A 144179-nucleotide genomic window follows, 5' to 3' on the forward strand; every position below is an offset into this window, starting at 1 on the left:
TGTACAAAGGGAACCAGGGGGGGGGGGGTGTAGGGGGTTAGTTCACCATTATTTTTTTTTTTTTTTAAAGGTTAATTTACATTTTAAGCATACCTCCTAGAATAAATAAGCATTAAAACCTTTCTATACAGGATTGGGAGCTACCAAAAGGGCTTTTTATAACTTACTTGAGTTCAGCTTTAAAGTATATATAAACCTTAACAATGACCTTCTCTTGTTCGCTTCCATTTGGTCTATTAAATTTATGATTAAAAGAATTTTGCTATTTACCGGCTGCATGGGCACTGACAGCTCATTACCCACGGAGGTAATTTTAGAAGGGACTTGGAGGGTGTCGGTTCACCTTTCATTTTTTCTGAAAAGGTTAAATAACCCTTTAATTACCTTTTTGCTCACTCCTGCAGGCTTCCCCCCAATGGAAGACTGCTCCCACAAAAAGCTCCTCTTTGTCAGTCACACAACCACTTAAATACATACAGCAGCAGTCCTACATTGTAGAGGGGAGGCGCCAACTTCCTGGGGAGTGATGAATAATGTAAGTACACTATATTGTCAAAAGTATTGGGACGCCTGCCTTTACACACACATAAACTTTAATGACATCCCAGTCTTAGTCCGTAGAGTTCAATATTGAGTTGGCCCACCCTTTGCAGCTATAACAGCTTCAACTCTTCTGGGAAGGCTGTCCACAAGGTTTAGGAGTGTGTCTATGGGAATGTTTGACCATTCTTCCAGAAGCATATTTGTGAGGTCAGGCACTGATATTAGGCGAGAAGGCCTAGCTCACAGTCTCTGCTCTAATAAATTCATGTCTTTATAGACCTTGCTATGTGCACTGGTGTGCAGTTATGTTGGAACAGGAAGGGGCCATCCCCAAACTGTTCCCACAACGTCGGGAGCATGAAATTGTCCAAAATGTCTTGGTATGTTGACGCCTTAAGAGTTCCCATCACTGGAACTAAGGGGCCAAGCCCAACCCCTGAAAAACAACCCCACACCATAACCTCCCCTCCACCATATTTCTTGGACCAGTGCACAAAGCAAGATCCATAAAGACATGAATGAGTGAGTTTTGGGTGGAGGAGCTTGACTGGCCTGCCTTAGTCCTTACCTCAACCAGATAGAACACCTTAGGGATAAATTAGAGCAGAGACTTTCGAGTCAGACCTTCTCGTCAATCATCAGTGTCTGACCTCACAAATGCGCTTCTGAAAGAAAGGCCAAACATTCCAATAGACACACTATCTAACCTTGTAGACAGTGTTCCCAGAAGTGTTTAAGCTGTTACAGCTGCAAAGGGTGGGCCAACTCAATATTGAACCCTATGGACTAAGACTGGGATGCCATTAAAGTTCATGTGCGTGTAAAGGCAGGCATCACAAGACTTTTGGTGATAAAGTGTATGTGACTAGCAGATGGCGCCAGAAATGGCTAAGAGAAATGAACAGAAAAGGAGAAAAGAAAAGGAGGGGAAAAAAAAAAGGAAGAGTGGATAGGATGGAGTGGAAAGATGATGAGGGGGGGAGAGGGAAGAAAGGAAAAAGAAGAGATAGTTTGACAGTATACTGTATCTCCTGAAACTAAATGAGCATTAGAGCCTTACTATATGGGAGAGGAGCTACCAAAAGGGTAGTCTAATTAGTGGACTGGAGTTAGGCTTTAAGTGCTATGCAAAATCAGGTCCAGTATAGCAAAACAATAACATTTGTGTAAAATATGTGTTTAAATAGTTGTACTGTATGGTACATTTTCTAAGTTACCTGTGGAAAGTTTTTAAAAATGTTCTCTACTATGTCTTGTCAGCATATTAAATACACTTATCAAAACAAAATAAGGCTGCCCAAAGACATGCGCCTGTGTCACCAAGAATGATTGGAGGTGAGACATCTGCTTGTCTTTATAAATGTGACAGTTCTCTCTTTAGTTTTCTAATGAGTACATTTGGTACAAGCATCATTTTTTCAATAGAAAAGAGAACAAATGTTATACGATGCACAGACGTTTTTAAAACTCCATGGGGTTGATATACAAAAACTGGAGAGTGCAAAATCTGGTGGAGCTCTGCAGAGAAACCAATCAGCTTCCAGTTTTTATTGTAAAAACTTAATTGAATAAGCTGAAGTTAGAAGCTGGTTGGCTACCATGCACAGATGCACCAGATTTTGCACTCTCTAGTTTAAGTAAATCAACCCCTGTGTGTGTTAAGAAGTGTGCCCAGTTTTTGAAAGTGCTTGTTCTTCTTGACTAGGGAACCCCTACATGGCCTAGTCTTCACTGCTGATGCTTGATGCTTGATCAGGTCACACATGAACTCCTCACATGTTGTAATATTGTTGTCTTGTGTAATAGTAGATTCCAATTGATCCTAAAGCCCCATACACACGATAAGAAATTCGGAAGGGAAAATTCGTCCGACGACCGATCTGCCGATTTTCGGATTGTTACTATGGTGCTTTCGACAGCCGACTCAGACTTTTTGGCTGACAAAATCCTGATGTGCAGGCTATAAAATTTTTGTCCTCCGTCAACACACGTCCGATTTTCGTCTCATTAGTACAGATTTTGACAGGGAAAAATCTTATTAGCAAGACTAGGCATGCTCAGAGGTGAAAGAACACATAGAAAGCAATCCAACACATGACATCACTTCCAAAGTAGAATTCTGTTGCACGGGAAAATTCATGTGCAGTCTAGAGCACATTCCAACCAACGGACAAGCACTCTGGACAAAAGACGGACGACCGGTCGGCGGAAATTCGTAGCGTGTGTACGAGGCTTTATTCTCCAAAGTATAAAATGGAAAAACTATAATATAAACACCAGCATAGTATATTGCAACTAGAACACTTTTGTACATGAAATAAAATCTAAACTGTAAATAGAGGCAATCATGACCTAACTGTACAATAGCCAGATGGGGATGTACATACAGACGAGGCAACATCAAACGTCCATTGAGCCTTTGACTAAGTAATTCATGGAATCACACAGCTCAAGCATGAAATCTTGAATTGACTCTCACCAGCTTTTACATTTTTCACAGAAGCTGGCATTCACAGTTAAAGTAGGAAAACACAAAGGAGATCCAGATTAAGGCACTGGCTGAACTGTCCCGCTAAAATTTGCAGACAGCAGACATTTCAAGTTAACTTAGTCTTTCAGTACACATTAGTGGTAGTAGGTGGTATAGAACTACAACAGTACTGGCAATCAGACCAAATGTTCAAAGCATGAATGAATAGAAAAAAAATAATAAAGGCGATTTTCTCAGACATACTGTTTCTTAGAGGCTGAACTGCTGGCTCTGCTTGTTTGCTTCTCGACAACAGCATGGGAGTTTGAAGAAACAGGTTTAAAACGGCTGGTGCTGTAATGCTCTAGTGTCTGATTGCCTCCAGTGAGGCATAGCTGTTTCTCAGTATTAAAGTTTGTCCAGTTGTCCTCATTTTGTACTTTGTATGCTGGGCAGGAAATGTTCTCACTCATGGGGAGGTACAGGTAAGGCTTGTCCTGAAAAGGAGCACTGGCTGTCTCAGAGCATTTCCCTGGGTATATATCCTCTTCCTTTGTGTATTTTGTGCTAGGCGCATAGGGGGAGTATTTCTTTATGGCATGAATCATGCTCTTACACACTAGATGAATCAGTTCTAAGAGGTTCAGTAGTAGAGAGATCAGTGACACTATTAGCATGAAAAGGATGAAGATGGTTTTCTCCATGGGTCTGGAAACAAAACAGTCTACTTTATGAGGACATGGGATTCTCTCACACACATATATTGCAGGCATCACAAAGCCATACAAGTACCACTGGCCAAGCAGAAAGCCAGCTTCGAAAATACTCTTAAAAATAACACTGATTGTATATGTCAACATCAGTGCTCCTCGGATTTTTATCCTACCATCCTCTTGAATGCAGATTTTTAGACGTTTTCTCTCAATGACAGCTATGGCATTGTCTACTTGCTGGTCCTTCTCATTTATAGCCCTTAGCTCTTCCTCTTTTTGCTTCAGCTTTTCTTCTTTTCTGGACAGATAAATGACATGTGCCAAGTAAAATAAGGTGGGTGTGCTAACAAAGAGAAACTGAAGTACCCAAAAGCGCACGTGGGAGATGGGAAAGGCTTTGTCATAACAGACATTTGGACATCCAGGCTGGTCTGTATTGCAGGTAAAATCTGACTGTTCATCGCCCCAAACTGATTCTCCTGCTAGTCCAAGAATTAGGATACGAAATATGAAAAGCACAATTAGCCAGACCTTCCCAATGCTTGTGGAGTGTTCCTGTACCTGATCCAACAACTTCTCTAGAAACTCCCAGTCTCCCATAGTGAAAGGCTCTTCCCTGAAAAATACAACACAAATTTTATGTATGGCGTTAGATGGCAGTTATTTTTAGTTCTTAGAATAGTATATATTTTGTATAAGATACAAATTCAAAGGATTTTCACTCATAGTAGAACTCAGAAAACTGGAAATATCCAGTGGTGATGGCCCCTACCAATCGATGATTGACACTTGCAGTCTATGGACATTTCTAATTAAATAACTCATCACTTCCACACCTGGAAACCTTTCAGCCAAAGAACACACTTTACAATGTTATATTTGATGAAGCTTTGGGGAAACCTGTCACCCCAACATTACTTTACGCTTCCAATGACAGTGGAAAACCTCTAAACTTATAATGTTTTGTTAGGAGCTGATTTATTTGATTCAGTCCCTTTTTCCATGCCTTTTGCCTAATATGTAGTATTAAATATTTACATTTTTGACAATATTAAAGTTTACCAATTACAAATAGACAACAGTACACTTAGGAGTTGATTTACTAAAACTGGAGAGTGCAAAATCTGGTGCAGCTGTGTATAAAAACCAAGCAGCTTCTAACTTCAGTTTGTTCAATTAAGCTTTGAAAAAAAACCTGGAAGCTGCACTAAATTTTACACTTTCTAGTTTTAGTAAATCAACCCCTTAATGACAAGCAGATGGAAAGCCTGGGTCCCACACTATCTTTAGCCTAGAAATATGATGGATATATTTAGCTAGTGTCGCAATACATGAATGCTGTTTTATACATTCTGTGAACTGGTTGAATCCAGGGAACTGGGAACAACTTAGTAAACTCAGTATAAGAACCCTTTCACACTGAGGTGCATAAAACGCTGAGCTGGTGCTTTTGTGGCACTTTTGAGGCTTCAAGAACCATTTTGAGGCCCTTTTGAAGCGCTTTTCAGGCACTTTTAGGGTGTTTCCTACTCATTTTAATGGAGAGGGGCGTTTTTAAGGCGCTTTTTTTAGAGCTCCAAACATGCTCAAAAGATGCTGCTTGCAGGATTTTTTTCACCGCCCCGCCAGCGCACCACCCCCAATGTGAAAGCATTCATTGATTTTAATGGGAATAGATTTTCGTGAGCTTTTCAGGCACTGTTTTTAGCGCCAAAATGCTATATACCTATACAGTGAAAGTAAATAGTGACTTAATTGACAGAAACTTACATTTTTAATTGCTAGTTACCCAAATATAATTTCAAAACAACCTGGAATCTTTGTCAAATTAACAAGAGGGATTAATGCCAGAAAAGTGGTAAAGCAGCAGTATTGAATTCCCCCAATGTATGTAAAGTTAATTTTCTCTGCTTTCTGACTACACATGTATATGGGGCAGTCATATTTGTTCATTACATACTCAAGCTTTGGCTCCTAGTTTGCATTTTTACACAGGGGTTGTGCTTTATTGCTCCCTTCCGACATGCAGTTTAGCGAGGCAACTGACTCAATAAAAGCAATGCCCCACCTGTGTGGATTATGCATTATCATAACAATTAGTAGCATCCCTTACATGTACTTCTTGATGAAGCCAACAAGGCGAAACATGTAAAAGATTATTTGTAAAGGGATCCTATTATTGTTTGTTATACATGTACCACACTGCCACATCAATGTACCATTATTTTTAACGATTTTTGTAAATCAGTTAACAGTTTTGCACCTAGAAAATCCCATCTATAAATTTTTTCTACCAGTACTTTGGCTAACAAGGGATGATGATGCTAGTCAGGTGTCTTTCTGTTCCTATCCACAATGTCTAATTATATTATCATAACAATTGTATAGCAGGGAAGTTATGTGAAGCTAAGTAAAATACAGAGCTCCCTCCTTTGGTTAATATAAATCTCCCTATATGCAATAAATAAAAAAATATGGAAGCATAAGGATTTAAATATATAAGAGCTACAATGTAATGAATGATTTAATAAGAACACAGCAAAAATAGCTTAAATGTGTGAGTGCTGAATATATACTGTACTTTATCTTTGATGTTTATTAGAAAATGTTGACTTTTATGACTTACTGCCATATTCACTTTGACTTTGAGATGCCTGCAATCCAATTTAATTGCATATGTGCCTCTCAAAATATTAATAATATAAGAATATTAATATATATATCTTGACATTTGCAAAAACCAAGTCACTTGAGTCACAGCAAACATACCTGAACTGCACTAGTCCGATATCTGGACATCTTACTGTAGTTCAGTAGTCAACTTCATTGAAATGCCACTAGTACATCTATGCTATTACTGAGCTCTTTCTAAAGATGCTATTTGCCTGGCAGCCTCTGGGTTCAGTCATTTGAGACACTGATTTGAATCAATCATACAACAACCACAGTCATATTGAGTCGGATCTCCTGATCAGCATATTTGTTCCTGGTCATGATCAGCATGGCAGCCTGACGACTAGCATCTTCAGAAGGAAAAGTTAGTAAAGGCAGCCTCTATAAGAATGCAGTCCAAAAGGAAAACTGTATGTATTCTGAACTGGCTTAATTTAGTGACACAAAAGACCCCAAAATATCTATGTCTAGCTTCCTTTTTAATAACTAATAAAATTATTATCACTCCACCCGAGCTATTGATTATTTTGATATATCTGTTACACTGTAAAATGAGGTGGCTACTTTAGGCAACATGTTAGTATGAAAACATAGTATTAAGCAAAACATAATGGCCTTGTAGAAGTAGGTTAGCATTATAGATTATGAAACCACAAGATTCATAAGACGTCAGACAACCAAAATTCTTTGCATCTTTAAGTTTTGCATGTTTTTTTTTGATGATAGAAAATTTGTGCAGTTTTACAATTTTAATTTATTACAATTGTTTTTTGTTTCATAGGTAGCTATTATCAACTTTTTCCAAGATTTAAGACTACGCAGTGATGTATTACTCACAATACAGTGTATTGTGATTTAAATACACTGTAAAAATGATGACATCATAGCAACCTTTGCTACATCTTTGATCTCCTTTTTTTTTATTTCGTTTTTACAAGTCATTAATCTGCATTCTCAAAAAAGCATAGGAGAGATTTCAAAATGATTCAAATTGTAACAGATAAACGTACCTTAAATGTTCAAAGAGGAACTTCTATCTGTAGGACTTAAAGAAGTTTACCACCTGCATGTCAGGGAAGTTGGTAAAAGCCAGCAGCAAGGCCAGTCTTTTCTAAGTAGAGCCATCTGAGGTTTGCAGTAAGAGGGACTGTGTGATAAGAGCTAAACAGACGATGCCCTCTCGTCAAAAAATCCCAGAGAAGAGAGGAAACCATGGGATGGCCCAGAGGAGGTGCAGGATATTAGCGTTGTATGCTCATTTTCTTTAGTGGGTTGGAATTATTTAACATGTTAGTTGCTAGAATGGCAGCTATTGATCTCTTACACCATATCATTTACATTTTTTTCTTATTATTATTAACATCCAGCCACTTTTATGAATTGTAGCTTTTTGTTTTATTAAAAATAATAGGGAACTATTGTAAGCAAGTTCATTATCAAATCAGTTATTATTCATGAAAACAAAGAATAAACCTAATTGTTATCACTGTTCTCTCCAGTCAAAAATGGAGAAATGACTGTCAAGAATTTTCTATTAACACATACACGGAGCACAGCTAAGCAAGTTAGTGCACACAAGAATGCTAGGTGTAGCCTGGAGAAGAAAGTAGTTACTTTAATATATTTAAATTTGAACTCCAGGTAGTAATGTTAATATTATTGGTATTTATATAGCATTGTCAATTTACGCAGCACTTAACATACTATTAATACAAATCAGTCCCTGCCCTCAAAGAGCTTACAATCTAAGGTATGAATTATATTGTATAATCACAATGGTCCAGCTTGGAATCCATATATATATTTTTTTAAAGCCCATGGTGTGTGAACACACTCAAAACACTTACACCCGGTGCATAAAAAAGTGCACACACGCAAAACGTGAGACACGCAAAAAGTGCACAAGGCGTACACATAGCCCTCCTCCGAAGAGGAAGGGCCCTAACCCTGATCCCCGGGGCGCAAGACTCCTGACGGGGACTAAGGTACTCACTATGGCCTGCCCAGCCGAAGCCAGGCAGACCCCATTCTCCAGGGGGACTGCCGAAACAGCCCACCCCAAGTACATGGTGGGGCTCCCCCAAAGGGAGATCCCATGAGAGAGGGCGAACTAAGCCAGAAGGCAATGTCCACCCCCTCCCAAGACGTTCAGGGCAGGCCCGAGGACCTATGCCATACTTGTCGTGCCAGTGAACAACCAAAAAGGGACAAATGTAACACACAACAAAAAGAGTGGGGAAAGGGAAGTGGAGAAGTGCTGGGTAGTGTCAAAGTGCAGGACCTTGACAGGCCCCCCGGCCAGGAATCCATACCTGAATAATAGCTGTGGAAGTGGAGAATTACTGAAGTAGTCACCACTACTACACTGATTGCTGCTGTCATCCTGGTCCTCTGCCTTGCACTCATTGAGAACATTTCAAACCGTTCTGTGAATGGCAATGGTGCCAAGCAATCAATCCATCTGTGGGTGCTATGCAGTATGAAAGCCACTTGCTTGATATGAATGCTATTTACAGAACACTTTCATTTTTCTCAATTAATGCAAGGCATATTTGTAGTGATATAGTAGTAGGGGGTGATAATTAATAATTATTAATATCATTTGAGTTATTCCGGGAGCAATTTGATCCATCCAGAGAGATGCATTTATTGAGTCCCAGCACAGAACAAAGTCCACAAGCTACTTGCAACAGAGCCAACAGAGTAAATATTACAATGAACAGCACCCTTCAGAGTCCCATCAGACATTCATGTTATAGCAAGCATATAGACACCACAATCCAGCTTAATATGTCCAACCTATAATATACACCTAGGTAGCTTCCATGCATGCAATAATGTGTGTTACAAACTAGCCCTGTGCTTCTGTCATAATAAAAATGGAATATGTGAATGAATACGTCCAACAGCTCAAAACGTAACCTGAAATACCGGTGTGTGAGACTGGAGGGGTTTCTGATTGGTTGATCCAAAATACTTTTGATCTTATCATGGAAAGACCCTACTTGTAATTACTGACAATAGCATCTAAGGTCTCTAAAATGTTTACTAGGCCAACATATCACAATTTACCACCTCAAGTCTAATTACCATAAAAAAAAAAAAAAAAAACTTCTTGCATGGTCAAAAATGCATTCTTACCAAATTGCATTAACAACTCCCATTGACCTTTTACTATTTCTTTCAAGTCTGATCAGACAAATTTACATTCTACATTTCCCTGTGGCCCTTTTTAAATGTAAAATGCAACTTGTCTGCCAGCTGTGTTAGGCCTAGTATACACCTATGTACACAATAAAAAAAGGTATGTATATATGTATATGTATATATATATATATATATATATATATATATATACAGTATATATATATATATTTCATCCTACATTAGTCAGCCAACAATTTTATGTTTGAATGAGGTGAAGTGTTGCGATATCCTCTACCTCATCCAATCAGAGAACTCCTTGCATTCACATAGCGAAATGCCAGGCATTCTGTGCTTTGCACCCATGCAGAGTGATTAACTCCCTGTGGCTATTATGCAGAAGGGCAGCCACTCAGCACAGAATGTGGAAGGCAGCAGGGATCAGTGTATAAGCAGGGACAGTGATTCTCTGCTTCAGCAGCGGTCACATAGGTATGGCGCATGCCTACTTACATTGATCCAAGCTCCATACCTGGAGTTCAGCTCTAATAAACATCAGGCATAATGCTCCCATGTTTAGAGAACTTTGGTCATAATAATCCCATATTCAATAATTTTTAAAAAACAATGCTTCTAGTTGGCAGCTGATTTAGACAACCACAGAGGAGAGAAGAGCTCAGCAAGGATGGAATGGGAGCATTCTACTGCATTTTCCTTCATGGAGTAAAACCATTTAACCCTATTACTGCAAATGGTGTATGTAAGTGGCAGCAGAGGGTTTTACACACAGCAGCAGGGAGTGTGTGTATGTTTCACAAGTCTTCCCTAGCCGCAACTGAATGGAATTTCCATACTCAGGTGTCACTTTCCCTGCCCACTGTGGTAAACACACATACAAATAAAAACATACAAGTTGGGGGTGCCTACACACAAAAAATGTTGATTGCGCTACGCATTAATAAATCAATATGTGTAGCGCTAACAAAAGAATAAATTAAGTAAAATGATAATAATTGATTAAATGACAAAAATAATTATGTAAATGGATACTAGGAATATACACTCTGTCAGGATTATTGGGGATTAAATAATAGGTAATAAACTAATAGAATAAAAATGATTTTAAAAGCCATGTATATTCATATCTTATGATGCTGAACAATACAGCATGGCTTCCATTTTGTTTTGAAGGTGAAAGAAAGTTCATGTATGTACTGGTTAAACAAAATGTCTCTTACAAGCTTACAAGAGGATCTTCTAATTTTAACAGAGGTCTTTGTATCTATGTAATCGTAAATAAGGTAATACATTGACATCTCATCAGATAACGGACAATTAGCGAGACACCATACTAGTCTAGCTTGTAATCTTATCTGTATATAACAATGGACAATGGCTCAGTGTTCTTCATCAGACATTTAAAATATAAATGTTAAAGATACATTATTATATGTGAGAAGATATTAGCCATAATTATGTCATTATATTATGTAAGGCATATACATATATATTTAGGAATGTTATATTACCTTTTGGGTTTATATTCTTACAGTAGTAATCTTACTTAGAATACATTATTATTAAGTGTAAGAACATATGTATCTCATCACTAATTACCTCATTTCAGAGAAGTTTGTGTCTAAGTGTTCAAGGTGTCGTAAATATTACAAACCAGACGCTATGTCTGACAGCCTATGGCATGGTCAAATAATTAATGGACTTTTACTAGCCAACAGGTCAAAGATCATCAGATAAGGATATAGTGGTAATTATGTTAAATACAAAATTTAATGAATGGTACGATACTGCCCTCTATAGACAAAATACCAAATGCAGTTTTGGGATAGTTGAGCTATTCCCATATAGAAATATTATATTGTATTAAAAATAATTATTATTGAAATGGTTTACCAGATCCAATAATTGCCAGAGAATGATGGAGATACAGATGGACATTTATGTATGTACTGGGAGTATGGACAAAGTTTTATATTGTGTTTTGTGATTACTCTTATATATAGAGAAATCATCCTTTAATTTTATTATACCAAGTATTGGGTTAATTATCAAAAGAGGTGTGGCTCTGACCTCACCAGTTTAGGTATAGAATATCCCAACCAATGAGGATAATGTTTCATCCCTCTGGGTTTAACTTATGGTAATTTTAATAGCCCTTTGTTCATACCATATAAAAGACAACCCAGATGAGAGACACATTACATTACACTACTGACAACACACCTTACACTTACATCACACACGCTACTACGTCCATCTATAGACTCATCCAGACATACTCCATCTTGTCCATCATTCATCTGAAACTTGAAGGGAAGCCACCATCTTAAGAAAGGCATCCATCTTAGGACTCTGGTAACGACCATTTGAAGCTAGCGGCCATCTTAAGTGTGGTAAATATGCCTTGCTATGTTATTTGATTTTATTCAGTTGTTTATTTCCTTCCTTATGTGTTTTATATTGCATATTTAAAGGGTAATAAGATTACAATCCCAGCCGTATGAACCATAGAAGATTTTTCTCTAGAAAGCTGATTTTTGTTTTTATACATTTTTATTAATATCAGATTTAACGCATTATTGCGAATTTAGTCTTCCGTTTTGCATGGCTTATTCTCACTCCATCTGTAGTGGAATGACTTTCGGCCGTGTGATTTGCAGACAATTGTGGTCTGTTTATATAGAACACATACCTATGGCTCATGCTGTACCTGGAGAAATGGTGATCTTGCTTTTGTTTTGCTTTCACTTTGTTCCAGTTTCACTTTCATTATTGAGCTAAACATCACATTGCATTAATTGTTTGAAGTTAGTATTTTATGTAGAGTTGTTTCTTTGTGTCACTCCCTGTTTGATCATATATTGTGTTTATATGTCTTGAGAATAAATATTTTATATATATTCCATACTGTAGACTGTACTCACTAAGATTGGTATATGCTTTTAAAAAGAAATTAATCAATTAAAAATAATTCACGACATTGATTTGTGGCAATAAGTGAAGATTCTCCTTTCTCATAGATCTTTGCTTATTAACCATGAATAGACACTGTTATATTCAGAGCAGTATAAATTTCTGACATAATGAAGTACGAGCGCAAGATATTATTATTAAATATTCTTACAACTCAATGGGTATGGTGTATAAAAAACACTGTGATGCTAATCAAATAAGTGCATCAAATAAATTGTTACAAATATTCATAAAACATATATGCGAATCAAAATAATAGTCCATGCACCAGAAAAGGAAAATGAAAATCAACCAATGTCCAAACGATGCAGTAAATGATGATATGTATGGTGTTAAAGGAACATCAAGGAACTGCAAGTCCCAGCAGGTAAGTCCTAATTCCACGTAGTAAACCCCGGGATACAGGAAGAGGAACACCCTTGAAGGATCACCAAGGAAGAAGTGTAGCAGCTTACCAGAACACATTGTTCACCCAACCTAATGGTTAGACCACTGTAGGCTTGATAGTAATAATGTGGAAATCCACCAGGTGTCACTCCAAATGTGACAGATAGCTCAGATTCGGTATTCATGGGACGACATGATACAGCATGTAAAAGATGTTTGCAAAGGATCCAAGTGTTGCGGCATCTCCGCAAACACTAACAGCGAGAAGACGGCTTGTTGGAGCGTGGTCACGTCACGTCTGACTTCACAGCCGGCTTGTGTCCTTCACGGGTGTTCCTCCTCCTGTATTCCGGGGTTTACTATGTGGAATTAGGACTTACCTGGTGGGACTTGGGGTTCCTTGATATTCCTTTAACACCATACATATCATCATTTCCTGCACCGTTTGGACATTGGTTGATTTTAATTTTCCTTTTCTGGTGCATGGACTATTATTTTCATTCACATATATGTTTTATGAATATTTGTCACAATTTATTTGATGCACTTATTTGATTATCATCACAGTGTTTTTTATACACCATACCCATTGGGTGTATATTTCTAGTATCCATTTACATAATTATTTTTGTCATTTAATCAATTATTATAATTTTACTTCATTTATTCTTTTGTTAGCACTACACATATTGATTTATTATTGTCTTTGGGATTTTTTCTATGAGTCCATGTGTGCTGCTTTCACTTACTTCATCAATCCTGTCTTTAATAGCTTAATTTATAGCACAGAAATTCCCCCACACTTGCGCTATGCATTACATATTGTCTATTTTTCACAGTTCTAGGGCCTTTATTCACATATTAACTCTAAAGTGATGACCTGTAAAGGCTTTTATCACTGCTTCTTTACAGCTTGCAGACAGGGGGCAGGCTATTCAATTTGAAAACCAACTGTAAGACTTTGCACACCTTTTGTTTTGATGTATCTGGAATGTATTTAGCCAATTTAAACTGCAGGTTAAATTGAGCTAGCGTGAAGAAAAGTGCAGAGTACAGAAGGGCCTACGCAATAGGCATGGTCTACGTATTTGTTAGTGCCCTACCTAGAGATGTAAAATTTTCGAAAATTTTGAAGCCATGAGAAAAAAAACACAAGGAGAAAAAAACTCAAGGAAAAGAAATACCAATTGACTTACCAGGCTCAAGGGAAACACTATGCTGTGATGATAGAGAAGATTAATAGGAATCATTTAACCCTTTCACTGTCACATGTTGGACAGACATGGCGGGTGTAGAGGAGGGAGAAGAGAGGACACACATTCGCACTCCTCCCCTTCTTGCTGTAACCCGGAAAGTGACGTGTATGTCATCTCTTTTGGGTTAGCCTCTCTGTGTTCCCGGCTAGCATAGTCTGGAAGGGATGGAGCCTAGAGGAGAAATGCAGGGTCTCTTAGGAGAACCTGTCACCTACAAATCCTCATATAGGGGGCTTTTTATCCTCCGTGATGAAAAAAAAAAGTTAAACTAAACAACCATTTTTTTTTTTTTACGCCCAAGCACATAAAATCTCCCCCCCCAAAAAAAAAATTTTGAGGCCCCCCACCCCCACATATCTGGACGTACGAACGTATACACACGTGTCAGAGGGGCATGAAATTGTTGATTGCGATACACGTTACATACTGTAGTGTACGTCTGAGTAAGAGCAATTATTCTAGCACTGGACCCCCTCCATAACACTACTAAACTGATGACCTATAGGGGGGTTCAGTGCGCCTATGGAAAATATAGGGTACTGCAGTTTGTCACCAATTCACAGGTGCACACAAATTTAAGGTTTGACATGTTGGGTTATCTATTTACTTGGTGCAATCTTTTCTTTTATATTTTACAAATAGTTTTATGAGTTTGTTTGCCCTAAAATTCACTTTAGTGTATTTTTTACTGAAATTTTGTGTTTCCTAGCCTTTGAAATAATATCAAGTGACATAAAATTGGAACTACCACTTTCTTCTAGGGTGTCTGCTTTCAGAAAATATATAATGTTTGGGGCTTTATGTAATCTTCAGTGCTAAAATGTTTTGTTTAAAACATTTGTGTGAGAAATGCAAAAATTATTCGGGCAGCAAAAGGGTTAAAGGTTTTAAATATAAACTAACTTGTCAGACAAATTTACACTCTTACCTGTCAATTAAAGAGGTTGTTAATCTCAGAATTTAAAAAAAAAAAAAAAAACAAACACCTGAAAGACAAACACATAATGAGCTAGTATGCATCGCATACTAGCTCATTATGAAATACTTACCTTAGAACGAAGCTCCGCAGTGCAGCTCGCTCACCTCCCTCACGGGCGACATGTTCGGTCACTCTTCTTCCTGCTTTGCGGCATCCGGCCATCTGAATGGCTGGAGCCGTGGTGACATCACTCCCGCTCATGCACGCGGGAGCCGACTTTCACGGCACTTGGCTCTGAAGGAACGGCACGAGCGGCCGTTCCTTCAGAGCGCATGCGCCAGTGATGTCACTGTCTGCATGTAAGGTAAATATCTCCTAAACGGTACATGTTTAGGAGATATTTACAGTACCTATAGGTAAGCCTTATCATAGGCTTACCTATAGGTACAAGTTGCAGAGGACGGTTTACTTCCTCTTTAAGACCTGAGAGGACAGAAATTTTCATCTACTGTACCCCAACAATTACTCAACTGTAGAAGGTAAAAGATGGAGCCCACAAGCAAACTAAACTGGAACCTTTCCTCTGTAGTGCCCCCTAGTGGCAGAAATGCACATTGAACACTGTTACTTGAACAGTATTCCAGGATTTGCTTGTCTTCAGCTGAGAGAACCTTATGTAAAGTCTCAGAAATCTTTCATTAAGGTCTTCATGTTAAATAGTTTGAATACTATGTCATAGATAAGTTATTTATCATTGTAAAAGAACATAGTAAAAGAGTCAATCTTTTTTCATTTTTCGGGGGCGGGGGGGGGGGGAGGGTTGGGGGGAAACGGCTTTGAAAAAAAGTTTTTTATTTTTCCCAGTTTTTCTAGGTTTTTTCCAGGCCTTCCCATCTCTAGCCCTACCTGTCACCCCTAAGAAAAAAAATATCTACTTACCTTACATCCCTGTTTCTGCTCACGGTGCCTAAGTAAAAGTCAGGCTAAAGGCATTTTGACAATATTTTGGGAATGAGAGTATCCCAAATCTTGCGAGAAGGCTCTCCATCCATGCAGGAGAGTCTTCTTTCAAGATTCGGGATCTTCAGCATACACATGTATCTTGTGCGAAGTATTCTTATGTCACTCTTGCCCAGGTGCCGTGGGCAGAAGCTGGGTGTAAAGTATGTATACTGTATGTTAATTATTTATTATTTAGCCCCGGTTCACATTTGTTCCGACATTACATGCGATCAGCTGTGCGGTGCGAGTTTAGCCATACAGTTTGTATGGCTAAATTCGCATCGCACCCGGAGCAAACACGCACAGGAGGCATTTTTGCAGCCGCATCAGGATCGGATCGCACAGCGGTTCACACTTGTGCGATCCCATCCTGTGCGAACTGCACGATCGCACTGCGATATGCGATCAAACTGGGGGTGTCGTTAAGATTACATTGACACCCCCAGCGTATCGCATATGGCAGTGTGAACTGCCGGGGGTGCGTGTGCGATGCGGGAACAGGCTGCGAATTCGCAGCCTTCCCGCATCGCATAAATGTGAACCGAGCCTTAGGGTAAGTATATATTATTTATTCATTGATTATTCGTTTTCTGTTCAGGTGTGTTTATGTTTAACCATGTAATGTGTCATTTTTACATGAGTGAGGTGAGAAAGCAGACCTTGCAAGACCATTTCAATCAAGCAAAATTATTCTAACACACATTTCTTGGGAAAACTCATTGATATTAGAGGATTAAACAATTTTAAACAATGTTAAAAATGTAATGGTCGTACATACCTATAGCGCAAAAAAGTTAGGTTGCTGAATTGTCAAAATCCAGGTTTGATGATTTGTTTTTGTTTTTCTTTTAACATCTATACAGTGCAAATTGTCTTTCTTGATAAAAAAAAAAATATATATATATATTTAAAAAAAAAAAAGTTTTAAGTCCTTAAGGAGTTGATTTACTAAAACTGGAGAGTGTGAAATCTGGTATAGCTCTGCATAGAAACCAATCAGCTTCCAGGCTTTTTGTCAACACTTCATTGAACACGCCTAAAGCGGAGTTCCGGCCTATTTTGCAACTTTTTTGATTCCTGGAGTGCTCGCTATGCTGATCAACAATTGGGCATTTTCAATTTTTTTCGGGGGTCCCTTACCTTATTTTCAGGGCATTTTTGATTGTACTTCCTCCTTCTCCCCCCCCTCTGTGGCCACGACCACCGACATCACTTCCGCCTTTGCATTGCATCCTGGGAGCTGTTTGTCATCACTCCCAGGAGGCTGGAATCAGGAAGAACTCCCAGAACACTCCCTGGAATCAGGAAGAAGGACACAGCAGATTACACTGCGGCTTCAGATGCCCACATCCAAGATGGCCGCGCCTAGTCAGCGTTTTTAAAAGTAAGATTTTGACTAAAATCCAATACTGTACACCTTGTAAGTATGAGAATAGCGGTTCTGTAAAGGGCAATGGATTAGTATTATAGGGGTATTTTTAGTTAAAAAAGGTATTTGAGGCCGGAACTCCGCTTTAAGTTAAGTGTTACTAAACCCACAACTGTAAAATCAGTCTGTAAATGCAGTAAAGAATGCTTGTTATACTCACGGTGGAACCTAAGGGGTTAATCCTTTGCATTGTGTATAAAGGCTGTTTGATCATGTCTCTCTGTCCTCCTCTTCTTTCACTGTCTCCATAAAATAACCTGATATTTACAGAGCCAGGGGATGGGCTGCACATGCTCAGTTTAGTGTGTATTGAAAGAGAGTTTGTTTTTTTTTCTTGGGAGAGTGCATGTGATCAGCACAGGGCCAATCAGCACTGTCCAGACATGTCCAGACAGAGGATCAGAGGAGAATGAAAACTCTTTCTATAAGCTTTACTAGGAACTGATACAAGCCACAAGACTGCTATATACTGCTGACGAGAAAAGGTATTTATCCGTTTATATTTACTAAAATAATTGCATTTCCATGTTCTGTGTACAGTGGAAGACCAGATATAGTGAATGCAGGTTCTGGGTTGAGTAACACTTTAAAAGCTGATTGGCTACCATGGACAGCTGCACCAGATTTTGTTCTCTCCAGTTTTAGTAAATAACCCCTATGTGTCTATTTTTAATTTATAAATTAGACATACTGCATTTTTGAAATGGAACTACCAGAGCGGTTAGAAGGTTGGTTAAAGTCATGGCTGTAAACAATATTGTCCAGACTTAATTGAATTCCACCATTCAGGGCCATCTCCTTCTCTGTATTATAGTTGACCCAATTTTCCTGATCAGACATTTTGTAGGAAGGGCATTTATCCCTAGTTATTGGAAAATACGGACACGGTTTGTCAGGCTCTGGTGCAGTAGGTATATTATAAGTCTTGCCCTGGAACATACAAGCATCATTTTTATACGTAACTCTTGCATACTTTTTTATTTTCCGGCATATGATGTGAGCAGTCAGAACAACCAATTCTATTAAATTGAGTAATAAAGAGATGAGGGAGACGGCAAGCATAAAAAGGATGAATATAGTTTTCTCCATGGGTCTTGACACAAAGCAGTCCACCTTATGAGGGCATGGAGATCTTTCACATACATAGTTTGCAGGCATCACAAAGCCATAGAGATACCACTGGCCAAAAATGAATCCAATTTCCAGTATACTCTTAAAGATAATGCTTGTTATGTATGTACACATTAGTGTTCCCCTGATCTTGACTCTTCCTCCATCCTCTTGAAATAATAATTTCCTGTGTTTCATTTCATTGAGTGATAAGGCAGCATCCTTTTGTTGAATATTGTCCTCCACATTCCTGTATTGGCTTTCTTTCTGTCTTAGTTTTTCCTGTTTCCTAGACAGGTAGGCAACGTGACCCAAATAGAACAGAGTGGGTGTGCTCACGAAAAGGAACTGTAGCACCCAATACCGAATATGGGAAATAGGAAAAGCTTTATCATAACAAACATTTGGACAACCAGGTTGTTTAGTGTTGCAAATGAAGTCTGATTGTTCATCTCCCCAAACTGATTCCCCAGCAAGGCTTAAGATCAGAAGGCGAAATATAAACAGCACCACGAGCCAGATTTTGCCAACGGCTGTAGAATGTTCCTGCACTTGGTCTAATAACTTCTCCAGAAAGCTCCAGTCCCCCATGGTAAGTATAATATCTGCAAACACAAAATAAAATGTTATTAGTATACTCATCTATTCATTTACAAATACAGTATACAGTGTTATACAGTTGTATTTTAACATCACTTACATAATTCTGTATCTGCTTGTGGCTTTTTTTAAGGGCTTTTTTACACTAGCAGCAAGGACTTGCTTTTCAAAGGCATTTGACAGCAGGTGAGCAGGCAATATGTCACATCTTCCCTGCCTGTTTAAACCTCCTGCAGCATGTCCCTACCCACTTGAATGGGTTATGTTCAGAGGTTATTTTCAGGTTAGTCAGGGTAATTCCTGCCGTGACTGCAAAACACACCCCCGGCCTCCAGTTCCGGGACAAGGTCATCCAGCGCCCAGGGCAAAGATGCCAAACTGCGCCCCCTCTTCCCTTAAGGTTAGGGTCAAGGCGCCCCTATCCCTGCAATAAACCATTGCGTCCAGGGCAGCCGCCCCTCCTGCCCACCCATTGTCCCGGCCCTGCCTGCCTCTGCCTTTGCAGCTAAAAGAAGAGCAGTTGAGGGGCAGTAAAAACATGAATCAACCATGTGGTTTTGCCACACTGCCCACACACTTAAAATGTTTTGTTTTTTCATGCAGGGAACTTTCTGTTTTTAGCTGAAGTGAACTGCTATAAAGGGATGCATCACACTGTTTACTTTTTTTTCTTTTTCTTAACATTATTGGAAGTGCACTAAGGTGTACGTTTATGAAAGGGTGAATTTTTTTCTCTGTTCGCTTCTCTGCAGTTCTCCGGGTAAAATTATCTCCTCTGGTATACTTTTTATGAAGCGGAGAACTTCAGTTCTCCCAGGGTGATCAGAGGAGAACTGTTTTCTCGGAGAACTGCCGAGATCTGTGTAGAAGTGAATGGGAGCGCCTGTAATCTCGTGAGACAAAGCAAGGTTACCGTAGTATGAAAATCACTGGCGCTCTTTAACAAGCAGTGATAAATTATCACTGCTGAGTACACGATCCCCACTAATGTTAATAAATAATAGTCCCCTTACATAAATATATATATATATATACACTGAATACACACACGCATACATTTTATATATATATATATACACATTAAATATATATCTACATGTATGTGTATATATATATATATATATATATATATATATACATGTATATATATACATAAATATGGCAGGGGGACATGATTACTGTGTTGGGGGGTCTGAACGAGGAAGAAGGAAGTCGATAATCTTCGTTTTTCCCCCTCAGTTCTTCCCCGATTCTGTCTTCACTCCCCGCTTCACAAGCTCCAGGCTGGTGAATCTGGGAGTGTGAATTCTGGCACAGATCACCAGTGAAGTGCGGAGATCGCAGCTTTATAACCTGGCTGTTTCTGTGTGGGGCAATGACAGATTCCCGTGTGAAGAGATGATCAGCGAAGAACATGTTCTCCGCTGATCATTTCTGTTTCATAAACTGAGAATGATCGGAAATGAGCTGCGATCAGCAGGATCACTGCTCATCTCCGTTTCATAAAAGGACACCTAAATGACATTTTCATGCAGGGCCAACCTGTGTGGTTCGGTAAAATTCTACATGCCTGCATTTTACTGTAGCTCACTGCAGTGCAACTCCAGGCTGCATTAAAGTGTGAATGGGGCACGTAGAAAATAATTGTTTTCAATGTGCACTGGTGGTGACTGCTGTTTATCCAGTGCGGAAAAGCACCAGTCACTACACTATGTGTAAACGATCACCTTGTAAAACACCGAATTTAGTTTGAGATAGAAATGAAAGGCAAAACATCTGTGTAAGGATATAAAAAATATATATATATATACAGTAAAACCTTGGATTGCGAGCATAATTTGTTCCGGAAACATGCTTGTAATCCAAATCACTCTTATGTCAAAGGGAATTTCTCCATAAGAAATAATGAAAACTCGTTTGATTCGTCCAACAACCATTTATTTTTAAGTACTTACGTTTTTAGTCCAAATAAAAAGATTATAGCCATGTAATAGGTTGTGTAACCATTAAATGTCCATCCACAAAAGGCAGCCACCACAAGGGGATTAGAAGCAAAATTCTGCAGGAGCTGCAGAGTATAAAAGAGAAGAGAGGCGCCTCTAAGTGTAGTAATATGGTTACATTTAATGAAGGTACAACATTTAGCAACTCACATGGTTGATGATTAAAAGAGGCACATCTAAGAATGCAGGCATCCAGGGTAAACAGGTCCACATAGATCATCCCCCTCACAACCGGCTCTCACCGATGTCAGTTTGCAATTGTGACCAGGAAGACTACACTGCAGTAGAACGATCTGAATGCGAAGCTTGACTCGCCCGTGGAAGTGTGGAAGGGACGACGTCGATGGCGGTGAGGAGGATGGTCTGTTTGGACAGCTTTACCCCGGATGCCTGCATACTTAGATGTGCCTCTTTTATTCATCAACCATGTGAGTTGCTAAATGTTGTACCTTCATTAAATGTAACCATGTTCCTACACTTAGGTGCACCTCTTTTCTCTTTTATACTCAGTTGCGACGTGACGCTACTTGTATGTCAAGACATTGCTTTTTTATCAAGTCAAAATTTATTAAAACATTTTACATGTCTTGCAAAACGCTCTCAAAACAAGTTACTCTCAATCCAAGGTTTTACTGTATACATATATTTTTTCCCTTACTTATAAGTAATCATAATCCCTCTGGTTTTAGCTGCCTAAGAGCTGGAGGAGGAGAAACAGCAGGACACTGAGCTTCATAGTGAAAGACTGCGTGAGGTGTGTCAGGGCAAGTCTGATCTTTGGGGGAGAGCAGGCTGAGTTCCCTGCATAGCTAGAGAACTGACCGTGGTATGCTTTCTTGCTTAGCGCGGTCAGTTTTAAAAAGGGAAAGTAGAGGGACTGGCAGGAGCACCAGGGATTTCATACAAAGCAAGTAATACAAAGAGAACAGGATACTTTCTCATACAAGTACATGGTACAGCAGACACATATCAGGAATTTGAAGTGTTGGGGTAACAACATAACAACATCATTTGTTTAATTTACTACAAATGTGAGAAAAACAGTCTTGTTAGCTTTTGTGCAGCTCCGTTCTCATATTTTTCCTGCTACTGAAATCCCATACTCCAAGCTCACATTACTCCAACAGAATGGACTCTTAAGGAGCATGACAAGCTACGATAAGTTTCAGCAGCATAAAAACTTGACTTTTTACACCAAGCATACTGCACAGTAAGCTCACAGTGTCTAGAAAAATGGAGTTAGAAAAAAGTAGAATGAACAAAAAACTGTTGTTTGTAGCTAAGTAATGAGATTTGTAGGCACTACATCTCTCCTAATCCCCTGACTAAATACATCTGGATCAATATTATTAATTGTTTAACCCCATAGAGCTCAACTAAAACTGTATCACTTGGTCTAGGATATGTGGTTAAATACATTTCTCCCTCCACTTACTTCATAATTACTTAAAACTGAACTTACTGGCCCAAAATTGACCAAGGAAGGAAAGGGGCAAAATAGTATAACAAGAAAAATATGACAATCAATAGTGCATTACATATACATAAAAACTGGTCAGTTCAAGAGGCTCAACCTCGGTGACACTATTTTACCCGTGTTGTAAGATACTATACAACATATCTCTACAGTTGGGCCACACTCGACATGTTTCACGACCAAGCCAATTTAACCTTCCCCTGGGGGAGAGTGCAGGACTCGCCCCCAGGTTTAAATTGGTGGCCCCCTGGCTTTTGAAATTCCCTCTTTGATGGTTTTGATGTTCAGGGTGAGCATATGTAGTTCTCCATAGTAACCAAACAATTTTAAAATGAGATAATTGTACTATTTTGGCACTTTTTGTATATTGTAGACCTATATATAGTTTGTCCTTGCAGGACTATGGTCCTTTTTATGTTCTTGAACTCCTAAAGTAGCGGCTTCAGCCACGAAACATGTTGATTGTGGCCTAACTGTAGGTTTGAACCAGAAGACATGTTATATCTTACAACATGGGTAAAATAGTGTCACCGCAGTTGAGCCTCTTGAACTGACCAGTTTTTATGTATATGTAATGCACTATTGATTGTCATATTTTTCTTGGTATACTATTTGCAATAAAGATCTTTGATTTTATTTAATTGTTTATGTATTTTTGGTGGTACCAAGAAAATCCTGCCTGCCCCATTCCTTTTTCCCGTCCTCCCCCGCCGCTTTCTTTTCATTGGTCGACTTTGGCCCAGTAAGTTTATTATTAAATAGGATGAAGGTACATTGTATTCTGACAGTGGGTCACCGACTGCCTGTAGCTACTGATTGAAAAACATCTTCCAGCATGTCCCTTTGGCAGAAGTCAATCAAATGATCGACCTCTGACAACCAAGGGTGGCCACATGCTGATTACAATTTGGCTGATTGGCCAAATTTCAATCAATGTATGGCCAGCTTTAGAATCACAGTGGCCAGATGATGGCCAAGGCACTACATTATGTCATGGACATGCTGAACTTAGCTTAAAAGCCTATCCTGACTGTGGCTGGGTTTGTCAATGAGTCCAAAGAATGGGTGGTCTTCTCCTGAGCTTCTGATGGTGGAAATGGGTTGGCTAATTCCCACTCCTGAGTCACTGCCAGCCAAAGCAACGTAAGCCACTGGCCCTGGCAGGGTGCTGGCCATTGGAATGATAAGTGATTGATCAGTACCGCAAACAGGCTATTAAGGACTGAGTAAAGTACATTATACAGAGGTCCCAGGGGACTGCAGACTATATGGCATGCAAGATTTCCAGGAACCAGTAAGCAGAGTGCATAGCTGGACTTCCAAGGGCAGGGTACTGCTCAGAATGCAGGATTGCTAGAGACAGGTGAACAGGTGAGCACAGTGGAAGTTCCAGAGACAAGGAATCATAAAGAAGAGAGCTTGGCAAAATGTGGACAAACATTGTTTGGGTAAAGATGGCTGATCTTAGCACAGCTTACAGTCAGATCCATAAATATTGGGACATCGACACAATTCTAATCTTTTTGGCTCTATACACCACCACAATGGATTTGAAATGAAACAAACAAGATATGCTTTAACTGCAGACTTTCAGCTTTAAATTGCGGGTATTTACATCCAAATCAGGTGAATGGTGTAGGAATTACAACAGTTTGTATATGTGCCTCCCACTTTTTAAGGGACCAAAAGTAATGGGACAGATTAACAATCATAAATCAAACTTTCACTTTTTAATACTTGGTTGCAAATCCTTTGCAGTCAATTACAGCCTGAAGTCTGGAATGCATAGACATCACCAGATGCTGGGTTTCATCCCTGGTGATGCTCTGCCAGGCCTCTACTACAACTGTCTTCAGTTCCTGCTTGTTCTTGGGGCATTTTCCCTTCAGTTTTGTCTTCAGCAAGTGAAATGCATGCTCAATCTGATGCAGGTCAGATGATTGACTTGGCCATTGCATAACATTCCACTTCTTTCCCTTAAAAAAACTCTTTGGTTGCTTTCGCAGTATGCTTCGGGTCATTGTCTACCTGCACTGTGAACCACCGTCCAATGAGTTCTAAAGCATTTGGCTGAATATGAGCTGATAATATTGCCCGAAACTATTCAGAATTCATCCTGCTGCTTTTGTCAGCAGTCACATCATCAATAAATACAAGAGAACCAATTCCATTGGCAGCAATACATGCCCACGCCATGACAGTACCACCACCATGCTTCACTGATGATGTGGTATGCTTTGGATCATGAGCAGTTCCTTTCCTTCTCCATACTCTTCTCTTCCCATCATTCTGGTACAAGTTGATCTTGGTCTCCTCTGTCCATAGGATGTTGTTCCAGAACTGTGAAGGCTTTTTTAGATGTTGTTTGGCAAACTCTAATCTGGCCTTCCTGTTTTTGAGGCTCACCAATGGTTTACATCTTGTGGTGAACCCTCTGTATTCACTCTGGTGAAGTCTTCTCTTGATTGTTGACTTTGACACATATACACCTACCTCCTGGAGATTGTTCTTGATCTGGCCAACTGTTGTGAAGGGTGTTTTCTTCACCAGGGAAAGAATTCTTCAGTCATCTACCACAGTTGTTTTCCATGGTCTTCCGGGTCTTTTGGTGATGCTGAGCTCACCGGTGCATTCTTTCTTTTTAAGGATGTTCCAAACAGTTGATTTGGCCACACCTAATGTTTTTGCTATCTCTCTGATGGGGTTGTTTTGTTTTTTCAGCCTAATGATGGCTTGCTTCACTGATAGTGACAGCTCTTTGGATCTCATATTGAGAGTTGACAGCAACAGATTCCAAAAGCAAATAGCACACTTGAAATTAACTCTGGACCTTTTATCTGCTCCTTGTAAATGGGATAATGAGGGAATAACACACACACCACACCTGGCCATGGAACAGCTGAGCAGCCAATTGTCCCATTACGTTTGGTCCCTTAAAAAGTGGGAGGCACATATACAAACTGTTGTAATTCCTACACCTTTCACCTGATTTTGATGTAAATACCCTCAAATTAAAGCTGAAAGTCTGCATTTAAAGCACATCTTGTTTGTTTTATTTTAAATCCATTGTGGTGGTGTATAGAGTCAAAAATATTAGAATTGTGTCAATGTCCCAATATATGGACCTGACTGTAAATAGTGTCACTGACTGCCAGACTGGGTTTAGACTGGTTCTTTATAAGGCAGCAGGTGGAATAGGACAATGCCTAAAGCTGATAGACCAGTGAAAGATTCAGGTGAGAACTGACCATAAGTCAATGAGACCACAGGTAGCAGTTCAGCTTTACAGATAATCTGTGACACATGTATAAAAGTGTCCTGGCCGGGTTTCAGGTCTGTGAGTGGTACTTGATGGTATCTCATAGTTCTGGTGCAAAGGGAGCAGGAAGCCACATGTCCAGAGGAGCCCCTGTTTTAGGACTACTGAACTACTGACCACCAATGGGTAGGGGCCACTTTTTCCCACTTAACACCAGTGCTTGTGGGCATTTAACTCAACATACCAGTGCCCTTCTACCCCTAAAAATAAATGTAATAAAGACATTATGCCAACCACCAAGGAGGCTGGGAATTAATATTGACCTCAAGTTTAACTGGTGAATTTTTACTCACTACCAATGTAATTAGGGAATTTACACTTACCACTAAAGTAAAGAGGGGAGGGGGGGTTTACACTGACCGCCAATGTAACGGTAGAATTTATACTTTCTGCCAATGTAAACGGGGAAATGACACTGACCACCAATATTTTATATTGACTACCAATATAATAGAGGTATTTAACCTGACCATCAGTATACTGGGGGTATTGGTGGACATTATACATTGGTGGTTAATGTAAACACCCTTTTAGATTGTTGGTCTGCATAAATACCCCATTACTGGGGATTCTATGTTGAACACCGGTGTGCTGAGGTCTTTATTGTGCTAAGGGACCTACATTTTCTAGATAAACTTAATGGGAGCTTTCCATGGGGGAAAGGGGTCTGATGGTGACTGAAACTGAGGGCATATTGCAGGGGCTGGTAGTGGCTGAATATGAAAGAGCTCCAGCATAAAGGGGATGATGGTGGCTGAATAATGTTGTTGGTTACCACAAATTATTTTTTCAGCACAATATAGTTTTAATGGATGAAATAATGTAATATTGTAGCCTGTGTTCTTGCAGAGTAATATAATGTGGTATGGTAGTCTATATTATTGCTTGATAATAAAAGGTGCAGTTGCTGGGTGATGGACTTTGCTATTACAGGGAAAATTTACATAATTTGCTGTAATAGCATGCTCCATTATAATGTGTATTGCAGTGTGGTGTGATATGGTTATAAGACAATGACATATTAGGGTCAGTTTACCAAGGGCCTGTTCACAACACTGTATGTGTATTGGTGCATTGTGGTGCTCTGTGCTACAAAAAAAAAAAAAAAGACAGCAACATATTTTTTTTTCACCTATTGCAGCTTACCCATGTTGAATGGGCTGCCTAATGCAGTGTGCCGCAATGCTCCTCAATGGATGAAAATGCGTGCTTTGAATTGAGATGTGGAAGGACACTAGGAAGGATGAGTAATTTTAACTCCTTTTTCCATTTTATCTTATAGTAATTTTCTCAGTTCACAAATAGAAATACATTTTTGTGGCATTTTTGCATGATATGAGCAATTCCTCATCATTATTTTCCTGTAAGTCAATAAGCTATAATGTACATGCTACTTGCCACTGCAATAGTAACAATTAGTGCCGAATATTATTTCCGCATCGGGGACTCTTGATTATTTTTTTCTCCTTCTGTAAGAGGCTAAGCAGCACTATCCAGATAGATAGTGATTAGGACGTAGCAATAGTGGCAGCCATGGCAATGGATGTCTACTCCCTGAGCCTTTAAAGTCCCATTAAAAGGGGGAAATCTCTCTTTGCTGTGGCAATGGAATCCTCACACTGTCGCGTGCTAGCACTTAAAAGCAAGACGAACTTGATGAGGGACTAGTCTCTCAGTGCCCGCGTCAGGCCTTGCCTAACGCCCACAAAAACTTTTCAGCCAATGCACTAGTGCCATCTTAAGAGCATTATAGGCCCCCGGGCAATGCAGTGCACTGGGGCCCCGCCTACAAAATCACCCATGAGAATAAAAATGCAAATTATCGATAAGGCGATATTTATTGGTACAGCAGTGCCAGGCTAATGGCAGCTTCCAAATTCGGCGGCTGGGTCCGGTGAACACACACACAGACAGGAGTCAGACTCGACTGTCCTGTGTGCGCCTGTTCCCTTGGAGGTAGACAGGCATTCCTGCAGTTGTGGGCCCCTCTCCACGGCCCAAGTGGCCTGACAGCAGCACAGGGCCAACAGGCGCTTGCCACCTGCTAAGTTCGGCGGCGGGATGCACACGTGAATCGGGACTAATGCTTGGCTGAGTCACTGGGCAGGTGGGGCCCCCCAGGCAAGTGGGGCCCCTGGGCAACTGCCCATCATGCCCATTCGGTAAGATGGCCCTGCAATGCACCTGTCAGTGTGAATAGCTAAGTGGCCAGGCAAGGAGAGCCTCCATCAGATTCATGTACCTGTTTCTGACAGATACATTAATCTGATACAAGCACTGATGATTCAGCGTGGCGTGTGGAATTCTAAAGGGTGTTTACAACACTGTTTGTGAAATCCTCCACTGACCCCAGATCAGGCTAGCAGGCAGCACTTATAAGCAGCCAAAGTTCCCAAAACGCTGTGATCACTTAGCAGAGTGCTCTCTACAGCCAAAGTACAGAATGCCCTGTTGGGCAGAAGTCTAAAGTTCATTACAAAAGAAAAAAAATGGATATTGTGCAATGAGAGTATAGGTAGCTGCTAGCACCTCAATTGACATAAATTGTAAAAAAAATTGTATCCAAGGAAATAGTACAGCGCTAAAAGGGAACCATATACACTCACCGGCCACTTTATTAGGTACACCTTGCTAGTACCGGGTTGGACCCCCTTTTACCTTCAAAACTGCCTTAATTCTTCATGGCATTGATTCAACAAGATGTTGGAAACATTCCCCAGAGGTTTTGTCCATATTGACAAGATAGCATCATGGAGTTTTGTCGGCTGCACATTAATGATGCAAATCTCCCGTTCCACCTCATGCCAAAGGTGCTCTATTGTATTGAGATCTGGTGACTGTGGAGGCCACTGGAGTACAGTGAACTTATTGTCATGTTCAAGAAAGCAGTTTGAGATGATTTGAGCTTTGTGACATGGTGCATTATCCTGCACTGGAAACACTGTAGTCATAAAGGGATAGATATTGTCAGAAACAATACTCAGGTAGGTCGTGGCATTTTAACCAATGCTCAATTTGTACTAAGGGGCCCAAAGTGTGCCAAGAAAATATCCCCCACACTACTACACCACCACCAGCCTAAACCATTGATACAATGCAGGATGGATCCATGCTTTCTTGCTGTTTACGCCAAACTCTGACCCTACAATTTAAATGTCGCAGCTGAAATCGAGACTCATCAGACAAGGCAACGTTTTTCCGATCTTCTATTGTCCAATTTTGGTGAGCCTGTTCAAATTGTAGCCTCAAATTTCTGTTCTTAGCTGGGAGGAATGGAACCTGGTGTGGTCTTCAGCTGCTGTAGCTCATTTGCTTCAAGGTACGATGTGTTGTGCATTCAAAGATGGTATTTTGCATACCTTGGTTGTAATGAGTGATTATTTGAGTTACTGTTGCCTTTCTATTATCAGGAACCAGCCTGTCAATTCTCCTCTGACCTCTGACATCAACAAGGCATTTTCGTCCACACGACTACCACTCACTGTATATTTTCTCTTTTTCAGGCCATTCTATGCAAATCCTAGAGATGGTTGTGCGTGAAAATCCCAGTAGATCAGCAGTTTTTTAAATACTCAGACCAGCCCATCTGGCACCAATAACAATGCCAGGTTCAAAGTGACTTAAATCACCTTTTCTTCCCCATTTTGATGCTCGGTTTAAACTTCAGCATTGAGTTGCTGCCATGAGATTGGCTGATTAGCAATTTGTGTTACCAAGCAATTGAAGTGGTCGGTGAATTTACATATGCATACAAGTGAAAAATTTATCAAATTTGGTAAAAAACACAAAAGTAAGTGGTGTAAAGAAATATAAATAAAGAAATTTGGGGTGCATGAGCTCTTCTGAGGGTATATTATAAGAAAGTCCAAAGTGTCAAAACACCAACATAGTAATTATGTGAATCCAAATTATACATCCCCATAAACAGTGAGTCCAAGGAGAAATAACAAGTAGAATTTGATGTATGTGAAAAGGTAAGTCCGTGGTCCCAAAGTCACTCAGTGATCCACTAACTTAAATACAGCAAGCAGGCTTACCAGAGCCAGTGGACTCAGATACCAAAAGTATTAAGTCAAATGGGCTGTTGTGATTTCCAATCATTTTTAGAGGACTCAATCTAGTTGTATAGCCGTTTGCAGATCTCCATACACTCCAGGGTAGGACCAGTATGGACAATCACCACATTCATTCACAGGTCAAGCTCCCATCTCATGGATATATGTAAAGTTATACCAACCTTACCAACTTTATTAAAATATACACTAAACACTCGCAAGATCTGCAGCATTATAGTGCTTTTTAAAAAACATCCATCCCCGATATCACAAAGAAAAAGTCCTGGATCCAAGCAGCCAATGACGTCACAAACACAAGCTCCACCCAACGCATTTCATCATAATTGACACCATCTCAGGTTTAGGATTAAGCAATGACTGGACACAGCTCCCAAAACCCATATGATGAAATCTTGTAAGTGTTTAGTGTATATTTTAATAACGTTTTAGTGATGGTTTTACACTATCTGTGGATGCTTGGCATTCCTTTACATATATCCATTAGATGAGAGGTTGATCTGTGAACTTGTTCCATTGGCCATTTTCGTCTTACCCTGGAATGTATAGAGATCTGCAAATGGCTATATGGCTGAATTGAGTCTTCTAAAGAATGACTGGAAATCATTATATTTATGCATATATATATATACAGTATGTAATTCACTTTCAGCGCTGCACTATTTCTATGGATATAAAGTGCATTACAGTCTTTCCAATAATAAAAATTAAGAACTAGCTTAAAATTTTATCTATTTAAGATCACACTACTATCTATGTATCTATGTATATTTAGTTTTGACTTGCTGATTCTGTTGTTTCCTTTAAGAAGCCATGGGATATTGCTTTGGGAAAGGCAAATAACAAGCACCTTTGTGGTATTGCTAAGTGTCAGTTCCTCTTATTTATGGGGCTTTTGTTTTTAGCGAGTCAGCTCTAAAACCTGTATAAATACATCATATCCTTCCTGGACGAGAACTTTGTGAACATGGAAAGGAAAGACAAATCTCAGTTCTTATCGTGTTCTGTTCAGCAACAAGTTTTGTTACATGCTGTTAGGATAAGTTTTCTTTTCATTAGGCTAGACCAAACACAGCTAAAAGATATTCCATATAGAATTTTATTTGGCTGTAATTACTTTGCAAATCATCGTCTGTGCATGTGCAGAAGCTTTAGTCTACATTTACACTGGTGATTTAGGCCGGTGTGAATTGTAGCGGCATAAGTCTTCTGATTGCCGCTGCTGTCCTGTGTGGCTTGGTGTAGCCGCTGACCCTGTTCACTATGACAGGTCTCTGGGAGCCGCAGGTGTTCGTGGTTGTCTGCCCAGCCAGCAATTACCTGCTGTGATTGCTGCTGGATGCACACAAAGTGCGAAGCAAGAATCAGAAGATTTTTGTCCCTACAATTTGCACCAGCCTAAATCATCAGTGTGAATGTAGCCTTGAAATGAAATCTGTCATGCAAAAAATGTGTGTGTGTGTGTGTGGGGGGGGGGGGGGGGATTTCTTACCTCCTTCTAAAGATGTTGATTGGCTGTCATGCTCACTCAATAGTTTTAATATTGTTTGGATAATACTTGGATGTATTGGATAATATGTTGGAAAATACTAGGTATGGGCTCTGTGTTTGAGTTGAACGTAATGGGGCGCTTGGTGGGAAGTTTGCCCGCCGATGAGCGCCCCATAATGCACTGCGCTGTTGCAATGCATTGATTGCTGATGATTGGCCAAAGCATGCACCTGAGCTGTGTGCTTTGGCCAATCACAGCACAATGTCCTGTCAGAGCCATGATTGGCCAAAGACAGGGAGCCTTTAGCCAATCATGGCTCAGGGGCTAAGTCCACGCCCCACACTATATAATGCTGCTGCTTTTATGGCAGCCGTGTGTAGTGTGTGACAATAGAGATTAGGCAGGTAGTTACTGGATAGTGTGTTGAGTTTGTTTAGTACAGTCAGTGTAGTGTACAGGCATACTCCACTTTTAAAATGTATAGATATTTTGTAGTCCTGGGTCCGTTCTCGGTGCTCCCCAAATTTTTAGTCCCTGTCACTCATAGTTTAGGAGCAGTGCCATGTCAAGCTGATCAATATTTCCCATAGATGCCAATGTTAAAGACAGGGAGCAGTGCTATGCCAAGCTGACCAATATTTCCCATAGATGCCAATGTTAAAGACAGGGAGCAGTGCCATGACAAGCTGACCAATATTTCCCATAGACTCCAATGTTAAAGATCGGGAGCTGTGCCATGTCAAGCTGACTAATATTTCCCATGGATGCCAATGAGCACTGAAAGCTGAAAATTAGTCTGGGCAGGAAGGAAGGGGGGGAGTGCCCTATATTTAGGTGGTTAAGGAAAACCCAATGACAGGATTTAAGGGGGTTTTAAGGGGAACTCCACACCAAAATAAAATAGAAAAATGGCGTAGGTTCCCCCCAAAATCCATACCAGACCCTTATCCGAGCATGCAGCCTGGCAGGTCAGGTGCCCCCAAAGCACCTTGTCCCCATGTTAATTGGGACAAGGGCCTCTTCCCGAAAACCCTGGGTTGTGGTTGTGGGGGTCTGTGGGTTGGGGGCTTATCGGAATCTGGAAGCCCCCTTTAATAAGGAGCCCCCAGATCCCAGCCCCCCTATGTGAATGTGTATCGAGTACATAGTACCCCTACCCATTCACTTAAAAAATAAAAACCACAGAACACAGTTTTTGACAAGTCCTTTATTAAAAGAAAAAAAAAGTGTCCCTCGATGTAAATTCATCGTCAATCAAACAAACAAAGCTCCCCAGACCTGAAAAATAGAAAAAATTAAAAAACGCTTTGCCTCTTCAGAGGCTAACCGCTGTATGCCCACTCTTCAGCTTTGACAGCTCTTTTATAGGCATGCGGCGGGTCCACCCGGTTACATCACCCGGTGGCACTGCCCCCTTCTGATGTCATGTGATGTCAGAAGGGGGCGATGCCATAGGGTGATGTAACCAGGTGGCCCTGCCCCTTGCCTATAAAAAATTTATCAAAGCTGAAGAGTGGGCATATGGTGGGTAGCCTCTGAAGAGGCCAAGCATTTTTTAATTTCTTCTATTTTTTGGGTCCAGCCGCCATCGTGATTGATGATGGATTCACATAGAGGGACACTTTTTTTTTTTTTTTTAATAAAGGACTTGTCAAAAACTGTGTTTTTTTACTCTTTTACACTTTTTTGGTAAATGGGTAGGGGTATGATGTATCCAATACCCATTCACATCATGGGGGGCGGGATCTGGGGGTCCTCTTACTAAAAGGTGCTTTCAGATTCTGATAAGCCCCCACCCACAGAACCCGACAACCACAGCCCAGAGTTGTCGGGAAGAGGCACAAAGTGCTTTTGGGTGGGGGGGAGAGCCCCCTCCCGTGCCAAAGCACCCACCCCCCCAGGTTGAGGACATGTGACCTGGTATGGCTCAGGAGGGGGGCGCTCACTCATCCCCTCCCCTTTCTTGACTTGCCAGGCTGCATGCTCGGATAAGGGTCTGGTATTGATTTTGGGGGGGGGGGACCCCACACTGTTATTTATTTTTAATTTTGGCGTTTGGCTTTTTTTTTTTTTTTTTATCTGTATTGCTGGGAGCCGACAATACATTACAGCTGCGAGCAAGTTTCCTTTAGAAATGTCAGTATTGCTGAAGCAGGCTTCATACCTTGAACAGATGCGCCACTTTACAGGCACATTAAGGGGACCCCCCAGGCACGATATTTAACCACTTAAGCCCAGAAAGATGTTACCCCCTTCCTGACCAGGGGGTATTTTGCGATTTGGCACTGCTTGACTTTAACGGACAATTGCACGGTCGTGCGACGCTGTACCTAAACAAATTTGACGTCCTTTTTTCCCACAAATAGAGCTTTCTTTTGGTGGTATTTGATCACCTGTGCGATTTTTTGATCATGCGCTATAAACAAAAAAAGAGCGACAATTTTGCAAAAATAACAATATTTTTCACATTTTTTTATATGAAATTCCCCCCAAAAAATGTAAAAATCAAAATTTTTTTAAATTTTTGGCCAATTTGTTTTCTGCTACCTATGTTTGGTAAAAAAATCACAATAAGCGTATTTTGATTGGTTTACGCAAAAGTTATTGCGTTTACTAACTAGGGGAAAGATTTTTGTCATTTTTGTTGTTTTTTTTTTTTTTTAACGAGTAATGGCGGCGATCTGTGATTTTTTTGGCGGGACTGCGACATTGCGGCGGACAGATCGGACCCTTGACTGAAATTTTTGATACTTTTGGGGGTACCAGTGACATTACTACAGTGATCAGTGCTATACATATGCACTGTTACTGTAAAAATGACACTGGCAGGGAAGGGGTTAACTTTATTGGAGAGGGAGGGGTTAAGTGTGTCCCTAGGGGTGTGATTCTAACTGTGATTGGATGTGGCTGTGTGTGTAACAGCACAGATCAACGTTCCTACATAGCAGGATCGTATGATCTCTGCTGTTACACAGGGAAGAATGACAGGCGGCTTTGTTTACATTAGCCGCCTGCCTTTCTCCCTTCACAGCGGACGATCGCTAGTGACCGGCGGACATCGGGTCCGCCGGTCCCATGCACGGAGGTGTCCGTGAACGATCCGAGACGGGAGCGCGCCTCTGGTGGCTCCTGCTCGCCCGCTATTGGTTCCCAGGCTAGTGACGTAACGGTACGTCACTTTGTCTGGCCGGGGCTGACCGCCGCAGTATATGTACTTGCGGCGGTCGGCAACCGGGTTAAATACATTTTTTCATTTTTATTGTTTCACTTTAAGCTTCATAAAAATGACTGCTTGTGTAAAAATTATAATTTAAAAAATGTTCATTGTTATATGTCCCCCAGGGCAGTACCCAGGTCCCCATACACTTTCTATGGCAATAACTTGCATATAAGCTTTAAAAATGAGGACTTTTGATTTTTCCTGTTCATGTCCCATTAACTTTAATAGAGTTCGCATGTTAGCTAGAACTTTTTCCCTGTTCAAGATGTTCTTGTGTGAACCGAACAGGGGGGTTGTTCGGCCCATCACTGGATGTATTGGATAATAAGTTGGATATACTAATACAGTACTTTGGAAGTAATGAATAATAACTTGGAAAATACTAATACTTTGAAAGTAATGAATTATAAGTTGGATAATACCAATACTTTGGAAGTATTGGATAATAAGTTAGCTAATACTAATACTTTGGAAGTAATGGATAATAAGTTGGATAATACTAAAACTTTGGAAGTATTGGATAATAAGTTGGATAACACTAATATTTTGGAAGTTTTGGACAATAAGTTGGATAACACTAATACTTTGGATGTATTGGATAATAAGTTGGATAACACTAATATTTTGTAAGTTTTGGATAATAAGCTGGATAACACTAAGAGCCAGTTCACATAGGAGCGACCTGACTTCCCGGGGCGACCTGTGAAGTCGCGGTGCACAGCGCGCACCGCGACCTCGGAGCGGCATGCACAGACTTCATATCATTGAAGTCAATGCAGGTCGCTCCAGGTCGCCCCAAAGTAGTACAGGACCCTTTTTCTAAGTCGGAGCGACTTGTTTTGCACCTATTAGAACGGGTCGTGTGCTAATCTATGGCAGGCGACCCACAGCGACTTGTCAGGTGACCAGGTCGCCTGACAAGTCGCCCCAGTGTGAACCGGCTCTAATATTTTGGAAGTATTGGATAAGTTGGATAACACTAATACTTTGGATGTATTGAATAATAAGTTGGATAATACTAATACTTTGGATGTATCGGAGAATAAGTTGGATAACACTAATACTTTGGATGTATTGGATAATAAGTTGGATAACACTAATATTTTGGAAGTTTTGGATAATAAGTTGGATAACACTAATACTTTGGAAGTATTGGTTAATAAGTTGGATAATACTAATACTTTGGATGTATTGGATAATAAGTTGGATAACACTAATACTTTGGAAGTTTTGGATAATAAGTTGGATAACACTAATACTTTGGAAGTTTTGGATAATAAGTTGGATAACACTAATACTTTGGAAGTTTTGGATAATAAGTTGGATAATACTAATTATGTGGAAGTATTGGTTAATAAATTGGATTATACTAATACTTTGGAAGTATTGGTTAATAAATTTGATTATACTAATACTTTAGAAGTACTGTATTGGATAATACGTTGGATAATACTAATACTTTGTAAGTATTGGATAATAACCTGGATTATACTACTACTTTGGAAGTATTGGATAATACTTACATTATCCAATCATGTGCAAGCAAAAGCGCAATTTTTCTTATTTTCCCTGAGCATGATTGCGTATTATTTTCAAAGTGAAATTTCACTATATTCACTATGCTGTGGGGATAATGCCCTTGCGATGTGCAACTTCCCTAGCAAAGTGAACAGCTTATTTACCTTTTGTAAATCTACTCTCTTGATTTGGAATATAAATGCAGGTCAAGGAAGTTAGAAACCCTTATCTGTATATGTGTTTCAGGTCAGTGATTAAAAGGTATGGAAGACAGACACCCTTTTAAAGTTTATGTGACTAGCAATAAATTTGGAGGGGGCAAGTGATACTATGTCATTTAGGCAAGCTTTGGATAGAAATGAGTCATCAACTGGATTGCCTGCTGTTTCTTTGTGGATTATCTTTAAAACAACTCTGCCGGTTTTAAATTGATGTCAACATTTTCCTTGGATTCTATTACTTAAGCTACGTTGCCAGTCTTTATACTCATATCTTGTCACTTCTGCATTTAAGAAAGCTGTGCAGGGTTCAAACTGGTACTTAAGCCAATTTTTTTTTTTTTTAAACTGTATACAGGCAGATCTTAATGGCCTCTTGTAACATAAATACTCCCCTGTCTGTCAGCGTTAATGTGATCTAAGCTGCACATATACAGCCCAGACCACATTTATGGCATCTGGTCTGTGCCATGTTGATGTGACTCCCGTGAACATGCGCAGGAGTGAAGTTGTCAAGTGGTCAAAGAGACAGACCTCGAAAGGAAGACTGGGTTAAGATAGAAGCACCGGGACCAGCAGGAGTAATGACAGCACAGGGCTTCATTTGATAGGTAAGTCTGTCATATAGGGGAGATTTACTAAAACTTGAACACTCAGAATCGGGTGCAGCTGTACATGGTGGCCAATCATCTTCTAACTTCAGCTTCTTCAATTAAGCGTTGGCAATAAAACCTGGAAGCTGATTGGTTTCTGTGCAGATCTGCAGCAGATTTTGCACTCTCCAGTTTTAGTAACTAACCCCCAATGTGCTAGTTTGTGATGCATACTAGCATATTATGGCATAAACCTGCAGGGGTACATTTTAACATTTTTTCTAATATCTTCAAAGCAAGCCATTTACAGACAGATATGACCATACTGATGCTTCTTACTGTCAATATGAAGGATGGTGACAGTGATATTACACTGCTGGTGTCTGGGAAAGCTTTAATAACCCTATACAGGATCCAACTTTTGATGACGCAGAACACAAATGAACTGCATTCAGTTGCTCTTTAAAAATGTACTTTGTCTTATCTTGTGTCATTTTTTCTGCATATTTTCTACCCCTGGATCTGATGATGTCTCTTCATTACTTTGGTGAACAAACAAATGGAAAACGGGTGACTAGGTACCCTATTTGTCTCTATCAGGCGTTGTGCTTGGCAGCAGTTTCCCTGCTTCTGTGGAGGAGACATTATCCAGAGATGTCCTGGAACAATGCAACAAGGCAGCCAAGCCTTCAAGCATATTAACCTAAGATGACTGAGTAAATAGTGCCACAAGGAATACTGTAGGAGTTAGATCATGCAAAAGGCTTTATAATGCTTACCAATGCAGCTGATAAGGGATCTTTATAAATTAGCAGCTATTACATTGTTATCTTGACACTACTTTAGGTACCATATTATAACACTTGCTAAACTAAATTAAGCGTGACAAGCCCTTTGTGATCTATATTAGTTATGTATTTCAGACACAAACTATACCCATAATTACCAGGATACTTCTAAATGAATTAAAGTAGCATCTGTCACTTCTGTATTTTAGCTGACAATCAAAGTATATCTAAACTTAACGTGGAACTTCACTCTCTCAATCAACATTGATTATTTTTAATCCTTATGCTGCTAGCATTAGTAAATAGATAGGACAGTATTTTTAATTTACCTGTTTAATACTTGCTTTTTTACATTTCTTCAGTTGCTTCCTGGTTTCCTGCCTAGGCAAATGATGTCATGTATCCCTGAAGTCTTCAGGAGGGGAGGAGCGGTTTTCTCAGCTAAGCACACTCTCCTGTATGCATACTTGAGCTAAGTGCAGGAAGTAAATGCTACATTATTATATGCCCTTACTCAAGATGTTATGGTCAGAAATGCTAGGGGGTGATTCTCAAAGCGATTTCTCAGCAAAATAAAGCATGGAGACATGGATGGATGGGGGAGTATTCTTTGAATAATAAAAATGAATTAAATAGCATTTTTGGTTTGTGGTGCTCAGATGCAGTGAAGATCCACTTTAAAGTGGTTGTAAATCCTTACATATACCCACTGAAGTGAAGTGAAGTGTCAGTGTCTAGGCTTCCTAAACCAAGTGGGCATTTATTATGAGATGTTTCCTCAGGTCAGGTGGTGTTTCCTTCTGATAGGTCCAAGGTGGGCTTTTCTAATCTCGTTGCTCTCAGACAAGGCCTTAGGCCTGGGCGAATCCCTTATGGGAGAACTATAATCCGGTGGTACTCGATTACCCTAGTTTTGTTGTCTCCTTTCGTAGGGTATTCAATGTGCCTGCTCGCTCTGCCTCTGCTGCAAAGCAGCTCCTGTCCATTCAACAGGGTATACGAACCATTGCAGAGTATGCCATTGAATTTCATGCCCTGGCAGCAGAGGCGCGCTGGAACAATGAGACTCTGGTGGCTGTCTTCTCTCATGGTCTCTCTGATGCATTAAAGGACAAAATTGCAGCCAAGGATCTCCCTGATGAGCTTGAGGCTCTCATTTCCTTCCTGATTTAAATCGATACTAAGCTCAGAGAGAGACCATCGTTTAAGGAGCGCCTGAGGAGGTCTTCTACTAGATTGGCTTCTACATTTTTTTTCCCACCCATTCCTCCCTCACCTCCCACGCCTCCTGGGGATGGTGTGTTTGGCTGTGAACCCATGCACCTGGGGTTCACTCGCCTTTCCGAGGCTGAGCGGGCCTTTAGGAGGAGGGAGGGCCGATGCTTGTATTGATGTCATGGTGGGCATTTCCTGAAATCTTGTCCAACCCTTCCGGGAAATGCTAGCACCTAAGGTCCTGTCGGGGCAGGTCTTAGGGGGAATTTCCCTGTCCCCGGTTTCCCGTAAATATAAATCGCTGATCAGTGTTTTCCTCTCCTGGGCAGCGGGTTCTGTGGTTACTCAGGCGTTTGTAGACTCTGGTGCTGGCGGTTATTTTATTAACAGTACGTTTGCTGCTGCGAATTCCATACCCTTGCAGTCTCGTGTTTTTCCACTGGTTATCGGGGCGATTGATGGCAGACTCCTGCAACCTACACAGGTTACTCACGAGACTGTTCAGGTGGATATTGCGATAGAGGCTGGTCACAGGGAGTCGACCTGTTTCCAGGTTATTTTGTCCCCACGCTACTCCATTGTTTTGGGGGTACCCTTGGCTTCAGAAGCACAATCTGACCTTTGATTGGCAGTCGGTCGAGATCCTCTCTTGGTCTCCACAGTGTTGCACTGTTTGTATCCATGGGCCTGTAAAGGTACTTTGTACCTCCTCGGATTCAATGTTACGTACTGAATATCGTAAGTATCAAGATGGATTTAACAAGGTGCGTGCTGGTACTCTTTCTTCTCATTGTCCGTATGATTGTGTTATAGACTTGCAACCTGGTGCCATTCCCCCTCGTGGCAGGGTTTATTCTCTTTTAGTTGTGGAGGCCATGGAGGAGTATGTTGCAGATGTGCTTGCATTCGCAAGTCCCCTTCTCCAGCAGGTGCCATTTTTTCTTTGTGATAAAAAAAGGGGGGTGAGTTGAGACCCTGCATTGATTATAGAGCCTCAATCGCATCACAGTCAAGAATGCATACCCGATTCTGTTGATCACTGGTTTGTTTCAGGGAGCAACGTTTTTTACCAAGCTTGACCTAAGGGCCGCGTATAACCTCGTAAGGATCAAGGAGGGCGACGAGTGGAAGAAATTCAATACCAAAACCAGTCATTACAAATCTCTCGTTATACCCTTTTGCTTGTGCAATTCCCCTGCTGTCTTCCAGGAGTTCATCAATTATGTATTTTGTGACATGTTGCGCCAATGCGTGGTAGTCTATTTGGACAACATCTTGATTTACTCAGACTCCATTGAATCACACTACTAGGACGTCAGGTGGGTGTTACGTGAAAATGGGCTTTTCTGTAAACTTGAGCTGTCTCAGGTTGCCTTCTTGGGCTACATCATTTCTGCTGAAAGGATCTCCATGGACCCTCAGAAGGTTTCAGCTGTTCTACAATGGCCTCGCCCCCCTGGTCTCGGTTCCATTCAGCGTTTCCTTGGGTTTGCCAACTACTATCGAAAAGTTATCTTTAACTAATAACTAATAACTTTCACCAAACCTATCTCAGATCTGACCAAGAGGGGCAGCATTTCCCACAATTGGACGCCTGCTGCCATCCAAGCTTTGGAGGCCATCAAGTCTGCTTTCGCTTCAGCTCCTATTCTGTTTCATCCCAATCCTGGTTTGCCCTTTGTCCTAGAGGTGGATGCGTCTAAGATGAGAGTAGGCACCATCCTGTCTCAGCGTTGGACACCTGAAGGACCCTTACTTCCGTGTGGGTTCTACTCCAAGAAGCTGTTTCCAGCTGAATGCATTTACGAGACTGGAGACAGAGAGCTCTTGGCCATTATCTTGGCTCTCAAAGAGTGGAGACACTTGCTCGAAGGTTCTGTGGTTCCAGTTCTCATTCTCGCCGCTCATAAGAATCTGATGTATCTCTCGGAGGCTAAAAGACTCACACCCCGTCAGGCCAGATGGGCCTTATTCTTGTCTCCTTTTAACTACATGGTCTCCTATTTGCCTGGCTCCAAGAATGTTAAGGCTGATGCCTTGTCTCACCAGTATTCTGAGTTATCCAGGGGGGACTCCGTACCAACACCGGTGATACCTTCATATTATATCCTGGCTGCCATCCGCACCAACTTAACCTCTCCTCTTGGGGAACAGATCTTGGCTGCCCAACCTGATGCTTCCACAGAGAGACCTGCTGACAAATGTTTTGTACCTGAGGGGTTGCACATCAGAGTGTTGCGCATGTACCACAATTCAATGACTGCAGGTCATCCTGGTAAGAACCAGATGTCCTGGGCTATTTCCCGTCAGTTCTGGTGGCCGTCTCTCCACACCGATGTTGCTGCGTATATGGCTGCTTGTTCAGTCTGTGCCCAGAACAAATCTCCTCCGCACCTTCCCTTGGTACTGCTGCATCCCATTCCCAATGGGGAACATCCTTGGTCTCCCCTGGCCATAGATTTTATTGTGGAGCTTCCTGCGTATCGTGGTTGCACGGTTATCCTCATGGTTGTCGACTGGTTCTCCAAAATGTGCCACTGTGTTCCGTTTAAGAGGCTGCCTACCGCTCAGGAGCTTGCCTCTGTGTTTGCCAGGGAAGTCTTCCGTTTACAGGGGTTGTCTAAGGAGATTGATTTGGACCGTCTGAGCCAGTTTGTCTCTAGTTTCTGGCGTGCCTTTTAAACCCAGTTGGGTATTTTCCTCAGCCTATCATCCGCAGTCCAATGGTGCCGCTGAGCGTTCCAACCAAGCTCTGGAGCAATTTCTCCACTGCTATATCTCTGATCATCAGGACTATTGGGTTGATCTGCTACCCTGGGCGAAGTTTGCCAGGAACTCTGCAATCAACTCATCTTCCGGGAATGTCTCCATTCATGGCCAATTATGGGTTCCAAACAATAACTTATTTTCCGCGCTGTGATGTATATTTTGGTGAAAAAATAAAATATAAACAATGTATAAAACCTGAAGCTGCTGCTCACTAGGTGAAATACCAGAAAAAACTAAAAGCATAAATAGACAGCGCTAACAGGTGACAAAATGTAAATAAATTATAAATATATATAAATGTGCTACAATAATTAATTGGTGCCCTAAAACATTGATGCTCTAAAAAATTGGTACAACCAAAAAGTGTATATATAAACAATACATATATAATAAATACTAAAGTGCTAAGATTAAGTGTCCATAATATAACCATTAAAGTGCAAAGTGATTTGTTAAGGTGCAGTCCAAAAAATGCTTCTTCAACACAAAACTAAAGTGCCAAACAGGTGCTCGAATCCATAAAAGTGCCCAAGTGCTCTTCAGGAAAAAGGCCCCCAATGGGGATGCACTCACCAGATTTTGGGTAAAAATGAGCCTTGAACATGTATAATGTTCCTTGATCGGATCACAGGATCAATGCAGCTACCCTAGCATATGAGATATCCCTCAAACGGATGGATGGATGACAAGCACCTCATAGACTGGCTCCTTAATAATTCGTCTCCTCTCTCTCTCCCATGTGTGTTTCAAATATAAAGAGAGAAGCCGTACATAGTGAAGCCCGTAATATTTATTTAAAACAGAATGGTAAGAATAGTACTCACAATGTATCTTTAAAAAATCGGCAATGAACAGCATTAAACAGCCTAGCACAGTCAATCCTCCAATTTCCGTGTCGCTGCCGGCGTGCGTTCCACGGTGGTTAACAGGAAATGACGCTGCAAAAGCTCCGCTGCCCGGAAGTGCGTCAACGCGTTTCGCCCGCCTTAATGGGCGTTATCAAAGACATCACTTCCGGTAAGGCGGCTTGTGTTTTTATACTTAATTGACTCTACTCGCAGCCAATCGAAGGAGAAAAGGGGGGTGGCATATACTCTATCTATCAACTTCCTGTTGACAGTCTACTATTAAGCGTGTCCCCACGGTGCAAATAGCAACTCGATCCGCAATATTTATTTGGGTGAATAAAATAAATTGATGAATATATGCAAATCTATCGAATATTAAAATCACCACCTCATTTCCTGTTGCCGATAACTTATTATATTGTTAAAAAACTTTAAAATTTATTACACTTCATAAAATTCATAAATACAAATCATACATATCAGCGTTATTCAAACAATCTTATTTGTTAAATAAAACAATTCAAATGAGAAGGTCGATATTTGTAACAAGAATATATATTAATATCTATTATTTACAAAATCCCGAGAAAGAATAAAAAACGAAAAAAATATATAAAAAATATAAAAAATATATAAATTATATATTAAAAAAATGTAAAAAAATTATAGAAATGAAAATAATAATAAATAAAAATTTAATAAAAAATAATAAATATAAATGAAAATAAAAATAAAAATAAAAATAAAAATAAAAATAAAAATAGAAATAAATATAAATATGATAATAAGAAAAAATAATAAAAAATAAAATAAAATAAAATAAAATAAAAGTGAAAATAATAATAAAAATAAAAATAAATAAAAATAAAGATAAAAATAAAGATAAAAATAAAAATGAAAATAAAAATAAAAATAAAAATAAAAATAAAAATAAATATAAATAATAAAAATAAAAATAAAAATAAAAATAAAAATAAAAAATTTTTACTTCAACAATATGGGATTCAAAATAATCAAAATTATGCCTCAGCCTTAGAAGAAAAAAACAGAGAAGGGGGAAGGGGAGGAAAAGTTTTTTTACCAATTAGACAGAAAACAGTTCAGATCCAATTCTATATTGAGACCCCGGGGCTGTAAGGTCCCGAGGCGATGAATCCATTGAGTTTCATTTTTTGAGATTGCTCTCTTTAGATTACCCCCCCTCCAATGTGGTTCAACCCTATCTATACCACAAAATGCTAGCCCTCTGGGATCACTATTGTGGACCAATCTGAAATGATTGGATACGCTGTGGTGACGAAATCCCTTTTTGATGTTAGTCACATGCTCCCGTAATCTTACTCTGAGTTCTCTCGTTGTTCTACCCACGTACTGTAGCCCACATGGGCACGTCAACAGATACGTTACATGGGTAGATGAACACGTGATAAACTTGTCTATGGTATACTGTTTCCCATCGACAAGGGACCTAAATTCAGAGGTTTTGCGTTTCCTATGCCTCGAAGTTTTACATATTGCACATCTTCCACAGCTAAAATAACCGACTTGATCTAAAAATGTACATGTTTTAACTGGAGGGTTTACCACATTATGCGCCAGTTTCAATCTTAAAGTGCTTGGTTTAGTATAGACGAATTTAGGCCTTGAAGGTAAAATCGTTTTTAAAATGTCGTCCTTTAAAAGCAATGGCCAATGTTTTTTTATAATGTGTTCTACTTGTTTATATTGCCTAGTGAAACCTGTCATAAAAGCCAAACCATAGTTGTTAGAATGATTTGAATCTTTTGTTTTATCCTTCAACAGCTCTTTCCTATCAATCCTCCTGATGCTTTCTTTGGTGTTGATAAGTTCCTTGGAGTTGTAACCTTTTTCTTCAAATCTTTTTATTAACAAATTGGCTTGCTGATCGTAGTCTTCTTCCCGGTCACAGTTCCGTCTTACTCTGAGCAGTTGGCTCTTAGGCACAGAGCTAAGCCACTTGGGGTGATGGCAACTCCCCGTTGGAATATAACCATTTCTATCAACATCTTTGAAATAGGTCCGTGTAAAAAGTTTTCCTTCAAATTTAAAAATCTCCAGATCTAAAAAGTGGATGGATTGGTTTCCTATATTTTCAGAGAAGGAAATGCCATATTTATTTCTTCCCATGGACTCCAAGAAAGCCCTGAGAGAGTCATGGTTCCCATTCCACACCATAATTATATCGTCTATATATCTGTAGTAGAGTTTCAGATGAGCTGATTGACTTTTAAGGATGGTCTCTTCTTCCCACTTCCTCATAAAGATGTTGGCTATGGATGGCGCATACTTTGCCCCCATAGCCACACCCCTTTTTTGCCTGTAGAATTTCTTATTGTGCCAGAAGAAGTTGTGGCTCATGGCTAAATCAAGGGCCTGAAGCAAGAATTCTTTCTGTTTTTTCTTTATCTGGGTTGTATCAAGGACCCATTTAGCAGCCTCCAATGCATGTGTTTGCTGTATATTCGTGTACAGTGAGTTCACGTCTACACTCACAAGCAAATCATCTTCTTCAATTTCCAACCCATTAAGGATCCCCATTAGGTGTTTGCTGTCCCTCAAGTAGGCCTTCCCTTGCTGGGCCAACGGTTGGAAAAAACAATCCAGATATTCACCTACCCGGGAGAACAAGGAGTCAACTCCGCTTACTATAGGTCTCCCAGGGGGTTTTTTGTTGTTTTTGTGAATTTTTGGGAGCTGGTAAATAACCGGAACCCTCGGTGCATCTGGTATTAAATATCTACTTTCTCTCTTGTTTAAAATCTCATCTTTAGTGGCTTTCTTGATCAGTTTTGTTAATTTGGCTTTGTAGAGGTTACTAGGATTCCTTCTTAACTCTTCATATGTTTCTGTATCATTAACCAACCTATCTAGTTCGTCTAGATAATCTTGTTTATTTAAAACCACCAAACCTCCTCCTTTGTCAGCAGGCCTGATTACTATATTTTTCTTGTTCTCAAGTAATTTCAGGCCTTTCTCTACATCTCTCTTTCTTCTGGAGGGGCGGGCTTTTAATTTATCCAAGTCGTTTTCTACTAAAACTTTAAAAACATCTAAAAACTGATTATTTTTGGGCTTGGGGTTAAAAACAGAATTATTTCTTAATTGCGTGTGCGCATATTCTTCCGATCTTGTGTCTCCCTTAGGAGGATTCTTTGCATAATGCTTTTTAATGTTGATCTTACGAATAAATTTTTGGAGGTCAATAAAAGTGTCGAACTTGTTGATATTTTTATCTGGCGCAAATTTAAGACCTAATGCTAAAACCTGTAATTCCTCGTTGGTAAAAGTGACATCGCTTAAGTTAAAAATTCCTTCTGTTAATTTTCTCTTTTCCTTTTTCCTCTTCCCTCCTCTGCATCCTCTGGTCTTTCGTTTTGAACCCCTCTCTCTTGTGCATACGGGGGTTCGGTGGGGAACCAAGGTCTCCAATCTTCCCTCTGTTCCTGTTGGTAATAGTTGTTGGAATTCCCCCTTCCTCTGGGGTTGAATCCTCCTCTTCCTCTCCAAGGGGGTCTCCCTGATCCCCTCCTGTGAAAATCCCCTCTTGGATAATTATTTTGGTGTGGGCCTTGATATTGTCCTCTTCCACCTCTGTATCCACCATTTTGATACCCCCGTGCACCTCCTCGTGGGCCCCTGGGATGGTATCCCTGGTTGTAAGAAGGAATCCTATTAACCTCTACAAAGCCAAATTAACAAAACTGATCAAGAAAGCCACTAAAGATGAGATTTTAAACAAGAGAGAAAGTAGATATTTAATACCAGATGCACCGAGGGTTCCGGTTATTTACCAGCTCCCAAAAATTCACAAAAACAACAAAAAACCCCCTGGGAGACCTATAGTAAGCGGAGTTGACTCCTTGTTCTCCCGGGTAGGTGAATATCTGGATTGTTTTTTCCAACCGTTGGCCCAGCAAGGGAAGGCCTACTTGAGGGACAGCAAACACCTAATGGGGATCCTTAATGGGTTGGAAATTGAAGAAGATGATTTGCTTGTGAGTGTAGACGTGAACTCACTGTACACGAATATACAGCAAACACATGCATTGGAGGCTGCTAAATGGGTCCTTGATACAACCCAGATAAAGAAAAAACAGAAAGAATTCTTGCTTCAGGCCCTTGATTTAGCCATGAGCCACAACTTCTTCTGGCACAATAAGAAATTCTACAGGCAAAAAAGGGGTGTGGCTATGGGGGCAAAGTATGCGCCATCCATAGCCAACATCTTTATGAGGAAGTGGGAAGAAGAGACCATCCTTAAAAGTCAATCAGCTCATCTGAAACTCTACTACAGATATATAGACGATATAATTATGGTGTGGAATGGGAACCATGACTCTCTCAGGGCTTTCTTGGAGTCCATGGGAAGAAATAAATATGGCATTTCCTTCTCTGAAAATATAGGAAACCAATCCATCCACTTTTTAGATCTGGAGATTTTTAAATTTGAAGGAAAACTTTTTACACGGACCTATTTCAAAGATGTTGATAGAAATGGTTATATTCCAACGGGGAGTTGCCATCACCCCAAGTGGCTTAGCTCTGTGCCTAAGAGCCAACTGCTCAGAGTAAGACGGAACTGTGACCGGGAAGAAGACTACGATCAGCAAGCCAATTTGTTAATAAAAAGATTTGAAGAAAAAGGTTACAACTCCAAGGAACTTATCAACACCAAAGAAAGCATCAGGAGGATTGATAGGAAAGAGCTGTTGAAGGATAAAACAAAAGATTCAAATCATTCTAACAACTATGGTTTGGCTTTTATGACAGGTTTCACTAGGCAATATAAACAAGTAGAACACATTATAAAAAAACATTGGCCATTGCTTTTAAAGGACGACATTTTAAAAACGATTTTACCTTCAAGGCCTAAATTCGTCTATACTAAACCAAGCACTTTAAGATTGAAACTGGCGCATAATGTGGTAAACCCTCCAGTTAAAACATGTACATTTTTAGATCAAGTCGGTTATTTTAGCTGTGGAAGATGTGCAATATGTAAAACTTCGAGGCATAGGAAACGCAAAACCTCTGAATTTAGGTCCCTTGTCGATGGGAAACAGTATACCATAGACAAGTTTATCACGTGTTCATCTACCCATGTAACGTATCTGTTGACGTGCCCATGTGGGCTACAGTACGTGGGTAGAACAACGAGAGAACTCAGAGTAAGATTACGGGAGCATGTGACTAACATCAAAAAGGGATTTCGTCACCACAGCGTATCCAATCATTTCAGATTGGTCCACAATAGTGATCCCAGAGGGCTAGCATTTTGTGGTATAGATAGGGTTGAACCACATTGGAGGGGGGGTAATCTAAAGAGAGCAATCTCAAAAAATGAAACTCAATGGATTCATCGCCTCGGGACCTTACAGCCCCGGGGTCTCAATATAGAATTGGATCTGAACTGTTTTCTGTCTAATTGGTAAAAAAACTTTTCCTCCCCTTCCCCCTTCTCTGTTTTTTTCTTCTAAGGCTGAGGCATAATTTTGATTATTTTGAATCCCATATTGTTGAAGTAAAAATTTTTTATTTTTATTTTTATTTTTATTTTTATTATTTATATTTATTTTTATTTTTATTTTTATTTTTATTTTTATTTTCATTTTTATTTTTATCTTTATTTTTATCTTTATTTTTATTTATTTTTATTTTTATTATTATTTTCACTTTTATTTTATTTTATTTTATTTTATTTTTTATTATTTTTTCTTATTATCATATTTATATTTATTTCTATTTTTATTTTTATTTTTATTTTTATTTTTATTTTTATTTTCATTTATATTTATTATTTTTTATTAAATTTTTATTTATTATTATTTTCATTTCTATAATTTTTTTACATTTTTTTAATATATAATTTATATATTTTTTATATTTTTTATATATTTTTTTCGTTTTTTATTCTTTCTCGGGATTTTGTAAATAATAGATATTAATATATATTCTTGTTACAAATATCGACCTTCTCATTTGAATTGTTTTATTTAACAAATAAGATTGTTTGAATAACGCTGATATGTATGATTTGTATTTATGAATTTTATGAAGTGTAATAAATTTTAAAGTTTTTTAACAATATAATAAGTTATCGGCAACAGGAAATGAGGTGGTGATTTTAATATTCGATAGATTTGCATATATTCATCAATTTATTTTATTCACCCAAATAAATATTGCGGATCGAGTTGCTATTTGCACCGTGGGGACACGCTTAATAGTAGACTGTCAACAGGAAGTTGATAGATAGAGTATATGCCACCCCCCTTTTCTCCTTCGATTGGCTGCGAGTAGAGTCAATTAAGTATAAAAACACAAGCCGCCTTACCGGAAGTGATGTCTTTGATAACGCCCATTAAGGCGGGCGAAACGCGTCGACGCACTTCCGGGCAGCGGAGCTTTTGCAGCGTCATTTCCTGTTAACCACCGTGGAACGCACGCCGGCAGCGACACGGAAATTGGAGGATTGACTGTGCTAGGCTGTTTAATGCTGTTCATTGCCGATTTTTTAAAGATACATTGTGAGTACTATTCTTACCATTCTGTTTTAAATAAATATTACGGGCTTCACTATGTACGGCTTCTCTCTTTATATTTGAAACACACATGGGAGAGAGAGAGGAGACGAATTATTAAGGAGCCAGTCTATGAGGTGCTTGTCATCCATCCATCCGTTTGAGGGATATCTCATATGCTAGGGTAGCTGCATTGATCCTGTGATCCGATCAAGGAACATTATACATGTTCAAGGCTCATTTTTACCCAAAATCTGGTGAGTGCATCCCCATTGGGGGCCTTTTTCCTGAAGAGCACTTGGGCACTTTTATGGATTCGAGCACCTGTTTGGCACTTTAGTTTTGTGTTGAAGAAGCATTTTTTGGACTGCACCTTAACAAATCACTTTGCACTTTAATGGTTATATTATGGACACTTAATCTTAGCACTTTAGTATTTATTATATATGTATTGTTTATATATACACTTTTTGGTTGTACCAATTTTTTAGAGCATCAATGTTTTAGGGCACCAATTAATTATTGTAGCACATTTATATATATTTATAATTTATTTACATTTTGTCACCTGTTAGCGCTGTCTATTTATGCTTTTAGTTTTTTCTGGTATTTCACCTAGTGAGCAGCAGCTTCAGGTTTTATACATTGTTTATATTTTATTTTTTCACCAAAATATACATCACAGCGCGGAAAATAAGTTATTGTTTTACACGTTTTATTCCCTCGGGAATTGTACTCTGCGGCTATGGATGTTTTTAATTTTATGAGCCAAAGAAAGCTGGATGCGGATGAATTTTTTTCACAATCTAATGTTGGTTTTAATCTTAACCAAGATTTCAAACATTTGCGAGGTTTTATTGATAAACAAATAAGAGCGTGGTGGGATATTTTTACCCTCAGTAAATACATCAAAGATGGGATGACACCCAGACGTCTAAGATGGGATGTAGCCCCCAATGATGGTCTAACTGATAAGGCGCTGGAAGATGAGTGGTTTGATTTCTTTCGGTATACCGAAAAGAAATTACTTGAACTGCTCATCTCCAGGAAAGAGAAAAAATTAAAAAACCTAGAGGCCAACATTAATGCTATTAAGGCAAAATTTGTAGATCTTGATGACAATGCTGAATATAAAGAAAAAATGAAGCAGTTGCAAGATTTTGCAGATAAAGTAGATAGGGATACACAAAAGAAAAAGATGAAAAAATTCCTTAGAGATACAAATGATTATAAAACAAATAAGGTTTATAAATGGCAAGAGGAAACTATAATACAAGAAGACAACTCCAGAGCATCCTCCATTGAGAGGGAACACCCCTTCCCTAATTTTACCCCATTCCAGACACCCATGAATAATGTGACCCCTGGAAATAATGGGAGAAATAACGGGGGGGATTCCAGATCTGCCCCTCGGGGAAGATCAAGGGGTAGATCACAATCCTATACTCCCCAATACGAGATCCCCACATCCAATAGATTTGAGCCCCTGAGAAACGAACAGGTGCAACAATACCACCAACCTGGATACAACCAGGGATACCATCCCAGGGGCCCACGAGGAGGTGCACGGGGGTATCAAAATGGTGGATACAGAGGTGGAAGAGGACAATATCAAGGCCCACACCAAAATAATTATCCAAGAGGGGATTTTCACAGGAGGGGATCAGGGAGACCCCCTTGGAGAGGAAGAGGAGGATTCAACCCCAGAGGAAGGGGGAATTCCAACAACTATTACCAACAGGAACAGAGGGAAGATTGGAGACCTTGGTTCCCCACCGAACCCCCGTATGCACAAGAGAGAGGGGTTCAAAACGAAAGACCAGAGGATGCAGAGGAGGGAAGAGGAAAAAGGAAAAGAGAAAATTAACAGAAGGAATTTTTAACTTAAGCGATGTCACTTTTACCAACGAGGAATTACAGGTTTTAGCATTAGGTCTTAAATTTGCGCCAGATAAAAATATCAACAAGTTCGACACTTTTATTGACCTCCAAAAATTTATTCGTAAGATCAACATTAAAAAGCATTATGCAAAGAATCCTCCTAAGGGAGACACAAGATCGGAAGAATATGCGCACACGCAATTAAGAAATAATTCTGTTTTTAACCCCAAGCCCAAAAATAATCAGTTTTTAGATGTTTTTAAAGTTTTAGTAGAAAACGACTTGGATAAATTAAAAGCCCGCCCCTCCAGAAGAAAGAGAGATGTAGAGAAAGGCCTGAAATTACTTGAGAACAAGAAAAATATAGTAATCAGGCCTGCTGACAAAGGAGGAGGTTTGGTGGTTTTAAATAAACAAGATTATCTAGACGAACTAGATAGGTTGGTTAATGATACAGAAACATATGAAGAGTTAAGAAGGAATCCTAGTAACCTCTACAAAGCCAAATTAACAAAACTGATCAAGAAAGCCACTAAAGATGAGATTTTAAACAAGAGAGAAAGTAGATATTTAATACCAGATGCACCGAGGGTTCCGGTTATTTACCAGCTCCCAAAAATTCACAAAAACAACAAAAAACCCCCTGGGAGACCTATAGTAAGCGGAGTTGACTCCTTGTTCTCCCGGGTAGGTGAATATCTGGATTGTTTTTTCCAACCGTTGGCCCAGCAAGGGAAGGCCTACTTGAGGGACAGCAAACACCTAATGGGGATCCTTAATGGGTTGGAAATTGAAGAAGATGATTTGCTTGTGAGTGTAGACGTGAACTCACTGTACACGAATATACAGCAAACACATGCATTGGAGGCTGCTAAATGGGTCCTTGATACAACCCAGATAAAGAAAAAACAGAAAGAATTCTTGCTTCAGGCCCTTGATTTAGCCATGAGCCACAACTTCTTCTGGCACAATAAGAAATTCTACAGGCAAAAAAGGGGTGTGGCTATGGGGGCAAAGTATGCGCCATCCATAGCCAACATCTTTATGAGGAAGTGGGAAGAAGAGACCATCCTTAAAAGTCAATCAGCTCATCTGAAACTCTACTACAGATATATAGACGATATAATTATGGTGTGGAATGGGAACCATGACTCTCTCAGGGCTTTCTTGGAGTCCATGGGAAGAAATAAATATGGCATTTCCTTCTCTGAAAATATAGGAAACCAATCCATCCACTTTTTAGATCTGGAGATTTTTAAATTTGAAGGAAAACTTTTTACACGGACCTATTTCAAAGATGTTGATAGAAATGGTTATATTCCAACGGGGAGTTGCCATCACCCCAAGTGGCTTAGCTCTGTGCCTAAGAGCCAACTGCTCAGAGTAAGACGGAACTGTGACCGGGAAGAAGACTACGATCAGCAAGCCAATTTGTTAATAAAAAGATTTGAAGAAAAAGGTTACAACTCCAAGGAACTTATCAACACCAAAGAAAGCATCAGGAGGATTGATAGGAAAGAGCTGTTGAAGGATAAAACAAAAGATTCAAATCATTCTAACAACTATGGTTTGGCTTTTATGACAGGTTTCACTAGGCAATATAAACAAGTAGAACACATTATAAAAAAACATTGGCCATTGCTTTTAAAGGACGACATTTTAAAAACGATTTTACCTTCAAGGCCTAAATTCGTCTATACTAAACCAAGCACTTTAAGATTGAAACTGGCGCATAATGTGGTAAACCCTCCAGTTAAAACATGTACATTTTTAGATCAAGTCGGTTATTTTAGCTGTGGAAGATGTGCAATATGTAAAACTTCGAGGCATAGGAAACGCAAAACCTCTGAATTTAGGTCCCTTGTCGATGGGAAACAGTATACCATAGACAAGTTTATCACGTGTTCATCTACCCATGTAACGTATCTGTTGACGTGCCCATGTGGGCTACAGTACGTGGGTAGAACAACGAGAGAACTCAGAGTAAGATTACGGGAGCATGTGACTAACATCAAAAAGGGATTTCGTCACCACAGCGTATCCAATCATTTCAGATTGGTCCACAATAGTGATCCCAGAGGGCTAGCATTTTGTGGTATAGATAGGGTTGAACCACATTGGAGGGGGGGTAATCTAAAGAGAGCAATCTCAAAAAATGAAACTCAATGGATTCATCGCCTCGGGACCTTACAGCCCCGGGGTCTCAATATAGAATTGGATCTGAACTGTTTTCTGTCTAATTGGTAAAAAAACTTTTCCTCCCCTTCCCCCTTCTCTGTTTTTTTCTTCTAAGGCTGAGGCATAATTTTGATTATTTTGAATCCCATATTGTTGAAGTAAAAATTTTTTATTTTTATTTTTATTTTTATTTTTATTATTTATATTTATTTTTATTTTTATTTTTATTTTTATTTTTATTTTCATTTTTATTTTTATCTTTATTTTTATCTTTATTTTTATTTATTTTTATTTTTATTATTATTTTCACTTTTATTTTATTTTATTTTATTTTATTTTTTATTATTTTTTCTTATTATCATATTTATATTTATTTCTATTTTTATTTTTATTTTTATTTTTATTTTTATTTTTATTTTCATTTATATTTATTATTTTTTATTAAATTTTTATTTATTATTATTTTCATTTCTATAATTTTTTTACATTTTTTTAATATATAATTTATATATTTTTTATATTTTTTATATATTTTTTTCGTTTTTTATTCTTTCTCGGGATTTTGTAAATAATAGATATTAATATATATTCTTGTTACAAATATCGACCTTCTCATTTGAATTGTTTTATTTAACAAATAAGATTGTTTGAATAACGCTGATATGTATGATTTGTATTTATGAATTTTATGAAGTGTAATAAATTTTAAAGTTTTTTAACAATATAATAAGTTATCGGCAACAGGAAATGAGGTGGTGATTTTAATATTCGATAGATTTGCATATATTCATCAATTTATTTTATTCACCCAAATAAATATTGCGGATCGAGTTGCTATTTGCACCGTGGGGACACGCTTAATAGTAGACTGTCAACAGGAAGTTGATAGATAGAGTATATGCCACCCCCCTTTTCTCCTTCGATTGGCTGCGAGTAGAGTCAATTAAGTATAAAAACACAAGCCGCCTTACCGGAAGTGATGTCTTTGATAACGCCCATTAAGGCGGGCGAAACGCGTCGACGCACTTCCGGGCAGCGGAGCTTTTGCAGCGTCATTTCCTGTTAACCACCGTGGAACGCACGCCGGCAGCGACACGGAAATTGGAGGATTGACTGTGCTAGGCTGTTTAATGCTGTTCATTGCCGATTTTTTAAAGATACATTGTGAGTACTATTCTTACCATTCTGTTTTAAATAAATATTACGGGCTTCACTATGTACGGCTTCTCTCTTTATATTTGAAACACACATGGGAGAGAGAGAGGAGACGAATTATTAAGGAGCCAGTCTATGAGGTGCTTGTCATCCATCCATCCGTTTGAGGGATATCTCATATGCTAGGGTAGCTGCATTGATCCTGTGATCCGATCAAGGAACATTATACATGTTCAAGGCTCATTTTTACCCAAAATCTGGTGAGTGCATCCCCATTGGGGGCCTTTTTCCTGAAGAGCACTTGGGCACTTTTATGGATTCGAGCACCTGTTTGGCACTTTAGTTTTGTGTTGAAGAAGCATTTTTTGGACTGCACCTTAACAAATCACTTTGCACTTTAATGGTTATATTATGGACACTTAATCTTAGCACTTTAGTATTTATTATATATGTATTGTTTATATATACACTTTTTGGTTGTACCAATTTTTTAGAGCATCAATGTTTTAGGGCACCAATTAATTATTGTAGCACATTTATATATATTTATAATTTATTTACATTTTGTCACCTGTTAGCGCTGTCTATTTATGCTTTTAATTATGGGTTCCAATCCGCTGTGTTGCCCGACTCGTTCTCGCCACAGGACATCCCGGCTGTGGAGGATCATCTTTGTGCCCTCTGTTCCTCTTGGGTGAAAATTCAAGAGTCTTTATGTGTTTCTGCACAGCATCAGAAGCTCCAGGCAGACTGCAGATGTTTATCTGTTCCTTCGTAGCAGGTTGGGGTGCGACGTAACCTCAGGGTGTCCACCCCAAAACTGGCACTCCATTTTGTTGGTTTTTTTCACATCCTCCGTAAGGTGAAACCGGTGGCCTATGCCCTTGGTCTTCCTCCTGGCATGCATATCTCCAATGTCTTTCACTTGTTACTTTTGAAGCCACTGGTTTGCAATCACTATACTTCTTCACTTCCTCACCCTCATCCTATTCCTGTGGGCAATCATGAGGAGGATGAGGTTAGCAGCATCTTGGATTCTCGTCTGTTCTGAGGTCGGGTTCAATACCTGGTGTACTGGAAGGGTTATGGTTCCGAGGAGCCCTCCTGGGTTCCCTCCACTAATGTTCATGCTCCCGCACTTCTCCAGGCTTTCCATGCTCGCTTTCCTCAGAAACTTGCTTTTGCTCTGCGGAGGAGGGTCCGTTGAGGGGAGAGTACTGTTAAGGTCTTACCTTGCCCTCCTGTTGGAAGCCATCTTGGACATGTGCAGACTGCTGCCTCTTATAAACTCTGATTGCATTATCATTTGCCTGCTACCCAGTCACCCAGTGATGATGCTGCACACTTGACTATATCAATCACCTGATGGGTTGCAGTCCTTGCCCTTGCATTTGTGCTCCAAGGTGCATCTATGCTAGCAGTCTTCTGTTCTCCATGTATGACCTGGCTTGGCTGATGACTCTCCTGGCTCTTGACCCCTGCATCGGCTGATGACCCTGCATCAGCAGACTACCTGCTTTTGGACTCAATCCCGGCATGGATGACAACCCTCTTTGCTCCAATAAACTGCTTTATTTTACCTGCATCCCCATGTGGTCTGGTTTCCTGCCCCCCTGACACATACCCCCTTCACACAGCTCACAGGAACAGATCTCAGGCTGTCAATCAGCCGGAGATCCCTCCCCGTCATCTTTTTTCTCTTGGTGTCAGGAAAACTTATCAGAAGTGACTCATGCAGATAGCAGAGGAATGAAGCAGCAGACAGAAATTACAATTAGTGCTCGTAACTGAGACAAGTACACGCTATAGAGGGATATGCTATTATGAAAATGTAATCTATTGCAGTTTACAAGTCCTTGGATGCTGTAGCTGCATTCATTTGTTTCCTTTTTTCTTAAGACTAAGTACATTTTCTGCAGGTACAGGAAAGATACATGTTGATCCTGTCATAAATCTTATGTACTTTTAGCTTCCTGTACACTGAACTGAAGTCTCAAACAGTGTTATCAACTTCCTCAACTACATTCTGTAAACTACAGAGCAATACCCCTCTGTGTAATGAGGAGGAGGTCCTTGTAGTCCAAACTAGGAGAGCAGCCTTGTGCGACAACCTGGCACCTCTTTAGCCAGTAAGTAAGCATTGTCATCCTAAGACTAGGGATGATCGAACTTTTCAAAAGTTTGGTTCGGCCAGAACATCCGAACTTCCCAAAAGTTCGGCCGGATTTCAGAACCCCATTGAAATCAATGGGACCCGAACTTCGGTAATCAAAAAACACAATTTTGAAGCCCTAAAACCCAAGGGTTCTGGGTCATGCCCCAGGGACTATTAATCACACAAAAAAAGTTCTTAAAATTGTCATTTTTGATAGAGAGCCAATTATTGAAAAAAAAAAAGAAAAGAAGAGATTTTTGGATTTAGTGTCTGGGGGGTCTAAAAAGTGTACCTGTGAAGTTTCAGCTCTGTAGCATGTCCAGAACCATTAAAAAAAGATTGTTTGTATTATGTCACTTATAGAACAGGGATATGGCTCCGCTATTTTCACACCTTGCCGGTTTAGTAGCAAGCGTTTTTTTGGGCATTTTTTGGGGGACTTTGGAGGCAGGCAAAACATCTGAACTTCTGTGTAGGGGTATATATACATACACCCATGTCTGTATATATACACATACACATATATAGGTGTGAAAATAGCAGAAATCTATGCTTGCGCTAATTCACACTAATATGGCTCCGCTCCTATAACACCTATATGTGTGTATGTGTATAAATATATACAAGTGTGTGTGTATATATAACCCTACACAGAAGTTCAGATGTTTAGCCTCCCTCCAAAGACCCCAAAAAAATGCCCAAAAAAATGCCTGCAAGAACACACCTGGGCATTTTTTTTGACGCAGGCATTTTTTTTGACGCGGGCATTTTTTTTTGGCGCAGCCATTTTTTTGGGCATTTTTGGAATTTGGCAGGGGCTATCTTATATACTGGGGGGCGTATTCACTAATGATTGGACTATGGACCCCCTAGTCACTCCAATCACATTCCTAGCATTCTCCTGCCCCCTCAATTGGCTTTTACTGATGGTTCTGGTCCAATCACTGGCTTTTAAAGCCCATTTCCTGAACCATTGCATTTTGGTCGGTTCTGGTTGCCGAATTTCGAACATTTTCAGCAAAAAGTTCTAAATTCGGCCGCACCTCGAACAGCCAATGTTCGGGTCGAAACGATGGTCGACCCGAACCGTTCATTAATTCCTACCTAAGACCAGAATTGCATTATTGGTAGAATCACAAGGTGAAAACAAAGGAAAAAAAGCCTTAGTTATCACATCTAGAGACTGTTAAGCTGCAATATATTATATTTTCGTTCTTAAGTTTAGATACCAGGGCTCAAGTCCTGCAGGAATGCATGGGAACGACATTCCTGTACTTTTTCCACAGCAGGAAAGCCGTTCCCGTTAACACCGCATCCTGCAGGATTGGCATGGGTGGACTGGGCTGGGGCACAGACAATTTCTGCATAAGCTGGCTACCATAAGGTCCACGTTGCAGGCAGGCTTTGTATTCTAGTTGCTCCTAAACTCTGAGCCCGCAAAGGTTTAATCCTGGCCCGCCTACATAGTAAGCTGGCTGGGCTGGGAGTCAGCTACCTATTGGCTGATGAGGTAGCAGGAAGTGGGCTGCACCACCTTCTATTGTCTCACAGCCAATGGGTGCACAGTGCACTGTCCATTACTTTCCGTGGGCTTCCTGTGGTGGTGTGGAATGGAGCTGCTCTGCAAACTGATTTAGGTGAGGAAAGAGAAAGTGTCTTTCTTTCTTTCTTTCTTTCTTTCTCCCTCCATCCCTCTTTCTCTCTACCCCCATTTCTCTATCCCTCCATCTCTCTTTCTCTCTCCCCCCATCCTTCTTTGAACTTATTTATTTCTCTCCCTCTTTTTCTCTCTCCATCCCTCTTATTTTCTCTTTCTCTCTCCCTCAATCCTTTTTTCTCTCTCTTCGTCCCTCTTTATTTTTCTCTCTCCCTCCATCGTTCTTTCTCCTTATTTCTTTCTCTCTCTCTCTCTCTCTCCCTCTTTCTTTCTCCCTCTCTCTCTCCATCCCTATTATTTTCTCTTTCTCTCTCCCTCAATCCCTTTCTCTCTCTCTCCATCCCTCTTTATTTCTCTCTCTTTCTCTCTCCCTCCATCCCTATTTCTGTCTCTCCCTCTTTCTTCACACTTTTTTTATCCCAGGACTTGACCTCTGGATACACCTTAAAGCAGATTAAAACAATTTAACACTTTCAGGGATGCTTAAATAGTTAGTTTTTGTTATGTATGTAAAACTTTTACCCGAAAATAAATTAACTGTTGCTCCAACTGCCTAAAAGTTGTTAGCTGAGTTTCGGCCATAGTCAAATCCATGTATATTTGCTAGTACATTTAACATTACCCGCTCCACAGATTGACAATGCTGATGTTCAGAGGTGTCTCTATTGCTCCTCCATCCAGAGTGCAGACAACATAAGATAGGAAGTGTGCTGCTGTCTGGATCAAAAGGTAAAAATAAATAAATAGAAAAAGCCTAAAAAAGAAAACTAATGCAACCACCATATTTGAACTATAACTAAAGGCAAAAGTTTTTTTTTTTAGTTTTGGATAGAGTGCAGAGGGACTAAAATGCTTGTCAGTTTGTATTACTGTCTGTGCCCCTGTTAAGGAGATTCATCCTCTCTGTTTGTCCTGTGTACTATTATCATTGAAAGTGAAAGTAAAAGAAAATCCCAAATTTTGGGTTGTCCCCAGAAAACTAATAGAGGGGAAATCTAATGGGGACACTCAGGGGCAGACTGGCAACTTTCGGCCCAGGGGGAAAGTAGAAACCAGAGGCCCATGATGCAGCGACTCGGCCCCCCTCTCACTCTCCCTATTCCCATCCTCCTCCTGACCCCCCTTCCAAGCTGAAGCCCTGCTCCAGATACTCTCTACTTACCGGCTGAATCCGAGTTCCCAACCTGGCCAGCAGAGGGTGGTTAGGGGGAGCTGGGACAGCTTGTTCGGGGCTGGCCGGGGGAGAAGAGTCTCCAGTGGGGCATGGAACCGGCCTCTGCTCAGACACTGGGGGGGGGAGGCTTGAGCTCGGTCCTTGTCTTCAGCCCGCACTCAATAGGTGAGTGGTAGGGACTTCTCTTCACCAGGAATCCTTTAGGCACATCTGTGGCAGAAGCAGTGCAGCCTTTTTATGGGGCATCAGAGCGGCCCAGGGGGCAATTTCCCCCCTGTCCCCCTGACACTAGTTCTGGTGACCTGGGGGTCTGCAAGGAATTCCCTTAAAGTGTTAGTTCACCCTAAAACTAAAGCTGATCCGATCCGGTCTCCAGTGGCAGAAGCTCTGAAGAGGACATAGCCGACAATGGCTCTGAAATAAATGAGAAGTGACGTCACCCATAGAGTTACTATGTGGCTTCCGTTGTTAGATGTGTCCTCTGCACCTGCCTACAAAGTGAAGCCGCGGCTCACAGCTCAGCGTGGGATAGAGTCGGATCGGCTTCAAAAAGGTATGTATACTGGTTTCTTCTTTACAGGGCTAGCTATGTTAGTGTTAGATTATGAAAGGTATATAGGTGCAGGGATTTTAGTGTAATGCCCCGTACACACGTGCAGATTATCTGAAGACTTTTGTCTGCAGACTTACCAAAACCATATAATATGAGGTCAAACCTAAACACTTTCAATTTGTATGTAATCTGGCAGGCCCTTGCACTACATAGAAAAGGTAAATCTGAAGACAAAAGTCTTCAGATAATCTGCACGTGTGTACGGGGCATTAGGGTGGACTTATCCTTTAATTTTCAAGGATTTTCATCTCACTTTAGCTATGGGACATGAAGTGAAGGGGAATCTTCGCATTGGGACACAGATGGCAAAAAAAAATCTCTCAGGGGTTATAACCCTCAATAGCTCTATCCAAAAATGAAAAAAAAAAGTTTTGCCTGTAGTTCTCCTTTAAAGATTAGTAAGCTGATATATAATAAATCGTTTTTTTAATTTATTACCACTATAAGGTGCTCATATACAAAAGAAGACTGTGGTTTAGGTAAATGCTTTGGGCAGTAGACAGCTAGATCATAAGGAACCAACCGCAACATATCATCCCATGACATCATTATGTTATTGCGATAAGTTAAACACATTGGTCTTACTTACCACTGTTTTACATTGAAAACAGTGGCGTTTCATCATATGAACTGCAGTTAAATACAACGATAGCACTTGGCATCAAACATAGCAATCAGAGAACATTTGTTGATAATATTAAGCAGCATAATGAAATTTAATAATGTAAATATAGATTTTCATTGAATTAATGCTTAAGAGAGGTGTATAATACAACAGGTATTTGGACAACGTATGTATTTTAAACCCAAAACTATGCTCTGAGAGTGTATTACCAGTATTTTTTTTTTTTTTTTTAACAATAAAAATATTAGTACAATTATTATTAATATTATACAGGATTTATATCACCAACAGTTTACTCAGCACTTCACAATATAAATGGAGACAGTACAATTACAATACAGTTCAGTATTTAGTAGTTTGCCAAAAACGAAATTAACATACTGTAAATACGAAATATACATTTCAATATTTTAGAGAAGTACATGTGATATCCATAGGCATAGATATAACTACCTGAATTCGTGTTACATGCTCCCTCTGACTGTCCGCTGTTTAGTAAATGTTACGACTGTCTACAAAATGTTCATTAGTAAGAGATAGGTAGAGTGAAAGACTCAACTTACCTCTCATAAAGTTTTCATTGTATTGAGAGCAAACAGGTATTAAATTGTAAACTTCTCCAAAATTACATGGTTCCTAATGGTAGTCAGATTTAGTAAAGGCAGAAGTTTTTCGGGAGCAGGATGCTGAGAGGAGGAGCAGGGAAGAATAGGGCAGGACATGATTTAACTCATTGCCTGTAAAACTCTGCTCCATAAAGGAATGCTTTCATGCAGATACCAAGTCATTTCCTATCCACCTCATTCCATTTCCTACTATAAAGTGCCTTATCACTGTTTAGATATCTGGTTAATATATACATCACTGTCTAAAAATGGTTTGTATCGATTTTAACAGATAATGTGATGTTAAAACAAAAGCTTTTGAAATAGCATATTTTGGAATCCATCTTATTGGCCTTTATTTAATAAAGCAAAAAAGTGTCATAACCCACAGCAGCCATTAACAAACCCATCTTTCATGTTTTCTTTTTTTCAACTTAAAATTTTTATTAAGTTTTCATTTAACATTTTCCAACATTATTAACACTTTTAGTAATTTGTAAAAACATTGGATATTCCATTGTTTAAACATATAGAAAAGAACTGAAGTGAAGAAGTGATCAAGTATAAGGTATTATCATTGCTCTTGGTATTCAATTTCCGCCCACCCCTTATGGGACCAAACTGTGGGCAGAGATTGTTCACTAAAGTTTTTATATCCACTGTTAAGGAAGAAAGAAGCAGTCCTATCACACATATTATGCTAATATCTCGAACTTTTGATTAAAGTCAAATATTACATTTTTTCAGATAGTTAGAATCTCTCGGATTGTTTAACCAGACTTGCCAATTACTTTTGAAAGTAGTTATAGAATAGTTTTCATATGCTAATGGAAAGCTCATATTGTGCTTGGGTGTTCAGCCTGGTGATAACATTTGTTAGATTAGGAGTATCTGTAGATTTCTGATAACCCTAAATGTAGAAAATGTTAAATCAGTTTGGTTGCCATGAATTAAGACGAGTGATTTGATGATAATGAGGTCTGATGAATTTCAAACCGAGTGAATAGAATGTTGTATGGTACTGAATCCAGTGCCACCAGCTTTTTTCCAAAATAAGCAAGTCAGCGTCAATACGATCAGATTTAACAATTTTTGTCTGTAGTGGCCAGGCAGAGAATTGACACATTTCATATAACCTAAACTACATAAACCAGATTAAGCAGATCAAGTTGAATATACACTTTTAAGCAGGGACTTAAAATACTTCTAATTACTCCTCATTGTAATGGAGATTAAAGCAGTTCTCCACTCCAACAAATCCTGTAGCTGCTGACTATTAATAACAGAACACTTACCTGTTCAGGGATTGATCCAGCGCCATCCACATCCAGGCTAGTTCTTCACTAGACTTTGGGTTCCTGGCGCCAGCACCCTAACTGTAGGCAGCTGGCTGTGCTGCTTGTGGCTTCACAGTTGGCTGCACACTGCACGAGCACGAGCTGTACTGCATATAGTAAATTGTCCTACAGTCTACTGGTACCTGAAAACTGCCAGGAGGGAGAGGAGACCTTACACTCAGATTGCCTAGGTGATCTGAGCGGTAGTGGGAGCAGGTACCTGTCAAAACTAAAAAATGACCCGCCTAACGTGGCAGAGGAGGGGGGGAGGAGGACTTAAAGAGTAACTTTCACTTTTTGGTGAAGCTCCACTTTAAGCTAGGGTCTACTAATAGCTCTAAAAAATAGTCTAGCAGAACAGTCTTAAACATTACACAAGCTGAGTTTATTTTTTTTTTCAACTTGAGGTCAAACTACCAGGGACCAAAATTGTCAGGATCTGCATCACCTGCTGGTGGCACTGTGCTTCCCAGAGTGGGAAAATGCAGTTTCAGTGTCTACCAGTGGGTGTCTCCAAGCAGCCCAACAGTCTCAAGTAATTAGTCTCCACCCGTTGCTTGGTTCCTGGGAGTATTTAGGTCCTCCCCTTTAGTGCCCCTTGCTTCAGTGCTTTGCTGCTGCCAGAGCCTGTTGCTGTTTATCCTGTTCCTGCCCTGTTCACTGTACCCTGCATCCAGCTGCCCTGTACCTGTTCTCCCTTGTTTCTGGTTCCAGTATTGGTTCCCCCTTCCCATCTTCTCCCTGCACCTCCAGTTTTCCTTACTTTTCTGTGTTCCCTATTTAATACACTATTTTTATAGCGCCAACAGTTTACGCAGTGCTTTACAACATGAGGGCAGACAGTACATTTACAATACAATTCAATACAGGAGGAATCAGAGCGTCCTGCTTGTTAGAGCATATAATCTCAAAAGTAGAGGGTCAAGTGATACAAAATGTAATAACTGTGGGGGATTAGCTGATGGAGAAAATGCAAGTACAGTTGTTAGGTGGAGGCCTCTCTGAAGAGAAAGATTTTAAGGGATCGCCTAAAAGTGGATGGAGTAGGTGATAGTCAGACAGATTGGGGTAGGGAATTCCAAAGGATGGGAGAGGCTTGGTAAAAGTCCTGGAGGCAGGTATGGGAGGAGGTGACAAGGGAACTAGAGAACAGGAGGTTTTAGGAGGAACAAAGATAACGATTTAGTTGGTATTTTGAGACTAGGTTAGTGACATAGCTGGGGACCAAGTTGTGGATGGCTTTGAATTTAATTCATTGGTAGAGTGACAGCCAATAGAGGGATTTGCAGAGAGGAGTAGCCGACGCTGAGCGGCATGTAAGGTGGAAGAGTCTGGCAGCAGCATTCATGATGGACTGAAAAGGAGCCTATTTAAAGGTAAGCCAACGAGTAAGGAGTTACAGTAGTTAAAGCCAGAGATAACAAGGGAGTGGATTAGGAGCTTTGTAGTGTCATTAGTTAGAAATGGGCATATTTTGAAGTTGTTGTGGGGGGTTACATAGTTACATAGTAGGTGAGGTTGAATAAAGACAATAGCCCATCCAGTTCAACCTGTGTAGGTGTGTGTGGACGTATTCATTTCTCATACCCCTGAATGTTTCGATCCTTGAGATGTACATCCAAGAGTCTTTTAAATGTAGCCATACTCCCCGCAGTTACTACCAGTAGTGGCAGGGAATTCCACAGTCTTGTAGCCCTTACAGTAAAGAACCCCCTGCGTAGCCTGAGGTTAAATCTCTTCTCCTCTAAACGCATTGTATGACCTCATGTCCTCATGCATTCCTTGCGAATGAATAGTTTTTTTTCTATGCTCTGATCACCGTTTAGGTATTTCTAAATCGCTATCATGTCCCCTCTCACGCATCTCTTCTGCAGGGAGAATAAATCTAGTGCTCTAAACGCTCTTCGTAATTAAGGTCCTCTAATCCCCTAATAAGTTTTGTTGCCCTTCTCTGTACTCTTTCAAGCTCCAGTACATCCCTTCTGAGGACTGGCGACCAGAACTGGACAGAATACTCCAGATGAGGACAGACCAGAGTTTTAGAAAGTGGTAGGATTATAGTTTTATCTCTGGAATACATCCCCTTCCTTATGCATGCCAAAATTCTGCCGGCTTTGGCAGCTGCAGCTTGACATTGCATGCTATTGCCTAATCTATCTTCCATTAAGACCCCCAGATCATCATTATTTTTGATACCCCCAGAGGTTCCCCCCTTAGCTTGTATATTGCTTTTATGTTATTGGTCCCTAAGTGCAATACCTTGCACTTATCCACATTAAACCTCATTTGCCTTGTAGTTGTCCACTCTGTTATTTTGTTCAGGTCATTCTGTAAGATTTCTGCCTCACGATGTGAATTTATTGCCCTGCTGAATTTTGTGTCATCAGCAAAAACTGAGATAGAGCTACTGGTCCCGTCCTCAATGCTTTTTATGAATAAATAGAACAAAATTGGTCCCAGAACTGTGCCTTGGGGGACCCCACTTACCACCCCAGACCAGTCTGAGTATGTGTTGTTTATTACCACCCTTTGGACATGCCCCTTTAACCAGTTCTGTATCCAAGAGCAAACCTTGTGGTCGATGCCTGTCGCCCTCAACCACTTGCCGACCGCCACACGACTATTTACTGCGGCAGTCAGCCCCCTACAGGCAAACCGACGTAGGGCTACGTCGCTCATTCCCGCTGCTCTGGGGCATGCTCCCGCGTGCCCCCGCCGCAGCTGATGGCTTGATTGGGTTCAGAACCGATCAGTCATCAGGTCCAGACCAATGATTTTTGGCCTGGACCTGTTGATCGGTCCTGCCCAATCAGATTCTATGCTGAGCCTGTGTAATGTAAACACAGGCTCAGAAAACACGGTTATCACTAAGCGAATTTTGTTTTCGTGAAACGCGTCAACTGTATTCATCCTCTGTCTCTGATGTCTGTCACTATGGATTATTTGGATTTTTTGGATCTTCAATAAATGGATTTTATCTTTCATACTTTCAATCAGGAGTGCAGTTGCCTATTTTCCATTTTTTATACAGGCTCAGAAAAGACCTGCTCTCCCCTCCCATGATCATTTTTAGATTAATCGAGAGGAGAGAGCACATCTAACTGTGAGTACTGCACCAAGCACATACATACACACTTAGATAGGCACATTTCACCCCCGATCGCCCCTCCAGTTAACCCCTACACCCCCTGTCACAACACACACTGTATACTGTATATAGCATTTGCCTATATACCTGTATAAGTGTGATTTGTGAACAGGTGTAGCGCTTGCGGCCGTTCCTTTTACACTTAGGATCCCCGCCACCCCCCAATAAAGATTTAACCCCCTGACCCCCCCCGATCACCCCCAGTTAACCCCTTCCCCCCTGTCACATTGTACACTAATAAACAAGTAATATAGTGTTTTACTGTATTTTCTATTAGTGTGATTGTGACTTGAGTTAGCGCTAGCGAGTTCGTTTCTGTCCCAAGGAGGTTTAGGGTCCCCGGCCATCCACCCCCAATAAAGATTTAACCCCCTGATCCCCCTGATCACCCCTACACCCCCTGTCACAACACACACTGTATACAGTATATAGCATTTTCTATATACCCGTATAAGTGTGACTTGTGACCAGGTTTAGCGCTTGCCGCCGTTCCTTTTATACTTAGGATACCCGCCACCCCCTCCCAATAAAGATTTAACCCCCTGATCCCTCCTGATCCCCCCTGATCACCCCCAGTTAATCCCTTCCCCCCTGTCACATTGCCAGATAATACACATGTAATATACTGTTTTATTGTATTTTGTTTTAGTGTGATTGTGACTTGAGTTAGCGCTAGCGAGTTAGTTTCTGTCCCAAGGAGGTTTAGGGTCCCCGCCACCCCCCCAATAAAGATTTAACCCCCTGATCCCCCCTGATCACCCCCAGTTAACCCCTTCATTGCCCTGTCACAGTGTCACTTTTATAGTGTACAGTTTTTTTTCTGATCACTATTATTAGTGACACAGGTAGCTAGTGTTAGCGTCAGTCTAAAAAAGCGCAGATCCCCGGCGCATAGTTAGAAATAACCCCTTGATTACCACACACACACACACACACACACACACACACACACACACACACACACACACACACACACACGCGTTCCTGCCAGCACCTGCGTTTAACCCCTCCGCCCAGTCCACCTCACCCCACCTAGGCAAGTGTCAGGCCTGATCCCTGCTAGCATTAGCAGTTTTTTTTTTTGGTAGTGTTTAAAATAGTCCTTGACAACCAGGGGCTTTTATTACCTGTGAGTCACACTACTGTACCGGTAAAGTTAGTTACCAAAATGTCCAAACGTTGGTACAGTAGTGCAGAGGCTTACAGTATACTGACCATGTCAGATGAGAGCGATGGGGAAGCCTCACTGGCAAAATCAGGGTCAGTATATGAACCTGATGACAGCAGCGGCTCCCTGACAAATAGCTCCGACAACAGATGGGTCCCTGTTAGGCCCAGGTGTACCCAACCCCATTCTGGAGTTGTTGAGATGCAGAAATCGCAGGGTGCTCGTATGGAGCAGAGTGTTGGTACTAGTGCCGCTCATCCTTCTGGTGGCCTGGCAAGTGCCAGCGGCCAAGTACACCCCGGACCTAGTACAACCAGCACTGCAGTAACACTTGGTGACGTGGCGAGTCTCATGAGTGCAGTTGAAGCTGGTGCAGTGGCTAGCACGAGTAGTGGCCCGCAGCCACCGCGTATTCGAAGACAGGCCCGTAGAGCCCATATTGCCCTCCCTGATGCGCTGGCATATCCCAATAGGCAACCCACTGATTCTACAGCGCCAGTACTTCCCCCATTCACTGCCCAACCTGGAATCCCCGTGGAGACTGCTAGCTTTACGCCCCTGAACTTTTTTGAGCTGTTCTTTACAGAAGACCTTTTTGGATCTATTGTGGATCAATCAAATTTATATGCACAACAATTCATCCCCGCCAACCGAAATTCGCCCCTTGCCAGACAATTCGCCTGGAAACCTATAGAGGTTCCCGATTTTAAAATATTTCTGGGCCTTTCCCTCAACATGGGCATAATCAAAAAGAGTGAATTGCGGCTATATTGGTCCACTAGCCCACTTCACCATATGCATGTGTGTACTCTGCCTCCATTTCTAGAGCGAGATACGAGCAAACTATGCGATTTATGCATTTCAGCGACAATGAAATCTGTCGTCCTCGGGGAAACCCTGAATATGATTGGCTCCAAAAAATTTGGCGCCTCATAGACCACTTCAATCAGCGGTTTGCAGCGTTGTTTACCCCAGAACAAGATGTCTGCGTTGACGAGTCCCTGATTAAATTTACTGGCCGCCTTGCTATGAAACAGTACCTCCCCAGCAAGCGTGCCAATACGGGGTTAAGCTGTACAAGCTCTGTGACAGGGCCTCAGGCTATACAGTTAGTTTCCGGGTCTATGAGGGAAAAGATAGCTGTGTGGAGCCCCCCAACTGCCCAGACTACATAGGGAGCAGCGGCAAGATAGTTTGGGACTTGCTGTCATCCTTATGTACCATTTGTACGTGGACAACTTTTACACAAGCGTGCCACTATTTAGCCACCTTCTCGATTTACAAATTGGCTCATGTGGCACCGTGCGACCTAATCGCCGGGGCTTCCCCCAACGGCTTGTAATTCCCATCTTAGTCGGGGGCGAGAGCCTGCTTGAAAAAGGACCAATTGCTTGCAGTGAAGTGGAGGGATACAAGGGATGTTTTCGTTCTGTCCTCCATTCACCCAGACACGACAATCCAAATTTCTACGGCAACTGGCGTTATGGGGAAACCCCTCTGTGTCCACGACTACAACCTTAATATGGGAGGGGTGTACCTTAACAACCAGCTTTTGGTGCCGTATTTAGTTGCCCGTAAAGCCAGACGCTGGTACAAAAAAGTGTCTGTTTATTTATTCCAATTGGCTACGCTGAACGCCTTTGTCCTATACAGGGTGTCAGGACGAACTGGATCCTTCTGAGAATTCCAGGAAGCGATCATCGAAGCCTACCTGTACCCATGAGGTATGCCTGCCCAACTTCCCCTTCCAGATGTAGTGAGCCGGCTGCATGAGAGGCATTTTCCGAATGTCCTCCCGCGTACCCCTACCCAAACACACCCCCAAAGAAGATGTCGTGTCTGTTGCAGGTGTGGATTTAGGCGTGACACCCGTTATTATTGTCCCACCTGTCCTGACCAACCTGGTCTCTGCATCGGGGACTGTTTCCGTCGCTACCATATACTAGTGGAGTATTAGTGTAGGGTACAGCACGACACAGTGTAGGGCACACAAACACAGGGTCTCGAAAGATGTTCGATGGCTATCGACATTTTGAGAGACCCAAACTGGAAAATTGCAGTCCACAAAAAAAAGTGTTAAAAAAAAATATGAAATAAAAAACCAAAAACAGTTGTCGTGTCAGTTATTTTTATGTTCTTCTACTCTTCCTACTGTACTTTTACTGTACTTTGTTTTTCATTCTTTTGTTAACCTGTTTCTCTTGCAGGTACCCGTCAGCTGCCACACTGATTTTATATATTCTAACACAAACAGCGTTTGCGCTCAGCATATATGGATACCTCTGATGGCAGCAGCTGTGGTAGGCTTATTTCACCACTGCAGTTAAAATACATTTAGGTATAATGTCATGTATACCCACCATTAAATCAATGGGTTTGGTTGTTGGGCGGTTAATGGTGTATAATACTACACAATATTCCTGTGGTGATTTCTGTTAGGTTCTCTTTTTTTTCGTTTAGCCCACAGGCTGCATGAAAAAAAAAAAAAAACCTACACTATATGCCAAACAAGGACCAGCAATGTACTGGTACGTTGCTGGACTCTGAGTGGTTATACCAGGATGATGCCTGCAGATTTAGGCATCATCTTGGTATCGTTTTTTACAGCCAGTGGTCGGCTTACATGTAAAAGCAATCCTAGCGGATAATTGGCCGCTAGACTGCTTTTGCATGCAGTGGGAGGGGACACCCCCCCTCCCGCCGCCTTCCGTGGTTTTTCTCGGGCTCTCCGGTCCCACCGGTTAACCCGAGAGTGCAGCCGGTGGTTCAATTATCTAACCATAGAGCTGATTGGAGATGAGAATGGCTCCAATCATCTCTATGGCCTAAGATACCGGAAGCTACAAGCATTTCATGACTTCTGTTTCGCCAGAAATAAACAGCACCATTGGGAAATTGGGAAAGTATTTTATCACAACAATGTTGGTGTGGTCAGATGCATTAAGGTCAGAGGAGAGATCTAGAGTCTAAAAGACCCCAATTTTTTTTTAAAAAAGAGTACCTGTCACTACAGATTGCTATCATAGTGGATATTTAAATTCACTGTGATAACAATAAAAATTATTTAAAAAAAAAAATTAAAGAAAAGGTGTCAAAATAATATAAAAACGCAAAATAAATAAAAAAAAAAAAATCAAGCCTCTCCTGTCCCCCCGTGCTTGCGCGCAAAGGTGCACGCAAGCGTTGGTCTAGTGTCATATGTAAACCGCAATTGCAGCATGCATGTGAGGTATCGCCGCGAATGCCAGGTCGAGGGCAGTAATTATTGCAGTAGACCTCCTCTGTAAGTCTAAAGTGGTAACCTGTAAAGACTTTTAAATGCTTTTAAAAATGTAAGTAGTTTGTTGCCGCTGCACAGGCGTGCGCAATTTTTAAAGCATGTTATGTTTGGTATCTATGTACTCGGCATAAGATCATCTATTAAATTTTACCAAACAATTTGGAATTATATAGTGTATTTGTGCATTAAATTTAAAAAAAATGTATTTTTTTTTGCAGAAATTGCGTTTGGAAAATCTGTGCGCAAATACCATGTGACAAAAAAATTTGCAACATCCACCATTTTGTTCTATAGAGCCTCTGCTTTAAAGAAATATATAATGTTTGGGTAATTTTTTAAGTAATTTTCTAGTAAAAAAAAAATATTTTTTCATGTAAACAAACAGTCACAGAAAAGGCTTGGTTTTCAAGTGGTTAGAAGAGTGGGTGATGTGTGGCTAAGATTGAGCATAAAATGCTGGGACAGTTCAAACACCCCCCAAATAACCCCTTTTTGAAAAGTAGACACCCAAAGCTATTTGCAGAGAGGCATATTGAGTCCATGGAGTATTTTATATTTTGCCCTAAGTTTTGGAAAGGTGACAATTTTTTTTTTTTACAGAAAGTTGTCACTAAATGATATATTGCTCACGCATGCCATGAATATATGTGAAATGACACCCCAAAATACATTCTGCTGCTTCTCCTGAGCACAGGGATACCCCATGTGTGAGACTTTTTGGGAGCCTAGCTGTGTACAGGACCCCGAAAACCAATCCCCATCTTCAGGTTTTCTAATGGGGTACAGTAAATAGCTTTTTTTTTTTACCTCTGCACTACCTGTCACAGTTTCAGAGGCCCTGAAATTTCCAGATAGAACAAACCCCCCCAAATGACTCCATTTTGCAAAGTAGACACTCCAAGCTATTAGCTGAGAGGCATGGTGAGTCCATGGAATAGTTTATATTTTGCCACAAGTTTTGGGAAAATTATTATTATTATTATTTTTTTTTTTTTTTTACACAAAGTTGTCAGTAAATAATATAATGCTTACACAAGCCATGGGTATATGTGCAATGACACCCCACAATACATTTTGCTGCTTCTCCTGAGTACAGGGATACCCCATGTGTGAGACTTTTTGGCAGTCTAGCCGCGTACAGGACCCAGAAAACCAATCCGCACCTTCAGGCTTTCTAAGGGCGTAAATTGTTGATCTCACTCCTTACTACCTATCACACTTTTGAAGGCCATGAAATGCCAAGATGGCACAAACCTCCCCCCCCCCCCCAAATGACCCCATTTTGCAAAGTAGACACACCAATCTATTTGCTGAGAGTCATGGTGAGTATTTTGCAGCTCTCATTTTTTTTTTTGGAAAATGAAGAAAAAAGAGGAAAATACATTTTTCCCCTATTTTTTCAATTTCCAAAACTTTGTGACAAAAAGTGAGATCTGCAAAACACTCAACATGCCTCTCAGCAAATAGCTTGGAGTGTCTACTTTGCAAAATGGGGTCATTTGGGGGGAGGGGGGGTGGTGGCTTGTGCTATCTTGGCATTTCATGGCCTTCAAAACTGTGATAGGTAGTAAGGAGTGAAATCAACAAGTTACGCACTTGGAAAGTCTGAAGGTGGTGATTTATTTTCGGGGTCCTGTACACGGATAGACTGCAAAAAAGTCTCACACATGGGGTATCCCCATATTTAGGAGAAGCAGCAGAATGTATTTTGGGGTGTCATTTCATTCACATATCCCTATGGCATGTGTGAGCAATATATCATTTAGTGACAACTTTGTGTAAAAAAAATTATAAAATAATTTTCACGGAACTTGTGGCAAAATATAAAATATTCCATGGACTCACCATGCCCCTCAGCAAATAGCTTGGAGTGTCTACTTTGCAAAATGGGGTCATTTGGGGGGGGGGGGGGGTTGTGCTATCTTGAATTTTCAGGGCCTCTGAAACTGTGACAGGTAGTGCGAAGGTGAAATGCACAAATTGCGCCATTAGAAAACCTGAAAGTGGTGATTGGATTTCGGGGTCCCGTACACAGCTAGGCTCCCAAAAAGTCTCAAAAATGTGGTATCCCTGTACTCAGGAGAAGCAGCAGAATATATTTTGGGGTGTAATTACACATATACCCATGGCATGCGTGAGCAATATATCATTTCAATGACAACTTTGTGTAAAAAAAAAATTTTTTTTTTTTTTTAGTCATTTTTCAAACACCTGTGACAAAAAAAATTAAATATTCAATGAGCTCAACATGCCTTAGGATGTCTACTTTTCAAAAAGGGGTAATTTGGTGGGGGGGGGGGGGTTGTACTGCCCTGCCATTTTAGCACTTCATGAAACGAGATAGGCAGTCAGAAAGTAACAGCTGCATAAATTCCAGTATTTACACCATAGTTTGTAGACGCTATAACTTTTGCACAAACCGATAAAAATACGCTCATTGAGATTTTTTTTGTCAAAGACATGTAGCTAAATACATGTTGGCCAAAATATATGACATAAATGGAGTATATTGGGTATTTTTTAAAAGACAAATTTGAAAATGTAATTTTTCTCAAAATTTTCGCTCTTTCTTTATTAATATCGCAAAAAAATAAAAAGCGCAGAGGTGATCGAAAACCACCAAAATAAAGCTCTGTTTGTGGGGAAAAAAGGATGTAAATTTTGTTTGGGTACAGCATTGCATGACCGCGCAAATTGTCCGTTAAAGTCACGCAGTGCCAAATTGAAAAAAGAGGCCTGGTCTTTGAGCAGCCAAATCCTCCGGGGCTAAAGTGGTTAATGGAATATCTTGATGCAAATGTGCCTTGTTTTACTATCTTGCCAGGCTTTATGTTGTTATGTTATGTTCTGCTCCTACTCTTACTGTATACTAGTAGCTTTGTCTCACGGCGTTACGCCTTATGCAACAACTTCAGCAGTTATTGTTGTAATCCATGGTGGCTGTGTCTGCAATTAATGTATCTTATTACCTATACTGTCCAAACGTAATAAACATTTATTTTACCAAAAATATCAGCAGATAAATTCCAGCTTTGATCATTTTAGGAATGAAGATTATGCTTCTGAAATACATGTGCTTATGTAGATAATATGTAATGCAGGGCACCACAGGAAGGATGTGCTGGAACTGGAAAGAGTCCAGAGAAGGGCAACAAAAATAATTAGGGGAATGGAGGACATCAGCTATGAGGAAAGACTACGAGCACTGAACCTATTCTCTCTGGAGAAGAGGCGACTGAGGGGGGATATGATATCAATGTACAAATACTGTACTGGCGACCCTAGCATAAGGAACAAACTATTCAGAGAAAGGAGATACAATAAGACACGTGGCCACTCACTAAAACTTGAGGAAAAGCGGTTTAACCTTAAAGTACGTAAGGGGTTCTTCACTGTAAGAGCGGCAAGGATGTGGAACTCTCTTCCACAAGCAGTCGTATCAGCGGGGCGCATCGATAGTTTCAAAAAACTATTAGATGGGCACCTTAAAGACCACAACATACAGGGGTATACAATGTACCGTTAACAGCAAACACACACACACATCATAGGTTGAACTGGATGGACGGATATCTTTTTTCAACCTCACTAACTATGTAACTATGTAACCAAGCATTTAATTAACTGTTTTCTTCCTAATAGAAAATAGAAGCTCTAATAACAGTAGTAGGATGAACACACCAGTTAGTGATGACATAATAGTGATGAAGATATTTTCTGTGGGACTCTGGGTAAAAACAGTCAACTTTGAAGAATGCATAATTGGCCTATGTGTATGAACTTGAAAGCATAAAACCTATGCAATACCATTGTCCTACCAAGAAGTAGATTTCTAGAACCAATTTAAATAATAGGCTCATAATATAATATTTCTTGGAAGGTAAAGAGATTTTTTTAATTTTGCTGAGCTGGAAATATTTTCTGGAGATGATTCAGTGGAAAGCCAGTTTTCTTTAGTAGATTCTTTCTGCCCAGGATGGGCAAGGAAAGAGAAAAACCACAGCCAAGTGACCAGTAAGATCTGACAGAACCAGTACTGTGGATGTGTAATTGGGTTCACAATGTTGTGCAACCAGGATGTTGAGTGTTGTATTGAAAGAAAGATTCTTCATTCTTCCATTGTGAATTCTCTGCAAGAAGTAGAGTCAGCACCCGGATAACAAACAGCACAGGAAGCCACACTCTGCCCACTGCAGTAGTATATTTTAGCATAATATTCAGCCATGCAATCAATGATAGTGCCATCTCTATATGATACAAAGCGTGCAGAAATCACTAACACTATCGGTGTGATATTCGATTTGTAACAGACATGACTCAACAAAACATGGTTTTAAAATTCCTCAGGAGAGCTAAAAAGAATAACTTGAAAATGTCAGTGTTTTAATTACCCTACCTGTAACAGTCTTCTATGGGTCACTGGAATTATTTTATAAGATGGAAACACAATCTGTTTATAATAACTTTTAACAATAAAAAAAGAAAAAAAACGTATCTTTCATTTTTCCAAGACAGCATAGGAGAAATATATTTAAACTGGACATTTAATGTAATCTGTGATCCAAACTGAATGGTGAGAGTGACAGTCACAGACTATAGGTGTGTGCTTGATCTGGGTAGTCGCTCCAGGCAAATCTTGTGCTTGTTGAATCAGCATAGTAAGAGTTTTTCTACTGTCATGTGCATCTGGCAGCATTAAGATTGTTAACATTTTAAAGTGGTTCTAAGGGCTGAAGGTTTTTTACCTGCATGAATTCTACGAATGTCAATCCAGCAGCAAGACTCTGGAATCCAGTGGCCGCAGCTGCCTGACCATATGAATGTGACTTTAGTGTATTTTTACTGACAAAGGTTCTAACTCTTCAATTCTACAATCACTTTAAACTTAAATGTATGTCCAGCCAAAACTTTTTTTCTTAGTTTTGGTTGTAATATCTCGTTTTCTTTTGTTTTTTTATTTAAAAAAAAAAAACATGTTTTACTTACCTCCTGTGTGCAGGTGGTTTTGCACAGAGCAGCCCAGATCCTCCTCTTCTCGGGTCCCTCTTCGGCTCTGGTGGCCCCTCCCTCCTGTTGAGTGCCCCCACAGCAAGCAGCTTGATATGGGGGCATCCGAGCCGAGCCAAGTTCTGTGTGTCCATTCAGACACGGAGTTGCCGTTTGGCCCCATCCCTCTCCCTCCTAAATGGCTGGCTGACTGACTTTGATTGACCAATGGCGTTGTGGCTGTCTTAGTCAGTCAGGAAGGAGAGTCCTGGATGGCCGAGGGACTCGTGGACATCGCTGGAGAGAGATGGGGCTCAGGTAAGTATTAGGAGGTGCTAAGGGGGCTGCTACACACAGAAGGCTTTTTAAAGATAAAAAACCTCCTGATTTAAACCACTTTCCGCAAACCGACGTACCTGTACATTGACTTAAAGAAGTGATTGTACCGGGGTGATGCCTGCACCTAGAGGCATCACCCCAGTACTATTTTTTAGAGCCGTTGGTCGGCTTTCTGGAGATAACAACTGAAGTGGCTCAGCACCCGCTCAGCTGTTATCCCAGCGAGCATGAGGGGACATCCCCCCCCTCCCGCCACATTACGCGGCTCTGCCTTGGTCTCCCGTCCCACCGGGAGACCCAAGCAACCTGCCGGCACGTCCGCTGGCTGGTTGGAGTCCCGAACAAAGCCGGATTCGGCTTAGATCGGGTCTCTAATCATGTAACATTGAAGCAACGTCACAAAGTCAGTTCCGGTTTACTCGGCTGTCAATGTCGCCGATTTAAAAAAAAAACTGTCAGTATTCAAAAATGCCAGTTTTGGCATTTTGAATACTTTGAAGTGCAGTTGATGGTTCTGGGGTCCCTCCAAAAAGAGTACCTGTCACTGCCTATTACTGTCACAAGGGATGTTAACATTCCTTGTGACAGCAATAAAAGTGATCAGATTTTTTTTTTTTTTTTACAGTGTTAAAAATAAAATAAAATAAATAGGAAAAAAAATAAAAAAATTTTAAAGCGCCCCCGTCCCTGTGAGCTCATGCGCCAGAGGAGGTCTCATGCACTCTGGCAAAAGACCTCCTCTGTAACTCTAAACTGGTAACCGTTAAAATTTTTTAAAGTGTTGCCTATGGAGATCTTTAAGTACCGTATTTTGTCACCATTCCACGAGTGTGCGCAATTTTAAACTGTAACATGTTAGGTATCTATTTACTCGGTGTGACATCATCCTTGACAATATACGAAAAAATTGGGCTAACTTTACTGTTTAGTTTTTTTAAATTCAGTGAAGTGTATTTTCCCCCAAAAAAATTGCACTTAAAGACTACTGCGCAAATACCGCACGACAAAAAATATTGCAACAACCGCCATTTTATTCTCCAGAGCCTTTGCTAAATATATATATATATATATATATATATATATATATATATATATATATATAGTGTTTGGGGGTTCTAAGTAATTTTCTAGCAAAAAAAAAAGATTTTATCTTGTAAACAACAAGTGTCAGAAATAGGCTTTGTCCTTAAAGCGGAGTTCCACCCAAAAGTGGAACTTCCGCTTTAGGTGGTCCTAACCCCCTGACATGCCACATTTGGCATGTCATTTTTTTGGGGGGGGGGGGGAGTGGGTACCTAGTTTTGACAGGTACCCGCTCCCACTTCCGCTCGGAGCGCCGCGGCGCCCTGAACGGAAGTTCTCCTCTCCCCCTCCCTCCCTGCAATCTTCTGGGACATGTCAGAGGTCCCAGAAGATTGCCGGCCAATCACGGCGTGCAGCGCGACTCACGCATGCGCAGTAGGTACCCGGCTGTGAAGCCACAAACTGTCACAGCCGGGTGCCCACAGCAGTGATGCCAGCGCCAAGGGAGAGGATCGAGGCTTCAGGCGGCCGCATCGCTGGACCGTTGGACAGGTGAGTGAAATGGCTGGAACTCCGCTTTAAGTGATTAAAACTCCTTTAAATGCTGTTTTTTGGCCTCTGTACTTTCTAAATTACTGACACACAACAAGTATGCAGATCATGAACTCAGAAATCATCTTATAATCTAATAACCATGCTGCATTACCCGTTTAAAGCCTACAGGTGGCATTTTACACACTGGTTATCGACCCTATAAATCCTTTCGCTTTAACCACTGCCTGGGCACACACTTTGCTAATTTTGCAATCATTTGAAAGAAGTACTCCCAAATCTTTTTCATTTTTTTCCTATTTTGCCACAGTTTGTAATAACAAAACGACATACCCGCCAGAGGGGTGATAGCAGGGCTTTTTTCAGCTGGTTTCAGCTGGAACATGGCAGAACAGAGTTCCATCACCTCCAGCGCTGGCCCTGTACTTTCTGCTCACTACTGTCACTTATAAACACAGAAGCCAGGCTTCTGTACTGTATTTAGAAGTGACAGTGCTCCTCTCCTGGCTACTGCACCGATTGGCAGTTGGCACCCCCAGCATCTCTTGGTGCCATACACTCTGTATGTAGCACTCTCCTGGTCAGCAGCGGCCAGGCCATAAGGGGTGCAGGGATGCTGCCCCCTTAATCTCCATGTACCGCCTCCTAATATCTAGGCAGGGCGCCAGACTCATAGGTTTCTATGATTTTTTTTTAAAGCACATGATTAGAGCCTGAGGCTCTAATTGACTTCAAAAAGGCTGGGCTCAGGGCGCAGTGCTCTGCGCCCCGAATCCTCCCACTTGTAACATTAGCAAATCAATATTCGCTATTGTCTTCCGGCTTCTCCTCCTGGTCAATCAGTACATGAGGTGGATCTCAAGACTGGAGTAGCTGGGAGGAGAAGCCAGGGATGCTGCCACCTGAATGGGGTAAGTACGGACCTGGCAGGGGCTTTGTTTGCCGCTCATCCAAAAAATAGAGCGCCAACCGCCACTGCTCCTGGAAGTTATTGTCCCTTTAGGACCCTCCCACACCCAGCTTCTGTGACATGCTCAACCCCCGCCCCCCTACCCCGGGGAAAAGTGTGGGGCATGGTTGTGTTCCTGCACCTATTTTCTGAGAAAAATGCCCAGGGTGACGCTATTAAGTAGCACTGTGGCAGGCAACAATTGTATTAAAACCTCATGAGGTTTCTCCACCATCAGAATACAAGGATCACTGCTGACAGCTATAGTCGCAGACAGTGATTGACTTCAGTGCAACCTGCCTGCCCATAGATGGATTGAAATTTGTCCGGTTCCTGCCGAACCGGATGAATTTCAATTCATCTGTGCCCAGCCTTATAAATAAATGTAAAAGAGAGAACGAGAGAGAGCCCCCATTACATTAGAGTCCCTCTTACATTAGAGTATTCACTGGGAGGCAGGAGCGAGAGGGAAGGGGGGAGACTTCACGCACCGTGGATGTATGGATTGGCAAGCTGAACCTTTCCTCTTCTGTCTCCTAGTCTTCAAACTTACCGCACATACATCTCCTTCTTTGAGGCACAACACTGGGGAGTATGGGTGGGGCAGACACAGGAGGAGAAGGTGGTAGGAGGAGGAGCCGAACAAGTTCTCTCTCCTATGCCATTCGTGGGGGGGGGGGGGGGGGGGTTGGGACAACTGTCAGTGGCGGCACAGATTGTGCCTGAATCTACCATCTTCTGTCCCCCCCCCCACTCCAGAGCACCTTGTCCCCATGTTGATACCCCTACACATACACCAAAAATTGTCAAAAAGAAATAAAAACACACAGTTTTTGACAATTTCATTATTAAAAATAGAAAAACAATGTCCCTTGATGTAGATCCATCGTCAATCACAATGCTGCAAAAAGAGAAAAATGCTCTGCTCATGACAAAGGCTAACTGCCTACTGCCTGCTCCTGCATTCTTAAATAGGTAAGGGGTAGGGCCACCTGGTGCGTCACCTGGTGGCAGTGCCCCCATGTGATGTCACCGACCCAGCATGCACTGAACTGTGATGTCACACGGGGCGGTGCCACCAAGTGTGCTTACCAGGTGACTCCGCCCCTTACCTATTAAATAACGGTCAGATGCCAGAGCAGGCAGACATCAGTTAGCCTTCATCGTGGGTGGAGCTTTTTTTCTTTTTTCGGATCCGGCAGAGGTGGCGGGCACCATGATTGATAATGGATCTACAGCTGGGACAAGATATTTTTATTAAAATAATTGTCAAATTGTGTTCGTGTTTTTATTTCTTTCTGACACTTTTTTGGTGAATGGGTAGGGGTACTATGTACAACTATTCACTATGTCCTGATTGGGCAAAACTTTTCCGAATCAGGGCTTAGAATTCACTGTGCAGCGCGCAGTGCATTTAGGGGCACTCAGCCGGCGAACATCCCGCTGAGTACCCCGCAGATTCGGGTGTTCGCTGAATGGGCGAACAGGCGATGTTTGGGTCGAAATTTTTCTTGGCTCGAACTATTCGCCCTACACTACTGCCAGGGAGAGGAGCAGTTATAGTTTTACCTTGTCCGCTACTGCCCTTACTTTTGTTCAATTTTTTATTGTTTTTTTTCTTTTCCTAGGTTGAGAGGAAGAAGTGTGCAGGTTGCTGAGAGGGACTGAATGCACATCATTCCCCTAGCAGATTGTTCACCACTGAGAGAAAGGCACAGCGATAGACATTCTGGGACATCAGATATCACCACGGATGCTGATAGAGCCTGCTACTTGATCAAGGGGAAGATATCTATGGACACAGACCCACTGTGTTTCAGTGACTAAGTTGGTAAAAGGCCCATGGCCAAAACTTTACTGTCTTTTGTCAAAAGGGGCACAGTATTTCTTGTAAGTGTCACAGAGTCAGTGCCATTATCAGTGCTTTAATTGAAAAAAAAAAAAAAAACAGTGCCATCAGAAGTGCTTATAGGGAAATTTTAATAAACACTTTGACATAACAGTTAGGCCCCAACGAGCTGGCCAGCAGAACAGACTGCTGAACTGTTAGTTCTCCCTTGTTAGGATTGTCCCAGTATAGGGTTTAAGAGGAGTTGCTCTCTACACCAATTGATTGTCTGCATTAGTATAGTTCTTTCTACTGTTATACTATTTACAATATATTAATTGCTATGGTTAAACTGTCATACTATAGCTGCTGTCTCATATTTCTTTTTCCATTGGGAAACTGCATATACATCTTCAACAAATGATCGCCACTCAGTCAGGTGTGTCATTGTGCGTGGTGCTGTTTGCAGATTTGTGGGGACAAAAACAGGGGACCCGAGAAGTAGTGGCCCCTTCCTGAGTAAGCACTACAATAAAGAATTTGACCACCTCCGCTTTTGTTAAACCTAAACTACTCTTTACTTACCACTCTAGGAACTTTCCTATCTTGAGATATCTTTTACTCTCATACCAATCCATGTGCTTAATGCAGAATTATTACCCATACTGATCAAAATGTACACTTCCATGTGTGTTTTCTGTACTTACATGGCAGTCACTTGCACTACATTTTTTATCTTCTCCTAATGTGCTTTTTTTTTAGGTCAGTCATAAGAAGTTTGCGTTAAGGAGCTAAATGCTAATATGTTTTCTTCTTCATACTGAGCAGAAGGATCTTTCTTTCTGTTCCCACCCTCCTTCTCCAAGTCAGGAAGTCACAATTGACAGGGTGAAGGGTGGAGGTATTGGTTAGAAGTGATTTAGTTGGAAGCTCAAAGGAAGCTTGTGCAACACAGCACAACTCAATGTTGTAAATTCAACGTAAATCGCATATAGAAATACAAAAGATGACTTTTTTTCCATACTTGCACATCTAGATATTTCCCTGTAAATTACCTCACTCTTACCACCAGAGACTGCATAACCTTTTATTTTCTTTTTTATTTGATGTGCTTATGCAGACACTTTTAGATAAACATAAATGCCTGGCATTTATAAAGAACATACTGTAGATATATATTTGGCAGGAAAATTGTAGTGCTGACAATAGTTACAAAGACACTTGTAAATACAGTTTTCTTTTTGCATCTATTGTCTTCTCTGACAACCTGGCAAAATCTGAAGAGCTAGAGAAGGATTTCTAGGTTGGATACTTGAACTCTCATTGTTTATGGGCCCCTTGAAGGCAGCATCACAAGCAAATACTTCAATCAGAAGATCAGCGCTAATAAGTCACAGAATGTCCTTCCAAAAAATCTTCAATGTTTTTTTTTTTTATCCAATAAAGTGCATTTGTTCTAAAACCGTCTCTTTATTCTCAAGTCTTTAACCACTTAAGCCCCGGAAGATTTTACCCCCTTCCTGACCAGAGCCTATTTTGCGATTCGGCACTGCGTGACTTTAACAGACAATTGCGCGGTCGTGCGACACTGTACCCAAACAAATTTGACATCCTTTTTTTTTTTCCACAAACAGAGCTTTCTTTTGGTGGTATTTGATCACCTGTGCGATTTTTTGATCATGCGCTATAAACAAAAAAAGAGCGACAATTTTGCAAAAATCACAATATTTTTCAAATTTTTTTTTATATGAAATTCTCCCCCCCAAAAAATTTAAAAATCAAAATTTTTTAACATTTTAGGCCAATTTGTTTTCTGCTACATATGTTTGGTAAAAAAAAATTGCAAAAAGCGTATTTTGATTGGTTTGAACAAAAGTTATTGCGTTTACTAACTAAGGGAAAGATTTTTGTCATTTTTATTGTTTTTTTTTTTAAACGCGTAATGGTGGCGATCTGCGATTTTTTTTGCGGGATTTGACATTGCGGCGGACAGATCGGACCCTTGACTGACATTTTTGACACTTTTGGGTTACCAGTGACATTACTACAGTAATCAGTGCTATACATATGCACTGTTACTGTAAAAATGACACTGGCAGGGAAGGGGTTAACTTTATTGGAGAGGGAGGGGTTAAGTGTGTCCCTAGGGGCGTGATTCTAACTGTGATTGGATGTGGCTGTGTGTGTAACAGCACAGATCTACGGTCCTAAATAGCATTTGTGATCTGTGCCGTTACACAGGGGAGAATGACAGGCGGCTTTGTTTACATTAGACGCCTGCCTTTCTCCCGGTGTAACCGACGATCGCGAGTGAGCGGCGGACATCGGGTCCGCCGGTCACTCGCGGGGGGGGGGGGGGGGGGGGGGGGTCCGTGAGCGAGCGGGAGCGCGCCTCCGGCGGCACGCGCTCGCTCCCCTAGAGCCTCACAATACTACGTCGCTTTGCCTGTGAGGGGCTGACCGCCGCAGTAAATAGTCGTGCGGCGGTCGGCAAGCGGTTAATAGTATTCCACTACAAATAACTCAAAAGTAAGTCAGCATAGCAGCCAGGCTGTGGGGCCAATCAGAAGCCTGGTAGGGCAGACAAGCACATAAAAAGTGCACGGCCTATATTTAGAGTATTTTGTGACCCCCCCCCCCCCATTAGTATTTGGGGCACATAAACCACCGTATTATGCTGTAAAAGTCATATAGTCCAAGAAGTAGCATCAGACCCATAATCTTGACTGTGTATCAGTCAAAAACCATAACAGATAGGGTTTAATAGTAAAACAACACATTCAGTTTAAAATAGAAATAAAAAGGCAAAACAGTTTTTGTATAGATATATAAAAACCATACATAATACCATTATTTTCTTATTTAACCACTTAAAAACCAGCTTGCCGCAGATCTCCTGCGCAAACCGACGTATAGGTACATTGGCTCGCGAGAGCGGGTCTAGCGCGCCCACTCTCTAGCCCTGCAGCTAAGCCACGGGTCCGGTGGCCGCGATGGCTGCAGGGACTGACATATGGCAATGTGCCATTGTAAACACGGCACACCGCTCATCTGTCACTGATTGAAACAGGACTCCTGTGTTCCTGTTATTTCGGACACAGGAGCCGTGTTTCCATACACCGAGTCTGGCCCCCACACAGTTAGAATCACCCCCTAGGTACACATTTAACCCTTTGATCGCTCCTGGTGTTAACCCCTTCCCTGCCAGTGTCATTATTACAGTAACAGTGCATATTTTTAGCACTGATTACTGTAGTAATGTCACTGGTCCCCCCCAAAAGTGTCAAAAATGTCAGTTAGGGGTTTGATCTGCCTGCCACAATGTCGCAATCCGGCTAAAAATCGCAGATCGCCGCCATTACTAGTAAAAAAAATAAATAAAAATTACATAAATCTTTCCCCTAGTTTGTAGACGCGATAACTTTTGCGCAAACCAATCAAAATACACTTATTGGGATTTTTTTTTACCAAAAATATGTGGCAAAATATGAATTGGCCAAAAATTATGAAAAAAATTATTTATTTGTTTTATTGTGAATGTTATATAGCAGAAAAGGGAAAAATACTGCTTTTTTTTTTTCAAAATTGTCTCTTTTTTGTTTATAGCGCATAATCAAAAACTCGCAGGTGATTAAATACCACCAAAAAAAAGCCCTGTTCGTGGGGAAAAAAGGACGTCAATTTTATTTGGGTACAGCGTTGCACGACTGCACAGTTGTCAGTTAAAATAACGCAGTGCCGAATGGCAAAAAATGGCCTGGTCATTAAGGGGGCAAGTCCTTCCGGTCCAGAAGTGGTTAATAAGTGATCACATTCCCTCTGTTCTCAGCTGCAAAGGAGCTGAGGTGAAGAGAAGCAGCACGCTGATCTTCCCAGTGAATGGCCGTGCAGCAGGGGCGTGTCAGGACAAGTCAGATCATTGGAGACTAGGCTGAGTTCCCAGCATTATGAACCGTTGACTTATCTTTTCATTGTGGAACCTTTATGGACTCACTTTTACCGTATGGTTCGCAAACAGCAAACATTATTTTTGCATACACCAATGTTGCACTCTTTATTTAACCACTAAAGCCCCGGAAGATTTTACCCCTTTCCTGACCAGGACAATTGCGCGGTCGTGCGACGCTGTACCTAAACAAATTTGACGTCCTTTTTTTTCTCACAAACAGAGCTTTCTTTTGGTGGTATTTGATCACCTGTGCTATTTTTTGATCATGCGCTATAAACAAAAAAATCGACAATTTTGCAAAAATAACAATATTTTTCACATTTTCTTATGGGGATGGGAGAGCGCCTCCGGCGGCGCGCGCTTGCCCCTATTGGCTTGCAGGCGAGTGACGTACCCATACATCACTTTGCCTGCATGGGGCTGACCGCCGCAGTATATGTACTTGCGGTGGTCGGCAAGAGGTTAAATAAATCCACTGATGATTTTGTTAGTTTGTTGCCTAGTTTTGCTGCACTTTTCATATTGTTTATTTGAGTTGCGGCGTAGCTAGAGAACGGACCATGGTGTGATCTCCTGCGTAGTGTGTTCATTTTTTAATAGGAAAGCAGAGGAACTGGAAGGAACACCAGGGATTTTACATAAAAGGAAGCAATACAAAGAGAACAGGATACTTTCTCATACAAGTACATGGTACAGCAGACACATATCAGGAATATGAAATGTTGGTAACAAACGCTTTAAGTATTTTTATGTTAGGTGTAGAATTATTTTATTGTGAGGTAGCTACAGCTGTGTTTCATTGTATAATTGGTATTGTAATATGATAACACATATTTTTTTTAACAGGGTTATCCAGTTGCTCCTTTAACAGGAAGGTTGCTTTACTTCTAGTAAACCAGTAATACATGTTTTACCTCTTGTTTTCTGGCACAAACAAAAATTAGTCCTATAGCACCATCTGCTGGCTCCATAGCTAACTTTTTAATGATCTACCAAGAAACACTTTTTTTTCTGAAGTAGGTATAGCTATTATATTTTACTAAAATTACCATTTTATGTTGTCTTGGAATTTTTCACATTTAAAACAGAACCTATTACAATTGACCGTATGCAAAAATATTTACCGTATATTCAGCCTTTACTAATTAAAAAATTATCACACTTTCCACTACCAACGATGTGTGTGTTCCTGTCCTTTGGGCTGTCTTGTACTACCGTACTATAAAAACAAAGGTGCAGCGCTAAAAACATAACAGAAAATCCTTGACAGGAAATTCAACAGAAAAAGTCCAATAGGTGTGGGGTTCAAAATGGAAAATCTTGTGAGAGATCCTCCACCGACAGATGTACACACACTGACTCTTACCATCCAGAGTGGACCACTACATACATTGGACGAATGCACTTGTTAGAGAATCAAATCGATCGAACACCAGCACTCATCCATCTCTAAGCAGATTCTACTTCATATGGCCCTCAATAGATATAATGTTTCATCCAGAGTGGACCACTACATACAGTGGTTGATTGCACTTGGTACAGAATCCAATCAATCGAACAGCAACATTCTTCCACCCTTAAGCAGATTCTACTTCATATGGCTCTCAATAGATAGAATGTTCCTTACTAAATACAGAGATACTGTGCATCCCAAGACACTGGGGAGCCTCCCAGACACCCACTATGAAAAAATGGTTCAATCAAGTCGAAATACTTGCAGAAATGGAAGAACTAATTTTCGATATCACACGATACGCCCACCAAGTTCGCCTCAACATGGAATTCTTGGTCTCTTTGCAAAAAAACGTATGCCTACACACAGATCATGAGATAGTATTACTCCCTCCACACAAGATGCGGATAATATCTGATGTTGATCTTATCTCATATTATTGGATTCATTCCCCCTCCTAGCCCCCTATTAACAGAATTCGCTACACATACCATACCTCAAACCCTTTTCCCCTCCTTTCCCCCCTCTCCCTCTCCCAGGGAGAGCTGATGCTGGACATTAGCTCCCCCCCCCTCCCTCGCCTCCCCCTTTTTCCCCCCTTTCACCTTTATCTTTTTATACAGAAGTATATCCCTATTCTTTTACTAACATCAATACGTATACAAACTCTCACCTCAAAAACTACTTGTTAACTTTTCTCCAAGGAGAATCCTCAATCTACCCTTTGAAATCGTGATTTTAATTTTGCAAACATAAAATTCATGTTAACTTGTTCATTTTCTACTCAATTGTTGATGTTGCCATGAACACAGAGAATGTTGATCGGTATGTTCACCTGTTTGTTTGCATTGTCATGTTCATCCTTTATTTTCAATAAAGCTTTTTGGAATAAAAAAAAAAAAAAAATAAGAATGTTTCAACATAGATAGAAAGACACTCCATAGTGTAATACGTTCGGTAAAAAATGTATTAAAAACCAGAAAACTCCCTCAACAAAGTTAAGATAAAATCTTGCATTTTCATCAATAATCCACAGGGGAAGGTTTCCAACCATCAAGATGGCCGACTTCCGTTCTTGGCAATGTCACATGATCCAGCTCTACCCAACCGGTTTCGCCATACTGACGTCATCATGAGCGTACAACTGCATGGCTCCTCGTCCTCATGCATCTCATTTGTAATGTGCTTCTCCCCCACCTCCAGCTTTCTGTCTGCACTGTTGCTGTTTTTCCCTGTACTTCTGTTCTCTGTTGCTCCAGTGCACCCCCCCCCCCCCACCCAAGTATTTTTGCTTTTCTTGGTCTCCAGCATCCACTCTGTACTTTGCTTCTCTCTGCCTCCAGCATTCCTCCTAAACTACGCCTTTCCTCTGCATCTGGCATCCTACCTGCACAGAACCTACCCTGCAGGAGCCTTTTCTTCACATCCAGCTCCCCATTTCCCTTTACTAGCATACTCCTTTCTCTGTCATTTGTGACTGTTGTCATCCTGGTTGAAATTAGGGCTGAGCTTCAAGTTTGGTTTGACTATAATTACAAACTAAACTCTAGCTGTTCGCAGTTCGAGAAAATGGCAAACTGTTCTGTTTATTCAATGCCATAGTAACTATTACCAATAAAGCAGGGGAAGCTCTGACTTTTGTAGCGCTACCCCTGAAGGAATCGCTGGATTTCAGGCCTATTTCTCCCTTACAGCACCCACAGCCCGGCAAACAGGATTTAAACACACTTTGGGATAGCTCAAAAAAAAAAAAAAAAAAGTCTAGCGGTGTTTATTTTTTCGCTATTTTAGGAACAGTTAACTTGGATGGAGATTGGAGGTGCATGGGATACCCAAACTGAAGAATACTGTAGAACTTCAAACAAACAGATGAGAACCTGCTAAGTCTCTGGCTGCTCTAATCCTAATGAAAACTGAACTGCAGAGTTGTGGGAGTAAAAGTACAGAAATAAGAATGGAATAACAGTTTCAAACTGTTGTGTTAAAGGCACTTGGCTGTATTGCATGACACCTGGCTGCTCTAGTCCCAAGGTTAGAGAATCGGCATGCAAGGGGCTGGCTTGCACTGCACTTGAGCTACATTTGCTCCTAGACAAGTGAGGTATTGCACTTCATTATCTTTTCCTTCCATTAGGGGTGATAACTGGTTTGTCCTCGCTCAGTCCCTTAAAGAAGCTCCCAGAACCCAGAGTACATTTTTTACCGAAAAATCCAGGACATGACAACTCCTATTACACTGGTCTACAAGGAGAAAGTCTCGGAAATGAAAGTAGCTAAATTTTACCAGAATTCGGTCACTAAAAAGGGAAAATTAGGTCCTCAGTATTTATTGGCTTTTGAGGGAAAATAGCCCACAACTGTTCCTTGAAAATGTTAAGCAACGAAACTTTCACAAGCCACTAGATGTAACTGTATGATACATAGATCTCCCCAAGTCAAATGTATCCTGCAATAAAAGAACAATAAATTACAGTTATGTAAGAATATTTAGTCTCACAGTGAATTTATACAAATCTATGTGGTACCATTTTCATTGTTCTACCAAACTTTAATCTAATCAAGAAGTTACAAGGCATCATGATCATCAGATACCTCCCTCCAGTGGCGGCTGGTGCTCAAAAAATGTAATAGGTATTGCTTCGTGGCAAAAACGAGGTAAAAAATTGTGTGACTTTGAGGTCATGGTACAGGCATGGCACAGGTCATGGTAAGGTCATGGCACAGGCCATGGGACAGGTCATGACACAGGCCATGGCACAGGTCATGGTACATGCATGTCACAGGTCATGGTAAGGGCATGGCACAGGTCATGGTACAGGCATGGCACAGGTAATGGTAAGGTCATGTCACAGGTCCGGTCACAGGTCATGGTACACAGGTACTGGCATGTCACAGGTCATGGTACAGGCATGTCACAGGTCATGTCAGAGGTCATGTCAGAGGCCATGTCACTTACCTGCTCTTGGGCTGGCTCACTCGACCGGACCGACTGCTGTGGGCTGCTGAAGATGGGAGACACGTTGCTCCTGGGTCCGGAGGGACCGGTCCCCCACATGGTGCTCCACCCACAGGTTCAGGCCATGAGGGGGGCGACACGCCGACACTGGACACCCCGACTTCTCCGGGCACTACGGGCAGCTGCTCTTTTGCCGATCCCTGGAGGTGAAGTAGTGATAGGATGCGATTCTCCTGCAAAGCGCAGACTTCCAGTTATTCTGTGCCAGCAGCTGCAGCGGGGCGGGCGGCCTCACGTTTTGAATGATTGGTCGGCTCGATTGGATCATGCAGAGATAATCTGCGATCAGATCTCTGAGTCTGATCGCAGATTATCTCTGCACGATCCGATCGAGCCGACCAATCATTCATAACGTGAGGCCGCCCGCCCCGCTGCAGCTGCTGGCACAGAATAACTGGAAGTCTTCGCTCTGCAGGAGGATCACATCCTGTCACTTCTTCACCTCCAGGCTCCTCAGTATTGCGCTCTGCTCTGGTACTGCTCCGGGCGGCGGGCTCCCTTTCAGCGACGGCTTCTCCAAGTTCTCTAGCGTGGCGGCGACTGGCGACTCCTCGGTCCTCCTGGCTCCCGCCTTGATCCTCCCCAGAGTCCCCCAGCCAATGGCATCGGGTAGGTCACCAATTGCAAAGTTCCGATCAGATCCATCCGACTCACTCAAGTCACGCGGCGGCCGCTCTCGCTCTCCTGTCCTGTGTCCTCTCTCTGTGCCGGGCGGGAATGGAAGGCGATTGTGACGCCGGGGCGGTGCACCGCCCCCACGCGTCACGTCACCAGGTCCATGTCCTCCTGTGATTGGTCCAGGCTGGAGTCTGGACCAATCACAGACCGGACATCAGTAAAGTGGGGAGTGTCGGGGCGCATTGCTCTGCGCCCCGATGACCCCCAGAAGAGCACCAATCGGCGCCTCTGTCAGCCGAAGGTGGGGTCAAAAACCCCACCCCCCCCATACCAAGCACTAGGTCCGGCACCCCTAGTGGGCAAAATTTTACAATTTTTTTTATTTACTCTTTTTTCTTCTTTTTTTTGGGGGGGGGGGGCAGCGCCACCTATCGGCCGGCCGCCACTGCCTCCCTCCCTTGTAGGCAATTATACTTGCCGGTGTATAAATCTTTATTATGAAAGATCTTAAAAAACGTTAGCCAACCACCCCCTTTATCACCTGTTTTCTAATTCATCTAATCAAAATATGTAAGAATTAGCACATTTTATCTCGGAGGTCGATTAGTTTCAAAAATTTGTAGTCCAAAGTCATTGAAATATAAACAATATGTAAAACTTAACAATGCCCATAACAAGTAACCTACTTGGCTTTACAATTAAAAAGTCAAGAGTGTGACAAATTGTGAGCATTATTGTATCATAAAAGACATGAGGAACCCTAGGACTGTGCAAAAAAAAAAATCCAACAGTGTGTGGCGTACCGTAGCAAATGGTGCTCAAGGTAAGCTTACGCCTAACAGTGGGAGTGGCTTAAGGGGGTATGATTAAACCAAACCTGAGCCTAGTTCCTGTATTAACACTCTACAAAAATACCACAGTCCTTGTACCCAATAATTTTATTAAATAGATAATTAAATCCGCGCTAAGGAATCTAAGGATGAATGGATGTGCACTGATAAGCTGCAGCCTCACTTGTACTATAGCCAAAAGACTATATAAATATATGAGAGAATAGGAGTGATGGCGCTGCTTATTCTATAAAGTGCAAATAGGTGCTAAGTAATATAAATAAGATAAAAGAATAAATATATAAACATGTAGCTTCAGATGAAATAGATGTAAAAATGTATAAAAATATGGCAAGTGTCCACAAGATGGCGTAGTGCAAGGATAAATAAATAAGTGTATAAATACAATATTAAATGGCAATAAGAGTAAGTAATCAACAAGATAAATATAAATTGAATAGACTTAAATAGATCAATAAATAAATAAATCAATAAATATTATGAAAAAGTAATAGATGGTGCTAGGTGAATCCAAAATAGCAATAATAGAAAATAGTGCGGGAAATTATTAAGCAACTCAGGTAAATGTGCGAATATGCAGGAGAGTATTATACAAGGTGCGACATAAAGTGATATTGGCATTTAATATAAAAATATATAATAAGTATAAGTCCGTGAAAGGGATTGTGCAAAAAAGTGGATGTGCGGGAAACTTTTATATAAAGTGCAGCAATAAGTGGTAATCGATCAGTTCATATAATAAGATAAGTCCATAAATTGGTGAATGTGCCCAGTGGGATAGGTGAACAATATCTTAGGGTGACCCCCAAGGTGGGTGACTGGTGAGCTGCAGGATGGCTTCTGATGAAAAACCTACTCACCAGATGTACCCACCCCACACAGGGGTATAGAGCGGGTACTGTGGATATGCCTCGCTGGTCCTTGCTCTGTGTGGTGGTTCCCTTCCTGGGGGGGATATGATGTGGGGTCCGCGGGGTTCACAGATATTCTAACTTGGGGTCCGATAGTAGGGTCCTGTTCAAATGTATCCAATGTTCCGTGGGGGGATCAAGTATGGCCACTCACGGGTATGTAGATGGGAGGGTCATAGGAAGTGAAAAAACTCGATAGTGTGATATCGTAAAGGATATTTTATTCAGCAGTAAAAAACAAATGGGTACTCACAATCAATAGTAAGGTAAACAGCATGGTAATGGCGTCCCGGAACGCAATGCGTTCCAACTGGAAACCGGAACCGGAAATGACGTGACGTCGCTGTACGCGTTTCGTCATGTGACGTCTTCTGCAGCGTCGCATCATTTCCAAACAAGCCCTTTTGTATACGGTGGTTGCTAGGCTACGGGACTCGTTATGAAGCATAACGAGTGTTAAGTGTAAACACATGCCATGGATCATGTGTACATGTATAGAGCAAAGCTTATGCCATCCAGTAAAAAAACGAATGAATTTGTATTAGTCAAAACAATAATACAATAGATATAGTTAAAAAATGTGTATATCCCGTGCCGAAAACATTATGAACAACCGTATATACATTCAGGGAGAGAATACTATACATTTAAAACCATGATATGCAGTATTAAACATATAATAAAAATAAAGAAAATTGTAAATAATTAGAAAAAATAAATAAAAATAAAATAAAAATCATATTCAGAAATTAAAAATCGCATATAGTGCGCCATCTAGTGGATAAAAGTATATATGGTATTTGCAAGTGATAGATATATGTTGTTGCGATCAGAAATTGAGGATATTATGGTATTAAAAAAATGTATATTATCTATATGCCAAATGAATGTGAATAAAGAAATATACATATAAAATATATATATGTAAGAGGACATCTAATCGGTATTATGTGTACTATACTGAAAATATACATACCCATTCTATATAAATATGTGGAATAAGAAGAATAATATAAATAAATAAATAAATACATGTGGCGGATGGATGAGAATTGATGTAGGTACATTATAGTACCTTATATATTAAATATAGATAGAAAATAAATATGTATATATAAAAAAGGACATCTAGTGGATATTATATGTACTACACTGAAAGTGTGCACACATAATTATATAGTATGTGTGACAAATGGATAAAATCTAATATATTAAGTTATGTCTTGGACAATAGATAAAAAATGTAGTTGATATTATATAACCAATATGTATCTGATGGAATGGATAAAAGACAAAAGGTGTGACAACTATAAAAATATAAAAATGTAGAAAAAGGAGGAAGTTGAAGGAATTTAAAATAAAACAATTGAGGTCTATGTCCAGATTTAACCCCCTGGGCTGGAGAGTATTGAGCCAATAGATCCAGCTAGTTTCATTTTTAGAGATTTTAATTTTTTTGTTTTCACCTCTCCAATGTCCTGTGATGGAGTCAATGCCCACAAAAGTAAGTCCCCTTGGATCCTTGTTATGTACCTCTGCAAAGTGTCTTGGGAGGCTATGTTTTGGCAATCCCTTTCTAATATTTTTGATATGCTCCCTGATTCGTACAAAGAGAGGTCTGGTGGTCCTGCCGACATATTGAAGCCGGCAGGGGCACTCTATCAAATAGGTTACATGGGTGGTCTGACACGTAATTAATTTATTAATTTTGAACTCTTCTCCACTCCATCTAGATTTGAATTGTAATGTCTTCCTAGGTTGTTTATTCGTGGTTTTACAAGGTAAACATCTATTGCATCGAATAAACCCTTTTAGGTCGGGAAACATTTTCACTGGTTTGGGGGGATCAATTGCATTATGAACCAGTTGGTTTCGTAGGTTAGGGGCTTTCCGATATATGAATTTCGGTTGTTTGGGTAACAATCTGGACAAAGTTTTATCGGACTTCAGTATAGGCCAGTATTTTTTCACTATCTTCTCTGTTTGCCTAAAGTTTTGATGGAATCCCGTGATGAATGCTATTTCATTGGGTTTTTTTGGCTTGTTTTTCTTGTGTAAATATTCCTCTCTGTCCGTGTTCAATATTTTATTTCTGGACTTAATTAACTTCTGTCTATCGTATCCTTTTTCCTCGAATCTCTTTATTAGAATGTCTGTTTGTAGTAGGTAATCTTCCGGGTTGTCAGTTTCTTCTGATCCTAACGAATTGACTTTTTGGAATTCCTTCTTTCCATATAGGATGGTGGCAACTATTGGTAGGTATGTATCCATTCCTATCTGTAGGTTTAAAATAAGTCCTACTTTTGAGTGTATAATTTTCTTTAAAAATATTAAGATCCAAATAATTTATCTGATTAATTTGTAAATTTAAATTGTGCCTTATTGTGAAAATCGAAGGTACCCAAACTGTAAATAAGCAATTTAGTCTAAAAATCTGAAAGTTATAATTTTTCACTTTAAAAAGGGTTGGTAAAATTACCCCCCCCCCCCCCAACCATACATTTTCTGAAAGCACATGACTTGTAGAGGATACTTATTTTTTTAAGCCCTGCAATAGTAGCCCAAATGTTTATCAAATCAAATTTATTAGAAATACACTAAAATCATTATTAGCACATACAGTGGGTACGGAAAGTATTCAGACCCCCTTAAATTTTTCACTCTTTGTTATATTGCAGCCATTTGCTAAAATCATTTAAGTTCATTCTTCTTCCTCATGAATGTACACATAGCACCCCATACTGACAGAAAAACACAGAATTGTTGACATTGTTGGAGATTTATTAAAAAAGAAAAACTGAAATATCACATGGTCCTAAGTATTCAGACCCTTTGCTGTGACACTCATATATTTAACTCAGGTGCTTTCCATTTCTTCTGATCATCCTTGAGATGGTTCTACACCTTCATTTGAGTCCAGCTGTGTTTGATTATACTGATTGGACTTGATTAGGAAAGCCACACACCTGTCTATATAAGACCTTCCAGATCACAATGCAAGTCAGAGCAAATGAGAATCATGAGGTCAAAGGAACTGCCTGAAGAGCTCAGAGACAGAATTGTGGCAAGGCACAGATCTGGCCAAGGTTACAAAAAGATTTCTGCTGCACTTAAGGTTCCTAAGAGCACAGTGGCCTCCATAATCCTCAAATGGAAGACGTTTGGGACGACCAGAACCCTTCCTAGAGCTGGCCGTCTGGCCAAACTGAGCTATTGGGGGAGAAGAGCCTTGGTGAGAGAGGTAAATAAGAGCCCAAAGATCACTGTGGCTGAGCTCCAGAGATGCAGTCAGGAGATGGGAGAAAGTTGTAGAAAGTCAACCATCACTGCAGCCCTCCACCAGTCGGGGCTTTATGGCAGAGTGGCCTGACGGAAGCCTCTCCTCAGTGTAAGACACATGAAAGCCCGCATGGAGTTTGCTAAAAAAACACCTGAAGGACTCCAAGATGGTGAGAAATAAGATTCTCTGGTCTGATGAGACCAAAATAGAACTTTTTGGCCTTAATTCTAAGCGGTATGTGTGGAGAAAACCAGGCACCGCTCATCACCTGTCCAATACAGTCCCAACAGTGAAGCATGGTGGTGGCAGCATCATGCTGTGGGGGTGTTTTTCAGCTGCAGGGACAGGACGACTGGTTGCAATCGAGGGAAAGATGAATGCGGCCAAGTACAGGGATATCCTGGACAAAAACCTTCTCCTGAGTGCTCTGGACCTCAGACTGGGCCGAAGGTTTACCTTCCAACAAGACAATGACCCTAAGCACACAGCTAAAATAACGAAGGAGTGGCTTCACAACAACTCCGTGACTGTTCTTGAATGGCCCAGCCAGAGCCTTGACTTAAACCCAATTGAGCATCTCTGGAGAGACCTAAAAATGGCTGTCCACCAACGTTTACCATCCAACCTGACAGAACTGGAGAGGATCTGCAAGGAGGAATGGCAGAGGATCCCCAAATCCAGGTGTGAAAGACTTGTTGCATCTTTCCCAAAAAGACTCCTGGCTGTATTAGATCAAAAGGGGGCTTCTACTAAATACTGAGCAAAGGGTCTGAATACTTAGGACCATGTGATATTTCAGTTTTTCTTTTTTAATAAATCTGCAACAATGTCAACAATTCTGTGTTTTTCTGTCAGTATGGGGTGCTATGTGTACATTCATGAGGAAGAAGAATGAACTTAAATGCTTTTAGCAAATGGCTGCAATATAACAAAGAGTGAAAAATTTAAGGGGGTCTGAATACTTTCCGTACCCACTGTATAAACACAGCATAAAAGTTTCTACTACTTTTCCTGCTAAAAAAAAAAAGATTTCCCAGCGTACTTACCAGCCAGCCTGCAAAGCAACCAAATTAACCCTAATAAGTCACTTAAAAAACAGGGTTTTGTTTGCACACATTTGCAAATATATGTGTAAGCCACAGTGCCCACCTCAAGGCTCCTCTGTATACTGCGGTCCTACTGAGTCTGCCAAGTTGTATCACAAAGCAGTGGATAGATTAAGGGTAGTGCCTAGAGGGAGTCCACCCCTACTTAAAAGGCACAAGGACGCGCGTGGAGCCCAGCAAAAGCACAATGGCAGCTGAATGCATCATGTTTATCCCTGTACCCGATTCAACCAACAGTATAAAAAAAGTGGCAACCACCCCAACCTATAGAATGCCTGATGTAGCAATCCCGGGAGCCTCCAAAACATTGTACTACTCTGTTTGTGATGTCATCTTTCTTCAATAAAAAAAAAAAAAAGTTTGGACAGAACTGAAAATCCTTGGTGTGCTGGTGAATATTTACATTGGGTGTGCAGAGACCAGGGTGCCATCTCAGAGCAGTGCAAGGAGAAAAGAGTGAGGACCAGGGCCGGCCTTAGGTGATCAGGCGCCCTGTGCGAGCTAATCCCGTGGCGCCCCCCCCCCGCGCGCATTTTCTTGCTCCTTTTTTGCACTTTATTTGACTTTTCTTTTTTATGATCACTAATAACTTAGCCCCCCTTACATCAGAGACCCCCCACACAGAGCCCCCTTTACATCAGAGACCCCCCACACAAAGCCCCCCGTCACATCAGAGAGCCCCCCGCACATCAGAGACCTCCCACACAAAGCCCCCCTAACATCAGAGACCCCCTACACACACACACACAAACAAAGCCCCCCTAACATCAGAGACCCCCTACACACACACAAAGCCCCCCTAACATCAGAGACGCCCTACACACACACAAAGCCCCCCTAACATCAGAGACCCCCTACACACACAAAGCCCCAACATCGGAGACCCCCCTACACACACACACAAAGCCCCCCTAACATCAGAGACCTCCTACACACACAAAGCCCCCCTAACATCAGAGACCCCCTACACACACACACAAAGCCCCCCTAACATCAGAGACCCCCTACACACACACAAAGCCCCCCTAACATCAGAGACACCTTACACACACACACAAAGCCCCCCTAACATCAGAGACCCCCTACACACACACACAAAGCCCCCCTATCAGAGACCCCCTACACACACACAAAGCCCCCCTAACATCAGAGACCCCCTACACACACACACAAAGCCCCCCTAACATCAGAGACCCCCTACACACACACACAAAGCCCCCCTAACATCAGAGACCCCCTACACACACACACAAAGCCCCCCTAACATCAGAGACCCCCTACACACACACAAAGCCCCCCTAACAACAGAGACCCCCTACACACACACACAAAGCCCCCCTAACATCAGAGACCCCCTACACACACACAAAGCCCCCCTAACATCAGAGACCCCCTACACACACACACACACACACACACACAAAGCCCCCCTAACATCAGAGACCCCCTACACGCACACACAAAGCCCCCCTCACATCAGAGACCCCCCACAAAAAGCCCCCCTCACATCAGAGACCCCCCACAAAAAGCCCCCCTCACATCAGAGACCCCCTCCCCACGGAGCCCCCCAGATCAGAGAGCCCCCCCACACAAAGCCCCCCCCCCCAAACAGAGCCCCCCCCTTACATCACAGACCCCCACACATAGAGCCCCCCCCTTACATTTTTTGAAGGAGAGAGATGTCACTTTACGTTGTCTGCAGCTTTTTTTTTTTTTCTTTAAACTTCCCGCCCACACATCCCCGGGAGTGTGGGTGGGCGGGAGGAGGAGGAGAAGGGGCGGGGCGAGGAGGAGCTGATGATCTCTCCTCCCTCCCTGCACTGACGCCAGAGGAGAGATCGTCAGCTCCTCCTCGCCCCGCCCCTTCTCCTCCTCCCGCCCACACTCCCGGGGATGTGTGGGCAGGAAGTCAGCGTGGATTCCGTGGAAGGATCGGAGGCTGAGCTGTGTGAGAGATACACAGCTCACCTCACTGCAACAATAGGTGATCGAGGCACGGCTGCACAGCGGGAGGTAAGCGGCGGCCGCGGCCTGTGTTAACCCTGTCCAGGCCGCAGTCGCCGCTCACCTCCTGCTGTGCGGCCTGAATCGCCTGATCCTCTGCGAGCTGTGATGGCCGCACGGCGCCCTTGTTGCCCATGGCGCCCTGTGCGGCCGCACAGCTCGCACACCCCAAAGGCCGGCCCTGGTGAGGACTTGTGGTCTTTGCTAAACCTATGCAGCGATCAGGTGCACTTGCTGTGTCCATAAGAGCCTGAGGACTGAGCCGCAGAGAGATTGTTTGCTGAGCGGGGAATGGGGCTGGAAGGACCCATTGTCGTGGGTGCCTACAGCAAGGAAGAATCAATGAGGACCAGAGCGGAGAGCCTTAGCCTTGTGATGACTTGTTCAGGAAGATTGGGTCACTGGGTCCTGGGTACCGAAGGACAGCAGAGTGCAAAGTAATCTGGACGGATTCCTATGCACCAGGAGTGGCGAGCTGAACCATTTGTGCACATCTCATTGCTGACCCAGGTAATGCAAGAGACTGCTCCTTGTTTTGCTGCCCATTAGCTCTCCATTGCACACTCTTAAAGGGACAGCTACACGTTCACCACCTTACAGAAAGGGCCCCAAACAATAGCCGGGTAATGCTGACAATTCGTACAAGCAAATGTAGTCCCCTCTAGGGGTACACCTTTGTCAGAAATACACACCCCCCTCTACCCCCTCTATTAGGCCTGAATGCATAGTGTTTACACAAGGACCTTTATTTTTTTTTGGATTGGTTTATGACGATATTTCTAACTCTATCTGCATTAGTTATAATTTGGTTTCATATCACAGTTTAGTTGATTGCCATCTTATGGGTCAATGTTCACATTTAGTACCGCATCTTCAACCACGTGTGGACCGGAAGGTTTTACCCCCTTAATGAGCAGGCCATTTTTTGCCATATGCTGTATGCAAATAACTGGATTTTTGACTTACTGTAAAATCTCTTAAGCTCATTGACAGACGCAGGACTCATATCTTGATATGCATAGGGTTATACTGCCCCCTACAGGAGTAGGACACTAGGCAGAAAAAAAGTTCTGGATACGCCTATGGGCAGTCCCAGGGGGTATACCCTCTCACTTCCTGCTATAGGATGTCAGTTTTGTATCAAAAGCAGTGTCCGAGAAATCATACCAACCCAACTCAAACAGAGGGGCGGGTACTGTGTGTCAATGAGCTTAAGAGAAAAGGATTTTACGTTAAGTCAAAAATCCAGTTTTCTCTGTAGCTCATTGACAGACGCAGGACTCGTATCTTGATATCCATAGGGACGTCCCAAAGCAGCGCCATAAATGAGAGGTGGGATAACAGAAGAAAACATCCCATAAGGCCAAAAACATAGCCAACCAGGAAACGCAGGACTCATCGGAACAAAAAGATGAGACCCGCCTAAAAACCAAAAACAGAACCCCCGAGGTAGACCAAGGGTCCCCTCAAACAGGAGCCCGCAAAACCTTGCGGCCAAAAGAGGCATCCGTAGATGCCAGCCCACAACAGCAGAAAACATTGTAAAGGTAGGAACAGACGACCAGGTAGCCGCCTTGCAAACCTGAAGCACAGACGCCTGATGGCGGAAAACCCAGGAAGCACTAAGTGCCCGAGAAGAGTGCGCCTTAACAGGGAAAGGAGGAACCTGACCCTTAATCGAACAAGCCTGCACCACCGTCTGCCTGATCCGTACGGAGAAAGTCGCAGCAGACGCAGGCAACCCCTTCCTAGGGCCATCCGTGATAACAAAGAGCGAAACCAACGGACAAAAAAAAAAAAAAAAAAAAAAAAAAAAAAAGTCAGCAGTGGCCAGGTACACCTCGAGTGCCCGAACCACATCCAAGGTGTGCAAATTCCTTAGAATGGCTGGGCTGAGGACACAGGGAAGTCAACAAAATATCCTCATTTAAGTGAAAACGGAGACCACCTTAGGAAAGAAGGACGGATCCGGACGAAGAACCACTTAATCCCCATGAACCACCAGATAGGGGGAACAAAAAGGACAACGCAGCCAGTTCCGACACCATGCGTGCAGAATTAACAGCCACCAAAAAGGCCACCTTCTGGGATAAGGTAGGCAGGGGAATCTCCCTAGTACTTTCAAAGGGAGGTTTCTGGAGAACCGACAACACCAAACTAAAGTCCCAGGGCGGTAAGGAAGAGCGCACCGGAGGAACCAGGTGCCGCGCCCCCTGGATGAAAGTTCGCACCAGGGAATGAGTGGCCAGTGGCCTCTGTGAGAAAATCGCCAAGGCAGAGACCTGACCCTTGATAGTACTCAAAGCCAGCTTCTGCTCATCCCCCCCCCCCCCCGTTGAAAGAAGGTCAAGACCCGAGTAAGAACGTGGATGAACCCTGAGGTACACACCACGCAATATAAGACTTCCATGCACGATGAGAGAGCATTCTAGAAGTCACTTTCCACACTGTAAGCAGGGTAGGCAAACTGAAGCAGACAATCGCCTGTCTTTCAGCACCTGGCTCTCAACAGCCTAGCCGTCAAGCCAGCGACTGTAAAGCAGGACGGAAGAACGGCCCCTGAGACAGCAGATCCTCCCTGAGAGGAAGCCTCCAAGGAGCGTCTGCAACCAGCCTGACCAAGTCGACGTACCAGGCGCGACGAGGCCAGTCCGGGGCCACAAGAATGACAAATTCCTTCCACCTCTATCCTGTGAAGAAGCCTCAGGCCGCAACTTGAGAGGAGGAAAGGCATACAGCAGCTGATACTGCCCCCACGGGGCCACCAGCGCGTCTGTGGCGTCTGCCAAAGGATCTCGGGAGCGGGCTACAAACCTCTGCACCCTCCTGTTAAGCCAGGACGCCAACAAATCCACATCTGGGGTGCCCCAACGAAGGCACAACTGGTGAAACACCTCCGGATGAAGAGACCATCCCCCCTGATCGAAGGTCTGTCGGCTGAGAAAAAAATCCGCCTGCCAATTTTCCACACCTGGAATGTGAACAGCAGAGAGAGCTGGAACAAGTGTTCCACCAAACGAGGATGCTGGCCACTTCCAAGGCCGCAAGTACACTCTTGGTGCCTCCTCAGTGAGTGACATAAGTCACGGCCGTGGCATTGTCCGACTGAACCTGCACTGGACAGCCCCGAAGATGCTTGGTCCAGTGAACCAGGCAAAGCCTGATCGCTCTCAGTTCCAATACATTTATTGGCAACCTGGATGCTTCCAGGAACCAGATAACCTGCCGAGAACCCCTCCCCATCCGGATAGACTGGCATCCGTGTGACAATCGTCCAATAGATCGGAAGAAAGTATTTCCCTCGACTGAGCAACGGAGACCGAAGCCACCATAGCAGGGACCCCCTGGTCCGCCCACTCAGCCAGAACTGATTGTCCGGAGAATCAGGATTCCTGTTCTATGTGAGATCTCCTTTTGGAGGGTCCTCGTATGAAACTGAGCAAAAGGAACCGCCTCAAAAGACGCCACCATCAGTCCCATAACGCTCCAGCAGGTCCGAAGGGATGATCATTTGGTGGAAAGCAACAGCCGAGTCGCTGTTTGGATTTTCTGGAGTTCTTCCGCAGGGAGAAACACCTTGGCCAAGGACTCGGCCAAAGCCAGGCTCAGATAGTCCCGGGTCATGGAGGAGACCAGGGACGACGTCAGCAGGCACACAAGCCACCCAAACTCTTCCAGAGAGGTCATGGTGATCTCCAAATTCGCCATCAGAACCTGCGGAGACTCCGCACAGAGGAGGAGGTCATCCAGGTAGCCCAGGACCGATATCCCCCATTGCCGCAACAGCGCCAGAACCGGAGCCAAAACCTTTGAGAAGACCCAGGGAGCAGAGGCGAGACCAAAGGGTAACGCCACAAACAGATAATGGTCCTCACCTACTGCAAAGAGCAGAAAACGGTGTCCTGCGCAAATGGGAATGTGAAGTTAGGCACATTTGATGTCAATGGAGGCCAAAAAGTCCCCCGATGCAGGGAGACCACCATTTCTGGGCACCGTGAACAGATGTGAGTAAAAACCCAGAAAATGCTTTCTCTAGTTGTACCCAGTCCTGTACAGCCCCCAACAGAGCCCGTAGGCAATCCGAGGACAGCCTCACAATGGAAGGGAATAACCTCACTGGTTGTACCGATTGAAACTATCTTGTACCCTGACCGCATGACCTCGTGACCCATTGAATCCTGGAGAGCCACGGATCTGAGAGCTGGCAAGACGTCCCCCCCACCCCTGACATGGGTGGAGGGCACACCCTCATGCCGAAGCGAACTCGTCTCCAGGGCTGGAGGAACTCGATTTCCCATTACCAAACCAGGGTCACTTGGAACCCCCCCGAGGGGGCCCGGAAGGGCTTCGCCTTGTCGACCGCTCCAGAGGAACGAAAAAACAGCTCGGGAGCTGAAATGGAGGGTCCCCGTCTGCGACGAGGGTCCTTACCCTTAGTGGCCTGTGGGAGAAAGGTGCTCTTGCAGGTGTAGGCAGAGGTCGTTGTTTAGCACCACACCCCTGAAAGGCCACCCCCACCTGGGACACAAATGACTCCAGGACCACCGAAAGTGCATCAATAGTGAGCTGGGAACCGGAGGGCCCTGCGGCCACCACGAGGGAATCAGGTGGAGACATGATCAGCAGGGTCCATGGGATACCAAAGGAACCCGTTAGCAAAATTTGACAAAAACTGAAAAAAAAATTTTTCTTTTTTTTAATTTTTTTTTAATAAATAAAAAAAAGTCTCCCAGCGCTACAGCGCCCCCCAGTGGCCAGGCAGCATGCCTAGAAACCCCTGCAGAGAGGGAGAAAAAGACCCTCAAAGGCTCACCATCCACAGGAAGATACGCCAGAAGTCCCAGGATGACTCAGCAGCGCTTCTCCTCACAAAAGGAAGGCCTGCAGAGTGATGTGCCCGGGTATAGGGAGGGGCTCCCCCCCTCACACGACTCCAGGAACTCCCACAAAAGCCCAGCTCTGAGGAAAAAAATGAGCTGGGTGTAACAAGATGGCCGCCGACATGTGAAGCACATGGAGGCTACAAGAAAATGGCGGCCCCGCACGGCAGTGGCGGTAAAGGGGGCCCCCCTCCTGACTGACAGATGATCGACCAGCAGATGGGACCTTGGGAGTCAGGTAGGAACCTTCCCTGCACAACAGCCGTCCGCACCCCCTCAGCGGCCTGCATGCAGATCCAGCCTCCCCACATCCCCAGTAGCGACAGAGACCCCCCAGGAGGGGGGGAAGGGGGAGGAGGAAGGGGGCACCATAGGTGGGGGGTGCACAGTGGAACAGAGGGGAACCCAGAAAATTGGGGGTCCGACCTTCCCAGGGAGGGGCCCGCGTCCACCCCAGAACCCGACATGAGGAAAGGGGGAACTTTTTCTCACCATACCGGAACAGGCGGGCGCCAACTCCTGACAGAAACCCCTCGCCGCTGTAGTGGGGGGGGGGTGTTGGCCATTAGGTACACGGCGACAGACCGGTCGCAGACCGGTCGTATGCGACCTGGCGAGACGTTAAACTCGCGGGCCAGTCCCCGTCCAGTGGGACTATGTCGCGGCCGACCCAGCGCCGAGCTAGGGCCTGCACGCGCTCGTAGTCCGGCTGGGGTGACCACTGGATCTCAACATCCAGCCCGTCGCCCAGATCCGGCATAATTGCTTGCAGATCTCACAGGAACAATCCGGAGAAAAAAAATAGCTAAAAAAAAAAGAATATCTAAAAAAAGCTTGCCAGGACCAGAGATCCCAGCAAGGAACTTAGGTCCTTACTCCTGACTAGGCAGAAAAAAACTGACATCCTATAGCAGGAACTAAGAGGGTATACCCCCTGGGACTGCCCATAGGCGTAGCCAGAACTTTTTTTCTGCCTAGTGTCCTACTCCTGTAGGGGGCAGTATAACCCTACGGATATCAAGATAAGAGTCCTGCGTCTGTCAATGAGCGACTGAGAAAAAAATAAATGTCCTTTTTTTCTCACAAATAGAGCTTTCTTTTGGTGGTATTTGACCACCTGTGTGATTTTCATTTCTTGTGCTTTCAAACAAAAAAGAGCAACAATTCTGAAAAAAAAAACAAAAAAAAAAAAAAAAAACAAAACATTTTTTACTTTCTGCTATAAAACATTGGCAATAAAAAAAAAAAAAAAAAAATGTAAAAATCTTTTTTTTTTTTTTAACATTTTAGGCCAATATGTATTGTGCTACATATTTTTGGTAAAAAAAATCCATTAAGTGTATATTGATTGGTTTGCACAATAGTTGTCGCGTCTACAAACTAGGGGAAAGATTTAGGTAATTTTAATTTTTTTTTACTAGTAATGGCAGCGATCAGCGATTTGTAGTGGGACTGCGACATACAGATCAGACACCTGACATTTTTTTCACTTTTGGGGGGGGACCAGTGACATTACTACATTGATCAGTGCTAAAAATATGCACTGCTACTGTACTAATGACACTGGCAGGGAAGGGGCTAACACCAGGGGCTATCAAAGGGTTAAATGTGTCCCTAGGGGGTGCTTTCGAACTGTGCGGGGGGATTGACTTGCTAGATGAACACAGAGACCTATGTTCCTAATTAGGAGGAACACAGGATCCCTGTGTTCATCACTGGCAGAACAGCGGTCTGCTATGTTTACATCGGCAGACTGCCATTCTGTCTCCACGGGGAGCATTTACAGGTGCTCGGTAGACATTGCGTTCGCTGGACCCGCTGATTGGCTCTCTCTGTGGCCAATCAGCACATGCGCGCACCTCCACTAGCTTTCTCATGAAGCGTCGTACAGGTACCTCATTTTACGGGACAGAGCCGACCTGCCGCAGTATAAGTACGACGGTTGGCTGGAAAGTGGTTAAACATGTTCAATTGCCCATTTATGATTTCATGCATTTTTTAACTGCATTGCCGTAACACATTCTTTCAGTCTACCATCCAGTTGCTTGTTGCCTATTTTCTGTGCAATATTATAGAATGGTAGCTTATTAATGTTTAAATTACAGGGGTGTGTCAGTGGGGATCGAGCAGCTTAAAAAAACAGGCAGAACAGAGAACCCATCATATCTAGTGGCTCCTGTGGGTATAAGTGCGACAACAATATTAAAGATGAATGAATAAAAGTCTGTGTACAGAGGCTTCCTTTTCATTCACAAACTGAAACATGGTAAAACACCGTTTACTATGCTTCAGAGATGAATGAACATAGAAGTGATTGGTACAGTGTGCTCACTGTGTTCATTCAGGAAGGGGCTGTGCTGGTAAACATGACAAGTTTACCTTACCTCTACCTCCCACTGCTCTCTATCCTGACACCGATATCCCATCCTAGCAGCAGCTACAGCAGGTGGGAGGGATGGGGGAGGGGGGGGGGGGGAGGGTCGGAGCACACTGGATGATATGCCACTGACTACATGACCATTTTTACAGGACGTACACATCCTCACCTAATATTTTGGAGAGAACTTTACAGTGAAGCAGATATAGAAGAATGCTGATTGTTTGTTTTGTTTTTTTATATAAAGCTGCCTGGTTTGAGTCCCGTTAACGAAGGGGCTTAATAAAAGAAAAAGAAAAAAAAACAAACAGCATGTATTCAGAATATTATTTGATGTGTAATTTCTAAGAGAAAAAAAACACAGATTTTCACAGTTAAAATGGAACACGGAGGTACTATTCAAATTGTCTTTTGTGTGTCAATAAATAAATACCGGGAACATACTCTCTACAATACTTTTTTTGGGGAATAAATGGTATTGTAATCCAAATTTCAACAAATGGCAGGTAATAGTAGGAACATACTTACTGCAATATTTTGCAGATATTTTAGTCCAATAAACTCCCAATGTTGAATTTCAAAGTTACAAAACAGATGGTCCTACTCAAAATGTAGATAAAAAATGGTAGTAAAGTTGGCTTTGTAATTTTTACCTACAGGTAAGCCTATAAGAAGGCTTACCTGTAGGTAAAATGAATATCTCCTAAACATGCACTGTTTAGGAGATATTCACCCTGGATGCATACCGTGCCAGACCTTCAGAGCACCGTGCGGTCACCGAGGGCTCCTGCGCACATACTCCCCCAGCGATGCATACTACTAGCACATTATGGTATTATTTTGCAGGGAAAAGTTTATTTTTTTTATTGCAGCGGTTTACTACTGCTTTAAGCACAAAAAATTAATACTGAGAACATACTCCTTACAATCTTTGAGGTGATTTTCTGGGAATAAATTATACTGTAACGGTGGTTTCCATAATTACAAATGGCTGGTTGGGGTAAGTTTGGGCTTGAGCGCAAATAAATTAATGCTGGCAATATACTCCGTACAATTCTTTGGTGCTTCTTCTGGGTATAAATGACAATTCCTTGCCTATTAGGAAAAATGCTAGAATTGTTTTTTGAAGCCTTATTGGCTTCAGTTAGGTTAGGATCCAAAGTTCACAATTTCCTAATCTCACAAACAAACCCAAGCACATTCGCTCATTACTAATTTGTCAGAACAACAAAAGTAAAAACAATTCACATTGTTAGGAGTGTAAAACATATAAAAGTGCTCCACTTCAGCCTTCACCCAATGCTTGGAAACATCCGTAGTGCCAATCCTTCACTAATGGTAAAAATAGCCTGGTGGAGTGGAATTGAGCAGTCTGGCCCTTCCATCTGTTGATGGAGAGTGGTGATGCTGGATGCCATTTACACAAAGCGCTTATTGCTGTTCTAATAATAGACAGCATATCCCTCTGAGTGATCTAGTGCTGGCCAATCAAGTACAGTGATAACATGATCATTAAACAAGGTATTGGTACTTTTGTCAGTGTGGACAAGGTGCCAAGTCCTGCCGGAAAATAAATCACCATCTCCATAAATCTGGTCGGTAGAGGGAAGCATGAAGTGCTCTAGAATCTCCTGGTAGAGGACTACGCTGACTTTGAACTTCATAAAACACACTGGACCAACACCAGCAGATGACATGGCTCCCAAAATCATCACGGATTGTGGAAAATGTTGCATTTATTTGGAAATAAAGGTTCCAGAGTCTGGAGGAAGAATGGAGAGGCACAGAATCCAAGTTGCATGAGGTCCAGTGTGAATTTTTCACACTCTGATAATTTGGGGAGCCATGTCATCTGCTGGTGTTGGTCCACTTTTTTTTTTTTTTTTTTTATCAAAGTCAATGAAGCCCTCTACCAGGAAATTCAGGAACACTTCATGCTTCCCTCTGGTGACCAGCTTTATAGAGATGCTGATTTCATTTTTCAGTAGGACTTGGCACCTGCCCACACTGCCAAAAGTACCAATACCTGGTTTAATAATCATGTTATCGCTGTGCTTGATTGGCCAGCAAACTTTCCTGACCTAAACCCCATAGAGAATGGTATTGTCAAGATGAAGATGAGGGACACCAGACCCAACAATGCAGATAAGCTGAAAGCCACTATCAAAGAATCCTGGGCTTCCATAACACCTCAGCAGTTCCACAGGCTGATCGACCTCATGCCATGCCACATTGATGCAGCAAACCATGCAAAAGGGAGCCCTGACCATGTATTAAATGCATACTAAACTGTACATGGAAATACTTTTAAGTAAGCAAACATTTCTGTATTAAAATATATATTTTTTTTATGGTTTTATGTAATATTCCAATTTTTTGAGATACTGAATTTTGGGCTTTCACTAGCTGTAAGTCATGTCAATCATAATTAAAACAAAGAATTGCTTGAAATATATCACTGTGTGTAACACATCTATATAAATTATATAAGTTTTACTTTTTGAATTGAATTAATGAAATAAATTACCTTTTTGATTATATTATAATTTTATGATATGCAGCTGTATATCCACACTTATTGCACGCGGCTGTTTAAATTTCACTGAAAAAGCATTGACTTAGGTTATGGTTTCTACTATTACTAGTAACAACAACCTAGGCCCCACTATTTGTTTGCTTCATGCCCCGATTCTATATTACATTCTGACTACCATCCACCTAAATATGTTACACATTTGTGTTGGCCTGTTAATAGAGTATTTCCCTTCAACACTTTTTTTTTTTTTTAGGTTTGGATGGAGTGAGGAAAGTTAACATTACTATTTGACCTTATCACATTGCATCTGTTCATAGGTCATCTGTCACATACAGGATGAATATTTAAGCAACAAAACACATACTTTCTAGTGGGAGTCCATGGCGAAGACAAGATGCTCGTGCTATCAAATCAAGATACAAATGGTCCACACTAATCCATGGCATTCCTATTCAGTTGCAACGTTAAACAAGCCAAGAGAACTCAATAACAACCAATGTGGGAAATTGTGAAACTTTTTTTTAATTATTTTGTTTTCATATTTCTGCTTATATAATGTGAATGCAAAATATCATCTCACCCTGTGAAGGAACCCCTAAACCAATTCACAGTCTCCACCTGGTAAATAACTATACATACTGTTGTTTGCTAGATGTCTGGCAGCTACTTGAATTGGAATTCAGGTTGGCATTTGAATTAGGGGCATTAGTAACTACCACAGACAATCCACTCTGAGACCAGCATTCAGAGGATACCTTGGTTTTATCTAGACCGTTCATCTGCTCTTCAGTGTTAATAGTAGGCCATGTGCTACTTTCAGAGTTTTTTTTGTAAACTGGCAACTCTGTTTCTTGGTCACTAGCAGCAGGATTATGGCAAGATTGATGAAGATGCAGTAGATTGGTTTGGTGTGTGTTTGTGTAGCCCATAGTAGGATGGCAAGGAACTCTACTATTAACAGTTTTATTAAACTGTTTGCAGCCAAGGTGAAGAAGTTCCAGCAAATTCAAAAGCAAAGAGATAAGGGACACCACCAGCATAAAGATGATGAAAATAGTTTTTTCCATTGGTCGAGAGACAAAACAGTCCACCTTATGGGGACAAGGTGTCCTTTTACATACAAAGATTGGAGGCATCACAAAACCATAGAGATACCATTGACCAAAAACAAATCCAGCTTCAAAGATGCTTTTGAAGACAACACTGGTTGTGTAGGTACACATTAATGCCCCTTGAATCTTAACCTTCTTATTAGGAGTTTCATTGTTACTGTCATTCTTCGCTTTTGATTCTGTGGCTTCAATGGTCTTCATTTCATTGTTCCGGAGTTTCAGCTTCTCCTCTCTCCTAGACAAGTAAATCACATGACCAAGGTAGACCAAGGTTGGGGTGCTGACAAAAAGGAACTGCAGAACCCAATACCTTACAAGTGAGATAGGAAAAGCCTTATCATAACAGACATTGGTACATCCTGGCTGTTCTGTATTGCAGATGAAATCAGCCTGTTCATCTCCCCAAACGGACTCTCCTGCCAAGCTGAGGATTAGAATTCTAAAGATGAAGAGCACAGTCAACCAGACCTTTCCAATGAGGGTGGAATGTTCCTGGACTTCATCAAGCAATATTTTTAGTAGATCCCATCCTGCCATTTTTTTTTCTGGGAAAAAAAAAAAAAATCAGATATATCAGTTTGAGATTATAATTGTAAATATGATAAAAAAAAAGAAAATTCTTCTTGGTCATGTTGGGCTCATTTATTTATTATACTGAGTTTATAAAACTTGGAATAAAACTTGGAACAAAGGTAAAAGTATGTTTGTTGCAAAGAATGCAGTGTAATATTGACCGCCCAAGTACTGTTCACAAAACAGTTTTACATTTTCTATGCACCAGTTTTTATTGTCTCAATAAAACAAATATACATAACAATAACTGTGACTACCAAACACAAAATAACGGATTACATGTAATTATAGATGGTATAGTATCTTTTAATATGTCACTAATGTTTACATTTTTTAAATGAATATACATGTTTTTAAAAACGGCTTTTTTTTTTTTTTTTTAGAGGCATAAAAGATGTAGGTGGTACCAGTAACCATTAAAAGATACTTGGCCTGCTTGGGATGTAAATAGTCAAACACAAATTCTCCTGCGATGAGTATGCTGCATCTACATCTTGGTTCAATAAAGATAAGCCACATCTTGCTGTCCCCTAAAGACTGGAGTAGTCTGCTATTCTAGAACTAAAGGAAAAAGAAAGGGCAGACCGACCTAGTGCATTATCCTAAAACCATAATTTTATTATTAAAAAGTGGTAAGAATTGTACTTAAACATTCACAATCAAGTTAAAGCCCAGTACATGGTACAGCATCGTTCAGGCCATAGTGCATCAAAATCTGGGACAGGAGGTGAAGACCCAATAGGCGAACGCGCTTCGGGGTTTAAGCTCTTCCTCAGAGCCCTGTAAGTATAATGCTTACCGCTTTTTAATAATAAAATTATGGTTTTAGGATAATGCACTAGGTTTGTGCACCCTTATTTTTTTGTGCTTGGGATATTTATCTTAACCCCTGCTTTTGGTGCTGACCTCTTCTTTCCAAAAATCAGGTCTGTGGGTGGTCCCTTGGCATCATCACATACAATGTAGGGCTATTAACCCTGCATTATTTGTGGAGGAGGCTGGAATACATCTGAAGCCATGAACAGATTAGAGAAAAAACTGGGGGGGGGGGGGCAGGGGGCGACCAGAAGCACTGCTGGCTTAGTTTGCTGGGGCATGGAATATAGTATTACTCCTGATTTCAGCAAAGCTAGACATATTGAGGATTTAATCCTTGCGGTGTGGATGGGCTTTAAAAATAATGTCTGGAGTTAGGCTTTAAGCAAATGCTTGAAAGTTGACAGTCAAATATTTGAGATTATGCATATATGATGGGAACAAGGTCGATAAACAACTGTAGATTAAAAATTAAATTAAACATTTTTCATGTGCCCTTGCATGAACCTGCTATGAACTATGTGAATCAACGCAATTCAACTGACAAAGTGTGAACAAGCCCTTGGGCAGGAATGCTAATCAGAATTCCTAATATGCAGGTGGGCTATAGACAGAGCATATAAAAAGTCACATCAAAATTGCTTTAGGGTAAATGTTAAAAAACAAACAAACTGCACAGTTACTGAATATACAGTACACTTTCCCTTCAAGCTGTCAATATAAACATATGCACGGCCATAAGTCAAGTCATGTAGCACAAGATATCATTGCATACGATTCTTAAAACAAGAACTAATAGTTCATGCAAGGCACTGACTGTCACAGTGCAGTCTGTGGAATGCTGGAGGACCCACTTACATTTTTCTAGCAATTTCAACAAAGATTAAGTGGATCAAGGGAGCATACCACAAGCACGACTAATAGTTTCTATGTATATGGAGGAAAGGTTGTTGTTTGCTTTGATCCATTTGCTTTTGTGGTCAATCTAGTTGAAAGCGATTGATATCTCTAGAAAATCCCCCCCCCCCCAAGCAAATGGCTAGTATCAGTATTTAAACCTGAATTAAGCCCAAAAACAAAAACGTATCGAGTTGCCGCTAACAAATCCTTGGTGGCTATATTAGTTTTCACCTGGTGATCCACCCAGTAAGTCTGTTATTTTTCAACTTACTGTACCAAACCAAGTTGCAATTTTGCATTGCAGGACTGCACCACAAATGTGAACCAAACATTTGGCTTGCGGCTGCTGAATGGCCCCATTAAACTCGATGGGCGTGTAGGACAGGCAGTTCTGCCTGTGAAACTCTGCAGGCTTAGTTAAAAAGACTATGGTTGGTCACAAAGCAAAGCGTTGTAGCCGTGGCAAGTGTATAGCCCGGTATGGCTGTATTGTTAGGATTTGGGTAGGCGGTAAAACTTCCTGGCTGTCTGTGTGAAAAAGCCCTTTGACAAGAAGGGTGTTACTGGCTGGATCACTAGGTGAAATAAAGAGAAAAATTTTTGTCTCTTTTAAAGTGACATACATTTTTGTTTTTGGGTTTAATACTGTTTTAAGGGCTTATGCACAATTCATTTAAAATTGCCACTTTTACAGGTGTTTGGCATATTTTTCCCAGCCCTGTAATGTGGACAATACCTTCAAGAAAACAATCATGGCAGCAGATGTGCTCTCACTTCGGACTGGGATGGACGGCAGATAGGGGTAAGTGGATATCTCTGCATGATTCACCTAACCATGTAAACTTTCCTATACATTAAATATTTACTGTTTTTTTGTCAAAGAAAGTATTTGCTGGAAAGCCTTTTACAATTGTATGCATCGGAAACTTCCATTAGAGAAGGCGGAAGCTTCAAGTGGAGCCCCATCCCACAGCCTGAAACCCAATCCTTTATAAGCTAAGCTAGCATTCCTAAGAAGGGCAATGGAATTTAGAGTAAGTACAGCTGGTATTTTTTTGTTTGGGGGATCCTGTGTAAAAGGGAAGACTTTAGTACTGTTTATTTGTTAAAAAAAATAGGTAAATTGACAGTCAGATGTGAATAATGTGCACCAGTTTACATCTGATCACATCCAAGTACAACTTCACATTACAGAGACAAAGTGACCAGCATAAGCAATTGCATCTTCTACCCAGATACCTTGGCCATGCCATTTCCCCCTGCTTCCTACTATCAATCCACAGCTCCTCCACCCTCATTCATGCCAGATCAATTCCCAATAGTTTTATTGAACCGACCTAGCCCCACTATGTTTTTCCCAAGGGCAACTGCTGCACATAGTCTAATCTTCCTCCTATGATTACTGCAGTCTGGATCAATTGTTTTCCTTTCACAGAGAACATGTGCCATGACAACGCATCTTCATCCTGCATTGAATTAAGTTTTTATATATAATGTTTGGTTCCATTTTTTACAATTAAATTGGCCAGACTGTCCACTCTGCATAGAAAACCAAATCACATCTCATTGGGCTCACTGACAGCAGAAGTCACCAACTCTTGTGTGAACAAAGCCTCCAACAAGAAGAACATTTTTAAAAAGTGGTAAATGTGATTTTCACCAAACTTTCATTAACAGTGAATCAATCATGTTCATTTAACCACCTCCTTCCTAAGCCTATTCTGACACTTCGCTCCTACAAGAGGCGGGAGAACAAATAAACCCCACAAATTCTGACAAACTCCAAGCATAGATTATGCAAGAATGGGCTGCTATCAGTCAGAATGTGGCCCAGAAGTTGATTGACAGAATGTGAAGTGCAGAGGTCTCACTCAACCAGGAGTACCTAAATGAAAATAGGGGTTTATCCCCAGCAACAACAGTGTAGGTGTACTCTTGTGCTGACCGGATTCACACTTCATAGGTGGGGCTGTGTGGTACCCGGGTGGGGGGCGGAGTGCATTCACAGTTCATGGTGTTTTCATTGAGCTTGGACGCAGGTTACTGTGGGAGAGATCTCACAGGCTATCCATATGTACTTATTCACAGACATGTTGGATTTTATGTGACATATTTTCAATAAAGTTTTTTCATTTATTTAATTTTCCAAAAACCTGTGTTGAGCCATTTCTTTGCAACTCCTCTTGTTTCTACTTTTCGAGTATCATTGTTAAGTTGCATGGCTCCCCAGTTAAAAAACCGTATGGTATGATAACTATAGGTGGAGCACTTCCACTGTAATATAAAAGAGTGGTGTGCATTACTCATGGATACATCATGTTTGTATGTGAATGTGTTATGTGAAACTGTTCTGATTCCATTTGAATCAAATTCCATATCCTAAGGGACACCCCATATTTCTGTTTTTGAAGTCACTTTTGTTTTTCATTTAGCCTGTGATTTCTCTCCTTGACATCAGAGAGAGGTGCTGTATTTGAAGTGATCCCCAGCTATTTGTTTCTTCCCCCCCCCCCCCCTCTATATGAAAATACGTGTGTCTGTGAGGTTTTTTTTTTTTTTTCGCTATATATACCCTTTTGCAATCTTGAGGTGTAATATGGCCTTTATGTTGGGGGACACCCTGGATGATGAAATACGAGCAGTAGTAAAGAATTTAACGCTGTTGGAGAAATGGATGATAATTTAAAATCTCTGTTCAGGGAACATAAACGACTCACAGTTCGCTCCCTGAACAGAAAGTGGGATATCCTCTCTCTGGAGTCCTATATCAATCAAGGTATAATTCCTAGAGGACTGAGAGAGAGGGTAATCCCGGCTGTTCACCTCCAGACTGACCGTTTCTTAGAGAAATGGAAAACACAATGTATAGCACATGGTATAGAAATAATTAAGTTAATTGTGGAGGAGGAGAAACTTCAGTTGGAATCTCTAGGAGGTGGAGATTAAGAGCACTGGGGAAAAAATTGGAACCATTTAAGGATCTTGGGGAATTCAATAAATTTAATGAACAATTGTGGAAGGAAATAGAGAGATCACAGAGAAATCTAAGAAATACCAAGCAGTCTAAATTTCGAAGGGACCTCAATGATTGGTCAAAGGGGGAGATCTTTGACCTCACCCCAAGAAATAGAAGAAGCAGATTCTGACAGAGTTAGTTCTGCCAGAAATAGATCTAAAACTCGATCAGTACAATCAGGTAGCGAGGAGGAGGAGTCTATTTTTTAGAGAGGGACTCCTCAGAGGAGGGAGAACCACCCCCTCCCCTCAAGAGCATTCTCAAAACCAGTACAGGGAAAGGAAAAAAAGAGGGGGGGGGGAAGAGGCCCAGAAGGAGAGATAAGACCTGAAAAAGAAAAGAGAACACTGTCGAGGAACCAGAAATGATTCCTGGACCAGGCACAATTCTAACTCTAAAAGCAGAAAGATTAATTGAATCAACCTGATAATGACCGTAAGGTAGTTAATCTATCTGAATTCCCACTTGAGGAGCGTCATATTAGGCTACTGCAAAGGGGGTCTTTCTTTTTCTCCATCCACCAAGATTGATCACTTTGAGGTATATAAGGATATATGCTTCTTCCTCCGAAAGGTGTACTATTCTTCCCTTTACTCTCCTGAGGGGGATGGTGGTGGGGGGGGGGAGCCCCAAGTTCTGGACCCAAAGGACAAGGAAGCCCTAGGTATACTTAACTCCCTGCTGGAGGAGGCGGGGGGGGGGGGGGAAGAACTATCGGATGAAGAAGACCTCTTAGAACCAGGAATGTATAGAAGAAAGCCAAATATTACAATAAAGTCTACTGCTATGCCTAAATTTTGTAGCAATAAGTGGCTCAGTACGTTCCTTATGTTGGTGGAAGAGGACCTGAAAAAATTAAATTGGTGTCCCCCGACTACTGATAATCTATCCCCTGATGAGAGAATAGCCCTCGAGGAACTCAGAGTAGCAGAGGGGGTTGTTATCAAAAAGAGTGATAAGGGTGGTAATGTGGTGCTGTTGTCGGAGACTAGCTACGAAAAAGAGGTTTTTCGGCTACTCTCCGACAGCAGCACCTATTTGAGATTGGATATAAATCCCTTCCCAAATCTGGTGGAGAGAATTAATAAAAAACTTTCCCTGGCATATGAGGCTAACTTAATCACCAATTTAATGTGCCAACATTCTATATTATACCTAAAATACACAAGAACCTCAAAAACCCCCCAGGACCTATTGTCTCGGTGATGGGTGGCCCCCTGGAGGACAGGTTAGGCAAATATTTAGATTCCCTAATCAAAGAGTTGGTGATTGACTTACCCTCATACGCCAGGGATATAGGTGATGTCCTTAACAAAATCGAGAACCTTCGAATCTCTGAGGAATCACTCCTCATCGGTATAGATGTGGAATCCCTCTACACATCTATACCGAATGATTGGGGCATGATGGCCATGTACCATTTCTTGGAGAAAAAGTATCCCCAGTTCGGAGTTTAAAATGAGTTCCTCTTGGAAATTTTGGAACTGGCCCTTACCAATAATTACTTTCAATTGCTTGGAAAAAATTACCAACAAATAAGAGGCACTGCTATGGGCGCACCCTGGGCCCCCTCATATGCCTGCTTACATCTAGGCCTCTGGGAGGAAGAGACAGTCTACACTTCCTTGATGTACCTCAGCCATGTTAAAACTTGGCTGAGGTTCATCGACGACATATTCGGGGTCTGGGAGGGCACTGCCCTGGAGCTGGAGGAGTTCATGGTAGAACTCAACTCTAACAGTCGGAATATAAGATTGACCTATACAGTTGATAAGACACAAATCCCCTTCTTGGATTTAAAAATCTCTCTTAATGAAGGTAGACTTTATACAACCACCTTTAGAAAGGACACAGCAGCAAATACTCTGCTTCGGGCAGACAGCCATCACCCCGAATCCCTTAAAGGGATTCCAGTGGGGCAATTTATAAGAATCAAGAGAAATTGTACGAACTACAGTGAATATCTTCAGGAGGCTGAAAAATTATATAAGCGCTTCAGGGAGAGAGGTTACTCACACAGGGTACTTAGGAGAGCAAAACGATTGGCCGGTAAACGTACCCATCAGGAATTACTAGTACCTAGGGATAAGCAGCTACCCACAACAAATTCCTATCCAAGATTGATCACCAAATATGGGGGGCAATGGCAGGATGTGAAAAGGATTTTGGAGGACCACTGGCACATGCTACGTAGATCGGAGAGACTTAGCAAAACGGTAGGACCAAGACCACTGATGGTGGCAAAACGAGCCAATAACCTCAATGATGTGTTGGTCCATTCTGAATACAAAAGAAAAACCAGCCATAACTGGCTGACTGACCCCCCCCCCCCCGAGTGGTATGCATCCCTGTGGCCATTGCGAAATCTGCAGGTTTGTTGACAAGACTGACAAGTTTATGGACTCGGGGCAGTCTCAAACCTACTTCATCTGACAGTTCATTAACTGTGCTACCTCCCGGGTATTGTACATTATTGAATGCACATGTAGAAAACTATACATAGGCAAAACTAAAAAGACAGTTGAGGGTCCGAATAAATGAGCACCTTAAGAGCATTCGCCTAAAAGAAAAACCCTGCTAGCATTACATTTCGCAGAAAAATATAATGGCAGTACAAAAGGTTTGAAGGTCAAATAATTCTTTGCTCTAAATCTTTCCCCTAGAAGAGGAGATTTTGACAGGGTCCTACTCCAGAGAGAAAAGGCCTGGATTTTTAGGCTTAATACCCTGGTGCCTTATGGGCTCAATACTGAGATGAGTCTCAAGGTATTTTTGGAGCCTTAGAATGCTTATTGACACTGTCAGAAAAAGGAATCCAGACTTCCATTTTTATTTTTTGTATTTTGAGTAGTGGCAGACCTGGAATATATACCAGCTCTGACCCCAGCCAATAATGACCAGGTATGCCCAAAATCAATAGGGTGGCATAAATGTAATGCTTACCCCACGGGGAGACTATCCCATTGAGGATTTATAGATGCAGTGATTTAGTCACAACATTTAGTTATTTATGCTCCCTTTTAGGCTTTCCTTTAATTCTTTAATGGGAGGAACTCTGTGCCGTATCCAAAATTAAAATTAAATATGGATCACGTTATGTGCCAAGAATAAGAAAAAGCTGTTTTCCACTGTTATATATAAAATGCAAAAGGTATATTCTTGATTCTCTGTTGATCTCTCATCTAGCTACTTTTTGAATTTTTTTGTGTGTTCCCTTTTCCCCCTTACTAATATTCCTCACTCTGGGTTTTGTTTCCAGGATTGAGGTTTAGTCTATATATTTGATGAATTGCAGTACCTCTCTCTGACCACATGATGTCATTGCTCTGACGCCTACTCCTGGTACCCACACGCAGTCTGGCTAATTACAGCGTTCATTAACCTGTACCCTATTCAGTAGCTCACTGGAAGAGAACCTTCTGAAAAACTCCATCTACGATCCAATCTCCCAATGGATGGTATATGACCCAAACCTGTAAAAGCAGCAACAGCAGCATACTTTCCACCGGATCGGAAAGAGATATTTTTCATCTTTACAATTGTAGTCATGCCAGAGTTTGCACTATAAATCCAGACTGTTCTGGACATTTGTTCGGCTTAAACTGGCCAATGACTGAGGCTAACAGCCGATACCATCACAAACCCTGATGGTGAGGTGATACTTTGGTCATACATACCAACTGCGGCTTGAGCTCTGCGAAGTCTGGTTCAGACATAAAAGCCAGCCCTATAATGTGATAGCTGCTGAATCTGCCACATACTGCTTGGATTCATTAAGGGTCACTATACACCCATATTGTGGACTGTTTAAACATTTATTCACTTCTGACTGGATCTTCCTTTGTGAGTGCCAATAATTTTCCAGCAATCAAGACCAAGAATGAGGGACCTCATAAAGTTGCAAGATTGCAGTGTCTGAATTACTATGTACCTGGCTGATTGATGGGCTGACCCATATGAATCACTCCCTCTGCTGGCCCATTGATATAGGACTTTCACATTGGACCTTTTTGCTCAACGGGTCCTGGTTCTGGGGCCATCTTGATCCTTTTTCTAACTGTCCATTACACAACTCAACTAGGAGTACCTAAATGGAAATAGGGGTGTATCCCCAGCAACAACAGTGTAGGTGGTCTCTTGTGCTGACCGGATTCACACTTCATGGGGGGGGGGGGGGCTGTGTGGTACCCAGCTGGGGGGCGGAGTGCATTTACAGTTTATGGTGTTTTCATTGAGCTTGGACGCAGGTTACTGTGGGAGAGATCTCACAGGCTATCCATAAGTACTTATTCACAGACATGTTGGATTTTATGTGACATATTTTCAATAAAGTTTTTTCATTTATTTAATTTTCCAAAAACCTGTGTTGAGCCATTTCTTTGCGACTCCTCTTGTTTCTACTTTTTGGACACCTATTAACGTTTGTAATTATACTTCAATATACCATAGTAATATCTGACAAAAATATCTAAAAACACTGAGGCACCCGACTTTGTGAAAATTAATATTTGTGTAATGCTCAAATTTTTTCGCCGCTTTTGTACTGTTGCATTAAATACATTTAAAACATATAACTTTATTTTATTTGTAAAGAACTTCACAATGCTTTAGCCCAGGGGAAGTTGGTGTTGTAATAAACAGGACAAACCACAGAATAAAATGTACTAATGATGACTAAAAAGAAAACATGATTCTGATTTATACTTGCTCCGTATGATTAAACCTCACTGATTATTAATCAAACCCATTTGGAAATATGCTACTATGTTGAAAAATTCCATTCTGCACATGTCTGTACAGCCTTTATGTCTTCAAAAAGTATCCTAGGCTTCCTGCACATATTTCTCAGTTGCTCCAGCCACATAAACAAATGGCTCATTTACACTGTACTTGTCCATAGCGTCCATGCAAACGAGGCCTCCGAGAAATCCCATTTTCATAGAAATATTGGTAATGGTGGAGCCCTTAAAACATATAAGCACATTAACTCAATGAGGCACCATCCTAACTCAGAGAGGAATACAATGGGACTTTAGGTGTGCCACCAAAGAGACTGCAAAAAATATATGTAAAAACAATTTTTTTTTTTTTACAAATATTAACCACTTAAGCCCTGGAGGATTTGGCTGCTTAAAGACCAGGCCCTATTTTGCAATTTGGCACTGCGTGACTGTAACTGACAATCACGCGGTCGTGCGACGCTGTACCAAAATGAAATTGACATCCTTTTTTCCCCACAAACAGAGCTTTTGGGGTATTTGGTATTTGATCACCTGTTCAATTTTTACTTTTTGCGCTATAAACAAAAAAAAAAAAAAAAGGAGCGACAATTTTGAAAAAATAACAATATTTTTCACATTTTTTTATATGAAATTCTCAAAAAAAAGAAGTAAAAATCTAATTTTTTTTAACATTTTAGGCCATTTTGTTTTCTGCTACATATTTTTGGTAAAAAAAAAAGCGTATTTTGATTGACTTGCGCAAAAGTTATTGCGTTTACTAACTACGGGAAAGATTTGTCATTTTTAGTGTTTTTTTTTTTTTTTTTAACTAGTAATGACGGCAATCTGCGATTTTTTTTGCGTGACTGCCTCATTATGGCGGACAGATCGGACCCTTGACCGACATTTTTGACACTCTTGGGGGTACCAGTGACATTACTACAGTAATCAGTGCCAGTGGCGGCTGGTGCTCAAAATTTTTTTTGGTGGGTGGGGAGGGCGCGCAAACAGAAAAATTTAAAAAGGCATTGCTTTGCGGCAAAAAACGCTGTAAAAAATTGTGTGACTTTGAGGTCACAAAAGTGTGAAAGGGGCCTTCAGTAATCAAGGTATAGTGTGCCCCTTTCAATGCAGAGAGACCACAGCGTGCCCCCTTTCAATGCAGAGAGACCACAGCATGCCCCCTTTCAATGCAGAGAGACCACAGCGTGCCCCCTTTCAATGCAGAGAGACCACAGCATGCCCCCTTTCAATGCAGAAAGACCAGCGTGCCCCCTTTCAATGCAGAATGACCAGCGTACCCCCTTTCAATGCAGAATGACCAGCGTACCCCCTTTCAATGCAGAGACCAGCGTGCCCCCTTTCAATGCAGAGACCAGCGTGCCCCCTTTCAATGCAGAGACCAGCGTGCCCCCTTTCAATGCAGAGTAAACAGTGTGCCCCCTTTCAATGCAGAGATCATCGTGCCCCCTTCAATGCAGAGACCAGGGTGCCCCCTTCAATGCAGAGACCAGCATGATTATTACCCCACCTGGAGTTTTCCATTGGCTGAAACAAAAGTGCATGAAACTTGGATACACAAGTGAAATCTTTAAAATACATTGCTAAAACACTTGTATATGCACTGAAACACTCTAGGAAAAATTGCTGAAAACCACTCTGGTCAGGTGTGAATGCAGCCTGAATGAGGTTAGGTGCACTGTGTTACACATTTTTTTAACTTGCAATAAAAAAAGCAACTTTCTTTTCCAAGATTGAAATATATACACTGAACAAAATTATAAACGCAACACTTGTTTTTTCCTCCATTTTTCATGAGCTGAACTCAAAGATCTAAAACGTTGTCTATGTACGCAAAAGGCCTTTTTCTCTCAAATATTGTTCACAAATCTGTCTAAATCTGTGTTAGTGAGCACTTCTCCTTTGCTGAGATAATCCATCCACCTCACAGGTGTGGCATATCAAGATTCTGATTAGACAGCATGATTATTGCACAGGTGTGCCTCTGGCTACTCTAAAATGTTCAGTTTTACTGTATTGGGGGGAGGGGGTCCAGTCAGTATCTGGCGTGATCACCATTTGTCTCACGCAGTGCAACACATCTCCTTCGCATAGAGTTAATCAGGTTGTTGATTGTGGCCTGTGGAATGTTGGTCCACTACTCTTCAATGGCTGTGCGAAGCTGCTGGAAATTGGCAGGAGACCTGGAACACGCTGTTGTGTAAGCCAATCCAGAGCATCCCAAACATGCTCAATGGGTGACATGTCCGTTGAGTATGCTGTCCATGCAAGAACTGGGATGTTTTAACTTCCAGGAATTGAGTACAGATTCTTGCAACATGGGGCCGTGTATTATCTTGCTGCAACATTAGGTGATGGTCAGGATCTTGTCATGGTATCAATGTGCATTCAAAATGCCATCAATAAAATGCACCTGTGTTTGTTGTCCATAACATACGCCTGTCCATACCATAAACCCCCCTCCCCCACCACCAAGGGCCACTCGATCCACAACGTTGACATCAGCAAACTGCTCACCCACACAATACCATATACGCTGTCTGCCATCTGCCCTGTACAGTAAAAACTGGGATTCAGGACTGGCTCTACCATGGGTCCTGCAGTGTCCACTTGGAGAGGGGCAGCAAATTGATTCCCAGGATTTTTTTTACCAGCAGTTTTGTGTGTCATTCGTTTGCGGCGCATTACAGGTGGCATTTCCCATCTCATACTGCCGCCCATAGTGCAAACGAATGAGTATGGGGAGGTGGAGCATCTCCTCTGGGGGAACGTCCCTCACGTGATTGTGGTGTGCAAATGAGGTCAGACATCAGCACACTTCATCTCACACAGGGCAGGCTGGATATTCTAGGGCAGTGGCCGCGGCAGATACAGGAGCGACCAGAGGACAGACAGTGGGTGTTTGGTAGACCGGTCAGGTGGTGAGCTATGGAAGAAGAGAACCATAAATATATTATTTTCTAAATTTTATATTTATATAAAATAATGGATGTGGGGGCCTTTTGTTGGGCGTGATTTTTCTTTAGGGGGGCAGAAATTAATTCTTGGGCCCAGGCAGCACAATGTCTTGGGCCAGTCCTGCTGGGATTCATCTGTGAAGAACACCTCTCCAAAGTGCCAGACGCCATTGAATGTGAGCATTTGCCCACTCAAGTCGGTTACGACGATGAACTGCAGTAAGGTCGAGACCCCGATGAGGACGACAAGCATGCAGATGAGTTTATCAGAGATGGTTTCTAACAGTTTGTGCAGAAATTGTTTGGTTATGCAAATCGATTGTTGCAGCAGCGGTCCAGGTGGCTGGTCTCAGACAATCTTGGAGATGAAGATGTTGGATGTGGAGGACCTGGGCTGGTGTGGTTACACGTGGTCTGCGGTTGTGAGGCCAGTTGGATATACTGCCAAATTCTCTGAAACACCTGTGGCGACGGCTTATGGTAGAGAAATGAACATTCAATTCACAGGCAACAGCTCTGGGGGACATTCCTGCAGTCAGCATGCCAACTGCACACTCCCTCAAAACTTGTGACATCTGTGACATTGTGCTGTGTGATAAAACTGCACATTTTAGACAAGGCTGTCTTTAATATTGTTTGGACCCTGGGCAAGCATTTTCTTGGGCCCCCCTCCCCATGCAATTTCACTCTCTAGCCCAAAATCCCAAAAACCAAACACATAATCTGTACCCACCTGTCTGCAGCCACCTCTGTATCCCCCCCATGTCCACAGCCACCTCTGTATCCCCCCATGTCCACAGCCACCTCTGTATCCCCCACCTGCCCACAGCCACCTCTATATCCCCCACCTGCCCACAGCCACCTCTATATCCCCCACCTGCCCACAGCCACCTCTATATCCCCCACCTGCCCACAGCCACCTCTGTATCCCCCACCTGCCCACAGCCACCTCTGTATCCCCCACCTGCCCACAGCCACCTCTGTATCCCCCACCTGCCCACAGCCACCTCTGTATCCCCCACCTGCCCACAGCCACCTCTGTATCCCCCACCTGCCCACAGCCACCTCTGTATCCCCCACCTGCCCACAGCCACCTCTGTATCCCCCACCTGTCCAAAGCCACCTCTGTAACCCCTCCCCCTTTACAGTTCCCACCTATTTTCACAAATTCACCCCCCTCTTTCTTACAGTTCTCATCCTCACAGTGATGCTGCACCATTCTGTTATATGTGTGCGCTCTCTTTTTCCAACAAACACACAATGCAGTCTCCGCCTATCAGATCTGTAGCATGCAGCCAGAACACTTCACTCTGTTCTGTGCTGTGCTATAGAAGTCTGAGAGGCAGGATGGGGGCAGGGAGCTAGGAAAGACGCTCTTCCTCATTCCCTGTCAGGACGAGCCAGCTCTTACACATGCAGTCTGTAACTGTGCTTCTCCTTTGTCAGTGTCCCTTGTCTTGTGTTAACCGGCCAGGAAAGCAAACGGGGGGAGGACAAGCAGCTGTATTCGTGACCGCTACACCAGGAGAACTATTTAAGGGCAGCGCGGTTTCCAGGGGCAGCTGCTTTGGGCCCTCCCCAACAATGACAGGGCCCTGGGCAGCTGCCCCTTTAGCCCCGCATTAAAGACGGCCCTGATTTTAGAGTGGCCTTTAATTGTGGCCAGCCTAAGGCACACCTGTGCGATAATCATGCTGTCTAATCAGCATCTTGATATGCCACACCTGTGAGGTGGATGAGTTATGTCGGCAAAGTAGAAGTGCTAACTAACACAGATTTAGACAGATTTGTGAACAATATTTGAGAGAAATAGGCCTTTTGCTTTCATAGACAAAGCATACCCCCCAACCGTCCCGGATTTGCTGGGACTGTCCCGTTATTACAAGTAAATCCCGGCATCCCGCGGAGCCCGGCTGGAGTCCCGGAAACCAGTGTCGGGCTCCTTTATTACATGCGCACTGTAGCCGATCATTAGGGAGCCCCCCGCACCTCCCACACACTAACCTCCTGTAGGGAGCCCGGGTATGCCACAGCCCCGCCCCTAGAATGTCATGAATGCGGGCTGGAAAACATCACAGGAGATGGACAAACTTCAAGACCCACCCCCCTGTTGCTGATTGGAGGCAAGGACTAGAGGTGGGGACTGGCTCTTCAACCCAGGCAGCAAAATATAACTCCAGCTCCGCCCACCTGTTGCCGATCTGAGAGCAGGGACGGAACGGAGTTTCAGCAACTTTCCAGTGACTGGATTGGAGGACTGGGGGGGGGGGGGGGGGGAAGGATGGACCATTCATCACCCTTCAAGTAGAGGAAGTGTGTGAGTATGGGAGTGTGTGTATGCGTGTATATATATGTGTGTATGGGAGTGCATATTATATATATATATATATATATATATATATATATATATATATATATATGCACACAGTATATTTATATTTGTGTGACTGTGTGTGTGTGTGTATATATATATATATAGAGAGAGATATAGATATATATATATATACACATACACACACATACAGTATATTTATATGTGTGTGACTGTGTGTATACAGTAACCCCCGCTCCATCGCGGTTCAGTTTTTGCGGTCCCGGTATATTGCGTTTTTTTTTGTAATGTTATTTTACTATATAAATCATTAAAAATGAAATATTTTTGTGTTTTTCATAGCTCTTGCTCTGTCTCTTAGTATCTTTTATGTGTTTAAATGAGTTTCTATTGTTTTAAAAGTGTAATAAAAGACCTTAAAATGCTTTTACACGTACAGTGACAGTAAAAAAATCATGCCTACAATGCATTTTAATAGGGTTTTTCTATTTTGCGGAATTTCACTTTTCGCGGCTGGGTCCGGAACGTAACCCCCGCAATGGAGGGGGGTTTACTGTATATATATATATATATATATATATATATAAGGTTGTTGTATGGGTCTGTATGTGAGAGTGTGTGAGAATGTGTGTGTGTCTTTCTGTATGTGTTGCACTGCCAAATAATAGAAAATGTGAACCCACCATAAATTCAATAAAAGGCATAATATAACTACAATCATAAACAATAAAAAAAATATAAAGTACAAAATTCATATAAAGTGAAGTGTAAAGTTTCATGCAGTACTGCACCTGGTTGTTCTTTCACCATCTACACATTTTCATGAACTTCTTCAATCACCTATTTATTGATTTATTTCTATTTTATGAACTTTCCAAATCACTTGTTTATGGATGTATTTATTACACTTCACCTTATATGAATGTTGTACTTTATATTTATTTGTTGTTTATGGTTGTAGTTATATTATATATTTTATTGAATATTTGGTGGGTTTACATTACTTATTATTTGCAGCACAACACATTTGTTTTAGTGGTCTCCTTTGTATTATTGTGTGTAGATACAGGGAGTGCTGCTTCTGTCATTTGTTGATATTTACCCCTTTTATGTTGTATGTACACTTGGAAAAGTGATTTGACAGGGCCAGTGGTTAGAGGATATGTACTGGGGGGGGGGGGGGAGAGCTTTTGGAGGGGAGAGGACTTGTGCTAAAAAGGGTTGGGGGTTGGATTTGGAATCCCCCCACCCTCACCTAGCACAAATCCTTTCCCCTCCCAAAACACCCCCAGCATATATCTGACCCCCCACATCACACCTTCTAGCACAAGTCCTCTCCCTTCCCAGATCACTCTCAGCACATATCTAAGCCCCCCCACCACCTCACACTCTAGCCAAGTAATTTCTCTTCCCAAAGCAACCCTCCAGCATATATCCAAAGCCTGGATTTTGTTTAATCATGCCCTTTAAGCCCCTCCCACTGTTACATTTGGCCACACCCACTTTTTGCCACAGCGTGCATAATGCACCGCAGGTCTCTGCCTCCCTCAAGTGTCCCTAATTCCCAAGTTTGAAAGTTGGGCGGTATGGACAAAGTTTTAGATCTTTGAGTTCAGCTCATGAAAAATGGGGAAAAAAAACAAAAAAGTGTTGCGTTTATAATTTTGTTCAGTGTATATATAATCTTGGAAAAGAAAGTTCTTTTTTAGCGCAAGTTAAAAAAACGTGTAACACAGTGCACCTTCCCGCATTCAGGCTGCATTCACACCTGACCAGAGTGGTTTTCAGCAATTTTTCCTAGAGCGTTTCAGTGCATATACAAGTGTTTTAGCAACGTATTTTAAATATTTTTCAGGCACTTTTGTTTCAGCCAATGGAAAGGTGGGGGAACCAGTTCTTACAGGCTCAAAAATGCCAGAAAAATAGACACCTAAAAAGGCTTGGTTTGAGTGTTTTGAGGCATTCCCACTGAATTCTATGGAGCCAAATACACACAATTTTGCCCCAAAAGTAGCTCATGCAGTTTTTGGAGCTTCAAGCATCAAGCTACATGCACCTGGGTGCCCATATGTGAACAGTCACCATAGTAATACATGCAATATAAGCCAACACTTTCAGCCACACTGCTTAAGATAAAGTATAGCATTCGCCCTAAGGGTTAGCTCTACCCACATGGAGGTTTCTTTTATTCTCTACAGTAACAGGATTATCATCACCTAAACTTAATTTTTTTTTGTATTTCTAGTGCACTGTATTGTACTTGAATTTACCATACAACAATTTAATAAAACAAATAAAAAAAAACAGTACATACAGGGACTCGTGCAGACTCGTCTGAGGAAATATGTGCTTTTGTCGCCCAAAGCAACGTTCAAATGTCAGCTTGCAGTGACAGCTGCTTGATTGTTAGACTCCTTGTACATGGAACTATCTAGCTGCAGTGTATCCTATCTGGCGTTTTAGTGTATCCAGGAAGGACAGGTGCATCACCCAGCCCCACTGCCTGGTAAAGTCTATGGCAGGCTGCCACTGGACAAGACTGAATGCTGTATCAAGTGCCCCTGAACGCGTAGGGCCCTAAAACACAGATACGACTCCCACAAGAGCAGGAAAAAGAAGGAAATTGTCCATAGGGGACACTTGTTCCCATGACATCTGTGGAAGCCCACATTCACATTGGTCCGATTTGATATGTCAGTGTGACGCCAAATTTGCAGCACTGCACCGATTCCCAAAAGTAGTTTGTACTACTTTGGGGTGCAATTTCAATAGACATCTGTGAAGGAACTCGAACGATATCTGTGAAATCACCGGCTTGAAATCGAGCAAGCTTAGCTGAACTTGCACAATTTCAAAACGGCGTGTGAACCTAGGTGCAAGGCTTGCTCATACAGGCAGCCAGGTGGTGGTAAAAATTGACGATTGAGCCATGGTTTAACTTCCCCCTCCAGCTGCAATGGCAGTCAGTTGGGGCTGTACACATACAGCAAAAATCATACCCAATGTTAGATTTGGTGAGCAAGCAGTACCACCACCAATTCAAGTGAATGGGCCCATGCTGCAACCATGTGTAATACATGCGTTTATGGTGCAGGCTATTCAGGGTTAAACCAGGCAACATATCTCCCAAGCACCTGTCAACTGCCCTCTAAAAAGAAATCCAATGTGGAACACTTTTCAGAGGGGAAGTGAGGGGTGCTGCAAGTGTGAACCACTCCTTTAGGCTGGCCATACACGTACAATTTTCTTGTTCAATTTTCTGTTAGATTTACCACAAACCACATAATAGGAGGTCATAGCTAAACAACACTTTCACTTGTATCTAATTACACAGGCCTTTGTACTACATAGTTGAAGCTACATTTCAAGAAAATTGTAAAGACAATTCTAAGAAAATTGTATAATGTATGGACAGCCTTAATGGCCATACAGACTATAAGATTTTCTGAAGACTTTTTCCTTCAGATTTACCTTTTCTATGTAGTGCAAGGGCCTGCCAGATTATATACAAATTGAAAGTGTTTAGGTTTGTCCTCATATTATATGGTTTTGGTAAGTCTAAAGGAAAAAGTCTTCAGAAAATCTTATAGTGTGTATGGCCCATTAGAGGGGATTTCTTTTACATTTGAAATAGATCTTTTCAATCCATGAGTCTATAAGACAATCTCCCTACTTAGCACAGGGAGCAATAAAAACAAAAAAAAGAAAAAGAAAGAAATTGACAATGGTTTAGGCCTTCCCTTATTCTATCGAAAATGAAAAAAAAAAAAAAAAGAATTTGGTATTAGAGCACTATGATAGATGATACGCCATTCGTTTATTATTAGAGCACTATGACTGGACTCGCAAACTAAACTTACATGTGCAAGCCTGACTGAATTTTTAGTTTAGATTGTTGTCACATGCAGTCCTTTACATGACAAAAATGAATATTTTAGTTTCCCTCCCTGTTGTATTTATTCAGAGAAAAATGTGCTTACCTGCTGTCTGGGCTGAGCTATCCTGAAAGCTTCACATCATGGTAATAAACATGATTATTACCACCTGTTGGTGCCTTTAACCCTTTCCACTATTAACATGTTCAGGGCAAGGTGTGCAACACAGGTTATGTCCAAATATCAATATCAAATGAATGATGTGTGCAGCAGCTACATTTTGATTTTATTTTATTTTTTTGGTAAAAATGATCTTTTATTAACAGCATGAATTTCTTTACAGAATGATGCTGGAATGTAACTAAAATTGTGCGTTTCCTTGTGCTGCACTTTTTAGGTTTATTACTCAATGACTAGAAATAAGCAGGAAGATCAGAAGGTAAGGGCTCTTTCACACGGTCCGCCTCCTTAGGCGGATCCGTGCTGCTCAGCAGGGGATCATAAACACAGGTCCCCTCTGAGCAGGAAGGGGACAGCTCCCTCTCCGCTCTGTGTGCAGAGAGGGAGGTGTCAGAGCCCCGTGCATCTCTATGGGGGAATCGGATGAGAGCGGACCGCCTGTCCGCTCTCATCCGATCCCATCCGATCCCCTGGACGGATGGAATATAGGGTTTCCATCCATCCGGATTTCACGGACAGGATCGGATGCGGATGGCAGCAGACATGTCTCCACTGACATCCGCTGCCCCACAGGGATGCATGGAGGAACCGATCAGATCCGCTGACAGGTAAAAAACTGACAGGTGGATCTGATCGAATCGCTCGTGTGAAAGGGGCCTTACTTCACTCTAACCTTGCTGGCTCAATGCTTGTTCCTGGTCAATTACTCAGAAATGATGCAAGTCACATACAGACAAGCAATAAGAATTTTCAGAATAAGGCTGGGTTCACACTATTGTGAATTGGATGGGGATTTCCCCGCATCCAATTGGCATGTCAGGAGATTGGGACCGGCTCTCTATGGAGCCGGTTCAAATATCTCTGGAGCAGCTCCATTGAAAATTGCACAGGAGTCCTGTGCATCTTGCCTGTCTGTTTCCGGTCCAAATTCAGCCAAAAATTCAGACTGAAATCGGACCTGAAACGGTGAACAGTGACACAATGGACCCTGCTGTGAGCCGCTCTGTGCAGCAGTGTGAACCCAGCCTTAGATCAGCGATGGTAGCCTAAAGGCCCGTACACACGTACCGATCGTCGGCATACAAACGTCGGTGGACGAAGGATCTGCCGATTGTACGCGTGTTAGTATGGTGCCTCCGACAGATGTCTGCGCACAATCCGCGGACAAAAGTCTTTCGTGCAAACATGAAAATATTTGTATGCCGACACCAGAATGGACGATTGTTCGCCTGTCAGTACACAATTCGGCCGACAGACCGCAGATTTGCAAGACTGGGCATGCTCAGAAAATAGAAAACACAGGGAAAGTTAACCATTACATGACATCACTTCTGCAGTCGGCGGACAAAATTCTTGTGCTGTCCTTGTGCTGTCTTTGCACTTTTCAGCAGACACCGACATCCCGGGGAGAAAAGAGGAACATTTGTAAGCCGACCATCGGTACGTGTGTACGGGGCTTAATTCCCCGTACACACGTGCAGATTATCTGCAGACTTTTGTCTTCAGATTTACCTTTTCTATGTAGTGCAAGGGCCTGCCGGATTGCATACAAATTGAAAGTGTTTAGGTTTAACCTCATATTATATGGTTTTGGTAAGTCTACAGACAAAAGTCTTCAGATAATCTGCACGTGTGTACGGGGCATAAGGCTGGCCATACATGATACAATTTTCTTACAATTTTCTGTCCAATTTTCTTGAAATTTACCTTCAAGTATGTAGTACGAAGGCCTGCCTAATTAGATACAAGTGAATGTGTTGTTTAGCTTTGACCTCACATTATGTAGTTTGTGGTAGATCTAACAGAAAATTGTACAACAAAAGTTGAACATGTATGGCCAGCCTAATGCCCCGTACACACGCATCGATTATTGGCTGGGAATTTTCAGCCAACGTCCGATCGGCCGTTTTTCGGCTTGTTAGTATGATGCTTCCGACAACAGACTCAGACTTTTCGGCCGAAAAAAATCTGGTGTGCAGGCTATAAAGCCCCGTACAAACGTACTGATCGTCGGCCGAACGATCGGCCGTCTTTTGTCCAGGGCTGTCGTGTCTGTTGAAAACTGCAAAAGACTGCACACGAATTTTGTCGGCCTGCAGAAGTGATGTCATGCGATGGTTAACTTTCCTTGTCTTTTTTCTTTTCTGAGCATGCCCAGTCTTGCTAATCTGCTGTCTGTCGGCCGAAATCTGTACTGACTGGTGAACAATCGGCTGTTCTGGTGTCGGCATACAAAAATTTTAATGCTTGCATGACAGATTCTGTTCGGCCGAAAGTGCGCTGTCGGCTGTCGGAAGCATCATACTAACAAGCCTACAATCGGCCGAATATTTGCGGCCGACAATCGGTACGTGTGTACGGGGCTTAACATTTTTGTTGGCCAACAACACAACGGCCGATTTTCCATCAGTCAGTACAGATTTCGGCAGACAAAAATCAGATGAGCAAGACTGGGCATGCTCCAAAACACACGGAAAGTAAACCAGCACATGACATCACTTCTGAAGTAGATTTTTGTTGGCCGAGAAAATTTGTGTGCAGTCTAGGCACATTCCAACCAACAAAACACCACTCTGGACAAAAGTCGGAAGATCGGTCGGCCGATAATCGTTGCGTGTGTACGAGGCATAAGCCTACATACTATTCTCAGCCCTCAAATTTTTCTTTGAACAAGGGACATCCACCTTGCAGTGCTGTTTGCTGCCTGTCTGTGACTTCATGCAAGACATTTAAGCCCCGTACACACGTACCGATTGTCGGCCATAAATATTCGGCCGACGACCGATCGGCCGATTGTAGGCTTGTTAGTATGATGCTTCCGACAGCCGACAGCGCACTTTCGGCCGAACAGAATCTGTCGTGCAGGCATTAAAATTTTTGTTGGCCCACACTAGAACGGCCGATTGTTCGCCAGTCAGTACAGAATTCGGCCGACAGACAGCCGATTAGCAAGACTGGGCATGCTCAGAAAAAAAAAAGACAAGGAAAGTTAACCATCACATGACATCACTTCTGCAGTCGGCTGTTGTTGGCCGACAAAATTCGTGTGCAGTCTTTTGCAGTTTTCAACAGACAGGACAGCCCTGGACAAAAGGCGGCCGATCGTTCGGCCGATGATCGGTACGTGTGTACGAGGCATTAGTCAGAACTCCTAATTTTGCAAGCTTTTTCAGGTATGTGAAAAAGCTGTGGAATTAGCATAACAACTAGGGAACTTTAGCCTCATACACAAGGTCAGATTATCGGATGAATTTTCTTTAGTTTTTTGTTGCATGCTAGCCTCGTATGGAAAGGGAAGAGGCTACTTTCATACGAAAATTTTCGTACGACAGAATTCAACTTCAGAAGTGATGTCATGCGTTGAATTGTTTTATATGTGTTCTTTCATTTCTTGCTCTTATGATTTTTCGGATGAAAACTGTACTAATCAAACGAAAATCAGACGCTGTGTTCACGTATGATAAAAAATTATATAGCCTGCACATACAGTTTTTGTCATCTGAAAATTCGTAATCGGCTGTCGAAAGCACTGTACTAACAATAAACTAACAATAAAAAAATCGGCAGATCGTTCATTGGACGAAATTTTACTTCTGATTTTCTTATCGTGTGTACAGGCCTTAAAGCAGAGTTCCACCTAAAACTAAAAAAAATACATAGAAATACCCCCGGGACAGTCAGGGCTAGTGCATTCCACAATGGATAGCCTCTGAACTGTCCCAGGTTGCACTTACCTTTTAGAAGAAATACTTACCTTGAAAATGTCTTGTCCAGCGTTGCCATCTCAGATGTGGGCTGCTGAAGCCAGCGCGATCCTCTTCTGCGTCCTCTTCCGCCCTCTTCCGTCCCACAATGCACTGCACCGACCCCGCCGTCACTTCCGGGGCTGCAGCATCATCCCTGCACAGCTTCTGGGCATGCCCAGAAGCTGTTTAGCAAGGTATGACGTGCCTGCACTGGAACTGACGTCGGGGCCGGTGCAGGCGCATTGATTCCTGGGAGCAATGACGTTCAGCTCCCAGGAATCATTGCAAGCCAGGAAGTGACGACGGGCCGTGGCTGCAGAGGGAGGAAAAGAAAGTAAGGTAAGTATATTTTCTTCTAAAACAAGGTAAGTAAAAAAAAAAAAAAAAAAAAAAAAAAAATTGCGATTATCCATTTGTTTTTCAGGTGACCCGGAGCAAGAAGATGGACCGATGTTAAATTTTAGGGTGGAACTCCACTTTAACACAGACAAAAGGATGTCTGCCATTGCAGCCTACATATTTCTCTTTCATAGTTCTCCTTTGCACTAGCATTTGTAAGTAATACAATAATTCCCAGTTTGTGCTTCCATTTTAGCACAATATATTCACTTTTGTAATGAGCGCCCATTTACTGACCATGCTCAGATGCAAATGTAGGCTTTTTTAACCACTAAAATTTACTGCTACAGGGTGGCATCTCTGCGCGGGATCAGCAGGAGCTGATCAGAGGGTGCACAGTAACCAATGTCCTCTGGCACTCACAGATCGTTAGGCATGTAAACAAGGCAGATCACCGTTTTGACAGGAGGAAAGGCATTGTTCCTGTGTTCCTGCAAAGCAGGGAATAAATGTAATCTCTCCCCCTAAAAAGCACACTGTATTAGTGACACTGGTCCCCAAAAGGTGTCAAAAGTGTCAGTTAGTGACAGAATGGCTTCTGCATTATCACTGTCCCACTAGAAGTCACTTATCGACGCCATTACTAGTAAAAAAAAGAAAACAATAAGAAAAAAAAAAAAAAATCCCATAGTTTGTAGATGCTAAAACTTTTGCGCAAACCAATTAATATACACTTGTAGCTGAGATCGGACTACCAATATATTGTAGCACCCTCCTAGGTAGGTGCTAGGAAGAAGCATATGGGTGGCCCTGTCTGCATATCAGGAGGGCCTGATCATTTTGTTAGGCTGTCATGTGCAGTGTTAATTTTGGCAGCAAATTTTAATTTAGTTTTAGTCTTAGTCTTAGGACTAAAATGGCATTTTAGTTTTAGTCCTATTTTAGTCTTCTGCAAGTGTTTTAGTTTTAGTCGTATTTAGTCGACTAAAACTCCAGTATATTTTAGTCGACTAAAACGCCCTACATTTTAGTCGACTAAAACTCATTTTAGTCATCTATAATCAAATGGGTGTAGTTCAATTGTAATTTGTAATGCATTATTTAAGCATTTCTCTACAATTTCCAAACTCATTATATACTACTGCTGGTCCTGGAGTGAAAAATCTAATATGTTATTATTTATGCTTTGAGCATGCACCAGTGTTAATTTTTGGCAGCAAATTTTGATTTAGTTTTAGTTATAGTCTTTTGACTAAAATGCCATTTTAATTTTAGTCGTATTTTAGTCTTAAGACTAAAATGCCATTTTAGTTTTAGTCGTATTTTAGTCATCTGAATTGTGTTAGTCGACTAAAACGTTTTAGTCGGTTTTAGTCGACGAAATTAACACTGGTCATGTGCTTCCAAGGGTGTCTGTTGAGTCTGGGGAGTCTCCCCACTGTGTCCAATGAGCATTCTTATTGGACAGTGGAGGCAACCTGACAAATAGCACACCAGGGCTTGTATCCATCTCAGAGGGCAGAATCTGCCACAAAGTATCATGGGATAGGGTATAAGTCTGAGGGGAGCACATGACGCAGGGTCTTTGGTGGGAAGCAGAGTCCAAGGAGGAGGGTGACGGCTGTCTCTCCTCCTGTCAGCGCAAGTGAGAGAGTGTCCTGGGCAGTCGGCCTAGAGGACGAAGGTTGAGCTGAGCTGCAGAGAGGGATCCAGAGTGCTGTGGACCAAGTGGAGCTGCTGGGCAGAGGTTTCGGGGATAAACAGTATCATGAGTACTTGAGACTGCCCAGGGGTCTGCCTAGGAGAGGGGACTGTGGGAGATAGTGTTCTGGACAGATAGCAGAACATTATCTGGATTGCTGGGGGGCTATTTTCCCAAGGAGCAGTGGAGGAGCCAAGGATCATGGGAGAGGGTATAAACCTATCTGCTCAACAGCTTGAACGCGCTCTTGCTTCCGGGACCCAGTGAGTGCACATCAGCCTGCTGTGTGTGAAGGACCAGCTGTAGCTGCAGCCTAGTGCACAAGGCCTGACCTGCTCGCGGAACCCAGCCTCAACGGAGCAGATGCTGATAGCTATACTGTGGATGCTGTCACAGTTTAGCTGAAGAGGGTGGAGGTCGGCTGGACATCCTGAGAAGGCAAAGCGAGGCCTCTTCACAGATGCCGGAGCATGGGAGAGCACATCGCCTATCTTACAGGGCCTTCACGGACGGACATCCATGGGAGAGGGTGCCTGTGTCGGGTTCTGACCGCAAGTATAACCTATTCATCTACACACTGACTGCAGACACAGCAATATACATCACTTCCTATGGGATTACAAACTAGCAACTGATCCTCCTGCTATTTTATAATCACCCTGGAAAGTCTTTAACCACTTAAGCCCCGGAAGATTTTACCCCCATTCCGACCAGGGGGTATTTTGCGATTCGGCACTGCGTGACTTTAACGGACAATTGCGCAGTCGTGCGACGCTGTACCTAAACGAATTTGGCGTCCTTTTTTTCCCACAAACAGAGCTTTCTTTTGGTGGTATTTGATCACCTGTGCGATTTTTTGATCACGCGCTATAAACAAAAAAAGAGCGTCAATTTTGCAAAAATAGCAATATTTTTCACATTTTTTTATATGAAATCCCCCCCCAAAAAAATGTAAAAATCAAAATTTTTTAACATTTTCGGCCAATTTGTTTTATGCTACCTATGTTTGGTAAAAAAAATCGCAAAAAGCGTATTTTGATTGGTTTGCGCAAAAGTTATCGCGTTTACTAACAAAGGGAAAGATTTTTATTTTTGTTGTTTTTTTTTAACGCGTAATGGCGGCGATCTGGGATTTTTTTTGCGGTACTGCGACATTGCGGCGGACAGATCGGACCCTTGACTGACATTTTTGACACTTTTGGGGTTACCAGTGACATTTCTACAGTAATCAGTGCTATACATATGCACTGTTACTGTAAAAATACACTGGTAGTGAAGGGGTTAACTTTATTTGGGAGGGAGGGGCTGTGTGTGTCCCTAGGGGCGTGCTTTCTACTGTGATTGGCTGTGGCTTGAGCTGTAAGGACACTGATCAACGGATCTACATAGTAGATCCATGTGATCAGTGTCTTTACAGCGAGGAGAATGACAGGTGGCTTGTTTACACAAGCTGCCTGACATTCTCCCTCTCCCCCGCCGATCGCCGAGTGGCCGGCGGACATCGGGTCCGCTGGTCACACGCGCGGGGGGGTCCGTGACCACGCGGGAGCGGGAGGGCGCCTCCGGGGGCGCGCGCTCGCTCCCTAGACCCTCACAAGCAAGCGACGTAGCCCTACGTTAGTTTGCCTGTGAGGGGCTGACCGCCGACGTAGATAGTCGTGCGGCGGTCGGCAAGTGGTTAAGAGCTCCAACTGCCAGTGAAGATATAGCAAGGCCTTGCTGAAGGAGGGGTACTGATGTATACTACTTCTTCAAGGGGACACGCTCTATTTTACTGAAGTATTGCTCCCGAGCCGCATCGGTCATTACAGCCGGATAGCCGTCCGCCGGCTCTAAACAACGGTACCTGGACAACCACTTAAAGTCAGCCGACATAGGCCTACGTCAGTTTGCGTTAAGTGGTTAAAGTAATGCAGTTCCGTATTGCAAAAAATGGCCTGGTCATGTGAAGGGGGGGGGGGGTTAATTCTTCCTGGGGTCAAGTGGTTAAAGTGGAATAAACCCCCACCCAAAAAATATAAAAAAATAAAATGGGCCCCCCTAAGCTTTTAGCCATAATCTGCTAGTGTACATAGCATATTGCAACAGTACAAGCAATCCCCCCCTCCCCCCTCAGCCCTGCAGTGTCAGTGCCCCTGTCTGTCACATCCATCTTCTCCTGGTCTTTCTTTTGGGTTCTAATGCTTTGCCAGGCCGCAATGATTTCACTCCCATGCATTTGCACGGCAGTCACATCATCAATGCCGAAAACCATGCTGTAAAGTTGCGCATGCACACGGGTCAGTGTGTACAAGCCCTGACAGCCATTTCCCACAACTCTTTGGGTTCCTGAACCAAAGGGAGGTAAGTTTCTCAGTTTCCCTTCCTCAGCAGTTCAGAGAAGAAACACCTGAGGATTTGGAGGTAGCTGGGCATGTGATCAGCAACCACGTAAGAGGCCTTCCACTGTCGAAATAGGAGTGCAGGCAGCCAGGAAGGAGTCTAATAACATGCAGCTTCTCAAAAAGACCTAGCCACTGTGGGAAGACCCTCCTTGATTGCTACCAGAGTACTCTGGTTACAATGGAGTGGCTTTGCCGTGTCCTCGGTCTTTGGCTCCCTCCAACTGTTTGTCTGTGTTACCAGAGTTACCCTGGACTTCACTGAGGGATGCTGTTTTTATGCATAAACATAAGTAGCTGTTTGTGTTCTTAACTGTTTTACTGAAGTAGAAATGCTCAGCTACACTTTCTGTTGTTATGGAGTCTGATAAAGGCTATGCCGTGCCATGAAGAGTCCATATTTGTGCAACTTTCATTATCAGATATACTGTTTATACCCTATATACCAAACGTATTGGGACCCCTGCTTTTACATGCAGATGAACTTTAATGCCATCTTAGTCTTAGTCCATAGGGTTCAATGTTGAGTTGGTCAACCCTTTGCAACTATAACAGCTTCAACTCTTCTGGGAAGGCTGTCCACAAGGTTTAGGAGTGTGTCTATGTGAATGTTTGACAATTCTTCCAGAAGCACATTGTGAGGTCAGGCACTGATGTGGACGAGAAGATCTGGCTTGCAGACTCCACTCTAATTCATCTGAAAGGTGTTCTGCTGGGTTGAGGTCAGGACTCTGTGTAGGCCAGTCAAGTTCCTTCACCCCAAACTCGCTCATCCATAACTTTATGGAGCTTGCTTTGTGCACTGTTCCAAACCATTTGGTGGAGAGGGGATTATGATGTGGGGTTGTTTTCAGGGGTTGGGCTTGGTCCCTTAGTTCCAGTGAAGGGAACTCTTAAGGCATCAGCATGCCAAGACATTTTCGACAATTTCTTGCTCCAAACTTTGTGGGAACAGTTTGGGGATGGCCCCTTTCTGTTCCAACAAAACTCTGCACCAGTGCACAAAGCAAGGTTCATAAAGACATGGTTGGGTGACCTTGGTTAGTCCCGACCTCAACCATGATGTTTCTACAACTTGACTGGAGTCCACCTGTGATAAATTCAGTTGATTGGACATGATTTGGAAAGGCACACACCTGCCTATATAAGGTCCCACAGTTAACAGTGCATGTCAGAGCACAAACCAAGCCATGAAGTCCAGGGACTGGCCTGTAGACCTCAGAGACAGGATTGTATCGAGGCACAGATCTGGGGAAGGATACAGAAACATTTCTGCAGCATTGAATGTACCAATGAGCACAGTGGCCTCCATCAACCCTAAATGGAAGAAGTTTGGAACCACCAGGACTCTTGCTAGAATGGGTGGCCCGGTCAAACTGAGCATTTGGGGAGAAGGGCCTTGGTCAGGGAGGTGACCAAGAACCTGATGGTCACTCTGACAGAACTTGAGCGTTTCTCTGTGGAGAGAGGAGAACCTTCCAGAAGAACAACCATCTCTGCAGCACTCCACCAATCAGGCCTGTATGGTGGAGTGGCGAGACACAAGCCACCCCTCAGTAAAAAGCACATGACAGCCAGCCTGGAGTTTGCCAAAAGGCACTTGAAGGACACTCAGACCATGAGAAACAAAATTCTGTGGTCTAATAAAACAAAGATTGAACTCTTTGGCCTGAATTGCAAGCGTCATGTCTGGAGGAAACCAGGCACCGCTAATCACCTGGTCAATACCATCCCTACAGTGAAGAATGGTGGTGGCGGCATCATGCTGTGGGGATGTTTTTTAATGACAGAAATTGGGAGACTAGTCAGGATCCAGGGAAAAATGAATGCAGCAATGTACAGAAACATTGATGAAAACCTGCTCCAGAGAGCTCTGGACCTCAGACTGGGGGTGAAGGTTCATCTTCCAACAGGACAATGACCCTAGGCACACAGCCAAGGAGTGGCTATAGGACAACTCTGTGAATGTCCTTGAGTGGCCCAGCCAGAGCCCAGACTTGGACCCGATTGAACATCTCTGCAGAGATCTGAAAATATCTGTGCATCAACGCTCCCGATCCAACCTGATGGACCTTGAGAGTTCCTGCAAAGAAGAATGGAAGAAAATGCCCTAAAATAGGTGTGCCAAGCTTGTAGAATCATAGTCAAAAGACTTGAGGCTGTAATTGGTGCCAAAGGTGCTTCAACAAAGTATTGAGAAAAGGCTGTGAATACTTACTGTATGTACATTACATTTTTTTCATTTTTTATTTTTAATAAATTTGCAAAGATTTCAAATAAACTTCTTGCATGCTGTCATTATGAGGTATTTTTTGTGGAATTTTGTGGAAAACAATGAATTTATTCTATTTTAGAATAAGGCTGTAACATAACAAGATGTGGAAAAAGTGAAGCGAATACTTTCTGGATGCACTGTGTATATATATATATAAACACAATAGTTTCTGTACTTTTATATTTTTGTTGGAAACAGTGAGGGCAGAAGGAGTAGTAATTGGTCGTGTCTGAGAGTGTCATGTGACTAGTCTGTCTGACAAGCCGGCTTGCCTTGCAGTTTAGTATAAGAGTTGTCACATAGTGGTGAAGTTGGCTATGAAACATATAAAAAAACCTGTGGAAAAATTTTGAAGAACCCTCATGTATATATATTGTATACATATCAACAGTATGTATAAACATATGTTTGCATTGTATGCAGGTTGTTTGCCATTCTGAACTTGTTTTTTAACCACTTCTGGACTGGAAGGTTTTACCCCCTTTAATGACCAGGCCATTTTTTGAGATTCGGCACTGCCTTTATCTAACAGTCAATTGCACGACCATGCGACGCTTTACCCAAATAAAATTGATGTCCTTTTTTCCCCACAAATAGAACTTTCTTTTGGTGGTATTTGATCACCTCTGCAATTTTAATTTTTTGCGCTATAAACAAAAAAAGGGAGACAATTCTAAAAAAAAAAAAAAAAAAAAAAAAAAAACAATATGTTTCACATTCTGCTATATACCATTCCCAATTAAAAAATGTTTTTCATCATTTTTAGGCCAATTTGTATTCTACTACATATTTTTGGTTAAAAAAAGCCACAAGAAGCGTATTTTGATTGGTTTGCGCAAAAAATTATCGCTTCTACAAACTAGGGGAAAGATTTATGTCATTTTTATTAATATTATTTTTTATACTAGCAATGGTGGCGATCTGCAATTTTTAGCGGGCCTGCGACATTGTAGTGGACAGAGCGGACCCCTTACTGAAATTTTTGGGGGGACCAGTGACATTACTACTGTAATCAGTGCTAAAAATATGCACTGTTACTGTAATAATGACACCGGCAGGGAAGGGGTTAACTCAGGGGCGGTCAAAGTGTATGCCTATGGGGTGTTTTCTAACGGTGAGGGGGATGGGCTTGTAGAATCGAAACAGAGAACTGTGATCCTAAATAGGAGGATCACAGGTGTTTTGTACTGATTCCTGAGAGAACAACGGTCTGCTGTGTTTACAACAGCAGACTGCAGTTCTCTCTCCACGGAGAGCAATGGCGCCCGCTGGCCCTGTGAATCAGCTTCCCTGCTGCCTAATAGGGGCCCCCAGGATCGCTCCTGCAAATTGCCATACAGGTATGACGATTCGCGCAGACGAGTCAGCCTGCCGCAGTATATATGTGGAGGGCAGTCGGCAAGTGGTTAATGTAGGTCCAGGCCAGCAACTCTCTGGTGTGGAAACTGTGGGCACTAACATCACAGCTATAGATTTTGTCTCCTTTAGGCATTTGATTAATAGGCTGGGAGGGAGCTAAAAAATGATTGACCAATCAGACTTTAGTCTCACTCACCAGCAGAAAGGTAAAGGGTCCTTTCACATGAACGATCCGATCAGATCCGCCTGTCAGTTTTTCAGGCGGACCTGATCGGATTCTCCATGCATCCCTATGGGGCAGCGGATGTCAGCGGAGACATCTTCGCTGACACCCGCTGCTATCCGCTTCCAATCCTGTCCGTTAAATCCGGACAGATAGAGACCCTATTTTCCATCCATCCAGCAGATCGGATAGGATGGGATCGGATGAGAATGGACAGGCGGTCCGTTCTCATCTGATTCCCCCATAGAGGACAGCGGGGATCTGACAGCTCCATCTCCGCACACAGAGCGGAGACGGAGCTGCCATCCGCCTGCTCAGCGGGGATCAGCGGATTGATCCCCCGCTGAGCAGAACGGAGTCCGTCGGCGGATGCGGATGTGAAAGGACCCAAATTCTGATTTGCCGCAGTCATGTCTGGATGTCAACCTTACCAGATATTGTTTTTTTGAATGCATCCTTCAACTACAATAGAATCACAAAGTTATGCACAGTTAGTTAGATGGAGAAATGTGAGGTATGTTTGCTTGGAGTACAAGAGTAAATACCTTCACAAAAATGAAGTATGGCACTTACTTTGGGAATTTGCCATTCTGAGGTGTTTTTCACCTTGGTATTTTCTGGGATGAATATTTTGAGTGCCTACAAATAAAAGAAATTGAAGCTGCTTATTTCAACATGAAATTACTTCAGGCTGGGTTCACATTCATCGGGGGGTCCGGTGCATTCCCAATCCTGTTCACTGATTCAGAAGCTAATCAGGTCCGAATTTTTTCCTGAAAAGGAGCCAAATTCGCATCAGTATGAACCCAGCCTTAAACAACACTAGGCATATATTTGCAAAAAACTATTGACATTGTACGTGTAAGTGCATTTAACCAATTAGGGCCCAGAAGGTTTTACCCCCTTAATTACCAGGCCATTTTTTGCAATTTGGCACTGCATGCCCTTAACTGCAAATTGCACAGTCATGCAATGCTGTACCCAAACAAAATGTATTTTCTTTTTTTCCCCACAAATAGAGCTTTCTTTTGGTGGTATTTGATCACCTCTCCGGTTTTTATTTTTTGCGATATAAACTAAAAAAGACCGAAAATTTTGAGAAAAAATTACATTATCTACTTACAAAAAATATCCAATAAACTAATTTTTTTGTCATAAATTTAGGCCAAAATGTATTTAGCTATGTGTCTTTGATAAAAAAATTTCAATAAGCGTATATTTAATGGTTTGCGCAAAAGGTATAGCATGTACAATTTATGGTGTATATACTGGAATTAACGCAGCTTTTACTTTCTGACTGCCTATCTCATTTCTTGATATGCTAAAATAGCATGGCAGTACAACCCCACCACCCCCCATTACCCCTTTTTAGAAAGTAGACACCCCAAGGAATTTGCTGAGAGGCATGTTGAGCTCATTGAATATTTCATTTTTTTGTCACAGGTGTTTAAAAAAACAAAAAAAATGAAATGTATTTTTTTTACACATAGTTGTCATTGAAATTATATACTGGTCATGCATGCCAAAGGGTATATGTGGAATTGCACCCCAATACCTTCTGCTGCTTCTCCTGAGTATGGGGATACCCCATGTGTGAGAGTTTTTGGCATTCTAGCCGCGTACAGGACCCCGAAAACCAATCACTGTCTTCAGGCTTTCTAAGAGTGTAAATTGTTGGTTTTATTCCTTACTACCTATCACAGTTTTGGAGGCCATGGAATGCCAAGATAGCACAACCCCCCCTCCCCCCAAATGACCCCTTTTTAGAAAGTAGACACCCTAAGCTATTTGCTGAGAGGCATGGTGAGTATTTTGCAGATCTCATTTGTTTTGGAAAATGAAAAAAGAAAAGGAAAATGTAATTAGAAAAAAGAAAAAGTGAGATCTGCAAAATACTCAACATGCCTCTCAGCAAATAGCTTAGGGTGATTGTTGATAGGTTTTTCAGGGTCCCTTACACAGCTAGGCCCTCAAAAAGTCTCACACATATGGTATCCCTGTATTCAAGAGAAGCAGCAGAATGTATTTTAGCCAGTGGCAAACCAATGGGGGGGGGGGGGGGTGGTCCGCCCCAGATGCCACACATTGGGGGGGGGGGGTCAGGCCGGTGTCACCCACTGTGTCAGCTTTAATTTGAATCGCTGGACACCCCCCATCACCCAAAGTCCCTTCTCCTTGTTTGGCTCCTTTGATAGACAGCACACTTGTCCAATGCTGGGAGGTGTGCTGTCTATCATAGGTAGGAGCCGATCCAGGAGGCAGGGCTTGTGTGACGGCAGGCGCCCGGCTATTCAAATTAAAGCTGATACAGTGGGCTGCATAGATTGGCACTGGTGAGGCTGCATTGTTGGGCGCTGGCAGGCTGCATCGCTGGGCATTGGTGAGGCTGCATTGCTGGGCACTGGTCAGGCTGCATAGATTGGCACTGGTGAGGCTGCATTGCTGGGCACTGGCAGGCTGCATTGCTGGGCACTGGTCTGGCTGCATTGCTGGGCACTGGTCAGGCTGCATTTCTGGGCACTGGTCTGGCTGCATTGCTGGGCACTGGTCAGGCTACATTGCTGGGCACTGGTGAGGCTGCATTGCTAGACACTGGTCAGTCTGCATTGCTAGACACTGGTGAGGCTGCATTGCTGGGCATTGGTGAGGCACTGGTGAGGCTGCATTGCTGGGCCCTGGTCAGGCTGCATTGCTGGGCATCAGCGAGGCTACATTGGATGGGCACTGGTCAGGCTGCAATATTGGGGACTGGTCAGGCTGCATTGCTGGGTACTGGTCAGTCTGCATAGATGGGAATTGGTCAGGCTGCATTGGATGGGCACTGGTCAGATTGCATTGCTGGGCACTGGTCAGGCTGCATTGCTGGGCACTGGTGAGACTGCATTGCTGGACACTGGTGAGGCTGCATTGCTAGGCACTGGTGAGGCTGCATTGATGGGAACTGGAGAGGCTGCAATGGATTGGCACTAGTGAGGCTGCATTGGATGGGCACTGGTCAGGCTGCATTGGATGGGCACTTGTCAGGCTACATTGGATGGGCACTGGTCAGGCTGCAATGTATGGGCATTGGTAAGGCTTCATTGAATGGGCACTGGTAAGGCTGCATTGGATGGGCACTGGTAAGGCTGCATTGGATGGACACTGGTGAGGCTGCATTGCTGGCCACTGGTGAGGCTGCATTGCTGGCCACTGGTGGGGCTGCATACATGGGCACGGGTGAGGCTACATTGCTGGGCACTGGTCAGGCTGCATAGATGGGCACAGCTCAGCCTTGCATTCTTTATGTGGCTCACTCCTGAGCCCTGCATTCTTTATGTAGCGCACTCCTGAGCCCTGCATCCTTTATGTAACCCACTCCTGAGCCCTGCATTCTTTATGTAGCGCACTCCTGAGTGCTATTTAGCCCTACATTCTTTATGTAGCGAGCTCCTGAGCCCTGCATTCTTTATGTAGCATGCTCCTGAGTACTTCTTAGCCCTGCATTCTTTCTGTAGCGCACTGCTTAGCCCTTAATTCTTTTTGTTATGCACTCCTGAACTCTGCACTCTATTTTTCTCTATCTTATCTTCATAACATTTGGTAGTCATATCTCAAAAAATTCTAAGAAATATCTTTTTATTTTTTTATTTTTGGTCTAATGGACGAAATGTGAGAAATAACATATATATCATACAATCATTCCATCAAACACATACCACATACACTGCATATAAAATTTGAGGAAATTATGCTTATAAAAAAGTTTACAATTTGCCAAAAAAAAAAAAAATATACAATGGGCACGGAAAGTATTCAGACCCCCTTAAATTTTTCACTCTTTGTTATATTGCAGCCATTTGCTAAAATCATTTAAGTTCATTCTTCTTCCTCATGAATGTACACATAACACCCCATACTGACAGAAAAACACAGAATTGTTGACATTGTTGCAGATTTATTAAAAAAGAAAAACTGAAATATCACATGGTCCTAAGTATTCAGACCCTTTGCTCAGTATTTAGTAGAAGCCCCCTTTTGATCTAATACAGCCAGGAGTCTTTTTGGGAAAGATGCAACAAGTCTTTCACACCTGGATTTGGGGATCCTCTGCCATTCCTCCTTGCAGATCCTCTCCAGTTCTGTCAGGTTGGATGGTAAACGTTGGTGGACAGCCATTTTTAGGTCTCTCCAGAGATGCTCAATTGGGTTTAAGTCAGGGCTCTGGCTGGGCCATTCAAGAACAGTCACGGAGTTGTTATGAAGCCACTCCTTCGTTATTTTAGCTGTGTGCTTAGGGTCATTGTCTTGTTGGAAGGTAAACCTTCGGCCCAGTCTGAGGTCCAGAGCACTCTGGAGAAAGTTTTTGTCCAGGATATCCCTGTACTTGGCCGCATTCATCTTTCCCTCGATTGCAACCAGTCGTCCTGCCTCTGCAGCTGAAAAACACCCCCACAGCATGATGCTGCCACCACCATGCTTCACTGTTGGGACTGTATTGGACAGGTGATGAGCAGTGCCTGGTTTTCTCCACACATACCGCTTAGAATTAAGGCCAAAAAGTTCTATTTTGGTCTCATCAGACCAGAGAATCTTATTTCTCACCATCTTGGAGTCCTTCAGGTGTTTTTTAGCAAACTCCATGCAGGCTTTCATGTGTCTTACACTGAGGAGAGGCTTCCGTCGGGCCACTCTGCCATAAAGCCCCGACTGGTGGAGGGCTGCAGTG

General features: G+C 42.1%; 2 protein-coding genes across 2 annotated transcripts; both read right to left on the reverse strand.

Annotated features, from left to right (window-relative positions):
• Positions 1–2873: 2873 nt before the first annotated feature.
• On the reverse strand, positions 2874–108595 carry LOC309548114 (gap junction alpha-4 protein-like; the record flags this gene model as incomplete). The annotated part of the gene is made up of 2 exons (XM_082248080.1): positions 2874–4360; positions 107586–108595. The coding sequence occupies 2 exons, from the start codon at positions 108593–108595 to the stop codon at positions 3268–3270; spliced, it is 2103 nt and encodes a 700-aa protein (XP_082104206.1). The 3' UTR covers positions 2874–3267.
• GJA4 (gap junction protein alpha 4) lies at positions 18064–19228 on the reverse strand (the record flags this gene model as incomplete). The annotated part of the gene is made up of 1 exon (XM_082247725.1): positions 18064–19228. The coding sequence occupies one exon, from the start codon at positions 19226–19228 to the stop codon at positions 18209–18211; it is 1020 nt and encodes a 339-aa protein (XP_082103851.1). The 3' UTR covers positions 18064–18208.
• Positions 108596–144179: the final 35584 nt, after the last annotated feature.

Source organism: Pelophylax lessonae (assembly GCF_965119305.1).
Source record: "Pelophylax lessonae genome assembly, chromosome: 2".
NCBI classification, from domain to species: Eukaryota; Metazoa; Chordata; class Amphibia; order Anura; family Ranidae; genus Pelophylax; species Pelophylax lessonae.